The 144,179-nt window shown below is 47.9% G+C and overlaps 1 protein-coding gene and 1 long non-coding RNA gene across 2 annotated transcripts; one reads left to right on the top strand and one right to left on the bottom strand.

Annotated features, from left to right (window-relative positions):
• Nucleotides 1-48,119: 48,119 nt before the first annotated feature.
• On the top strand, nt 48,120-121,650 carry SIAH3 (siah E3 ubiquitin protein ligase family member 3). Its single transcript, XM_060637157.3, has 2 exons — nt 48,120-48,967; nt 116,055-121,650. The coding sequence occupies exons 1-2, from the start codon at nt 48,833-48,835 to the stop codon at nt 116,721-116,723; spliced, it is 804 nt and encodes a 267-aa protein (XP_060493140.1). The 5' UTR covers nt 48,120-48,832; the 3' UTR covers nt 116,724-121,650.
• Nucleotides 121,651-132,620: 10,970 nt separating this feature from the next.
• LOC132680297 (uncharacterized) lies at nt 132,621-135,238 on the bottom strand. Its single transcript, XR_009610617.1, has 3 exons — nt 135,100-135,238; nt 134,095-134,158; nt 132,621-132,890 (listed from the first exon to the last, which is right to left on the bottom strand). It is a non-coding gene; the product is annotated as an uncharacterized LOC132680297 (long non-coding RNA).
• Between the last annotated feature and the right edge of the window lie 8,941 nt (nt 135,239-144,179).

Raw genomic sequence — 144,179 nt, 5'->3', positions numbered from 1 at the left:
AGGAAGTGAAATCACTATCTTGAAAAGATTTCTGGACTCTCATGTTCATATCAGCGTTATTTACAATAGCTAAGACCTGAAAACAAACTAAGTATCCACTGATGGTTGAATGGATAAAGAAAATGTGGTATATTTATAGAATGAAATATTGACCCCCAAAAGGAAGGAAATCCTACCATTTGTGACCACATAGATGGACCTTGAAGGCATTAGGTAAGTGAAATAAGTCAGACAAAGACAAAATAGTTTATGGTTTTACTTATATGTAGAGGTCTTAAAACAACCTGAACTCATAGATGCAGAAAACAGATTGGCAGTTGCCAGAAGCAGGGGTGGGGCTGAAATGAGTGAAGAAGGTCAAAAGGTACAAAGTTTCAGTTACAAGATGAGTAAGTCCAGGGAGTATAACGTACAGTATTGTGACTCCTGACTATATTTTTTCAATAAAAAAAAAAGTCTCAGTTGAAGGGATGAGGAGAAAGAAAATGGTTAATTCAAGGAGTAACAAGGTTTGGGAAGGATTGGTTCCATTTATTCTTTTTAAGACAAGGTACAATTGACCAGTCTTTTTAGGCAAAGATGAATACAATAGGGTTGGTGAAACTGAAGAGTCCAGGGCACGAGTAATTAGTGAGAATGACCATGGCCACAGGCACAGATCAGTATCTGGAGAAGAGATGGTCTAAGAGGGAAAAGGGACCCTTCACTCCTGAGATGTTCCAAAGTAGAGAGGAAGGAGGGGAGAGGAGTCCAGAGTGGCCTCAATAAGGACCATATTCTTATCTGATGCAGAGCATGGGGCCCGTGACTGGTGTTGGGCTTGGTTTTAGGAGAGAGAGAAACACCTCACTTTTGTCTGCATCTCCACACCTGGGACCAGGATCCTTCTCGCCTTCTTACTAAATACATTCCAGGCACCCACATCTCTGTGCTCCTACTTTTCTCCCTTCCACAAAATCTTGCACAAGCAAGACATATGGATGCAGTAGGTTACTACTTGTAGGCATATTGCACATGGCAGGTGGCTCCTGGAACGTACGTACACAGAGGAATGGCATTTCCTCCTGGAAGCCACTACAACTCAGCTGGTCTGAAACTGAGATCATTGCCACCTGCCCAAGCCCGCTTCCTCTCACAGGAATTAAACCTTCTATTAAAAGGCATTGATGATCAGACACGGGGCTGAAAAACAGACCCATCTATGACACCTTCCTCCTCAAGTGTCCTCTTAACTCTTCCTAGTGGTTTCTCCTGTGCCAATCTCAGGAATATTCGCACCCCCACTGTCGGCCTCAGGTCCTGATCACCTCTTGGACGGATGACAAAAATACCTATCAGCTGGTCCATCTTCCTCCAGCCTATTCCCGTTGCCCCGGGCTCCTGCAACGCCTTGTTCTCCTTGGCTCAGAAGCCTTCAGTAATGCTGTTCTCTCCCAGTGAAATGCCCCTACTGCCTTTCTTGGTCAACTCCTACTCATCCTCCAGACTCAGCCCTGACCCTCCTACGTCCTGGCCCCAACCAGACCGTTGTGAGGACAGGAATGCTGTTCTACTTGTCATCCCCACCTCTAACCTGGTATCTACACTTACTAAGTGCTTGGTAAGTGTCTAATGAAGAAAGCGCTGAAGAAATGAGGGTTTCTCACTGCTTAGTCTTCTCCAGTTAAATGACGAGGGGACAGGAACTAACATTGTGCTAGGTCTACTCCAGCCAGGCATTGCACCAAATACGGTATCCCAAATGCTTTGAATATGCTATTTCAGTAAAATTTCTCTGCTGCCGACAAGGAAGCAGGCTGAGCAAGGAAAGGAGTTTACTCAAAAGCACCTAGATTGCACCACTGGCTCCAAAGTCCCTATAATCATGGGCTACGTATCATTACCTTCCATCTCCCCTCGCCCCGCAATTAGAGGCCCTTGTGATTGCAAAGCTTGGGGAACTAGAAAGTCACTCCTTAGCATAGCTTAGGGATTCTAACAAATAACTTATGTCATTCATGCATCTTTAAATATCTATTTCTTAACGTGACATCAAGCTAAGAGGTCCCCACAGGCAGGAACTGTGTCACATTGATCTTTGTACAACTTTTGGTTCTTGGCAAGTTGTAGGTATTTTGTAAATATTTACTGACTTGATTATCAATCAAATTATTTGTTGATTTATTAAGTGAAACTGTAAGGGTGAATTTTCTGGAGTCAGGGCAGGAAGTAGTTTTGAGCAGATGGCCCATTCTGGCACCCATCAAATTATACTAGATGGGTCATTTTCTAAGCATGGGGCCAGCCCTGGGGACGTAGCGAAAACAAATTTAGATTCATGATGAATTCATTAAAAATTCCAGGGCAAGAAATCTTTCAGGAGCACTAATGACATCCACATTTAAGACTGCATTAATTCTGTATGGTTTAAATGTTATTGAAATGAAGTGCAAACAAACATAATGGTGACGAGGCACTGCTTCTGAAAAGGAATCCATTAAGAGACTCAAATCACCATAGCTTAGCTATTCTTTAGTACTGCTTGACATCTTCTGTGTTAGGTCATTTTTTTCAGTTTAGTTATTCAACACCTATTTACAGAGCACTTGTTCAAACAATGCAGGGAACTTGGAAAATTCAACAGAAATGGAAGGTGGGGTACTTGCCTGTGCCAGGTGTGGTCTGAGAACCAGCATGTGGAGACTTGAACCAAACTACTCCATGATATTTGCTGCCTCAGCATCCATTTGGTGTGGCCAAGCAGTCCGCAGGGACGAGGGACAGGTAATATCTCCTGGCACAAGCACGTGCCCCGGATAACAGCCCACAGAGGCACAGGTAAATTCAAGTTCCTGATACGACTTCTCCAACAGCCCTTGTGATAAACGTTCTCCCCTGCCGCCCAGGGCCTTCCCCCTTGGATGTCCCTGAGGACAAAACTTCCAAGAAGCTTACCGAAATTCCACTCTTTTCATTTGAATGGACTTACCACAGGAAGCCCAAAGCACTCCATCTACCAATCCAAAAGGCCTGGAAAACAGTGTGGAGGTTCCTCAAAAAGTTAAAAATAGATCTACCCTATGACCCAGCAATAGCACTGCTAGGAATTTACCCAAGGGATACAGGAGTGCTGATGCATAGGGGCACACGTACCCCCAATGTTTATAGCAGCACTTTCAACAACAGCCAAATGATGGAAAGAGCCTAAATGTCCATTGACTGATGAATGGATAAAGAAGATGTGGTTTACATATACATTGGAATACTACTTGGCAAGGATAAAGAATGAAATCCTGCCATTTGCAGTAACATGGATGGAACTGGAGGGTATTATGCTAAGTGAAATAAGTCGGGCAGAGAAAGACGGATACCATTTGTTTTCACTCATATGTAGATCCTGAGAAACTTAACACAAGACCATGGGGGAGAGGAATGGGGGGGAAAAGTTACAGAGAGGGAGGGAGGCAAACCATAAGAGACTCTTAAACACAGAGAACAAACTGAGGGTTGATGGGGGTGGGGAAGAGGGGAAAGTGGGTGATGGGCATTGTGGAAGGCACCTGTTGGGATGAGCACTGGGTGTCTTATGGACACCAATTTGACAATAAATTATACTTAAAATCAACAAACAGACAAAAGTCTTGTGCCCAAGGTCCTGGGGCTCTCTCTGCCTGCACCCTGCCTTGACCTCCCCACCTGTCCCCTCAAGGCATGCTGTGCACCTCCTGCCAGGACCTGTAATAGACCTATTTCAATTTCCTCTGTGGTCTTTCCTTGAACTTCTGCTCACCATCCCACACCTCAGTGCTCTACTTAACAAATGTTAATTTGATAAGGACACAACACAGCAGCAGCAACCTCTGGGAGCTTGTAGGATCTCATACCCCACCCCAGACCTCTGGAATTAGAATCCCCAGTTTAACAAGATGCCCGGGTGATTGGAAAGGCCACAATGTTTGAGAAGCACTGTAGAAATCTCTAGGATCCAGCTGGTCATGTAGGATTGTCAAAAGATAGAATTTCTGGACAAAAAAAACAATCTTAATAAGGTCTACCCTATACAGACATCAAGTCATTTTGTTTTACACTTTAAACTTATATAGTGTTATGTTAGTTATAGCTCAATAAAGCTAAAGGAAAAAAGGACTACCCTGATGCTATTTACTTCTACAATGTGAATCCCTTACCCCAATGGCCCACATAATCTCCTTACCCTGATCTATTTTTCCCCGTGACACTTATCACCTTCTAACATGTTATATTATACCTTTGTCGTATATGTTGTTCACACTGTCTCCTGCTAGAATTGAAGTCCATAAAGGAAGGGATCTTGGTCTGCTTTGCTCACTAATATACTCCAAGCGTTACAGATTTGAGCTCTGCAACGGCAGGGATACTTCTGATGTTCCTCTAGCCCCCAGCTCAGCCAGAGGTTAAGTACAGAAAGAATCTTTCTTAACAAATGGAGGAAAAGGGGCGCCTGGGTGGCTCAGTTGGTTGAGCGTCCAACTCCCGATTTCAGCTCAGGTCATGATCCCAGGGTCGTGGGATGGAGCTCCCCATCAGGTTCCACACTTAGCGGGAGCCTGCTTGAGATGCTTTCTCGCTCTCTCTCGCCCCCCCCCCTTTGCTCCCCCTCATGCGCTCACTCTCTCCCTAAAATAAAATTAAAATAAATAAAAAATAATTGGAAGAAGAAATAAATGTCTGGTTGCTCCCAGGGCCCAAAGACCCTTCCCTCGTGTAAGACTTCCAGCCTTTTTGTTTCAACTCAGTGAAGAGAAACCTAGAGTCTCCATACCCTATGTGTAGAAGGACAAGGTCATTCAAACTGGAATGCCTTGGAGATTACAGGAGGGTGGCATTAATCTGCAGGTACAACAGGTGTATGTGAGGACTGTCTCAAGAAGCTAGGGTCTTACTTATGGGACCCACTTTGTTCTCTACAATCCAGCTCCAGGAAGATGGATTGGAAAGTTGTCTCCATGTGAGTTCTTCTCAAATACACTCAGATAGTAATAATTTGTGGCAAAATAGTGCCACATTTCCCACTGACATTCCCCTATGAAATAAAGTAGGTCATCTAGATTGTCAACTTGTATCTTTGTTTCTATGGAGTGCAATAATGCTACTTTTTGTTTCAAAGAGGGAAAATGTAAACATGTATTTTTCCCAAACTGGCTTTTCTGCAGAAAACGTTGTATATCCCAATGTGCAAGAAAACAGCCAGTGCAAAAATGCAAAGGGGTGTGTGGTGGGAGGCAGGCCCCGCAGATTTCCCTTTTGCTTCTTACCCAAACACACCCTGGGCCTCGGTCTCAAAATAAAAATCAAAACAAACAATCTGCCCCCAACATTCCTTTCCTTCCTTCCCTCCCAAGTACCAAATACATAAACATAATTTTTTTTTGAAGGAAGCACATTTTTTTTCCATGTGTGTTTAACAAGCTGCCGTGAAAGAGATACCTGTATTATGTTCCCTTCAGGAAAACGAAGGCTGACAAAGAATCCTGTCACTGGAACACACCACCTGCCTTAATAAAGATATCACATAATGCTTGGTGTTAACATACATGGTCCTGACCCTTAACTGAGTTCTAAGCTTGCTACAGAGGGGATCAGGTCATAGATTTTTGCCTCCGTGTGGAATCATTTGATTGTAAAATAAAAAAAAAAAAAAACAAAAAAAAAACCGATTGAAATGAGGTCAAGTTAAAAAGTGTTTTCTTGAGAGGTTATAGGGACAGCTCACAGAACCAAGTGTAGGAATTCTAGCCAGGCCTGAGTGCCATGGGGAAGGTATGAGGCATGGAGGTACAAGGCTTGCCATCCCTCAGGGCCAGTGGTCCCCTTCATCACTGTTTCTATCTCCTGTCACTGTGCTGGCTTACTAACCATGCCTGTGCCCCCAACACCCTAAGAAATTCTTCCTTGGAGATCATGTCTTTGCAGTGAAAACATCATTGGCAACTTGGATGGGGCGATTCATTGAGCTATGGTCTTGTGCATAGCTGGAGATTCAGCATTCTCTGCCCTTGCCCAATGAATGCTAGTAAGGTCTCCTCACAAATTCATTGTCACAACCTAAAATACCTCCATGCATTTTCCAATGTCCCCAACTATGTGATAACAGAGGTGAGCTTGCAACACCGTGTCTTAACTCACATTCCCAGGAGAGAACTCGATTGATCAGTCTATAGCCATTAAATTGGACCCCAGTCCACTCAGCCGTGACTAGAAGTGTGAATTTCAGTCCATCACAATCACAGGATACACCCAAGTCTGCCAAGACCTGCTTCTTCCATGGGAGCTAAGGGCAGGGATAATCCCAGAGAGGGGACTATGACTAAGAAACTAATAGTCTAAATTGACTAACGCATGGGACCAATGGAAAGAGTTCTCCGAGATAATTACATTTGCTCAGGGGGCCCCACCATAGTGCTCAGAATCTTGCCATGCTTTTGGAATCAATGCCTACAGGTCATCTAATTTCCCTTTCCTTCTCCCTTGAATGCCACTTTACTCCCACTTTTTATTTTCTCTACATCTCCTACAACCATTTAGGTCCACAAACATGTGATCTTAGTGGTTCTGGCTTCTCTTGCATACCAGATAACACAACATTTATTTACTTAGACTTGAATGAACTATTTTGTAGGCCTAAGAACATAATGCCCTAATTTACCCCCCAAATTAACATACTTTTGCTTATGCGTTTGCCTTGCACAGCTGTTCACCATTTGAAGAGGCCATCACAGTGCTCAAAAGATAATCAAAGAAGCTACTTAAGAATAACATGCTGCCTTTTTCAAAAACCAATGCCCATGCTGAACTCAGAATGGTAATCAGATCAGGCAAGAACCCAACTGAGACCTCCGTGGCCAACCCACCCAGCTGGGATATTTGCATTTTATACAAACCATTTTATGAGGCTATAAATTTCACATTTTTACAGTTACAGGTCTTAATCATCACGAATACCATTTCTGCACGCATCTTTGGTAGACAGAATTAAAATTTCCACATGATCTGAAGATGCTGAATTGTTAATAGCTTCGCTAGGGCTTTGTGGCTTTTTCTGACCTCTTTGATGATTTCATCATTGTTTATGCATATAAAAATCATGATTTAGGCTCATGAGCCTAATGTAAATCTCCAGGCATTTTTTCCAGTTTTTGCCACTTTTCAATATTCTTCAAGCTAGAGGACTGGTGCTTGAAAAGCAGGGAGTGTATTGAGACTTACAAATGCCTTTCTCAAACCAAGTTAGGTTATAAGCAAATGGAGTACAAAATAATGGAGACACCAGTTTTTAACCCCAGCATATATTATAAACACAACTGTCATCTATTTTCACACTTTAAAGTATTTGTTCATGACATGCGATCATATCATTTTTGGTTGTTTCATTCAGTATTTGGCTCTTAAGCCAATCTGCTTTTCCATTTATAATGTTTTTCCTAGAGGGTGCTTTAACTGCATTCATTTGGGGTTTTGAAACTGCTATATCTATATTTACCTACTTTTTAAAGTCACAAAGCTGTTTGAAGCAGACTCAAATTTCTTAGGTCTAAGTAAGCATTTGATTTAAAAATTATCTTTGAGCTGTTTAGTAACTATTTGTGAGCATTGTATGCTATTCTACAGGAACTCAGAAGAGTTTTTCATTCACTTGTGTTTATCAGTTCCGTATGTGTGGGGATCATAGAGAATGTGTTCAAGACAATAAATTTAACATGCTTTTTTTTTTTTTTTTTAGGTCTACTTATTAATTTTTGAGAGAGAGAACACAAGCAGGGGAGGGGCAAGAGAGAAAGGGAGACACAGAATCCAAAGCAGATTCCAGGCTCGGAGCTGTCAGCACAGAGCCTGACGCAGGGCTCGAACCGTGAAGTCATGACCTGAGCCAAAGTTGGACGCTCAACAGACTGAGCCACATAGGCACCCCAACAAGCTGTTTTTGATTTAACCGTGAAATGAAAGCTTGTGCTTCCTTGAAAACATCTTTTGCATGAAGTAAAGGTGTTGATTCTTTCTATTGTTATCACCTGCCAAAGTTAACCAACAAATACTTGGTACATACTAAGCACACTGGCTCAAGATTCAGGTCTTCGTCCACCATGTGATCGTGAGGATGGGGGCCTTAAAAAGCCATCATTGTATTATTAACTGAGGCTGACAAACCCCTCTTCACACTGAGTGAGTGTGGTTGACGGAACAACAGGCAATAGAAAGAGCACGAAGTTTCCAGGGGGAATAAATGCAAACTGAAGGACTTGGACACATTTGTAAAGGGTCTGATGAGTCCAGCCTGTGTGTCTGCCAAAGTCATCTTGCCTTCCAGTATCAGGCCTTCAGAGATGCCGGGTCTGTCTTTTAAATTAATCTAAGAATACCCTAGCTAATCCTGCCAGCTTCAACTTCATAACACCGCCCCTCGTTTATCCTTCTCAAATGCAAATGTAATCCTATTCCATCCCCTTTTAAACTCTTCAAAGTTTTTCTATGGCTTGCAGGGAAAACATACAAATGAGCTGGCAAGACGTCTAAAGCTAGCATCATTTGGCCTCTGGCCACATCTCCATACACTTGCCATTTGTCCATTTCATTCCAGCCGCGGGGAACTGCATGGAGCCCCAGCCACGAGCCATTTGACCTTTAAGGCGTCCATTTCTGTCTCAAGGAATCTCCCATCCCATCCAGCTTTCACCTGGCCCGGCAGCCCCGTAGCCAACTCCTATTCCACCCTTCAAGACCCGGTTCAAGCATTACCTTGCTCAGGCTTTCCCTGACCACCAACCCCCTTCCAACAACTCAGTTCAGAGTTCCCTCCTTGCAGACACAGCTCAGCGCTCAGCCCTCTGTTCCAGCACTTAACCACATAGGGTTGTAACTATTTTTCCCGAACAGGCCAGCAATTCCCTCCTTGATTACACAAAGGTCAACCGGGAAGAGGATACCTATTGTTATGTTGCATCCTTGAATCCTTAAAGATTCTAATTTAATGGGTGGGGAAAGGCCCAGGAATTTTTTTTTTTTTTTAAGTGCTCCAGGTGATTCTGATGTGCCTGTCTGAGAACCCCCACACCGAACTGTGAGTTCTGGGCAGGCCAGGACTGGATCTTGTTTATCTCTGACCTACAGCAGAATGGCATTTAGACTTTCAGTCAACATGCAATGAGAAAAAGAAAAAAAACAGAGTTGGGGGGGGGGGCGGGCAGAGGGGCAAAGCACAGGTCTTCTAGGCTTCTTGGGAGAATGGTACCCTGTGGGGGAAAATACTGCAATACCGGAGTTTTGCGAAAAGAAACTTCCTGATTTAGCTCTAAGGATCAGATCTGCTTCTCAAGAAGATAGGAGCCAGGAGGTCGATACACTGAGAAAGACGCACTGGTACCTGGGAAGTGTGTGGGCGCAGAAAAACCACCGAAGTTATTCCTGGTCTTATAAGCACCAATGTCAACCATCCATAGAAAACACATCAATCAGCCTCTTGAACTTTGCCTGCGGTACCTCAGGTCTCTGGTAGTCTGACATCTAGCTTAAAGGATCTTCCACCTCTGTGATACACAAATTACTCCCAAGCCTTGCCGGGTGTTCCTCTGCTCAAGCCAAGTTTTTGGCAATCAGGCTGCCTCATGCTGTTCCGCAGAATGCTGGGATCAGCGTTCTAATCCACTGGCCAACAACCCCTGCCCCTCCACCCGCCCCGTCCCAGCCCCCAGCCCCAGCCTGGCGGACTCATTCTGATGTCAAGAGATCTGCACTTGGATGGCATTTTGTAGAAGAGGATTAGACAGGCAAGAGGACACCCTGGAGTGGAGTTGGAAAGAGATCTTCGCACCTCATGGGGAGTTTTCCAGCTGCAAAGAACACTGCCGCTAGTTTTCTCTATACTGAATACCAGGAAATGGGGTTAAGCACCATGCAAAAATCAGCCACCCACTCCCATCCCAAGGCTGCCAGACTGGGGCAAAAAAAAAAACCAGATCCTTCTCAACCTCTGGAAGAACGCTTTTAACGTTCTGGTTTTCCTGATCGCTGGAAAACAGGCCTCAGGATTTTAGCAGCCAAGAGGCCCGGTATGATTAGTCTGGTCAGAACGGACTGGAATTGCTAACGACCGCAGGTTTTTGTTTTTAAATACATGCCGTGGTCAGGGAAGGAAAGCCCATCGTGCAGGGTGCAGCATTTCAAGCACAAAACGTGATGAGGAAGGGTTATGATTGGAGCAAGCATAGCGCGACTCCACTTTGGGGCTCTGCCAGAGCTCCCATAAAACCCTCCTTTTTCTTGAGTCTACACCATGCGCTCTGATGTGATCAATTTAAGAGGCTTTTATGAGATGCCAGAGCGCGTTACTTAAAGCACTCCCATTTATTTCTCTTTACTTTATGTTTTTATTACGTAGCATTTGAATTAAATCCATCTGGCAACGTTTTACCATGGAGGGAGGTGGGGCCCATCAGGAAGAGAAAAGAAATTTGTTGACGAGGGAAAAGCTCCTGTGGTCAGGGCTGCTTGGACCTCAGTGGGGTGAGCACCCTCCCCCCAGTTGAACCCCCAGGTTCCATGTGAGGACAGATCTTAGATGACGAATATACAATCTGCCTCCACAATTTGATTTAGGTTTCCACCCCACCCCCCCCCTTTTCTTGCTTCTTCCCCTCCGGCTAACCATGAGCTATTTCCTGTTTATGCCTCCTACTAACCAGCCTTCAAGTCCTACTGGACGGTCAGGGCCCAGACATAATGTCATCTCTGCCTCCCCATGTCACTTAATCCTTCTGGAAGGAAGTAGCTGGTTTCAGCTCTGAACGCCTATGGCATTTTATCTGGACTTCTGTAGGAAAGTTATCACTTTTTATCTTGACTCCTACAGAGGCGCGTTTTAGTTTTCAAAATTATGAGTCTAGAGCCTGAATGTTTTATCTTCGAATCATGCTCAGCACCCACTGCAATGACTTGAACATCCGAGGGACCCAATAAATATGTTTTGAGTAGTTATGTACATGCCGACTCCAAAAAGCAATTTTAGAACTAGGAAGCAGTTGTCACTTACCTATAAGTGAGCCACAAGGACTTGTTTTAGAGGCAGCTCTTAAAGTCACAGCTACTCAGAGGCCACGCCTGGCAACTGGCCTCAGGTCCCACCGGCCAGCTCAGAGCCACGGCCAGGCTGACTCGTTCTGAGATCAGGGAGCTATGCTCGGATGGCATCTTATGGGAGGGTACCGATGAGCCGGATTGGGATCATCTGTTTGCAATAAAGACCATCCTGCTCAGCCGGCACTATTAAAACAGGCTTCATCTTGAGGATCCACGTGGAGCTGTAATCAGGTCAAACCTCTGAGGACGCACCTGGAGCCTGGACCTTCACCTTGGCCCTCCACTCTGGTCAGGGCTGGCCACACGCGCCTCCCATCTGCTCCTTTCTGCTGGACCGCCAGCGGCCCCTCCATCCTGGCCAGTTGCCCCCACGGCCACCTTCTCTGTGTGACCCTTCAGTGGTAGCAGTTGCAAACAGTGGGTAAATGTGCCGTCTGTAGTTTTTGTTTTGGTTTGGTTTGGTTTGTTTCAGTGTGGATTTCTGAACAAAGGAAGTTGATTGGTTCAGCCATCCCTGGAAGCCAGATGACTATAGTTCTTGGGTCAGGCACCTCCCTCCGGGTCCCAGGGCCAGGGTGCAGGGACACGCGTGCACCTGTGGGTGTGTGCCCTGGAAACCGTCGGTCAGCAACCACTGCACACCTGCGGAGCATTGCTGCCTGCCCTCCGTGAGGACCCTGCAGCTAGGGACAGGGCTCGGGGGAGGCCTCTGCTCCCTGTCAGAGCAGCGAGAGAAACGCAGCAACCAGAAGCTGGGGGTGACTAATTCACCCAGGTGTCCAGACTCTGGCGCACTGCAGGAGTGTCGAGTGGGGAAAATGAAGTAATTGCAGGCGATCGCAGATTGGTTGGGAACAAACAGTAAAAACACTACACAAGGGAGAAAGGAGGGGGGAAAGCAAGTATTTTAAACCCCCTGATGAGCAGCTGAAGCCAGAGGACAGTCTTCTGAATGGAGTGATACACTCAACACCTCATTAGAACCTCCGAGTTCATTGGGTCCTCCGGTATTTTAGACTCCTGGTCTGTCCTGGGTCCTCATCTTTAAGGCATTTGAGGTTTGGCTTTGGATATTTAAAAAAGAAAAAAAAAACATCATAAGCTATTGCCTGATTAATGCCTAAGACACAGCAGTTTCTGATGCTCATTGCAAGCTTTGCCTCTTAGAAGTGGCTAACGCTGGTTCAGTTCTTAACAAGCTCCCCGTTCTCACGTCTCTCACGACTTTATAATCACAGATGGAGAGCCCTGATTAGCTGCTCAATCTGGTGACCAAAAGCGCTAGTCCTTTCTTTTAGCAGATTCAGGCAATCGCCCTCCTGTATCTCTGAGAAAAGAGTCTAAGATTTGATTACGGGGTGCTAACGATCACAGGGTGGGGCTGGGGGTTGGAGGGTGGCACGGCCCCCTCCCCTGTGCTCTAGGAGCTTCTTTCTCTGTCTCCCTTCAGGAATGCTCCAGCTGGGAGGACGAATCCAATCATGATCATAAGAGCCAATGTCTACTGAATGCTTAATATGTCCCAGGCACCCTTGTGAGCCCATCCCATAATTACCTCACTGAATTCTCACGACAGCCTTTTGAGGAGGACGCCATGCGTATCTTTAATTTACAGATAGGCTCTGTCTTCAGAGGGGGCTTCTGAAACAGAGCAGGCAACCTTTTTTGGGGGGTGGGGGTGGGGGTGGGAGGGACGGGAGGGTGGGTGAGGGATATTGAGGAGGGCACCTGTTGGGATGAGCACTGGGTGTTATGGAAACCAATTTGACAGTAAATTTCGTATTTAAAAAAATAATGATAAATAAATAAATAAAACTCTTAAAAAAAAAAAATGAAACAGACTTTAGCCTGCCCAAAGTCACAGCCCAGGCAGGAGGATGCCACCCAGGCAGACCTCCACTTAACTTCTGTGCTCCTCCCAGGCTGGGAGACGTTAACTCACACCTCGAATAAACGAACATTTCCACGAATGGAGGTTTTAAGTATTGCCATCATGTTAGCACTCCCCGCCCCGGGGTTATCTGTGGCCCTTCCCGGAAGGGCCTTGCTTCCTGGGGCGACTACCGTAGCAGGAAGCCATCTAAATGGTTGATTTCCAAAGAGATGTACAAGAGGGATGCTTTCTAAGGGTGGGATTTCTGGACCTACCACAAGGTGACAAAGCAGGTTGTGGCGCAGAACGCTCGTTTATTTAATTTGCACCACTCCTGAAATAATAGACGCTCTCATCCTCCTGTAAAAGGTGGGGGAACAGACACAATGAGATTCATCAACTTGCCCAACATCAAAATTGGGTGAATGGAAGAGCCAACATTCCAACCTGGCCCCGCACCAGTAGCTTCCCCATCTCTCAGCAACGAAAGAGCCCTGCCGGACGGGAATGTACCCTACTGGGATCTGCATTTGCTCAAAGGGCCTCCGGTCTTTTGGGTTTGGTTTTGTTTTTCCCATCAGGCAAACCTGCTGCCTCCCGCTCCTGAAACTGCACGTCCTGGCATGAAGCCCCGCCCACCTGCTCCATTCCCCCCCCCCCCTCCGGCCTCACCCCCACCCCACACACAACACAAAATGACAGGGGAAAGAAAAATATCCCTTGTGTGGCCTGGAAGACTTAGCCTGAGGCATTACTCCTGCTTTAGCACCAAGACAACAGAAATACGCGATGATTCCTGGGTACCTTTGTCAATGGATTTTTAATTTCACCTTATTTGTCATTTACTTTCTTAGGAAGAATTCTGCAGTCTCCTTCTCTGTCCCGTGGGTGGATGTCTTGGGATCGCTCTCATGTCCCTCTTATTAATTTTACTTTTATGCTCTCTGAAAAGACATTTTTTTCACTTTGTCATTCCTTGGGGCTGGCGTGCAGCCCAGAGCCTCAGTTTGCTCCCTGGTGGCGTTAAAGGTGACACCTGAGTTCTGAGCTTCACCTGACCTCTGCCATGGCGTTTCTCCTCTCCTCACGGCCAAGCCTGGGAACACCTCCTCTTCCCTCTCTTTCCCCAAATCCGCCCACAAAATCTGCTACTTTTTGGGGAAGACACAAGTGGGGAGACTTAACCTCCGAAGCCCGGTCTCGATCTGAGCGCAGAGGGGCAGCTTGGCTGAGATGAGTTCAACATTCGTTCATTGCCTTTTTGTCAGACAGCTGTGGTGCTTTTCAAACAAAAACTTCAGCAGTTATTTTCCTGTCCTGAAAAAGAATTCAACTTCGTCAAATTCACATCGTGTTTTGTTCTCTCAATAGATAGGTCTGGGCAGTTTTGCCCCGGGCATTTCAAACTGAAGCCAATGCCATTTCATACATAACTTCCTCAAAGATAGGAGACCCTCAGCCAATCGAATTGGGAGGCTTCACCGGCCTCCTGCCTGAAAGCACTTTCACTCAGGGGGCGGGACAATGGGCATGCTTTGCACTTCTCCTGTCTTGAGGGAGGAAAAGCAGAGGCCTCCTACCCCAGAATCTTTGAGAAATTCATTGCTCAACATGGAGAGCACCTCCTCTGTGCCAGGCATGTACTAGGCGCAGGGATAGAAAACAGACACTACCGTGGGTCTACAAAAGAAAGATATTATCCTTCTGTTTCCAGTTTCTAAGTTCAAAACCAGTGGATAGACATACTCAAGAGTGAGACAGGTGGAGATGAAAATATCAGCCTTAGCACTGGCAAAAGCCAGACTGGAGGGCACAGCGTAGATACGAAGGTTCCTATTACTTTCCACACGCGTCCAGCCCACCGCTGCAGAGCCGGACCATGGCAGCCTCCCCCAAAGGGTGGAGCGTGCCCCCGGGGGCTCACTGCCAGGCTGAGAGAGGGTAGGCATCCCCAGCTCCCCCACCGGGGCCAGACGGAGAGAGAAAGGAAGGGGAGAGCCCAGAGGACTCTGGGCTGGTTTACCGAGCACCCTGGTTCCCCATGCCCGTTACCCCTCTGCAGAGAAGCAATGAGTGAGGATGGGAACGGGGCCAGGAAGGGTGTGCTGACCGGAGCCCCTCCACCTGCCAGCACGCGACAGGGGACTAGAGACGCCCCCTAAGGGACACATTCCCTCCCCTCACGGAGAGGGCGGCCCTGCGGTAGGGAGACCAGAGAGGAATTGCAAAAGAATAAGTGCTTTCCAGAGCAGGTGGTCTCTGAGCTGAGGCCAGGACGAGCAGGGCCCTTGCCAGCTGGACGAGTTGCGGAAGGACCAGGATATGCCAGGGCCCGGAGCCTAATAGAAAGAGGGTGACTGCGAGGCCAGGCAGACTTGCAGGAAGCCACCAAGGTGCACTTTGTCCCTCTGGCCCTCAGGACCAGCTTCCTCCACCTCCATCTGGCTTGTAGTCAAGGACTAAGGAACTGAGCACAGGACCCTGAAGGCAGGTGCTCCGCGGGGCAAAGACTGGCGCCTGTCACAGGTGGCTGCTCAGCAAATATTTGTTCTTTGGACCCACATCACATCCCTCTGGCCGCCTGAAACAGGCCACTTTTCCTTCATGCCTCTTGCCGTAACTGCAGAGACCCCACTCCGAGTCACCTTCTCACTTCCCTGAGCCCCTGTGATGATCCTTCCAGAAGTGATGTTTGCACAAGCCCGAATGCTCTCGGAAGCACGGCTCTCTGTACAAATACAGAGTTTTATTATTAGAAGATGATGAATTTTTAAAATGCCAATTCTGGCCTTTTCGCCGTGACAGAGTGTGACTCAAGTCTGCATACATTTGGCTCCTTCTTCGCCAGAAACCTCACGGGTCTCAGCTCCACGCCAAGGACATGACTTTGTGCAGCGGTCGAGGCTACGATGCCCAGGGGGGATCAGGGACATCCTGTGAATGATGGAGCCCACGCAGCCACCCAACTCCTGGGAATGCCCAGGAATATTCGTCCAGCATGGCTTGTCAAGAAAAAGCAGAAAAATCTGTATTTTGTGTAAAATGTCCTGAATGTTAAATATCGGCCTCCAATTCAAAAGTTAAAAAAGAACACCGTGAGGCCCTAACATGACACATCAGAGGGGCAGGTTCACTCTCCTCCCACTCCCCCTGCCAGCTGGCTTCTGATCTACGGCAACTTTGCCCTAATGTCCGGTTCAGCACTTGGACTGGATTGCTGGAAGGAGAGCTATGGTCTCGAGGAAGTGAGCCTTGGCCACCCAGGGGAGGGCAAGGTCTGTGCTGTGCATATTTTATTTTATTTTTAATTTTTTTAATGTTTATTTATTTTTGAGAGAAAGAGAGAGAGACAGAGTGTGAATGGGAGAGAGGCAGAGAGAGAGAGGGAGACACAGAATCCGAAGCAGGTTCCAGGCTCTGAGCTGTCAGCACAGAGCCCGATGTGGGGCTCGAACCCACGAACCGTGAGATCACGACCTGAGCCGAAGTCGGGTGCTCAACCGACCGAGCCACCCAGGCACCTCTGTGCGTATTTTAAACTACTGCTTCTTAGCATTTTCAGCTTCACATAATTTTTCCTTTAATGTTTTCAGTCGTAGGGCTTGTCCCAATTCAGGCTTATGCTCTATGGCCCGACTCTTCGCCAGACAGGAAGACTGTGGTTGAGACCACACACGGAGCCTGTGCAGTGCCACAGGTCTGGGGTCAAATCCCGACCCGTCACTTCTTGGCCGTGTGATTTGGACAAATCACTGAACCTTTCTGGGCCTCGTGGGCAAATGAGGGATGGCTACCACCCCTATTTCAAAGGGCAACTATGAGAAATACTTGTAGGTAAAGCACCGAGCACCTGTCCGGCAGAGTGAAACCCCGGCTACAGGATCTCCATGTCCTCAGTGCCTCCTGCTCCTAACACACAACCCCAGGGCGTGCGGAAAGCCGGGCGGACGACCCTCGGAGAGCGAAAAGTAAAAGACCAGAATCAGCCGGCATTTTGGGCACATCCACAATGCTCAGCGGATTGCTGATCGAACCTAGAAACAATTTGCCACATGCCTTACTGGCCTCTTTTACTGACGGGATCAAATACGCTTACGAAGACAAAGTTTGGGGCATGGAGCCCCCATAACCATCGGGCCCTGTGTGGGCATCAAGTGATTCCTTCTCTTGGGTGGAGATTGTTTCCTTTCTGCCTGCTGGGCTTGCACCAGAGAGCTTGACGGGACCCTTTCCCATGGCGCACATTGTTCTGCCTCAGCTCACAGTTGTCTGCAGACGTTAGAATATACGCTGGTTGGACAGCGGGCAGCCCATCATCTGGCTCATCCTTGGACCTCCTTCCTCCTCATCAGCCTGCCCCGTGGCTGCCAAGTGGTCATGCGAAAACAAACAAACAAACAAACAAACAACAACAACAACAAAAAACACCCCTCCAGAAACAAGAAGCTACTAATTGAAGCCTGGGCCAAGGTGCATTAACACCGTCATACCCACATTCTCTCCCAATCCCACTCTAGCCGTTGTCCACTGATAGTTTTCCTGTCCTTCTCCACTTGGAAGCTCTCAGTGATATCAATGATTGCCTCCAGTGTCAGATTATCATCTGTCTTCCTCATTACATTATAGATTCCTTGGGTGCCCATAAAACTTTCAACATGAAACTTTGGAAATCAGGGACTGTGAGGAATAGGAACTGGGTATTTATTTATTTGACAGAGAGAGAGAGAGAGAGAGAGAGAGAGCATGCACGAACCAGACAGAGGGGCAGAGGAGAGAGAGAGACTCTCAACCAAGCTCCACAGTCAGGATGGAGGGCTCAATCCCACGCCCCTGGGATCATGATCCCAGAATCCAGAGCCAGATGCTCAACTGGCTGAGCCACCCAGGTGCCCCGAGAGACTGGGCTGCCTGTGTTGTAGATGTTCCTCAGCTCCTATAGAAATCCAGGGAAAAAAACCCAGAAGGTCTAAGACGGGAAAAGACCTTCGTGTTTGCTGCACGCCTGCACCAAGAGCCCAGAGAGCAGGGCCCGAACGTGCTGGGATGCCAGCGCCACTGAGTCAGGTCTGCTGGCAGTGACGGGCATTGGGCTGGCTCTTTCGGGGGCAGGGGGAGGGGGCAGCAAGCTGACGTGGAGTCAGGGACCGGAAGCTGTGAACAGAACACCCGCCGGCCCTGGAACAAGAGCACCGCCGGGGCCGTCACCGCGGGGAGAAAAGCTGGGCGAGTGCTGGCCTTTTCCGTGGTACCCGAACAAACTGGAACTATTTTCAAGGTGTTTGTGGGACTCTAAAGTATTTTCTGGCTGATGACATCTTTTGAAGTATAACGAATTGCACGGTTCTGTTGCTAGAGTGTGACTTTCTGGGTGTGTGCTATGGAGAGCTTCCGAGAACCAGTGATCTCACGTTCATGCATTCAGTCATCAACCATGTGAGGCGCTGTGCTCCGTAGTACAGGAATACTAAGAGGAGCTTAAAGTCAATGGGGGAGGGGGGGGGAGTGGGGGGGGAGGGACGCAATTTGGTCTTAAAGATTGAATAGGACTTTACCAGATAGACATGAGTTGGGGAGAGGAAGGCACAGGACTGAAAGTCAAACTCTGAAGAGATGGAAAGATATGACAGAAGCACAAGGATCTTAAAGTTCAGATAATGCAGTTATTAATTTTAAAACATTTCAGATGGAGCACCTCATTCAGGCAGTTAAGCTTCCGACTTCGGCTCAGGTCATGATCTTTCGCTTTATGGGTTCGAGCCCCACGTCGGGCTCTGTGCTGACGGCTCAGGGCCTGGAGCTTGCTTCGGATTCCGTGTCTCCCTTGCTCTCGGCCCCTCCCCCATTCGCACTCTGTCTCTCAAAAATAAATACGTTACACATTTTTTAAAAACATTTGAGATGATCTATAATTGGGCAGTATTTGAACAGAGTGCTTCTGGAGTAAATATCGTTTTTTTACTTCTAATTTATAATACAGTAGTTATCGGCCAATGCTCAAAAAGTAACTGGAGTGATTTACAATGTGAAGTCTTTATTCTCAGCATCAGAGAAGGTGTCATTATCTGATGTAGCAGCAGAAGCTGTTGGCAGTCCAGCCACGGCCCTCCCCATTCCTGCACTTAGCCCTTTCCCACTGTCCCTTCTACGGCTCTGCTGGTGGGCTTTCAGCCAATGAAAGAAAACAGGGGATAAATCCCCTAACTTCCTCGGGTATGACAGCTCGGAGATGCATTTGACACTGTCTCCTGGAGTCCCCCAACAACATTGACCCCCAACTGCCCACAACAGCATCTTGCTCATTAATGCCCTCTGTATTGGCCTCCTTCCCTTCTCCTCCTCACTTCTCCACTTACCTCCTGCGATCCCCTCAAACGTAACCTATCTGCATTCAAATCTTTGTCTCGGGGTCTGTTTCGGGAGGGACTCCCATGTTGCGGATTGAACTGTGTCTCCCCAAATCGCATGCTGAAGTTCTGATCTCTGCTCCCCCATCTCTGCATGCGACCTTTTTTTGGAAATAGGATCTTTGCAAATGAAATCAAGTTACGCTGAGGTCGCCCTGGATCAGGGTAGGGCCCTCATGACTGGCTCCTTACAAGAAGAGAAGAGTCACAGACACACACAGGGAGACGGCCGTGTGAAGACAGAGACAGAGACCGGAGTGATGCATGCGTGTGCCCAGGAACACTAAGGATTGTCAGTAGTCATCAGAAACTACAATAAATGCACACACAGGATTCTCTGAGGATTTCCCCCAAGGAACCAGTTCTGCCAACACCCCAAGTTTGGACTTCTGGTCTTGTGAACTATGAGAGAATAAATTCCTTTTCATTTAATACATCCGGTTTGTGGTCTTCTGTTAGAGCTCCCTAGGAAACTAATACACTGACCCATGATAAAAGTGAATGTTTCCTTCTTCTGGATTTTCTACGAGTCTGGGGCTCTTTGGCTATGTGCTTCAGAGTCTCTTACTGCAGGAATCCACGCTGTTCCTGGTCAGGGGGTCAGACTGTGATGTCAGGAGAGATCGGGCAGATAGGAATGGAAGAAAGGGATGAATGGACTCTTCTGAGTCCTCCTGGGTGATTACAGCCCCTGAAAATAATAATGTGACCATATTTTACAACCAGAAAGATCTGGAAATGGCTGGTGCTCCTGCAACATTCGTGGATCTCCTCTACCCACTCACATAATCAAGCTTGCACAGCTTTTAAGTGCTAAGGTATGTTGTTCCCCATCTTTAGGCGGATCACAGCACTAATTAAATACTGGCATAGGAGTCTGTATAACTTTGAACTTGCTTGTCACAAATTATACATTCCAAATCTTCTGGCTGTGTGCATTTCTATTCCATTTCTAGAAAGAAAAAGAAAGAGAGAGAGAGAGAGAAAGAAGAAAGAAGGAAGGAAGGAAGGAAGGAAGGAAAGAGAAGAACGAAAGAAAGAAAAAGAAAGAAAAAAGAAAGAAGGAAGGAAAGAAAGAAGAAGGAAGGAAGGAAAGAGAAAGAAAAAAGGAAAGAAAGAAAAAAAGAAAGAAGGAAGGAAGGAAAGAAAGAAGAAGGAAGGAAGGAAGGAGAAGAAAGAAAGAAAGAAAAAGAAAGAAAAAAAGAAAGAAGGAAGGAAAGAAAGAAGGAAGGAAGGAAGGAAATAAAGAGAAAGAAAAAAGGAAAGAAAGAAAAAAAGAACGAAGGAAGGAAAGAAAGAAGGAAGGAAGGAAGGAGAAGAAAGAAAGAAAGAAAGAAAAAGAAAGAAAAAAGAAGGAAGAAAGAAGGAAGGAAGGAAAGAAAGAAAAAGAAAAAAGGAAAGAAAGAAAAAGAAAGAAGGAAGGAAAGAGAAGAAAAAAGGAAAGAAAGAAAGAAAAAAGGAAGGAAAGGAAGAAGGAAGGAAGGGAAAAGAAGGAAGGAAGAAAGAAAGAAGGAAGGAAAGAAAGAGAAGAAAGAAAAAAGAAAAGAAAGAAAGAAAGAAAGAAAGAAAGAAAGAAAGAAAGAAAAAGAAAGGAAGGGAGGGAAGGAGGAAGGAAGAAAGAAAGAGCAAGTCACTGAGTCTCTTGAAAATTATCTCAATCTTTTATCAAAACCCAATCCCAGTTTTCAAACCTTCAGAGGTTTCTATCTTCTTTTATCCCACTTTATTGAGCCAGCTGCCTCCTCCCTAACTTGCATGTCAGTCTTTTTCTGTAAGAAATAAATCTACCTCTAAGGGTTTGACCTTGAGCCTGGAAGATGGAGGAAGCACAGAGGGAAATAAGTACAGCCTGACAGAGACGATGCAAACCCACTCCTGAGGCTCCGGGAGAAGGAGGGGGGAGCGCCTCGTGTGTTTTGGTACCACTGAGTTTTTCTCCCGGACTTTCACCCCCTAGGCCGGAGTCATCAGCTGGGTACCCAAAGCAAAACCCTGTGTGGGCCTGTGGCTGAAAGTGGCCACACCAATTTGGAAGTCTCTTTTAGAGATCTGATCCTGCCATGCTGCAGACAAGGGTTGCCATGGTAACTCTCCAGGGGGCATTTTCAACCAGACAGAGACATTCCAACATGCAGAGACGGGTGGTTAAGAAAATCTATCGTGACATCGAGTTGGCGTTTTAATTTGAGGCAGAGTCAGAAACTCTGCCTGCAGCTCGGAGTGACCCTCTGAGCGGGAGAAGGCAAGTGATCAAAGTAATCTGTCATGTCTGTAATCAGACCCCCAAAGCGGGGAGGGCGCTGTCTGGAAGCCCTCTCGGGGAGGTCTCTCCACAAGAGTGAAGCCCAGCCAGCTATAGCCTCTGCAAGTACTGTTAAGAGCCCAAGTCGATGATGTTCTTCCCGGCCAGGGAGGCCAGCATGGTCTTTCTTTTCCTGACTCGCTTACCCTCCCCGTCTCCCTCCCAGAAATCTTCCTGCCTTTCCAGGTTCTTTCTCTCTTGGCTGATCTGCCATATCGGATTTCGGATGCATTTGGCCATGGACTTCAGTCCTAGCCGCGGGACCTTGTTCGCTCACCCCTCTGGGCCACAACTTCTGCGCCCGTGGTGGTGGACACTATTGTAAACAGCGAATAGGGAGACATCTGTAAACGGCTTAACACAAAAGGAGCACAGAGCTACCCAACAAACGGCTGCTTCTCCTCTTACAACTTTTCCTTAGTCTTTGTGCGAAGAAGAGTGACTCTAAATTAGAGAAGAATATGTCCCTCTAGTTCTGTGGGTACTTGGCTAAGATAGACAAGTTCGATGGTAGTACTTTTCAGTTGGAGGAGGGACTCTCCTAGGATAAAGGCACAACATCCCAAGAAAGCTGGAAAGGGACAGGCAGAAATAACACTCAACAGGGGCACCGGGGTGGCCCTGTTGCTTGAGTGTCCGACACTTGATTTTGGCTCAGGTCGTGATCTCATGGTTTGTGAGATTGAGCCCCTCGCCCCCCCCCCCCCCCCCCACACCTCAGGCTTGCGCTGACCGCCTGGAACCTGCTTGGGATTCTCTCTCTCTGCCCGTCACCTCCTCTCGCATGCAGACACGTGCGTGTGCTTGCTCTCAGAAAGAAATGAACTTAAAAAAATATATATATCACTGAACAAAATCTTGCTATGACCCTTTCAAGTGAGTCTGGGGCGCTGGGGGTGGGAGTAGGAGGAAGTGCAAGTGTCCCCGGTAACACAACAACGTGAATGCACCAGAGGCCACTGGACTGTATGCTTAAAAATGATGAAGCTGGCAAATTTCATGTTATGTGTATTTTTAACCATAATTTTAAAAAGATGTGTCACAAGTGATTTCCTGAGCGTTTTATTCCAGACTTGGTTTGTTTTTTTTTTTAAGTAATGCAATTAACGCATTAAGCTAAGGGGAAAAAAAAATCCATTTAGGTTGTTTTTTTTTTTTTTTTGTGGTTAATGACAGCAGTGGCATCCTTAATGCAGGTGGATTCACAAAGAAAAAGGCACTGTAAACTTTGAAAAGCCAGTGAAAGAATGAAAAGTTATTAAATCCCCCAAATCAAAACCTCTTTTCTGATCCCTTTGAACTTGGATCTTAGGCTACCTTGAAAACACGGGGTTTGGTTTCCTTTCTGTGTCCATATTTCGCCCCCAAAGGTAAATTTAATCTGCATGAAATTGCAGTCATTACCCAGCCGTGTGTCTGATGGGGTTGGCTTCTGTCGGGGCTGGAAAACATTCGAGGGCTTCTGGCTTCTCCTGCTACCCAGGCATCCACTCCAGGGAACGCAGCCACCTTCCCAAAGAAGGCGGAAAATTTCTGTCATAAAGGTGGCTCGAAGGGTGGCTGTATTAAATTACCCCTTAAAATGGCAGGTGCAGTAAATTATTTAATGAATCTTCCGCTGCAGCGTTTGGGCTTTTGTTTTCTTCAAATTAAAAATGAAGGGGGGGGGGGGGCGGGGTGGAAAAAGCAATTTCAGTGAGACGCTGCTCAATGTTTTTCAAGCCTGTGGAATTTCACTGACACCTCCACCCCCAGAAACAAGCATGTCAGTCACAGACTCAGGAGCTGAGAGGGGAAGAGCTTTCCAGAGCGGCTCTGACCCAAGGCGTGCGGACAGGCGCTGGCAGTCACCAAAGGGGTGTCTGCTGTTCTGGGAGCCAAAGAGGCCAGATGTTTGAGGCCACTCATGGGCGCAGAAAGGGACGGTGAACACTGACCCTGTGAGCAAGGGTGAGGCTGTTCCTGCCCCCTGGCTCAGCGGCTCCCTGGAAGGGGGGAGGAAAGAGCACTTCTCCGCGTCCTATGCGTGACGCGTCGTCCTTGTACCTTACCTGTGAGTTTTCACATCAGCCTCAGGCAGAAGGTACCCACAAGTAGAAAATGGCTCAGAGTGAGCGAGCAACTTACCGAAGTGGTGATTCCTCATGGTAGACTTTGGGACCGGGAGGACTCCAGAGCGCTCCCTCCTTCCATCAGACAAGAAGTTCCGTTCTGCAACCTGGGAGGAGGGGGTGATCAGTTTAGGGAGGACGATACGGGGCAAAAAGCAGCAAGGAGATGCAGTGCTGCTAAAAAAAAAAAAAAAAAAAGCAAGAACCCCATGAAGGCCAAGTTTGGGCGGGAGGAGAGGGGGCTTGAGTTTAGGGTGAGGCTTCCTGCTTGTGTTGAGTAATTAATTAATGGGGAGCCACTGAGGATGTATGAGAAAGGGAGTGCCCATGCCAGATCTTCAGGAGGTTCCTTCAGCCACAGTCTAGGGGGCAGACTCACATGGAAGGACTTCAGAAGGATGTCAGTGGTTTGGCGGTCAGTTGGCTTCAGGGTGTGGACTTTCTCTGTTTTCTTTTTTTTTTAAATTTTTTTTAATGTTTATTTATTTTTGACAGGGAGAAAGGCAGAGCATGAGCGGGGGAGGGGCAGAGAGAGAGGGAGACACAGAATCCCAAGCAGGCTCCAGGCTCTGAGCTGTCAGCCCAGAGCCCGACACGGGGCTCGAACTCACGGACCATGAGGTCGTGACCTGAGCCCAAGTCGGACGCTCAACCGACTGAGCCACCCAGGCGCCCCAATGTTTTCTGAGCGGTTACACTTTCTCCCTTCTGCACACATCCCTCCGGAGAAGGAGGCAGCATAGCGAGCTGGTCACAAGCTCGGCCTCTTTTTTGCTGTGTGAGTTGGAGCAAAGTCCTTCCCTTCTCTGGGTTTACTTTCCTCTTCTAGAAAACGGGAAAAATAAGACGTGCTTCACAGGGCTACCGTGAAAGATACAGGAGAATAAAGTTATTTAACACTTGGCAGCATGATATACATTTAATAACTGCCGTTATTATCGCTCTTATGCATAGATAGCAGCCCTTTGCACTTTGGCAAGCAGGCCTGATCAGAATGGAAACCGTAAAGTAAGTGAAATTAACCTTTGGTCCTTTCCACCCCTTCCCCCCAGACCCCCAAGCTCCCAAAACTCATTTGGTGGCAAAATCGGATGTGAAGTCAAGGGAGCCTAGCAACAGACTTCATCTGAGTGTGAAACTCATCCAATGTTGCTGCTGAAGTTCCATGTGTGTGATGTGGGGGCCTAGGTGCCCAGGTGTTTGGTCAATCACTAGTCTCGAAGTTGCTGTGAAGGTAAATTTAATATGATTAATGCCGGCAATCAGCTGTTTTTTTCTATTTACTTATTTATGTATTTCATGTGTATCTATTTTTGAGAGAGAGAGAGAGTGGGGGAAGGGCAGAGAGAGGGGGCAGAGGATCCGAAGCAGGCTCTGCACTCACGGCAGAGAGCCTGATGCGGGGCTCTCGAACTCATGAACCATGAGATCATGATCTGAGCCTAAAGTCAGATGCTTAACACACTGGGCCACCCAGGCGCCCCGTTATTTTTAATTACTTATTTTAAAATTTTCTTTTTTTTTTTTTTAATTTTGTTTTTGAGAGAGGGAATGAGAGAGCGAGAGAGAGAGACAGAACGTGAGCAGGGGAGGGGCAGAGAGAAAGAGGGAGACACAGAATCCGAAGCAGGCTCCAGGCTCTGAGCCATCAGCACAGAGCCCGATGCAGGGCCCAAACCCACAAACTGTGAGATCTCAACTAGAGCCGAAGTCAGGCGCTTAACCAACTGAGCCACCCTGGTGCCCCTGAGATTTTCATTTTAAGTAAACTCCATGCCACATGTGGGGCTCGAACTCACAACCCCGAGATCAAGAGTCATATGCTCTACCGACTGAGCCGGCCAGGCACCCCTCAGCTGACTTTAAATCAAGGAGATTGCAATCAATAATACGGGTGGGCCTCTGAACTGTTGTGCTCAGGCTGCCACGGTAAAAGACCACAGACCGGGGAGCTTCAGCAGCAGAAATTTATTTCTCAAGGCTCGAAACCCAAGATCGAGGGGTCAATAGGTTTGGTTTCTCCTGAGGCCTCTCTCCTTGGCTCGCAGATGGCCTCCCTCTTCCTGAGTCCTCACATGGCCTTTTCTCTATGCATCCCTCCCTGGTGTTCCTTCCTTTTCCAATAAGGATGCCAGTCCGGTTGGATGAGGGCCCCAACCCTGTGACCTCATCTAATCTGAATTCCGTCTTGAGAGATCCTATTTCCAAATACAGTTAGACCCTAAACAGAAGCATTCTGGGAGGACACAATTCAGTCCACGTCATTCTCCCCCAGTCAGTTGAAGGCCTTAAGAGGAAATATCAAGGATTCTCGAAGAAGATGGAATTTTGCCTCCAGACTACAACATAGCAATCCTGCCTCAGTTTCCAGCCTTCCATCCTGTGCTGCAAATTTTGGACTTACCAGCCCCTACAATCCCATAAACCAAGTCCTTAAATCCAATCTCTTTATGTCTGTCTGTCTCGATCTATCTACCTACCTACCTACCTATCTCACACGTATGCGGTATATAACTCAGGGTAGAATGGACTGGGGCTGAATGTGGGCCAATGTTGACTCTCCAGAGTAGCTCACTGAACAGAAGTCCTTAATCAGTAGGGCCTGTCTTTTGAAAGTGAGCCCCATTTGAGCCAGTGGAAACCCTTCTGTGTAATTTGCCTAGAAAACACATTTTCTCAGTCTTTGGTGATCAGTCCTTCCTGCCACTTTCTCTTGTCCGTGGGACTTCCAAATGATCTCAGTTGTAACTCCGAGCTACTAATTAAGTCCGTTAAACACAGTGAGTTTTCTGCCTCCAGCAGTGCTATAGAAATCGAGGGTTTTGCTGGTAAGTGACTAATCTGCCTGAATATATTAATTGTTGCGTGAACTGCTAGAGCTTTGAGAACAGTCTAAAAACATCCTAAGAATACCTTGATAATGAAACATCTCCTCCGTGATTGCCCTTTTCATGGTCAGAAGAACGTGTCATACCCAAAAGAAAGCCTCCACCTGTATCAACACAAGCGTATCAAAAACAGAATGCATGGGTGTGCTTTCGTATTTGTCTCTGTGAGGACTGGCTGGGGTGTCTTACAGCAGTGACCTCCCCCCAATCCCCAAAAGTGCCCGGTGAATGTCCAGTGAATGAACAAACAAACGTCCTTCCTCTCCCCTCCCCTCCATCCTTGATTTTGTTTTGAAAGAAGGGGAAGAGCTCCTTGGCTACAGGTAGTGCCCTTAGGTCTTGTGAGAAAAGTTTGGGGGAGCCGTTTAAGAAAGAGTCCGGAAGAACTCCTGCTGGGGCAGCCACTCAGACACCCCATTTTGCCAACTGAAAACCCCGCCCCGTGCCGCCCTGGCAATCTGTGGCCAAGGTCAGAACAGGAGTTCTTCCTTGCAAACATTCAAGTGATGTAGGCTTCACCATTAGGAGCAGTTTGAGGGGGAGCTAAAACTCACCTCCCTGGGTGGGAGCAGACACATGAAAACTTTCAGAGAGGAAAGGTCGATCCAGTCCTCCAGCAAGAGGGCACCATCTAGAGACAGAGAGAGACAGTGAGAGACCAAGGAGCCAGTGACTGGCAAGAGCCGTCTAAGCATTGGGCGGAATGGTGAGCTGTTCAGGTCCTGGCATCTGGAGGGCAGGTGTGAGCTGGGCAGGGGGCAAAGGACACTCTGTGGAAGATTTGAAGTCCTGGGATGAACTGCGCCTCTCTCACAGTGATTTGGAGGCAATCCTGGGCCAAGGTCATGTGCCAGTGAGGCAGGGAAGTACAAACCTGCAGAGGCAGGGGCCTTGGGAAGAGCACCTGAGGTGGGAAAAGTGGTCAGGTGGCTTTGGAGACCGATAGGCCTGGGTTCAAATTCCAGTTCCAGCATATTTCTTGCCATATGGCTCTGGGTGCGTTCCTTACTTTCTTTGAACCTCTGTTCTACTGAGTGGGATTTAACCACGTCTCACAAGGCTGGTGTGAAGATTTAGGAGAAAATACGTGCAAACTGGTAAAGCGCTGTGCTCGGTGCATGGTGGGTAACAAGTGCTCACAACGTGAGTGTCCTTTCATCCTTTCTCCTGCTCTGATTTCCTCCAGGCTCACCTACACACACACACACACACACACACACACACACACACACACACACACGACAATGAAAAAATTCTTAGTTTTAAAGAAGTACCATTCTTACCTTAGGAGCCTTCAGACATGTCTTCCAACTTTTTTGGTTACAGACCACAGTCAGAAATACATCTGAACAAAACCACGTGTGGGCTGGTGGTGGAGAATGGGTGCAAGCACCAAGCTGCACCCCGTCACGTAGAACATGCAGGAATCACAGATCCAACAGCCCTGTCCTGTGTGCCAGAGAAACCCCTCTGTAGGCATGCCAGGGAAATGAGGGAGAAGGTTCCGGAGCAGCACTGTTTGTAAACACCCAATCTGGAATGACTCTCGTGTCCACCAGCCCCAGGATGGTGCCGGTATCATGGTGCAATCCTACGAAGAAAGCTACACGCCAGTGAAATGCTTGAGCTACAGGTGAACGTGCCGACGAGAGAAAAATCTCAGGAACACAGCCTTGAGGGGAAGAAGCAAATCCCAGGAGAACCCTTAGGAAGAGCTCAAAGGCAGACCAAACTCAGTGTTCTTCCTGATGTAGATGTGGAGGGCAAAACTGTGACCAAAGCCAGGGGATGATTACTGTAAAAGTCAGGAGTGTGGCTGCTTCTGGGGGCCGGGAAGGGGAATGAGGTGAGGAGGGTCAGACAGTTTCTTTTTAAATTTTTTATGTTTATTTATTTTTGAGAGCAAGAGAGACAGAGCACGAGCGGGGGAGGGGCAGAGAGAGAGAGGGAGACAGAATCTGAAACAGGCTCCAAGCTCTGAGCTGTCAGCAGAGTCCGACACGGGGCTTGAAATCACAGACCGCAAGATCACGACGTGAGCCAAGTTGGACGCTTAACCGACTGAGCCGCCCAGGTGCCCCCAGACAGATGGTTTCTAAGGTCTCAGCTCTGTCCTCGTTCTCAGTCATAGTGGGGGAAACTCAGGAGTTGGTCTAATGAGTCTTTAAAATAGAAATTGTATATATGCTGCTGGGGGTTTAATACTACGTCACAGTTAAAATAAAGGTTAAAAAATAAACAGAAATACATTCGTGCCCCCACATCAGTACACACGTTTATGTATCTATGTGCGTGTGTTTATACCAAAATGAAAATTTCACAAAGAAACCAACCTTTTTACGGGCTGTGTACTCCTGTACGTCTACTCTATTCTCTTTGGTTCGATTCTATTTTCTAATGCAGTTGTAACCTACTAAACTGATTTCAGAAGCCCCTAGTGGATCATGACCACAGTTTAAGAACATTGCCTCAGCCTGATGACACATACCAACATTCCCCCTTGCCCAGATGCGAAAGGCCGTTTGAAATATTTGGCAAAGCCCAAAGTGGCAAAGACAGACCTTGTTCTTGGAAGGGATTTACCGCTTTTGATCAGCCATTTGCATTTCAACGGCACAGCTTTTCCTCTGGGAAGCCTTGGGGGGGCGGGGGCGGGGAAGTGACTGCTGGTTATGGTGCTGTCGAATCAGTCACCCTTGTCATGGGATTCGAACAGCCGAGGAAAGAGAAGGCTGAATGCAACAGTTTGGAGGCTGCGTCCCTGGGGTGCAATAACAGTGTTTCCAAGAGACAAACCAAAGCGCATCATCAGGAAATACACAATGGACGCTACGTACCTAGGCAGCGGGGAGTGAGAATTGCAGCAGCGCATCTAAAGGACAGGAATGCTGAGATAAAAATGGAGTGGAACAGGGCATCCCCTAGAAGAGCATTTTGTTCAGTCGCTGCCCTGTGGTGGCTGGCAAATCATGTGGAGGGAGCAGCTTGCGGGGGAGGGAGCTGCTCGCTGGCCAGATAACAGAGCGGCAGTAGGAACAATCGACAGACAACCGGTGAGCACTCCTTTAGTGTCCGAATGACTCGGAATGTTCCTCTCCAGTGCTTCAGCGTCAGCGCTGCTTTTAAGGTTGAGCGTGACCCTGGACAGAACAAGCCAGCGCCCACAGCTCAGATCCACGTGAATCAAGCATTTGCTCTAAGAGACCAAACACCTGCTTCGAAGAGCTCACACTTTCCGGGACCCCTGAAAGGGTTCCGCCTTCTGGCTTTCCTGGAGACTCCGAAGCTCAGCAAATGGTGACGTCCTCGCAGGTTCTAGAACCCAGACTAGAGTGGGAGCTGGGAGCCAACGGGGTGCTGTCCCCGGGGGCCCCAGCCCATCTAGCAAAATCCCATATGGGCTATTTCAGATGGTCTCTGCCGTGGGCGAGTATCAGGCCCCTTCTCCAGAGATTGGCCAGAGTTGGTTAGGCTCCGGGGGCATGTAAGTTCTTTGGGACATTCTGTTTAAGCCTTGAGAAGGTAAGTGGATGGAACATACAGGTGTTACTATGGGAGAGGTCAGAGTTAACTGCTGCCCTGTCCCCACCCTGAACCTCGAGAAGCCAGAGCAGAGATTCTGATAAATACCTGGCTGAGAGATAGGATCAGAACTGCCAGGAGGCAAGGAAATCATGTGGGCTCCAAATGATCTCTGTAGTGCTGTCAGGGTGGTCCGAGTCCCCCCCTAATCATAGGGGTGGGTTGCGGTAAGACGAGGGCAGGAATGAGAGAAAATGAGAAAGAAGAAATGACAGAGCTCTCACGTTCCTCTCTTTTCTTGACAATCACTGAAAATTGCTAGCCAGAACAATAAAACGTAGGTTCCCAGATCCTTTTCATCCCAGCACTTCTCCCCCTAAGGAGGAAGGAGAAATGTTCTGCAATATTATTGGCGCTGTATGCACACTGTATCATCTTACGTGCAGAGGACAAGACCATCCCCAGGTGAAGTCAGTCCACATGTACTCAGGGCCTTCCTTTTGCATCAGGGTATATGGCAATGCAGGAACTTCAGAACCTTCTGTCCTCTGCAAGAAACCATGAGGGAGGATCTGCTGAGATGCTTGGAAAAGTATCGCCTCCATCCCTAGAAAATTGTTAATGCTTCTTTGTTTGTGTGGTGGATAGAAGGCTGCAATATTGCAGCTGTGTGTGTGCATGTGTGTGTGTGTGTGTGTGTGCATCTGCTTGCATGCACGTGTGTTTGTCCACAAACTGGAGACAGAGAGAGTACACTTCTGAGAAAGACCAGAAAGGAATGGAAACATAGTCTGTTAAGCAAATGTTGACATAACCAAGAGCCAGAAATCACCTTGCAGCTTTTAGCTCACGGGGGGGGGGGGGGGGGGGGGGGGGGGGGGGGGGGCCCTCTCCCCAATAGCTCGGGCTCTTGGCTCTTCGCCCAGTCTCTTGATCAGTCAAGCCTGCTTCTAACCTACTTCATATAAAAGACACATATATACATTTTAGGTGGCCCCTACAAAGGAAAGTTAAGGTTTGAGAAGCTTTATGAAACAAAGACAATGTTTCACAGTAAGTACACATTTCTTGATCATAACAGAAATCAAGCTGCTGTGGGTTTTCCTTATCCTACTTGTAAATGCATCCAGAGGGTAATAAGCCATGAGCACATCCAATAACTCTAATAATTGCATAATAAATAAGCATCGAGTCAGCACAGACTGTGTGAGGGAGCGAGGCCAACAGGCTGGAGCAGCACTTCCCCGTGTGGCACACAGGCAGGTTGATACAGATCAAGGAGGAAGTGTTAGGACAGCCCTCTATAGATTTCCTGACCTTGGCATTTGTCCAGGACGCGCAGCTGCAAACAAACTCCTAAATGCACACGTAGCACACGCCGCCGACCTCCTTGCAGCTCTAAATGAGCCTGCTGAAAATGTGCTTGTTTTCGCGTGGGCTTAAGACAGCCACTGGCAGCTGCAGGGCAATTGCCTGGAGTACTTAGACCATCACAAAATTGGATGGCTTCTGACTTCAGCATCAATCAGCTTCTTCCCTGGATTAAAAAAAAAAAAAAAAAAAGTGTGTGTATGGCAGGGGGAAGGGGCGGTGGTGGAATTAAGTTATTGGGTTAGAAGAATTAGCATAATGGAAGGAAATGAGCTACACAAAGTGTATGAATTCACCGCCATATATAACTCACTCCCGGAAATTTTTTTTTTTTCCTTTATGATTCCTGGCAGATTTGGCCCGATGATTTGGGGCATGTCTGAGGCTCCATTTGAATCTGAGGTAAGGGAGAGTGGAGTTCCTTCACTAAAGAAAGATCTACAGGGAGTCTGCGAGTTGGGAAGGCATAGCCCGTACATGTGATGGAATGCGTAGCTCACGCTTGTTGGGGGAACCCAAGGAGGGGGTCCTACCTAATCACGGAGCCAGCCTCCCTCTCCCAGGAGCTGCCAGCAGGGAGACCATGGCCCCTTTAATAAAAACACCTAGAACTTACCTGTGCCTGTGCTCCTTGGGAGCCTACAAGAGGGAAAGAGGCATGGGGCCTGCAAATTATTGTACATTCTATTAATGTTACTAGCATGTCCTTCAAAGGAGGGACAGAGCACCAGGATATCATTAGAAATGGAAGGCGTAGTTTCTGTTTGAGTCCACAATGTAAAACTATACTATGAAAACAGTTCTATGGATATGCATATATTGATCTAACAGTTCCCTGTATTCATTTTAAAAATTTTTTAATGTTTGTTTATTTTTGAAGGAGAGAGAGACAGAGAGCGAATGGGGGAGGGGCAGAAAGAGAGGGAGACACGGAATCTGAAGCAGGCTCCAGGCTCTGAGCTGGCAGCACGGAACCTGACACGGGATTTGAACTCACGAAGCTGCAACATCATGACCTGAGCTGAAATCAAGAGTCAGAGGCTTAACCGACTGAGCCACTCACATGCCCCTAGCCTGACTACTTTTGAGATCACAAGATTCTTGATATAATCCACTCCTCTTATTCTCTCTTGTGGTTTTTTTTTTTCTTCTTTTTTTAATCTTTGTTTATTTTTGAGAGAGAGACAGAGTGTGTACTGGGGAGGGGCAGAGAGAGAGGGAGACACAGAATCCGAAGCAGGCTCCAGGCTCTGAGCTGTCAGCACACAGCCTGACGTGGGGCTTGAACTCATGAGTTGTGAGATCATGACCTGGGCCGAAGTCGGACGCTTAACCGGCTGAGTCACCCAGGCGCCCCTTCCTTGTATTCATTTTACACACTCAGCATAGTACTATGTACACAGGGCCTTTGGCTGATGATTGGAGGAAGAGGAGAAGGAGAAAGGGGAGGAAGAGATGTTGATGATGATGATGCCTTGGAACGGCTTGGTGCAATCTTCTGTAAAAGGGAGGGATTAAATGATCTATGCTAGATATTGTAATCTATGAAAAAACACTTTACTGTTCAGTCCAAAAACTCTAGAAGTATTGTGCCTTGCAGTGTTGGGAGTGTAATAGTTGAATAACAAATACCTATGGGTTGATCTTATGAATCCATTTAATAGGTTGTAAGTGGAAAGATTAAGTCTGCTCCACTGTCAGCTTATTACCAGTGAGGGTCAGAGAGAAACTGACTAGGCAGAGTCCCAGAATAATGGCAGGTCCTTGAATGAATCCATTGGATTCCTAGCTAAATTCACCTTTTCTACCATGAGGGGAAGAGTAAAGCATCAAAGCAGTGACGTCAAGGATACCAGAGCCAACTCCTTCCTTGAGAAGGGGGAATCACACACATCCATTAAACCATTGGGAGATTGAAAATCAACTTTCTTTTTTGAGAGCTCCAACTTCTTGTTCTCTCTGTCAGTGGAAATGAGTAAATGTGGAATGCCTACTGTTCATTCATCCATTCATGCATTTGTTCATTCAATGATTTTTTTTTTAATATATACTGAACATCTGCTGGGTACCATCCATGATCAATGCCAACTCAATTGAGAAACTGTCAGTGCCCTCGGGGAACTCGCAAGCTAGTAAGAGTTTAAGAAGTATTCATATATAACTACAACACGAGGCAAGATAAGGTGACCGTCTTGAGAGAGACAATAAAGGCTAGTCGATGCTCTGGGAGGGTAGAGATACGGCAAGAGAACAATCTATGACCTCCATTGTTGTATGAGAGTGGGGACAGGGAAGAGGCCCTTCGGGAAGCTGGAGCCAACCTGACACTGCAGATAAATGGATGGCATGTCATCCTTCCTCCCCACAGCCTCCTTGTCTACCCATCCTGACTCACTAGTTGTTGCCTTTTTGCGAAACAGAGTGGCTTTTGTGATCCTGCTTTGTGTTTCGGGATCTAGAAGCTAGAGGCTACCTCAAGGGGTCTTAACATTTGTGCAGTCAGGAGATAAAAATCTCTCATTACAGCTCAACAGCCCAAAAGAAGGGCAGGGTAACATGATTACATGCTGATTTTCTGCCACAGTATCCAACCTGCTAAGTGTTTTCTGGATTACCTACACAGGCACTCAGGGTGAAGTGTCCCCGTGTTATCGAGAAGTAACATCATTTCAAGCCCTGCCATGGCATACACTAAAAATATCAGATCTCATGATCCGCCCAAAGGAAGAAAACTATCAGCCCTCCTTATGGAAGTACATACCCACCTGTCAAGGTTTTCTCAGTGTTACCTTGGGTTCTATTTCTGACTTCAGGTTTTAGCATTAACCCCAGAACCTTCTTGATGAGTTCATGTTAGCAAACCTCCAAGAATTACAGTCCTTATGATAATACAGGTGCCAGGGTGCCTTTGGGGGTATCAGGTAAGTGGCTGCTCTACCTTGCAATGGCTCACAATCTAGATTCTTCAGAAAGAGCTGTCCAGGGTTGGCGTCTGCTAATAGTTTTTTTTTTTTTACAGAAGAGAGAAAATCGATCTGAGGGGATACACTCAGCACTGATGTCAAAATGCCAATGGAAGGTGAAAAATAACAGAAGTAATGTTGAGGACAATTTTCCTCCCCAGATGTCATGATGATCCTCCAGAATTCACAGCACTCCCCCTTCTAATCAAGAACGGGCAAATTGCAGAGCGGTAAATATTATCTAAGGAAGGCATTTCCCCCCTTATTTTTTCAGGTATACAAGTAATCATATGTTCAGTGTAGAAAAATAGAAAACACAGATAAGTAAGAAGAAATAAAACAACCAGCCAAAATTCTACTACCCAGAGAAAATCACTGTAAATATTTTGGTGTATATCCACTGCTATCAATCGAAAATTTATGTCCCCTCCACCCCCACTCCAGGTCCAAATTCATATGTTGAAACCCTAACCTCCAGTGTGATTAGGAGGTAGGGCCTTTGGGAAATGATAAGGCCATGAGGGTGGAACCCTCATGAATGAGATGAGCGCCCTTATAGAACAGACCCCAGAGCTCCCTCCTCTCTTCCCCCATGTGAGGACACCGGAAAAAGACTACCATCTATGAATCAGGAAGTGGGTCCTTGCTAGACAATGAACTTGCTCATGCCTTGATCTTGGACTTCCCAGCCTTTGGAACCATGAGAAAAACATTTCTGTGGTTGATTAAGTCACCTCGTCTATGGTATTCTACCATAGAAGCCCGAATGTACTAAGACATCTCATCAAAACTTTTCCATATGTTTGTGTGTGTTTATTTTTTAATGGAATTAATGCTATATTTAATACTTACTGATTCACTGGGGCACCTGCGTGGCTCTGTCGGGTTAAGCTTCCGACTTTGGCTCAGGTCATGATCTCATGGTTCACGAGTTTAGAGCCCCATGTTGTGTTCCACGCCGACAGCTCAGAGCCTGGAGCCTGCTTCAGATTCTGTGTCTCCCTCTCTCTCTGCCCCTTTCCTGCTCACACTCTGTCTCTCTCTGTGTGTCTCAAAAATAAATAAAAACATTAAAAAATACTAGTGATCTACTTGTCCTAATATATTATGAATATCTTTATATATTTTTATATGCACACATGTACATCATTTTATTATCTTTAATGGTTAAATAATTCTATTTTCTTTCTTTTTAAAAAAAATTTTGTATGTTTATTTATTTTTGAGGGAGAGGAAGACAGAGCACAAGCAGAGGGAGGGGCAGAGAGAGAGGGAGACTCAGAATCTGAAGCAGGCTCCAGGCTCTAAGCTGTCAGCATAGAGCCTGACGTGGGGCTCAAACCCATGAGTTGTGAGATCATGACCTGAGCCGAAGTTGGACACTTAGCTGACTAAGCCACCCAGGTGCCCCTAAATAATTCTATTTTTTTTCTTTTTTTTTTTTAATTTTTTAATGTTTCTTTATTTTTGAGGTAGGGGAGGAACACACACACACACACACACACACACACACACACACAGAATCTGAAGCAGGCTCCAAGCTCCAAGCTGTCAGCACAGAGCCCGACGCGGGGTTTGAACCCAGGAGCTGTGAGATATGACCTGAGCCAAAGTTGGCCCCTTAACCAACTGAGCCACCCAGTGCCCCAAATAATTCTATTTTTAAGATGAACTGTAATTCATTTATTCAATCCTGTATACCTTTGGACATTTAGGTTACTTACAGCCATTCATTGTTAAAAGAGTATCCTTTGTATGTTTCACATACTTATCTGTTACTTTCTTAGGATAAACTTCTTAGACCAGAAATACACACTTTTGAGGCAGTTGCTCTGTATTTCCCAACTGTACTCCAGGACATCATACTGATTTACACTTTTAGCAACAGCGTCTAAGAAATCCTCTTTCCCTAGACCCATGAAAGGCACCTTTTAAAGTCCTGTAGGTCATCTTTGCCCTTGGACTCCCAACACTCCCTGACAGCAGCTTACAGAAAGAGCTCTGCACCACTCGTGTGCACCAAACAAAGGAAGATGGGCAGGAAGCCATAAACTGGAGGACTAACTGAGAAGCGCTGTCAAAACATAGTGAAATTTTGCTTAAGAGAAAGAAGAAAGAGAAGAACAAGGTGTCAGCCTGAGATATGTGGCTTGGTTCCCTCTTGCCTTCCCTTCTGTTTTAAAAGCAGCAATGCTTTCTGTTTATACAGCTCTTCTGAGAAAGTTAGATTACCCCCGGCAAGGTTTCAGCTTTCAACCCTTTTCCAGATTTGAGTAGAGTTGATATCTGTGTGCTTTTACATAGATTATTATAGCAAATCCTCCCTACGGCTACATTTTTTGGTGCAGGTATGAACATCCACTTTGCTAGGGTTTAGAACCTCTGGTCCCCAGTCTAGTGCTCCCTTTATTTTTTATTTTACTTTTCTAAGGTTTTATTATTTATTTTGAGAGATAGACAGAGAGAGAGAGAGAGAGAGAGAGAGAGAGAGAGAGAGAGAAAGGACCCAAAGCAGGCTCTGCACCACCAGGGCGAGCCCAATGCGGGGCTCGAACTCATGAACCGTGAGATCAAGACTTGAGCCGAAGTCAGACATTTAACTGACTGAGCCACCCAGGCGCCCCCAGTGTTCCCTTTAAATATTCCACTCTTTCACTTAAGATTTAAGACATTGGAATAAATACATATTATTAGCCCCAGGATCTATGGCAAAAATTGCCATTTTTACATATTTCCTGCTATCAACTTTGGTCACGCTTTGACTTTTTCCTGAGGAAGGGTACAGCACAGATCATGAAAACAGTGAAATCTGGTCCCAGCTATTCTACAGATGCCATGACATTAAGTGTATTAATGGGACCCTCTTCACTGTGTGAGTGACTCTCTAGGGTCACGGTTACTGATTCGTGAGGAGATACCAAAGTTCGGACAGGGCTCTAAGGGCCCTGCGATGGTTAATTTTTCTGTCAACTTGGCTAGGCCATGGTACTCAGATATTTGGTCAAACATTATTCTAGATATTTCTGTGAAAGTGATTTTTTTCCCCAGTGAGTTAACATTTATATCGGCAGACTCTGAGTGAAGCAAATTACTCTTCACAAGGTGGGCAGGCATCATCTACCCAACCAAAGGGCTTAATAGGAAAAAACCGACCTCCCCGGAGAATGAGGAAATTCTGCCTCCGGACTGCGTTTGGACTTGAACTGCATCAAATCTTCCCTGCACCTGCAGGCTGCTGGTCTGCCCTGCAGATTTTGAACTTGCAGCCTCTACAACTATGTGAGCCAATTGCTTAAAATAAGTTCTATTTTCTCAGATAGAGAGATAGATAGATAGATAGATAGGCAGAGAGACGATATAGATACAGTTATAAATATACATATAGATCCTTGCTTCTGTTTCTTTGGAGAACCCTATTTATAGGTACATCGTCAACTCGTGACAGAGCTTTCTAGTCAGGGTTTCTACCTTATCTAGTGTCACTCCCAAAGTCAAGAAGCAAGCATAGATAAACTAACTCCATTCCATCCTAGTTTTCAAAGACAAGTTCAAATGACAATGATGAAATAGTAACGTCCCAGGTGCTGTGCCAAATTCACAACCCAACACTAGGGGGTTGGCCTTGGGCCCACATTGACAGAAGAGGAAGCTGAGGCCTGGGGAGGCTGAGTTCCCCGCGGTTAACCTTGTCAACGTGACTCCAACCAAATAGTATGAGCAGCTCCAGGTGGCGGGCCTGGGGTTCAGATCCAGGTTCGGCTGGCCTGCCTGACTCCCAAGTTCAGGCTTTCGACCTCTATGCCACCCTGCATTGTTGTAAAAGTGGTTTGGCATTTGAAAAAACATTCAATACCAACTGGGCAGGAGCAGGGCTCTAAATTCTCTTTACTTGAGCGCACGTGAAAACCAACCAAACATTGTCCCAGGTTCTGAGCACACGAAATGAGGTTCTGAAGGGAAGAGAGTCTTTCCCGGAGCCGGTGCGTTCAGAGCGTCTCCACCTGGAGAACGACTGAGATGCTCCACATGTCCCACTGATCGTTTCCAAACCTCTGTCTTCATGTCCAACTCTGACCCCTCCCTCATTACCTGCAGAGCTGGGCTCCTGACTCAGCTCCTCCCAGGCTCCCGGTGACCCCAGGGGGCCGCCTTCTGGCCAGGTAGCCTGCTGGCTGCACTACCCGTTGGCTGAAAATATCTCTAGCACATTCCCCGGACCTGCTGTTCTCGCTCTCTTCTCACTGCCACACTCTCCTTCCTTGATCTTCTTCCTCTGCAGCTAAAAAGAACGGAAGCAGGAGTGAGGGGGAGGAGAAGAGGAGGGGAAAGACCGAAGTATCCCTTTCCTCTCTTCTTCCCACTCAAGTCCAGACATAGTGAAAACCTAATAAGCATCTTTCAGCCTTGTGAATAGATGCCGCCGTAACTGTCACAAGAAAACGTCAATGTGTTTTAACACTCAAGGGGACGGAGCTCTAAGAAGGCCCCGTCTACCGCTGTTTGGAGCCATGGAAGGGAAGATGACAGGATGACAACAGGCACCAGACTCCTATTGGGGTCCAGGCAGATTAGAATATGAAACACACCATTTGCCCTTCCTTTTACTGATGACGCTTCATGTGTTATGGTAGTACGTTCACCCAGAGAATATTCAATATTTTATAGCATCCGTCCCTATTTCCCTAGGAAAGATTTACGGAATCATTCTGCTTCTTCATTTCCACTGCTTTTCCCCTCCCCCACCCGCCGCCACAGAAGCAGCTGCTGTTGCCTTGGCAACGTTACAGAATAAACTTGTTGCTTTTGGACCATCTGTACCCAACCTGAGCTACGTTGAGGCTGTTTGTTTCCTCTTCCTGTTCGTCATCCACCAAAAGTCAGACTTCGTAATTCACACGCTGAATTACAGACCTGTCTCAAAGCTAGAAGGGCCAATTCATTCCTCTGGTTTCGGGTTTTCCCGTAGGACCCTTAGTCAAACATATGCGGCTGCCAGGGAGTCAGGACCCCCCCCAGCACATTACAACCCAACGGGGTTAGTCCATGTTATGGCAGAAAACAGAATCTCCATGGATGGAATCACAGGGCTACCGTGTGAAAAAACAAGTACTTTAGATTTATAAGCATTTTTGCTGACTCTAGACATATGTTGACTAATTTATCTATTTGTCCTATTCCAACAAAGAGATAATGTACCGATTATAAAAATAATATTTGTATCTTAAAGCAGATTGGGAAAATATAGAACAATATTTAAATACCACCAGCAACCCTGCTGCCCACAGACACCGTTACGATTTTTTACATTTTTTTTCTTTTGTGCCATATGTTACTTTTAAAACATAAGATGGATTTATTTTATAAATGCAATTTTATATCCTGATTTGCCTAATTCAATATACACCAGGCACCTCTGCATGTTATAAAAACTATTTGAAACATGCACTTTCTCTCTCTCTCTCTCTCTCTCTCTCTCTCTGTCTCCCATCCTTCTCTCTCTCTGTCTCTGCAATGTCTGTGTTATTGGTTAAAGAACCCGGTCATTTATCCAACCTGGAATTTGCTACTCAGGTCCCCATGTTGCCATTTAGCACGTTCCTCTGTCCCCTACATTTCCTAAAAATTGGTAGCTAAACCTGGAAGTGTGATCAATGTGCATTTGTCACTTTGGCAAGAATGCTTTGCAAACAGTGCTGTAGACCTCCCCGATGGCACGCAGTGCCTGCCTGGCTATCTTCCTGTGATATCCAGATCCATTAGGAATTTCAAAAAAGTAGATTCTCATTTCACCATTATTTCTTCATCTGTGAACTGGAGTCCTTCTACAGACAGAAACAACTTCTCGTTGCCTATTTAATTATACTCAGGTACAGTTCATAGAAGAAAGGTAGGATAAAGGCCTAATTTATTCCTTGTATTCACTAGCTATCACGATAATGAACTGAGTGCCAAGTACGATCCAAAGGGAACTAATAAGTTTTTCTAGTATCATTCTGAATTCATTTAAACATATTTGATATGTTTTAATCCATTACAGTTATTATTCTTAATCATGCTTCAATTGTCCCATCTTTGGCCAGTAGGGGCCTCTTTGCATTGCTTTCTGAATCCTTAAGAAGACTCTAGCATTTTTTCTAGTTTTTTGTTTTTTGGGTTTTTTTTTTTTTATCGCCTCGTTACTTTTTGGTGTGATGAGATGCTCCAGGCTCATCTGAAACATTTTCTGCTCCAGATCTGGAACTAGCCATTTCTTCATAAATATCTAGTTTGTTGGTTTTCCAGGGGGAAAATTTATATAGAAGCTGCAATCTGGGTTTTAAGGTACTCATTTTTCAAGGTCTTTTCTGTGGATAGAATTAACAAACTTTGCTTTTGCTCTCCCTTTCCTCCTCTTCTTCCTCCTCCTCCTCTGGCTGCTCCTTAACATAAAATATCCCATTGCAATTACTGCCATTTGACTTTAAGCCTACAGTATTTTTTAAACCTTATCAATCTTAAGCCTGTGGGTCCTTTCTCTTACCCCAATGACACCAACACAATTATCCATTTGTTTCATCAACAATGCACACACATCAATCTACTCCAAAACTTAATGGCGTGAAGCCACAATAAACACTAGCGATGTCACAGTGTCAAGGAAGCAGCAAATCAGAAGCAGCTTGGCTGCCCAGTTCTGGGTCAGAGTCTCTCATGATATTGCAGAAGAACGTTAGCCAGGGCTGTGGTCATGTGAAGGCACGACTGGGGCTGAGAGAACGGTTTCCAAGGGGACCTACTTACACGGCCACCAAGCTGATGCTGGATGTTGACAGAAGACTTCGGTTGTTCTCAGAGGGCTGTTGGAGGGTCCTCACAGCATGATTTCTGGCTTCCCCTAAAGTGAGTACTCAAGACAGCAAGGTGTAAATGGCAATGACTTTCACGGTCTCAGCTCAAAAATCATACATTGTCATGTCTATCACATTCTATTGTTATAAGTGAATCACCATGTCTGCTCATATTCAAAGGGAGGAAAATGACTCTCCACCCACTGAAAGAACAATGTCAAAGTATGTGTAGGCATGTTTCTTTCTAGTCTCTGGCTTACTGATTTACACTGCAAATGTTAAAATACACTTGGCTTTCCAAAGACTCCCCAAAACTCATTCTTTTACGGCATCAGCTTGAAGTCTAGGATCTTGTTACCTAAATCAGGTCCAGGTGTGGAGAAAACACCTCAGGATTCCTAGAGTATAGCTCCTCGAGTACAGTTTCTCAAAACATGAAGACCTACGACCCAGAAAGAAAAGTTACATCCTACAATCTATCAACTGCACCACAAGGCATTCAGCCAAAGGACACAAAAATGCTGATTCAAAGGGACACACGCACCCCAATGTTTATGGCAGCATTAGCAACAACAGCAGATTATGGAAAGAGCCCCAAATGTCCATCCACTGGATGGATAAAGGAGATGGATAAAGAAGATGTGGAATATTACTCAACAATCAAGAAGAACAAAATCGGGCCATCTGCAACAACGTGAATGGAACTAGAGTGTATTATACTAAGTGAAATACGTCAGTCAGAGAAAGATAAAAACCATACGATTTCACTCATATGTGGAATTTAAGAAACCAAGTAGATGAACATAGGGAAAGGGAAGGAAAAGTAAGATAAAAACAGAGAGGGAGGCAACCATAAGAGACTCTTAAATACAGAGAACAAACTGAGGGTTTCTGGTGGGGGGAGTTGGTTGGGGGCTGGGGCTAAATGGGCAATGGGTACTAAGGAGGGCACTTGTTGGCATGAGGACTGGGTGTTATATATGTAAGTCATTGTTCACTACATTCTACTCCTGAAACCATTAGTACACTGTATGTTAACCAGCTTGGATTTAAATAAAATTAAAAATAAATAAAGAAGTAAACAAACAAATAAATAAATAGAAGAGAAAATATTTGCCACCTCTTTGCACATACACACACTTAACATACAACAGTGGGACAGGCATAGGGTAACTACTATGGACCACTCCCACCCCAACACACACACACACACACACACACACACACACCATAGAGGAAAACAGGAGACACGTAGAAGCCTCTGATCCATAGCAAAACCCACAGGGGCAAATGTTGGAAGTTCCGTGACTAGGACTCAATGCCTGAAAGTGAGTCTCCCTAGCTCTCAGCTCCAGCCTCTCTTCTCTTTACTCCACCCTCTAGGTCACCCTCATCTCATCGAGAAAGGCAGCCCAGGTCTTTTGCAGAAGAGTTTTAGCTTGCTTCCCTGCCTGCAGAAGCTTCAGGGTCCTAAGGCCTCTTATCATTTTATACTGTTTCTGCCACCTTTCAATCCAAGCTTGTGGGACTTCTGCCAATTTACTTCTCTTAAAAACCTCTTGGATCTCCTGTGATTCTGGTTGTGGCCCACTCGGACAAGACCACACTCACAAACTCTTCCAAAAATCAGCCCTCCTTGATCATGGGCTTCTACAAACAGTCCTTTCAAGAACCTCTAAGCCTTTTTAATACGTTCCACCTCCGTCCATGGCCTACTTCCGAAGCTACTCCTAAACTTGAGGGTTTTGTAACGGCAGCACCCTACTCCTGGCACAAATTCTGTAGTCATCTATTGCTGCATGATCAATTATCCTAAAACTTAGTGGCTTAAAGCAACACTACACAGGGATTATGCCACAGTTTCTGTAGAGTAAGAATTTGAGAGCCACTCTGCTGGCTAGTTCTGGTGGGGATTTTCCCATAAAGCTGCAGGAAGGAATGTGTCCTGGGCTGAGGTTACCTGACGGTGTGGCCCAGGCTGAGGGATCTGCTTCCAAGGTATCTCGTTTCCACGGTTGGCAAAGTAGTACTGGCTGCTGGCAGGAGACATAAGTGCCTCTCTGTATGGGTCTCTCTGGAAGGCTAATGAAATGTCCTCATGGCATGAAGGCTGGCCCCAGAGCAGGAGATCCACCAGAACCATGGAGAAAACACCATTCCTTTGATGATCTAGCTTCAGAAGTCACACATCAACATTCCCACACTTTTCACTAGAAGCAAGTCACTAATGAGCGTCTCACGTTCGTGCGGAGGGAGATCAGGGTCTTTCTGTAGGTGGTATTATATTTTTAAACCACTACAAACACTATCGTCAACAATATGATTTCTAAGTGTAGCTGAACGTTTAACTTATTTTTGTCCTTAGGGTGTATTTCACTAAAGATTTACAGTCACATGATCATGTTCCAAAGTCGCCTAAAATTGTCCTTTCTTGGTGCCTATCCCATCAACTTGAAAAACTGTTGATTTATCTCATCTCGCTTCTAACTTTTGGGGATTTCTTTTTAGTTTTTGTTTCACAATTTTATAAAATAACCTCAAGGTTTCAAAGTCAAACCACAGAATAAGTGAATTCAGAGAAGTGTGGCTTCATTTCTGCCTTCTCTCTCTTCCCTCTTCTCCCCTATCACTATCCTTGTTTTTAGTTTATTATTTATTCTTCCACTTTTAAAACATAAATAACAAATACAAATCCCCCATTCGAAGATAAACATCTGCATTTTATGCATAAGACTCTTCACATTAATACCACCTGAATTCATTCCATAACAGTATTTAGAGATAACTGTCATTTCTTTTTAAGGCTAATAGCCACTATTATATGGATGCATATAGTTTATTTCAACCAGTCCCCTACAGAGGGATAATGTGGAGGTTTCGCATTTATATGTTTGTCATTATTAGTCTTACCGCCACCAACAGATGAGAATGTCAGTCTCATGGACGATCCATCAGCGCTGTATAGTATTGTTTAAAAATAAAAAAGTGCTAATTTGATGAGTAAAAGATGCTACCTTGTCTTAATTGGCATCTCTTGGAGTTCTAGTTCTATTAAACATTTTCCACTTATTAATATATTTTTTTCTTTTGTGTAATCTGTTTATATTTTGCATCTATTTTTTCTATATGATTTTAGTTCTTTAGAATGTATATACAAGGCTTCTTTATCAGGAATACAAATCTTTTGCTGTTGGGGGATGCAAATATATCCCCCAGCGTGTTGGTTGCTCTGGTTTTTGTTTTCAATTTCAGTTGTTAGACATTATTTCACAGAGTTTAACATTTTACATAATCAAGTATTTCCCTTATTACTTCAATAGGCTTTTTAAATCTTAATGGAGTTCTTTACTATTTCAAAATGCAATTATGTGCTCATCCACATGTTACTTTAGTATTAGTTGGAGCATTTATCTTACATGCAAGAAAGGTGCCTTGATGGTAAGTTCAGGGCCTGAAGAATTTCCACGAAATAGTCGTAATCGTTGTTAGTTAGCTAGGATCGTTAGCTAGAAGTACGACAACCCAGGTGGCTTAAACAACCGAAATCAACTGTGTCACAGTTCTGGAGAAGAGAGATCTGAGATCAAAATGTCAGCAGGATTGGTTCCTTCTGGAGGCTGTGAGGGAGAATCTGTTCCATGCCCTCCCCCAAGCTTCTGGGGGTTTGCTGGTCAGCCTATGTGCTCCTTGTCTTGGAGATACATCGCCCCAGTCTCTGCCGTTGACCTCCTCACGGTATTCTCCCTGTGTGCATGCCTCTGTATCCAAATTCTCCCTTTTTATAAGAACTCTGGTGATAGTGGATTACGGCTCGCACTAATGACCTCATGTTAACTCGATTACCGCTGTAATGACCCTATTTCCACCTAAGGTCACATTCTGAGGTACTGGCCGTCAGGACTTCGGCAAATCTGTTTCTAGGGAAACAATTCAACCCACAACAGTCACAAAACTAGAGCACGGATCAAGAAACAGAGCACACCTAGCTTTCTAAAACCTACCATGCGTTCTCTTCAGCCACAAGCCCTTGCCAAGGTTACGGCAGCCCCGTCTCCGACGCCGTAGATTACCTTTTCTGTGTTCTTCAACGACACATGAACGGAATCACGCGACATGTACTCTTCTGTATCACATCTGCGCCTCAAAATCGTATCTGTGAGATCCACGTTCCTGCATGGCTGCAGGTAGCAAAGAATTCACGTCTTCGTGTCTAGGTAGTTATTTGCAAAAGGAGGACAAAATGGGGTAATTTACCCAGTTTCTTGTTGATATTTAGGCTGTGCCCAGTTTTCAACCGCTGTGGATATAGCTGCAATGTTGCAGTGAAAATCCTGGCGCAAGTCTTCTGCTCAGCACGTGTTCACACGGCTGTTGGGCACGTGGAGCGGGCTTTCTGGGCCGCAGACAGGGTATCGATACGCTTAGCTTTAGTAGATGATCCCCAACAGTTTTCCAAAGTGGTTTCCAGCCGTGCACGAAATTTCTTCGTTGTTCCACATCTTCGCTAACACTTTGGGGTGACTTGGACAAAAATATTTTTGATGAGAAGAGGAGGAGGAGGAGGAGAATAGCTTCTCGTTGAAGTTATTATGAAAACCAGGCACTGGCCTGGTCATTTTACCTCTATTACCTCATTTAATCTGTACGCTACTTTTTAGGGGGAAATTATTAGCTTCATTTCACAAGACAACAAAACCAAGCATCAGTGAAATAAAGCAATTTGCCCAAAGTAACAGGAAGTAGCAATATAGGGTTTGAATTAAAATTTGTCAGGACTTTCTAGTCCAGATAAAATATAAATCTGGTTGCTGTGGAGGTGAAGGGAAGCCCTGAACATCATGGTGTAACATGAGGCGGGGCGGGGTGGGGGGGGGGTGGGGTTGGCGTGGCTATGGCAGAGGACCGGACTTAGTGGTAAACAGTGACATAGCTCTAAATCTCTATTTGAAGGTTGGTTTATGCCACCCTATTTTGGAGACATTAAGCATGAACATCTGCTGTTAGGGTTAACTCCAAACGTTTTCCAACGGATGAGTTTTGTGAGAACTGATTCTGAGGACAGATGATGTGCTTAATACCCTAAACTAGCGTAACGGAAACCAGTTTTCGGGTAGAGAGAGCAAGGGCTCACGTCCGGAACTAAAGAAAATCATCCAGCAGAGCAGGTCTGGGGTGCTGCCCCCACTGCTCATGTCAACATGCATTCCTCAGCCCCTGGGTCCTGACTCCTAGGCCTGGTCTCCAGCCCTCAATGGTGGCCTCCAGCTCATATCGGGAATACCTATCCTTAAGAATACAGCAGGAGCAAAGTCCACTGTTTCCGTGCCCTCTGCTTGTGTGGCCCTCAGTGGTAGGGTGAATCTCCACAGGGAAAAATATTTCAGGGAGCAGGAAGAAAATACATACCTGCAAATAATCACCCTTCTGCCAGAGCTATGCAGTAGACTCAAGACTTGGGAGGCTGCTTTGAATCGGGCACTGTGCAGGGTACTTACAGATACATCAACTTAGTCTTCACAACGACCCGGAGAAGCAAATAAATTTCTGTTATCCCCACGTTACAAGTGTGGGAACCAAGCCTCAGTGAGATTAAGAAACCTGTCTGAGGTTATACAATCTCTGTTTGTTTGTTTAAGTGAGGCAGTGCAAGAACACTGAATGCTTTCCTGCTGAACTCCCGAAAGCTGCTTCTGGAGAATGAAAACTTCAGAAAGCAAATTCCAGGGTCGTGGTCTAGCAACCCTGATTTATGAACCATATAATGAGAGGGTCTAGGAACTCATGTCATATAGCACGCATCACGGCGTGTGAGTTTCTAACCGGTTCAAATGTTGTCACCTTCTAGTTTTGTGTGAGTGCAGTCATTTTTAGAAAGTACAAAGTTTCCACTAATGAACATGGAAGCAACAATTCAGTGTTTGGCGTGTTTCTTAAAGCATCGGTGTGGTTTTAAATTCGGGTCAAAACGAATCCCTGCCTTCGTCCTGGTTTCAGTAAACCTGTACCTTCTCCCCCCTATAGTTTAATCTGTTGTTGGCTGAACTGGTCTGACCAGGTCACAGACGTGGGTGTCCCAGGCGTGTGTAGGCTTTGCCTACGTTACAACACAAGCACTGTCGCCCCAGCAGAGTGAGGGCCAATCAGGAAGGAACTTGGGCTCACACTCCGGGTGCAATTCGCATACAAGGCTGATCCAACTCACCCCCAGGTGCTGAAACAACAAAAGACACCTAACTCTGCTGTGTTAGTCACAAAGACTTGACTAAGCCATCGGAACTAGTCCCCAGATACCCTAGGACACTTGGGTGTGCCATTCATGAGCCTCTTTTCTGGAACCGGGGAGTGGGCTCAGTGCCCCCGCCAGCCCCACTCTGGAAAGGGAGTGCCGTCAGGAGCCTAGAATGCCCTCTGCCTGCTCCCGCAGAAATGTGCCGCTGGCATTCCTGGAGACCAGCAAACAATGTGGTATGTGCACTTCCTAATCCCTATTTTAATGTCTCCAACAATCTAGTGGTTAATTAGCAATTTGCTGCCCACCAATATGCAAATGAATGACAAGCAAAGACCCTCCACATCTGTAATTATTTTGCTGATTTACAAGCCACTTTCCTCTCTGTGTAGGTTTTTCTGTGTGTGTGTGTGTGTGTGTGTGTGTGTGTGTGCATTCACGCATCAGGGATTTCATTATTTTTAGAAGCAGATCCCGTGCATCTTTATGCTTTAATATTTTCAGGCTTCAGTAATTACAGTATATATATGTATCCCCCCACCTCCCAACTGCAAATGCTTTTATTTGTTAGGGATTCTTTTCTTTGATAAAGATTGGAAAGTAAGATTTATCAGGGGGCTGAAATCCAAATTGCAGAGCGCACAAGATTGAAAGATGCACGTTTCCATGCTGCCAAATCCTTATCTGGAATCGGAGTCTTGTAATATTTGATTTTCTCCCAAGCAGCTCTGGTGCGTCGAGCCACGATCTGCGTTATCCATCTGCCTACTTTGGAGCAGGGCGCTTTACTATTTGGCGGTTTAAATGCTTTACGTTTTTGCCAGCGCGTTGAGAAAGGCTCTCGTGTTAAATTAAGTCAATTAATAAATGGAGACACATTAAGCAATCAATTTTGTCAGCCTATCTCCCCAGCATTATGTATGGTTGGCTGTAATCACAAGATAAATGCAATGTGCTGATCTATGGTAATGTTCAATAATACATTCTCCGCCAGGCTCAATTCATCAGGGAGTTTCGGTAGGGGAGGCATTTGTTATTGGCTGTCTCTGCACCTCAAGGATAACATTTCTGTCCTTTTGATTGGCCGCCTCACTGCTGCAAGATTCTAACCGTCTTATTTTGATGATGAATATGAAGGCACGCTAAGCCGGGCTGGAGCGGAGTGTCTCAGAGGCTGTGCTCCTTCCAGAGCCCAAGGACTTACCAGCTTCTTCCTGCTGCCTTCCTGTGCCAACAACCCCCCCAAAAGTTGTGATGCTTTTCTTTACCCAGTGCTTTGGGGCTGTGTTAGATCTCATTCACCTCCGCTTTCAGCACTACAAGGCTAAACGGGTTTTCTCCGCCGCTGGGCAACTTGTCTGCGTTGTAAACCCCACGCACAACCTAAAGGTGAGTTGCTATCATTTTCTATTCCTGCGGCTCGGGTTCCAGTCCTTTCTCCTGGCTGGTCGGTGACCCTCCGAGTGCTCCTGGAGCTCCTGGCAAAGGCTCTCTGGCTAGCGCTAGGACGCGCTTGGTACCCGGAGGGGTTGCCTCGGCTCCTTCTCGCTTTCTAGGTGTCTCTCGTGCTCTCGGTGACAGCGTGTTGTTTCCCCGACTGGCAGAACAACTGGAGTGAGAGTCCAGTCTCTTTCCCCGGAGCTGTCAGTCTAAGAGTGGGGTCGGAAGGGAGGGTGGCGGAGGGGGAAGGGGGTGTCCTCTTCTAGCTCCCAAATATTTGTGGGCAAGCGTTCAGGAGACAGGATGTGAAAAGTTACCCAAATTGCACACTGTCCCATGTGTTTGGAAAGGCAGGCAGGCACATGGATTGCGGAAGCCCCCTTCTGCTGGCTGCCGTTGAAGTGGCCACGGGCAGGGGCGCGCAACCCCCAGACCCTGACCTGGGAGCGGATGAGGGGGGCTCTCTCTGCAAAGTGGTTTGCCTTTTGCTCAGACTCGGCGTGTGTGTGCATGTGCGTGCGTGTGCGTGTGTGTGTGTGTGTGTGTGTGTGTGTGGAAGAGAGAGATTGAAAGATCAGGAGGAGTTAGTCTTTGCTCCCTGTGAGCTGCTGCGCCCCTCGCGCTGGGGACTGGAGGGGGCGGGATTTGCTTCAGTTGTATAATAATGAAACCGGCTGGGAGCTGCGGGTGTGTGATTCACCACCGGCTGCCCGGGCTGCGTCTGGCGCCACCGCCTCTGCATTTGTGTCTTCGGGCCAAAGCCCTTTACAAGAACAGCCCAAATCTGGGGTCTGGGAAGACCGCTCCACATCACAGCCGCGACCCACAGGGAAATGAACGAAGAACCGTTGGCTAGGGGTAGTGGGGGCGGAGACAAGACAGGGCAGTAGAGAGTGGGAGGGTGGGGGGCTCGGCTGAAGTCCCCGATATGAAACTCCGAGCCACCTTGGCTCTGTTTTAAGATAAACGATGAACTCACTGGGAGTTGCTTTCCTGTCTACCTCACCATGCACAGGGCTGAGTGACAGGGAGGAGGGCAGGTCTGCAGGGGAGTGCTGGAACAGCCTGGCAGGGTAGATCTCTCATTCTGACCACTGCTCTTGGGTAGGGAAAGTGTTGCTCGTCCCTCATCACTGTATAAACTCCTATAAAGAGTCAGACTCTCCTCGGCCCTGCAGGTCAGGACTGATGGGTGCCTCTCCCCTCCCGCCGCCCCGATTCCTGGAAGTCCCTAGGAGGGACAGCTGCCTGGAGTGCCTGTGGCAGTAGAGGCGGCCAGTCCTGGGCAGAGGGGTGCTGGACTGCTCCAGGATTGCTACGGTGCACAGACCTAGGAACTAGGTCTCGGAAGTACCCAGTCTGTGACTAGCACCAGCTCCATGACCTGCATTTGCTCTCTCCGTCCTATGCTCTCTCTTTCTGGCTCTAGCTCTCCTGCCCCTCGTTCCACTGGCTCCTTTTGCATTCGTGGCTTAGTTTTACAAATGACAGTCCACTGCCAGTCATCCTTGGCAAAGCAAGTGCATGGCGGACATACTAAAACGTGATTCTGAATTCCACGTTACCGCCACTTTGGAGACTGCATTCAAACTCCCATTATTTTGTCACTTTACATTAGTTACTTCCCCGTGGCAAGACGTTTTGTTTACTTCTGTTTTGCATTTTAATGCCTTTAAAAATTGTGTCTGAGACCAAAGTTTGCATTTATATGGTTCGCTGGCTGCAGCTGATGACGGGAGGAGACGCTCAGATCTGGGGTGGGGTGGGGTGAGCTGGGGTGAGACGCATCTGTGTGTATTTTTTAGCGAGGTCTGCCTGGACATTGGTTAGTAAGTAGTCCTGCTGCCCGAAACCCAGGAGTTCAGAGTCAGGGTTGGAGGCTCTGGGTCAGCTCTGACCAGCTGTGCGCCCTCAAAAGATTCAACCTCTCTGAGCCTTCCCTTCTCCACCTTCGAAATGGACATATGAATGAGTATATCCATGGCTCTGTGAGGCTAAAAAGAGTTACAAGGGGTGGCCGTGCCTCGTGGCACTCTCCCCCAAAAAGAATTGTTATGGCACATAATGTGGGGCGTTCCGGTAGGAACTTTAAAAGTTGTCACTCAAAGCCTTTAGCCCACTTAGAAACCATATAAGCAGTAACATAAAAATCTCTGACATATGCTTTGGGAGACTATTTTCCATGGCTCGCTTTTTCGTTCTCACTTGGCTTTTTTAATTTCCCATAAAAAAACCACTTAGGGATTTTGCCCAGACAAGCATCCCCGGAGGTAAACAAAGCAAGTTGAGGGCTGTGAATGCCACCGGGGGGGCCGGCAGAGAAGACAGGAGTCACAGGGGCTGTGCCAGGCAGAAAGACCTCTACAGCCCAGACCACCTTTATGGAGGTCCAGGTGGCCCATCAGGTAAGTTTTACCTGCTTTGCAAACCTGGGGGCTAACAGCCATTTGCAGAGCTTTTGAAGGAACAGTTCGATCCGAGCACTGCCGGCCGCTTCACTTACATTAAAAAGTGAGTGAACAAAACCTCAAAGAAAAGGTGCTCCTACTAAGCATGAATTTCCATAGACCGCAGAGATATGTCTTGGATATAATCAGCTGTGATCTACACGGAGGAAAAAATTCTTTTTTTAAAGGAAAAAAAAAGGGGGGGGGGTGCTGTGGCAACGTTAACCCAGAATAGCTATTGATCTGTGGTGCTTCCGTGCACTTTGTATGACAGGCTGGAACGTGAAATGGTGACCAAGGACAGAGAGACTGCAAGCTCGCTTTCAATTTTCTAGGTTGTGTGTAGCTACAAAGAGGGCTGGGAAGCCTGTGTTTTTCTTTGTGGAAGCATTTTTTGCGCTTCGTCCCTTCCCGGGCTTTCCAGAGAATGCTAACAGTATTTTAGGACCTGAGGCAAGTGCTGAGTTATAATCAAAATTCACTTACTGAGCAGAGAAAATCGTGTATTTACCATGCTTCCCTAGGTCACCTTCATCCTCAATCTTATTATGGCGATTACTCCGTAACCTGGGATTCCTTCAAGTAGGCAGATTCCTTTCCTTCTACGTGGGAGGCAGAAGCCTTCCTGGCAATGCAGACACCCTGGATAAAGCCACGACACCCCTTAAGCCCACCCTAATTAAAAGGGGGCATTTAGAGTAGCTGTACTGGAACACAGGAGATCAGAACCCGGGGGACCTCTGCTTTAGGCAAGGGGCAAGCAGAGAAGAATCCGGTGCAGCGCCCTCTCCATGGGGCGCAAATGACACTCCGTGTGTCCCTGTGTCTGTCTCCTTGCACATATAAGGATTCCAGATGATGCCCCCACATTTCTCCTTCCCACTTTATAAAGGGTCACCAGCAAGAAGCCAGCGTTCTTGGCTTGCTGCCCTCTCCGTCTTCATTCACAGAGGTTACAGAAATGTGGTCAGCAGGCTTCGGGCTGGCCCTGGTGAGGGCGCCAGGTCCTGGTCCTGACTCGGCACTCCTTTCGCCCTCGTGCTTTTTGCTTGTTTTCAAACCAAGAAAGCCTTTCTGCTCTGGCTCCTCTCCCATTGGCACTGGCCACTTCTATAATGCCCTGTCCTGGGTAGCCTTCCCCTCTCCCGCCCTGTCTCTGGAGATGCCAGGGCCCCTCTAGGGCCGGTCCTCAGAGCTTTCCAAGCAGACAGTACCTGAGCTGAGGCTGGCTGGACGACTTCCTCCTCTTAACCACAGCCCTTGATAAACTGGTTTCGGAAAGACCAGCAGAGAGCTTTCTGGCAAACTTCTGAAGGCCCTAGCCAGTACCAAAGTCCCTGCTGAATACCCCAGTGCCCTCACCAGCATCTAGAACAGAGGGTGTAACGTCCCCACTTGTCCTGGAAGGCCACTCATACCTCCATCTAGCTGGTCCTAAACCTCTTTATTTTAACCTGTTAACCTTGGGCTTACAGACTGAAATACACACACATACACACACACGCGCGCGGCTTTCAGTGCCTGACTAACACTACATCTAAAATCTGGGCATCTCAGCACCATTACTTGAAGCATCCACACGCCTTTTATTCTAAGACCAACCTGAGCCCGTGTGGATGAATGTGTGTTGAGTGACAGGTGATGGGGGGGTGGGGGGGACTGCAAGGCAGAGGAGGGGGATCACCAAAGGAGGGGACCGAGGAGATATGTGTGGCAAAGCCAGACATCACCTCTCCTGTTTGTGGGTAATCTTTGGAAATCCCGATCTCACCCCGGGGCTTTCCCTAACTCTGCCTGACATGGCTCGGCAGGCAGCCGAATGAGAGCTAAAGACCTGAACATTGTTTTTAGGGATTTAGAGGCGGCCTTTGGAGCGTTCATCCTGAATATCTGTTTTAAAGCACTTGAAGGCTTCCGCCAAGACTGGTTAACAGCCAGAGTGTGGGTTACCCGGCTCTGGTTGACATAACCCACCCCTGAGGAACCCCGGGCCCCATCCTCTGGAAGTGTCACCATCTTCCTTTTGCTGGCCTCTCTTGTGCCTCCGCACAGTTCATTAGCACCTTGGAGGGGCTCGGAGAGGATAAGAGAGGAGCTGAAACTGGTGGGGGTCGCTCTCTGGGCCTTATTCTAAAAGCTCCCCGTGCAGACTCTTCCAGCCCTTGGGTTCCCGTGGATATTGTAGGACACTCAACTCCACGGGCACCGAGCGGCTGTGCAGCTTTTCTGGTTAATGGTGATTGCAAACGAGGCTCCCGAGTCCCATAAGTAAAGGCCCGGGGCCCCGAGCAGTCATTTGGCGAGCTGGTGATGGAGTTGCAGGGAGGCCGAAGCTGGCACCGAGGCGAGGTGAGCCGATTACCTCTGTCCCCCACGTATCCAGAGGCGCCAGAGCAGATTTCATGTAACTCTCTTAACCACGGTCCCCTCGAGCTGCAGACTCTGTGACAGAAATGAGAAAACCGGTACTGCGAGCTTTCCCTGAAGTCCACAGAGAGGTCAGAGCTATTTGGATGACTTCCCCAGGGTGAGGCAGAGTATTTTTCTAGCAATTAACAAGGGGGGGGGGGGGGGAATAACCGTCTGTGAAGGTATTTTACCCTGAAAGTCATCTTGAATCAAATAGCTCTGTTTCTCAAAGGCGAAAGTTGACCTGTTTAGATGCTAATTGTTACACGGAAGGGGTCAGTCTGGGGAGTGGACACCTGTCCTCCACAGGGGCCTGGGACTCAGGGAATGACAGGGAGTCATTGAATGCAATGGAAGGTCAAACCTTCTTTTTTTTAAAGTTCATTTATTTTGAGAGAGAGAGAGAGAACGAGAGTGCACACATGAGCTGGAGAGGGGCAGAGAGAGAGAGAGAGAGAGAGAGAGAGAGAAGGAGAGAGAATCCCAAGCAGGCTCCCCACTGTCGGCACAGAGCCAGATGTGGGACTCGAACTCACCAACCGTGAGATCGTGACCTGAGCTGAAATCAAGAGTTGGACGCTTAACCGACTGAGCCACCCAGGTGCCCCTAAAGCTTCTTATTTTATAGTTGAGGAAACTGAGGCCAGAGAGGGGGAAGTGATGTACATCCATTTCCCAGCATTGCTGTAACACACTGCCACAAACTGGGGGCTTAAACAGAAACGCATTCCCTCGCGGTTCGGGAGGTGAGATGTCCAAAATCAAGGTTTCAGCAGCACCCTGCCCACTCTAAGGCTTGCCAGGGAAGACTCTGCTCCTTGCCTCATCCAGCTTCTGGTGGCTCCATGTGTTCCTTGGCTTGTGGCCACATCCCTCCAATGTCTGCCTCTGTGGTGTCCCACCGTCCCTTTCTCTCCTCTGCCTGTCCTCTCCTCTGTGTGGCTATCTTACACGGATACATGGGATTGCATTTAAGGCCTCCCTGGTTCATCCGGGATAAGCTTCTCCTCTCGAGACCCTTAATTCAATCCTACCTTTGGGTCATGTCATATTCACTCTCTTGCCACGTAAAGTGATACTCATAGGTTCCAGGGGATGTGAACATGTCATCGTGTGGGCCGCCATTCAACCCACTACACAACTTTTGCAAATGTCAACCCATCCGGCGACAGAAATGGAAGCGTTAAGTTACGTCTCCTAATCCCAGACCCATATCCCCTGCGCAGTCCCAGGCTGCCTTGAAGTTAGCCCCCAACGAAATGTCCCTCGTGCAGGTGCGTGCCGTCAGAGCAGAAAATTACAGGGACCCCCGTCCTGTACCCCATCAGCCCTGGGACAGCAGTATGACCCCGCGGGTTGCACCACGCACCTATCATCCCCCTTCACCAAACCTGCATTCTGCGTGCACATTGTGTTTTTTAAATCAAGTAGTAAAGAGACACATAGACAAAAGCATAGCCCTTTACACCCACCAGGTCAATACGCGGAGAAGTAGTGGGTGTCGGGGGGGAGGGGCGGGGAAACACGGGCTTTGGGGGAGCCAGGCCTGAAGTCAAATCCAGAGTGTGCCACGTGTAGACGTGTGACTTTGAACAAATGGTTGAGCCCCCCGGAGGCTCCATTTCCTCATCTTTAAAACCGAGAAAACAGTGCCCACCTGCTAGGGTGGCCTTGAGGCTGAACTGAGCGCCTACGAGGAAAATGTCTGCCGCGGAGGAGAGTCGGTAAACGGCAGCAGTTACTGTCAACAATGGTCATTACGATGAAAGCAGCTCCTTGGAAGCCCGCGTCCACTCCCTGCAGCCCCACCAGGCTGTCTTTCTCTGCCCTCCCGCCCTCTCTGCAAGCCTCCTGCTTGCTGCTCTTTGGTATTCGTGAATCGCCCTTGGCCTTGAAGGGAATTTTGAGTAGCACAATTTCTCGCCTTATATTAAAGTAAGATTTGTCCTTAAGGCATCGCTTCCATACAACATTGGATGCTGCCTGGGTCCTGAGGCCGTTCATCCAATGGGACAGGGCCCGGGTCTCGGGACACAGGTGCCTGTCACGGGACGGGGGCTGATCAGCCGGGTGCCCTGTCATTCACAGAGCCAGGAGGCGTGCAGATACGTCCCCATCTCCACCCATCCTGAAACTTGCCCCTCATGACTTATGCATGACGTCTTTTCATTAGCAGCAGCTGAGTAAGCACATGGGTAAGTGGCTCTGTGAGGGGCATCGGAGGGTGTGGATCCGAGCTGGGTGACACCACTGAGAGATTCAGCGGGGTGGGGAGACGTCCATGCGCAAACGCTGCATGCTCCCTGGGAGACTGGACGTTTTCTCTCTGCCCTTCGGTTCACTCTGCCTTGAGAAGCAGCCTCACTCTCAGCAGGGCAAGGATGAAGGGGGGTGTGGCTGGGTCCAGGCTGCAGGGACCCTGCGGGTCCCTGCCCCGCAAGGGAGGGGGCGGCGAGAGAGATGCTCTGACCTTTCTGAGCCAGGAAAGAATTCCTGGATCCCACTGTTATCAGAGAACTTTCTAAAAGTACTAAGCGAGTCCACAGACCTGGGTCTCCCGCCCTCCAGCCTGAGTTTCTAAACACACACTCACAGGGGCACCTGGGTGGCTCAGTCGGTGAAGTGTCTGGCTTCAGCTCAGGTCATGATCTCGTGGTCCATGAGTTCGAGCCCTGCGTCGGGCTCTGTGCTGACAGCTCAGGGCCCGGAGCCTGCTTCGGATTCTGTGTCTCCCTCTCTCTCTGCCCCTCCCCTGTTCATGCTCTGTCTCTCTCTGTCTCAAAAATATATAAACATTAAAAAAAAATTTTAAACACACACTCAACTCACGCTCACTCGCACAATCGATGGTAATTCTGAGGATGCCGACCTCTGGGGACCCTGCATGGTCTCTGAATAGCAGTGCAAGACCACAGGACGCAAAGCCCAGTGGAGGGGGAGAGCCGACCCCCAGGACTGCGGAAGAAAGAATAAGAGGGAGATGGACAAGACACGTCTCTCCTATCCAATCTGCGACTGACCACTGCAGCCTCAGGAAGGAGGTCAAGGGAGAAAGAAAGTGTTGGGAAAGAAAGGAGCAACATTCTAGTTGAGGCCTTAAAGTACAGACAGATCTGGGTTTGTATCCAGTGCTGTTCTTCTGTTGTTCCTTGACTAATTTCTCTGGCCTCCCCGAGCCTGAATTTCCTCACCTGTAAAATGATTGTTGCAAGGATGGAATAATGTCACGTACGTCAAGTGCTTAGCACAGCACCTAACCCATAGTAAATACTCCATCAATGGGAGCTACCGTTACTCTTTAAAAAAATTTTTTTTAACATTTATTTATTTTTGAGAGACACAGACAGAGCATGAGCAGGGGAGGGGCAGAGAGAGAGGGAGACACAGAATCCGAAGCAGGCTCCGAGCTGTCAGCACAGAGCCCGATGCGGGGCTCGAACCCACGGACTGTGGGATCATGACCTGAGCCGAAGTGGGACGCTCAACCGAGTGAGCCACCCACGCGCCCCAAGGGAGCCATCATTACTCTTAAGCTGTGTCCCGTAGGGATATTACTCGGGGCACAAGAGGTGAGCAAGCTTCTCTTGCCCAACTTGTGTGGGTGACCGAACTCCTCTTGCTCCAAATGAACGGAGGGAGGGGGCAGCAGTAACATGACCTGTCTGTCCAGTGGCCAAGATTTTGAAGCACAGTCTGTTCAAGATAAGAGAGCCAGAGTGATGCTGTAGTTTCAGGTCCTGGTCTGAGAAACAAGGATGATAAAGGGATGAAGGGACTTGCCCAAGGTCAGAGCTGATGACGGGCACAGCCCACTGCTCTGTGACCCCACGCTGCTGGAGGAGGAGAGCGCTGGTTAAGGACACTGCCTCTCTAATAATAGGACCCTGTGGCAATGCTGGATGTATTCCCAGGGGGTCCTTGTCCTCAGGACAAGGTGCCAGGTGTAAACCAGCCAGGCGACAGCGGGGCATTAAAAAGGTCAATGTTCCTTGGGTCTCTGGTACTGGCTCAAATACACAGCAGACGGAAGATGAGCCTCCAAATGGCTTCACCAAAGCCACGAAGCAATAACCCCAGACTTTCAGACAGTAGACTGATCAAGGTCTGGTACAAAAAGCTACATTTGCATCTTACCCCCGGGGCCCCAGGTGAAAATGCCCTCAGAAAGCAGATCTGAAACCAGCCTAATGTTTTTAGCCATTGAACAGGGTCCTTGGGGCTAAGTGAGAATTGTGATCTAACCGGAAATGTCAGTTTGACTTGCAAGATGCCGTATCTCTTAATAATTTCTCGGTCCTTTAATGTATTTTTAATCACAAATTTGTGATGAGGAGGGAGCTGTGTGCTGCAGGGCTGTCTCCAGCCGAGGCCCCAGGAACTCCAGCTAGGAGAGAGTGGCCTGGGGAAGGAGCAAGGCTGGGCCTCCCAGCACAAGACTGGAGAATGTCTTCTATGGAGGAGCAAGGCCATTACAGACCACATTTGGAAAGGGAAGAGGGGGTTCGCTGGGCATTAGGAAGGCAGAACCGCATGCAGGTCAATAACAGATTTTGTGAGACTGGCCAGTCAGTCTCATCATCTGCTCAGCTTTGCAGCCAGACACCAGGGCCCCCCCAGATCTAACTCCTACGACGTCACCAAAGATGTGCCAGGAAGGCCAACGCAAGTAGCCACCCGGAACCTCGGGTTTCCTTTCTGTAAGTCCGGGGTGTATTATGACTTGCACGAAGCTAAGCCAGCTACACATCCTGCAACCATCAGACAATTGTTTTCCGCTGTCGGGTACGCACACAGTGATAACAATAATGACAATGACAGCCACACGGTGGCTGCCATTTGTGGAAGGCATGCTATGTCCAGGAACTGTGGGAAATGCTGTGCGTTTAGTTCTCGCCGGGAAATGGTACGCGATTCTCCTCCTCTGTGCTACAGAATAACAAAGCAGAAAACACTGGAAGAGCTTGTTCACTGGGGTGGAGCCTTCTTAAACTCAAATCCTGTGCTTTTAAGCACTTCCTGACTTGTCGTCCATTAATGCTCTCTTTTCACAACAACCGAGCCAGAGGACGAGGACCGAGTGGACTAGATTTCATTTAAAAACGCCGAGGTGGGATCCTGTCTTATTCACCCTTATGTATATACGTCAAACACACACGTAGCTGCCCCAGCTCTTGGCGGGTGGTCCTGGGAGGCATTCTCCAGGCTTCTCTGTGCCGCCTGGTAGAATCAAGCCCCTGTGGCCTACAGCAGTGACTTTCCTCCTTCCTCCTGCTTCCTGGAACCACCTTCCAAATAAACTCCTGCATCCAAATGTTTCTCTCAGGCTCTATTTTTGGAGAACCCAAGTTAAGACTATGGATACGCTCGTGCTTTTTAAAATTATTATTATTGGCTGATGTTTATTGAGCACTTACAAACTGCCAACTGCTGTGCCAAGTGATTTACCTGAATTGCCTGTTTGACCATCCTCAGAACAATGCCATCAGTGTATCCCCAATTCACACAAGAGGAAACTAAGGCACAGAGAGATTAAGTAACCTGTCCAAGGATGCGTTCAATGAGCAGTACAGGTTAGCCGGTGCTTTTAACCTCTATCTAAAGCTGTGTCTCCCTCTTGATAACACAATTGCTTGTCTGGAAACTTCTACAAAGAGCATAGCCCTCCAAATTCAGGCTCAATAAAAACTATGATTTGCATAAGATGCTTCAGGGGAAACTTTGCAACCACTTTACCTACACGCTCAACTCCACATTACCCTGCATAAAAGGAAATCTGTGCTCCGTGACCACTTTTGTTTAAAAATGGGTACATAGCAAAGGAAACTGGCAAAAAGAAAAAAAAAGACAAAGAAAAAAGGAAAAAGAAAAGAAAAGGCAACCTCCTGAAGGGGAGAAAATATTTGCAAATCATACATCTGATGAGGGGTTAACATCCAAACATATAAAGGACTTGACTCAGAAAAAATAACAACAAATCCGATTCAAAAATGGGGAGAGGATCTAAACAGACATTGTTCTAAAGAAGACAGGCTCACAAATAAATGTTCCACATCACTCATCGCACAAACCAAAACCACAACGAGATACGATCTCACACCTGTCGGAACAGCTATTATCAAAAAGACAAGTAATAACAAGCGTTGGCAAGGATATGGTGAAAAAGGAACATCTGTGTACTATTGGTGGGAATGTAAATTAGTACAGCCACTATGGAAGATAGTATGGAAGTGTCTCAAAAAATTAAAAGCAGGGGCACCCGGATGGCTCAGTCGGTTAAGCAACAGACTCTTGATTTCGACTCAGGTCATGATCTCAGGGTTGTGAGATCGAACCCCGCATCAGTCTCTGTGCTGAATGCACAGTCTGCTTAAGATTTTCTCCGTCTCTCCCTCTCTCTGCCCTTTGCTCGCGCGCTCTCTCTCTTTCTCAAATAAATCAATAAGAAAAAAAAATCTTAAAAAAATTAAAAGTACATCTACTACCTGACCCGGCTATTCCACTTCTGGGTATTTATCTGAAGAAAATGAAAACCCTAATTCAAACAGATATATGGGCTCCTCTGTTCACCGCAGCATTATTTACAATAGCCAAGATAAGGAAACAGCCTAAGTACCCATCAACGGAGGAGTAGATAAAGAAAATGTGATATATATCTACATATCTTTAGACAGATATAGAGATAGATATATATCACACAACGGAATATTACCCAGTCATAAAAAAAAGAGGGAAATCTTGTCATTTGTGAAAACATGGATGGGCTCTGAGGGCCTCATGCTAAATGAAATAAATCAGACAGAGAAAGACAGATGTCGTACGATGTTACTTATATGTGGAACCTAAAAAACAAAACAAAACAAAACAAAACAAAACTCCCGGATGCAAAGAACAGACTGGTGGTTACCAGAAGGGAGGGGGCAGGCGAAAGGGTGATCGGGGTCAATTGTGTGGGGACAGACGTTACTGGGCTCATTGTGGCAATCACCCTGCAGTGTATACAAATACCGAATTACTATGTTGTGCACCTGAAGCCAATATAATGTTATCTGCCAGTTTTACTTCGATATAAGTAAATAAATAATTGGTTACAGGTGTTGTCAGGTGAAGGGATGTCTGAGTCGGCAGCTACATTGATCGCTAATTTTTTTTTTTTCTAAAATCAACGAGAAATTAAATATCGATGACCATTTTCTACCTAATCTAACTCAGCGTCCACCTGGATCTCTGGTAAACCTTCCCCCTAATTCCTTTCAAACGTTTTCTCTTTCCCAAACGGCTGTGGGAAGAACTGAGGGAGGGAGGGAGGCATCCATCTGCGAGGTGAGCTTGTCAGAGGAAAAATGGAACGACGTGGACGAGCTTTGTGTCCAGTGTGCAAGCTGGAGAAATGCAGAGGAGTGTTTACACTGACTTTGGAGGGAGGGAGCAAAACGCTCAGCCGGGAGCTGCCGAGGGCAGATCACCAAAGTAAATCCCAGGCGCCTCCTCCAGCAGCCCTGACATCTGGGGACAGTCCCGGAGAGCCACACAGGGCTCACGGGGGACCCTGACGTGGAAGGGATGATGGCACGTCTGTGAGGAAAGTGCCCCTGGCACCAGTGCCATGACCATCCAGCCCCCGTGACACCTGCTCCTCCCAGCGCCCCTCGGGGTGGGGGTGGGGGGTGGCTGGCGCCCCGGGCCCCCTGTGCCACCCCCGTGCCCGCCCGGCCTCCCCGTAAGCAGGAGGGCTGATGAGCACATCAAGAACCAACCTCACTGAAGCCAAAGTGATACATCTGTTTATGGTAATTAAATAAATGCCAGCTGGACCCTTCTCGGCGCGCTTACTGAAGCACGTGCCAGATTCACGAGGCTCTCCAAGAATCCGAGAGAAATCAGAGGCGGGAAAGCGAGCTCTCAGCCACTTACCACCCACTTCTTGAGAATCCTTGGCTGAGGAGGTTTTCTCAGAACCGATAGCCTGGCTTCGGTCCCACCGGGTCTTGAGCAAGTCATTTCACCTTGGCTTCTCCATCTGTCAGGTGAGACGGTGACACTTGCTCTGTGCCTCCCTTCAAAGTGACCTTGGCTAGAGGTTGGCCCTTCCTCATTGTCCCCATCTACATGCTGCCTCTTTTCAAAGGAGGTTTGAGGCAGTTTAGAACCACAGGGTGCGGTGACAGGGGAAATAAACTGGAAGGAAGACGGTGAATGCACGCGGGTTCGTTGTATGATTTGTACCCGTTGTACCCGTTCGGAGTGAGTGGCAGAAATTATAAGGATCGTGGCCTTTGGAGTCAGATGTGGCTTCAGCTCCAATGTTCCTGGGTGACCCTTGGCAAGGGACTTAACCACTCTGAGCTTCGTTTTCCTTGTTTAAAATAAGGCAGGCAGTGTAAGGCCAATGGAGGATTAAATGTGGCAAATATACAGAAAAGCACTTTGACCAGTGCCAAGCACATAGTGGTGCCCTTATAAACACTGGTTTCTTTTCCTTGCCTGCCGTCTCTCCTTCCTTCCTCTACTCCTTCTTTCCTTCCTTCCTTTCTCCTTCCTTGCTTGTTTCTCTTCATTTGTCTTTCCACGTTAAATAAGAAAGTCTCCAGGAAATGCTTCTGTCATAATTGGACTAATGGGTGAGAAGGGACTCTGTGGGGATGGGAAAGAATTTGGAATTATGAAGGAAAGAAATCCCTGACGTGCAAGGAAGGGAAAATTTTAAAGGTGGGGTATGATTCACTGAACTTATCCAAAGTCACCAGGTGACTTATTTTTGCATCTAATTTTTGTTATCTGGGTGACGAATTAGTAAGAGGGGTCCCCTCAGGTGCCCCAGATCTCTCCAAGGGATCTAGAGTAGGAGGTATGCTGGGAGGACGTTCATTCCACATGGAGTCGGGAAGACCAGGGACGGACGGGGCTGCCGTTATGGTGGGCACGACTCCAGACAGACGTCAAGCCTCACAACAGCAGGATGGCCAGGTGGTCCAGGGGGCGCTAGAACCTACCATCCCCCTGCCTGGAGCAGGTGCTGGGACAGCAGATGTCTGCACATTTTCCTCCAACCAATTAGAAAATAGAGGTGACAAATGCAATTCTTTCTTACCCTCTGAGGTCACATGGGTATGTCCAGGCAGGCGGGATGAAGAGACAGCCTGCAAAGAGACAGGCAGCGAGAATTCTAGGCAACAGGCTGGCATCAGCGGGGTGTGGCAGCAGGAAGGAGCCCCTGCTACCTGTTCTGTGAAGCCTTTCCTGGTAACCGCTTTCCCCATCTATCTCACGGATGCTGCGCTGATTTTAATCACAGCCCTCAGACTCGTTCGCTCCATGCAGCTGTCTGCATGTCTGTGTCCCTATCAGATGGTGAGCCCCATGTCCTCAGCCTTAGCATAAATGAATGAATGGCACATAGTAGGTGCTTAGTAAATGTAGGTCTAATTAATAAGTAGAAGGCTCAGGATGGTAAGAACAAGGCAAGGAAGCAGGAGAACTGAGAGTGTTACCAAGACAGAGATTCAAGATGGGCGCCTGGGTGGCTCAGTCGGTTGAGCGTCCAACTTCGGCTCAGGTCATGATCTCGTGGTTCGTGAGTTCGAGCCCCGCGTCGGGCTCTCTGCTGTCAGCGCGGAGCCTGCTGCGGATCCTCTGTCCCTCTCTCTCTCTGCGTCTCCCCCACTCACACTCTCTCTCAAAAATAAAATATTCTTTAAAAAAGATAGAGCCTGTATCCTGAAGCCTGCTCTACGCTATGAACTCAGTATGAAGAGGGCAGTCATAAGGCCAGAGCTAGACAAACAGTGAGACCTGGTCCAACCTCCCAGATCCTTCCTGCCTAAGGATAGGATTGGGTTTCTGAGCCTGGGCTGGATCTAGGCTCATGGTTGAGGTCGATGATACAGGAAAATGTAGTATGATGCTAAGTGATGCACTCCGGAGCCACACTACCTGGGTTCAATGACTGTCTCCACAGCTATCAGCCCTGTGACTTTGGACTTCTAACTTAGTTTATCTTATACCTCAGTTTTCCCACCTGTAAAATGGGAATAACAGTAGTACCTGCATTGTAGGGTTGCCGTAAGGACTAAATGAGTTAATATGATGAAGTGCTTGGCACAGAGTGAATGTTACACAGGTGCCAGCTACTATTATTGCCATTGGTGATGGTGTCGTCATTACCAGATGTTGAGGGGGTTGGGGCGGGGGGCGTGCACGGTCCATAGGTCCCGACGGTGGTACAGTAAAAGGAGAGAGGAATCTCATGGGTTCTGGCTTCCATCTACTGTATTACAACTGCCCCAACTTTACCTGGTTAGGGGTTGATCATCTGAAGATTAGTTCTCTATGTGCTGCTGGGAAATGTTTCAGGTTCCGCTTTTTGAGACCTGGGACAGTCCCTACCACCGCGGTGCCACAGGTTGACTTTGAAAAGAACACGGGTGTGAGATTTGTTTGCCGGTATACTCAAGTGAATCGGGTTTTTGTGGCTTGAGGGATGGGGGACCAAGCTTTCTCTTTCTGTCTTTATGCTGTCTTGTGGGCTCTCAGGCCTAAAGGGGACGAAAGAACATTAAAACCCGTTCAATTCTTAAGGGAAGTTCTTGCATATTTGTTTTTAAACACATACTTGTAAAGCACTTACTATGTGCCAGGCACACTATTCTAATTACAAATACTAACACAATCTCCAACATAACCCTGTAAAATAGAGCAATCTTTGTCACTACTTTACAGGTGAGGAAGGAGGCACAGAGAGGGTAAGCAATGTGCTCACAAGCTCACAGCAGGGACCAATGAGGCCAGGCTCATGAACACAGGCGCCCGGTCCCAGAGCTGGTCGTGTGTCTCCTATTATGCCACCTCGCCGGAAGGCCTCAGTTTGGGTAAATGCACGAGAAGGTAAGCTGGCCTTTCTCAGCCCAGGGTGAGTTCAACTGCCAGCTACCCCAGAGTCTCCCACTCAGAGCAGCCCTGCCTTCCCCGATGGAAGGAAAGAGAAATCTCATAGACTCCACCAGAGTCCCAGATTCCTGCTGACTCTGGGAGCCCAGCTTTGGAAGGAAGGTTTTGTGCCCCAAAGACTCCTCCCATATGGCCGAGGACACTGTCTAGCCTGAGACCCCTCCACCGCCTCTTCCCCTTGGTTTTCTATTACTTCTCAGACACCCCCCAGTCTGAGAACAGGTAGGGCCTGGGGCCTGGGGGACTTCTTCCCTCTTTTCCAAGCAAAGGGAAGAAGCCCCAGGGAGCCTGCGGATGTCAGTAAACAGGTCTGTGTGATCGCTGGGCCTTCACAATTGGACAGCCTTTTCTTTCCCCTGATAGAGATAAATGTTGATAACTCAATGATGATGAAAACATTGTAAAGTGCCACGCACAGCATGTTTAGTTACAAAAGCCAGGAATAATTGCTTCAGCCTTCCTGCTAAGAAAACCAGTTGTTGAGTCCAGGATAATTCTAGTAAGAAATTGGCATTCGGGGATTAATTGTTTAGAATGTAATGACTGCTACAACCCAAACTAATGAGAACAGAAGGCGGCTTCCAATTTGAATTTCAGGAATGAAATCGGCTTTGCCAGGCTGGCTGGTGCAGAAAAAGAGAATGGAAGGGCTTTTTTTTTTTGACCTCAGTTCTGATTGGGCAAAAAAATAAGAAAGCATTTTGCAAGAACAGCTTCTGAGAAGACTAGCCAAAAGTCTGTGCAGACGCCTCAGGGAAATTCTTGATTGATTATTAAAAGCCTGGCTGAGCTTTTCCTTGGGGCCCTGAGCAGGTGCGGGGGCAGCAAGGCAGGGGTGAGTCACGGACTGCGCTGGGCCGGGGTGGGGGGAGCGGGCACTGGGCATGGAGTCCCACCCGTCCCTGCCACTTCCGCTCTGACCTTCAGCAGGTCACCTGTCCTTTCCGAATCTGTCCTCCTGCAAACAGCACTCACCCTGCCAACTTCAGTGGCTTATGGTGAGGCTCGGGTGAGAAAATAGCTAGCAAAGTGCACTGCGATCTTTATATCACAATGTGGGTGGAGAGTGTTATTTGGATAAGTTACCCCTTCCTCCTTCTTTTATTTGTTTGCTTAGCCCTAAAAGGGACTCAAGGCAACCTGCCTATTCTTCTCTAATTTCTAGCATCGCTGTGAGCAGCGTGTTGAATAACTATCAAGGCAGGCAGTGGTTCAGTGCCAGAAAAGACCAGAAAAGACCCAAGAAGGTTGGTAGGGTCCACTGGACAGGAGCCTGAGGGCCCCTGAGGGAGTAGAACCCTTGCTGGCTCTTCAAAAGGCACTACAGATAAGAGGTGAGGGAGAAAAGGAAATGGGAGCGGCCCACTCATTCAAGTGTCTATTTGTTGGGTTCTGGCTATGAAGATATATTTATTTACTGAGGGACTGTTAGGGGAGTGGCATCACGATAAAGAGATTAAAAGGACCCTCACAAGACCTACTTGACTCATGGGAGAGGCCGCAAATTCTCCACCAGTGTCCAACTCTTACCCAGTTTTCTTTCCCAGTTTCCTCCCATCTCCATCCCTGCCTTCTAGCTGACGTTGGTAATCGAGATGCTGAGCAGTATTCCCTGGAATTCTTTCAACTGGAAAGCATCCTCATCAAAGTCCTACCATAAGTGAGGACTCCTCAGACTGCCTGCCCAACGTGAGGTCAGAGAAGGTTTTCAGAGAGGATTTAGATGTGATGCTCTTAGGGTAAAGGCAAAGGCATTGGAAAGTCACAAGTGTTGGCCAAGGATGTGGAGAAACCAGAAACCTTGCACACTGTTGGTGAGAATGTGAAATGGTGCAGCTCCTGTAAAAAACAAAAAACAAAAACCAAAAAAACAGGAGTTTTTTGTACGGAGGTCCCTTGCGACATTTAATACAGAATTACCGTGTGGCCCCGCAATTCCATGTCAAAGAGTTGAAAATGGGCTCAAACAGGTATTTGTACCCCAATGTTCACAGCAGCATCATTTGCAATAGCCAAAAGGTGGAAACAACCCAAGAATCCATCAACAGATGAATGGATAAGCAAAATACGGTCTGTACCTACAATGGAATATCACTCGGCTACAAAAATCAATAAAATTCTCACACATGCTACAACACGGATGAACCTTGAAAACACGGTGCTAAGTGCAATAAGCCAGGCACAAAAGGACAAAGATCGCATGATTCCACTCATACAAACTATCTCACATAGGCAAGTTGACAGAGACAAAAGGTAGATTCAAGATTACCAGGGGCTGAGGGGAAGTGGAGAGTTATTGCTTAAGGGTCACGCTTTTCTGTCTGGAATGGCAAAAAAAGTTCTGGAAGTAAGATAGTGGTGGTGGTCATACAACATTATGACTGTAATTAATGCCACTGGATTGTACACTTAAAATAGCAAAAATGGCAAATTTTGTGTTTTAAGATTTTATCATAGTAAAAATATATAATTCGCTTAAAAATGAAGGCAAAGTTCCTGGACAAAGTTGGGCAGGGCAGAGCTCTTGCTTGCCCAGGGCGGGGTTCCCCCCCCCACCCAAGCCTGTCTTCCCTGCCTCTCTAGCCGCTTGGCACCAGTTCAGCCATAGCGCTCACCTTGCTCCCTGCCACGGGGGAGCGCCCCCCACCCACCCACAGCAAGCCTTTTCGCACCGCGTGCCAGGTCAGGTTCCTTGGTTACACTCTCAGAGACCCATGCTCCTTCTTCAAAGTACAAGCTCCAATGATGGAATATTCGAATCATGTCTGGCTCTCCCATGAGACATAAATGCCGTGGTAACAGGGACCGTGTCTGTTTACTCTCTCCGTGTTAGTGCTACTGCCCCTCGGAGGTCCTCGGTAAATGAATACATTCTAGGGGCGCCTGGGTGGCTCAGTAGGTTAAGTGTCGGACTTTGGCTCAGGTCACGATCTCATAGTTCATGAGTTCAAGCCCTGCACTGGGCTCCGTGCTGACGATGCGGAGCCTGCTTGGGATGCTCTCCTTCCCTCTCTCTCTGCCCCTCCCTAGCTTGCACGCATGTGCACGCTCTCTCTCTCTCTCTCTCTCTCTCTCAAATAAATAAGCTTTAATACATACATCCATACATCCACACATCCATTCTGGATGAACAAACACATGTACAAATGAGCTACTCCATCTTTCCGCCCCCCACCCCCGCCGTCTCCCCTCTATCATCTCTATCCCCATATTCATTAACCATAGCACTTGCATCTGTAGAAATAATTTGAAGTATTTATTTCTTTATGTATCCACAGTGTCCTTGCCTTCTCATTATACTGTAAACCCCTTGAGAACAGGGACTTTTTCTGCCTTGCCCCCTGTGGTACCCCCAGTATACAACAATGCCTGGCGTATCATAGGGCTCAGTAGGTATCTATCGAATCAATGAATAAGCGGACCTCATTAACTCCTGCCCGGATTATCTTCTACTCAATTTCATGGTCTCCATAGGCGCGCCAGTCATGTCACTACACGGACAAATTGTCAATGTGTCCTTGTCCCGTTGCTGCTCTAAGCCTCCACCGCTCCCCCAGGGCCTGGAGGAATAGTCCGTGCTCCTGGTAGAGCCTACGCTGGCCTCTCCTGACACTCCCCATCCCACCCCTCAAACCCTTCCACACTCACTAGATAGACCATTCTTAACTCATGCCGTTCTCCCTCCCCAGAATACCCTCCCCCACTTCCTTGTCTGGTGAGTACTTCCTCACCCTTCAAGACGGCTCAGATGTCATCCTCTTCCAGAAGCCCTTCCCTGAAAGTGTGTGTTCCTATTGTGATGCAAAACTGCTAACTGCCGGGCTCTCCCACAAGACTTGCCGCCCCAGAGAGCTGGGAGCAAGTTCCATCCATCGCGGTGCGTGGCTCATTGCCTGACATATGGCAAGCACTCACTGAAGAGGGGTTTAACCAAACTGAGCTCTTCAGAGTGAATCTGAGAATAAAGAGGATGGTCTCTTGATGGAGACACAGGATCTCAGTTCTGTGGAGTCACCACCCTGACACCTGACAAGATGGCTCCCTAAACCCTGTGCTCTGCAAGTCTCTCCTGGCCCTCCTCAGGCCGAGTCCCACCTGTGGGCTGAGGAATCTGCAGCCACAAGTGAATGTTCCTGCCTGGAGCTTGCACCTTCCCTTCCAGGCCTCTCCCTGGGTATCCAGAGCTTATGTTCTACAGCTCTACCCTCCCAAGGGCACAACGTGCCACCAGTATGCATGCCCCTAGGCCCGGCTTCCTTTTTGTGGAGACCGTGGACAGAACCAAGACGTACAGGCCGGGGTGGCCACGGACGTACATCAGGTATGGGACAGGGACGGAGATGGGAAGAAAAGAGAGGCGGGCTGCCCATGGCCAACTCTCTCTCTCCACCACCACGTTCTGGGACTCTGAGGAGTCTGGGCCCTCTAAATTTAAGGCTGGCCTTCTGATGTGTTGTGAAGGAGTTTATCTATTAAGATAGGAAGAAAACACGTATTTTATTTTATTTATTTATTTTTTTAATTTATTTTTTTAATTTTTTTTAACGTGTATTTATTTTTGAGACAGAGAGAGAGCATGAATCGGGGAGGGTCAGAGAGAGAGGGAGACACAGAATCTGAAACAGGCTCCAGGCTCTGAGCAGTCAGCACAGAGCCCGACGCGGGGCTCGAACTCACGGACCGCGAGATCGTGACCTGAGCCGAAGTCGGACGCCTAACCGACTGAGCCACCCAGGTGCCCCGAAAACACGTATTTTATTTAACAGTCTCTGGCTTAGTATGTAACTCTGAAACATCTATCTAAACGGCTTGTGAGCCTCTATCTGACCCTTGCCCTGGGTCTTGCTAATGCTGAGGGTGGGCCTGGACCTCAGCCGGAAAGAAGGGCATCCCTATCACAAGGAGAGGGGATCGTGAGATATGGTTCTCATGTCCTGAACAAAAAAATACAAGGAAATTGCTACACTAAATAGGTCTTTTTCAATAAGCGAGTTTGTGCTCTCGTTTCCCTTCGGTTACATTGTAGTGTCTGATGGTGAAGGGAAAACCTTAAAGACGTGTGTGTGTGTGTGTGTGTGTGTGATTTATTCACAGACCTGAGAGAGAGGAGGAAGGGACAAGCAAGATTGTTTTGTCTCGAACTATCTGCCAGATGTCAGGAAAAGGGTTACCTGGAGGCGGGTACAGGCAGGGGGACTGACTGAGAAGGGGCTTGAAAGACGTTCCCAGGATGCAGGAAGCGTCCACTGTCTTGATCGGAGTGGTGGTTACTGGGTCACGCAGACTGAAAATTCACCAAGCTGCACACCTGAGATCAATGCACTTTACACACAAGTCAGCTTGGGCTTGCCAGCTCAATGCCCTTGAGCGAGTTACTTGTCCTCTTAAACCTCAATTTACTTAATACATAGTGGGTAAGATCAACACGTCTACCTCGCGGCGCTGCGGGAAAGGCAGAAGCAGTGAGAACTCAGTCAGCCGTGGTTCTTTATTATATTAGCTGCATTAACTACTATTGCATTAGCTATGTAAGCTGTTGCTTCTTTAAAGGCTTGAAACTTTGAGACGTATGGGTTTTTTAAGGTAGTTTTTCTTAGAAAAACAACAACAAAAATGAGTTGGCTCTATCCAAAACTCTTCTCTCTTCTAACTAGTTTGTCGATACCACTCATTTTCACTGCCTGATTTCTTGTAAACCACACTTGGTCTAGGTGTCGACTTTACTGCATGGTAAGCAGGTTTCCCTTCATCATCAGGCATTACAATGCGACAGAATTCAATCCGAAGGGAAACGAGAGCAGGCTGCTGAGACTGGCTTATTGAAAAAGACCTTTACTGCTGTCACGGGGGACTTCACCTTGGCCCCGGGAGAGCCCTCATCCTGGCTCCAGCTGAGTCCCCCTGTGTAATGCCCTCGCTCTTGTCTCATTCCACACTGGAAGCTCAGCGTGGGTGGCGGGGAGATTTTGGTTGTTCTTAGATTAGGTAAGCTGGGATGGCCATTTTTGAGTCTCCAAAATGTTGAACACGCCCTCCTTATTATACCGCTATTAAAGTATGCTGTTCCTAAATTCACACTCACGAGGAGAAGTGGGCTTTGAGAGAGTTCTAGGAGCTTCAAGAGTAGTATTTGTACATTCACCAAACCTTTCCTAGTGCCCACCAAGGACAAGGGGCCATCCCAGGCACCTGGGAGAAATAAAGAGGGTCTTGGGCCCCAGAGAGCTTAACTGGCCCTCCTCTAGATGAGGCTCTGAGAACATGAACTTCAGCCATGCAGATGCTAATCTCATTATGAATCGGGCAGAAATACGTACTCAAGGGAAGGCGGCTGAACAGAGTGCGCACAGTGGGGCTGCTTTGCTCATGACCCCTCATGTAGCCCTCCCGACAACCCTGCCGAGCAATTTTCATTATTCTCATTTTACAGACGAGGACACTGAGGCTCAGAGAAGCCAAGACATGGCCTGAAGTCACAAAGTTCATAAATGGAGGCAGGACTGGCTACATCATTTGTGGGCAACAGTGCAAAGTGAAAATAAGGGGCCTTGGTTGAAAAAATCAAGAATTTAATGGTGGTGTCAGTAATCCATTAAATCAAGCCTGGGACCCTTCTAAGCTCGGGGCCCTGTGCAGCTGCACAGGTTGGTTGCTACTCTGGTTTCCTATAGATGGACACAAGGCTACCCTAGTGACCTTTCTAACCAGAGCCAGATGCAGCCAGGAGCCCAGGTATCTCCTGAAACCTATGGGACCGAGGAGTCTGTCCCGGGCACAAGCCGCCTGTACCGAAGGTGGGAAGGAATCCAGTCCTTAGCTTCATTCTCTGCTGTCTGGAACTTTCTCAGTCCCTCTATGAACTCTGTGGCCTCTGGTCCAGCTCCAGGCCTGGGACTGGCCATGTCAGCATAATTCCCCATCAATTAAGAATAAGAGGGGCGCCTGGGTGGCTTAGTCGGTTAAGCGTCCAACTTCAGCTCACGTCATGATCTCGCGGTCCGTGAGTTTGAGCCCCGTGTCGGGCTCTGGGCTGATGGCTCAGAGCCTGGAGCCTGCTTCGGATTCTGTGTCTCCCTCTCTCTCTGCCCCTCCCCCGTTCATGCTCTGTCTCTCTCTCTGTCTCAAAAAGAAATAAACGTTAAAAAAAAAAAATAATAAGATTGGTTGCAAAGAACAGAGTGATGAAGCATCAGTGGCTTGAACAAATAGAGGTTTCTTTGTCTCACAGAACAAAGACCAGGAATAGAGAGTTTCTAGCGTTAGTTCAGGTGCTCAAAATGTCAAGATTGGCCACTCTGTGACTTTCCTGCTCTTTCCTTCAGGGTATCAATGTTGTAGTTGCAAGATGCTCACTGTGGCTCTAGCCATCTTGACTGCGTTCAAGAGTAACAGAAGGCAAAGGGTGACCCTGGTCTCAAAAAGGAAAGCAAAATCTTCCTCAGGGTCCCTACCTCCAAAGGATACCCCTGAAGTTTCACTGCCCCAAACTGGGTCACACGGCCACCCAGAACTGCTAAGAAGGGCTGGGAAAACAAAGAACAGTGACTCAGTGGCTCAGACCAGGAAGTGGTCACTAAGCTGCCATGAACAAAACTGAAATACTGGTAACCATGGCAGGGGAGAAAAGAGCTGGTACTGAGTAAGAGCTTAAGACTGCTGGTTACTCTAAGGACACCTCTTGTGCCCTGAGTTCGTCCCAGTCCAGTCGTATGCCTCCCAGCAACAGTCCTGGGGGATCCTGAGATCACACGGGTGCCTGGGGATGCCTGGGGGTACCTGTCACCCCAGGAATGTGGGAAGCTGGCAGCCCATGTCGCTTCCTCTCTTCCCTTACAACTCACACAGAGAGTTAAGGTCTTTCCAAGCATGCCCTCCCTCTCCTGTGGGATCATAGGCTCCTGGGGGGCAAGCCCATGTTCAGCGTGAAGAAAGGTACTTAATGATGTCAACTGTGTGAGGCACCGCGATGTTGCGACAACCCATTAACGTGCAATAAAGCCTACAACACAGACCTGAGGGGAATAAGAGGAGAAGGCACAGAGTGTCTTTAATAGCATAGCTTGGAGAGTCAAGGAGGGCTTGCAGGGAAGGCTACTGATCCACCCATCTATTCATTCATTCAATCATTCAATCATTCGGGGCGCCTGGGTGGCTCAGTCGGTGAAGCAGCCGACTTCGGCTCAGGTCATGATCTCGCGGTCCGTGAGTTCGAGCCCCACGTCGGGCTCTGTGCTGACAGCTCAGAACCTGGAGCCTGTTTCAGAGTCTGTGTCTCCCTCTCTCTGACCCTCCCCCGTTCATGCTCTGTCTCTCTCTGTCTCAAAAATAAATAAACGTTAAAAAAAAATCATTCAAATATTTATTTAGCACCTACTCTATGCCAAACACTGTCCTAGGCACTGGGGACACATTAGTGAATGAGGTAAACAGGTCCCTGGCCTCACGGGCTTGATCTCCATCTAGTCCAGACAGGAAGTAAAAAAAAAAAAAAAACCCAAGTAAATATGTCAGGTAATGTTAAATGCTCTACAGAGAATTAAAACAAGCTTCTATGGACTGGGTCATCTAGGAAAGCCTTCTCTTAAAAAAGCGACACGTGACCTAGAATCTGCAGGAAAAGAATATTCCTAGGCCGAGCCCTTCAAGGCTCAGGGGAAAACATCTGATGGGCAGGGGCTAAGGAGAAACCAAGAAACAAAGCTGCAGGGCTGGGGCACTGAGGGCCAGAGGGAGGAAGTCAGAGCTTCATGAATGCTGAGGGTCCTTGGCTTCCTCTGTGTGCGTTGCGGGCGTAGGGGGGTGTCTAGAAGCAAGGTGGGGACTTCCAGGATGAATCCAGGGAGCGAGAAGAGAGCAGGAAGGGCCATCCTGCAGCCAAAGCAGGATAATGACAAAGGTCCAGAGAGCATGTGTCACTGGAGCAGGTGTGACATCGGAGAAGGAGAAGGGACCCTGTGCTCGACCCTTGGGAACTCCTCGGTGGGGGATTAAGAGGGAGAGGTGTGTTCAGCGTGTTAGTAGCTATGACCGCCTTGGGGAAGGATGGATGGGAGGCCCATTAGAGGTGTCACGACATCCAGAAATGACCAGGATCCACGCTGCGGAGGGGGCTGGGCGGTGGGAAACACAGAGGTGACGGGGGAGACAGGCAGAATGGAGAAGCTTCTATCTAGAAGCTTCTAGCCTGGATAGAACCAGGCTTCTATCTCTGGTTGCCCCGCAGGGTCCACCTGGCGCCTTGCCACTGACGGGTGCCAGGTGAGTACCCATGTTTGCGGAACAAACGAACACACGAGACAGCTCGGAAGCCTGGGAAAGCAGCACGCGGGCAGACAGGTGCAGCCGCAGAAAGCACTGCCTCCCGTGTCACCTCTCGGTCACCAAGACGTGTCCTAAGAGACATGGGCTTTCTTACTTTCCCCAACTGGTACCTTCGGCAGAAAAGCAAGCTGGGAGAAGTGGGTCATCTGGAGCAGTAATTTACAAAGAAGTGAAAAGGTCAGTTCAGATCTAAGCCCCTCCCTGGTGATGAGGCGATGCTGAGCACCTCCCTTCCCGGTTGGGAGCGGCCCCCACCCCCACCCCCCCACCCCCCGCCCCCGGCTTTGGTTTGGGGCCATCGGTTTCCCTCCCGGTGATTTGTGGTGGGGAGTGTGGCAGGAGGGAGGCTCCGGGCGTGGAGGCCGCTGTGCCTTCCCTGCGTTTTCTCCTGCATCTTCACTCCCGTTTATTAGTGTGATGCTCCCGGCGTCGAGATAATGATTTAAAAGCTCTAATTTTGTTACATCCTGAAGCCTGCCTGCCATCAAGCCTGATTGTAATGAGATTTGGGAAGGGGCTGGGCTCTTAGCTGGGGTCAATTCATCTCTGGGAGAAAGTGCTACCATCAAAACGCCCAGGAATTATTAGCACTTAGAGGATGGCTGAAGAGGCCCTATTAATGTGAGATGCCCGGGGAGTCCTGAAGTGTGAGGTGCAATTATATTTCTTCTTTATTTCCCCCGGCTTCATATTTAAGGGTGAAGAAAAGATGGGTAAGTGAGAGCTTGTGAAAAATCAATAAATATTTATTAAGCGCCTAGAACACGGTCCTACCACCTTACCTGTCTGCACAACGTTCCAGCCTCACGAACTTGAGCACAGGAGCCTACACGGTAACTCTCTTACTCGCCTCTCAGCCCTCCCCTGAGACAGCACAGCATGGCCTGCTTTCCTATTTTTGTTTCCTAATAAATGAGGAATCCGAGGCACAGAGAGAATACATCCCTGTCTCTCAGGATCTAAGTCTGGATTGGCCAATTCCAGTCCACTGTGTCCACAAACCACGGAGCACCTCTTTGTGTGCCAGGCTCCGCGGCGTGGGTGGGGTGGGCAGGGGCTGCAGAGAAAGCCAGCACCTGCTCTGACAGTGGTTCTCAGCTCGGCCCGCACGTTGGGCCCATCTAAGAAGCTTTAAAAAAAAAAAAAAGTAAAAAATGCCAAACCTGGGTCCCACCCCCAGAGACTCTGCTCTAGTCACATGAGAGCAGGCTTAGACCTTTGGAGCTTCTCGAGTGTGGGAGAGTGCGGTGTGCCAATCTCAGCCTATCAATAACCAAGGTTGTGATCGGACTGGCCTTTGTGGTCCTACTAGGACTGCAAGATGCCCGTAGCTATAACCATCAGGAAACTGAAAAACTAAAGGTTTATCACCTATAGGACCTGGAAATTACATAGCACTCTGGGACCACACAGCGGGTCACGTAGAGGGAGAGAGGGAGGGGGAGGGAGACCTTAGCCCAAGGTCTGCTTGGGTCCTGCTTTTACTGAGGTTGTTCAAGTGGGGTCTAGGGTTTCAGGACTCACTCTTAATTACTGATTTTAAAACACAAAAGCAGGAACTTAAAGCATGGGAAGACAAAAAACAAGTGGTCCAAATGGTCAGTCATCAAAATCAACAAGTTTTAATGATAGAGAACAAACTGAGGGTTTGACGGAGAAAGGTGGGTGGGGGATGGGCTAGATGGGGGATGGGTACTAAGGAGGGCACTTGTGATGAGCACTGGGTGTTGTGTGTATGTGACTAGAATCACTGAATTCTACTCGCGAAACCAGTATTGCCCTGTATGTTAACTAACTAAAATTAAAAAAAAAAAAAAAAAAAATCAAGATTTCTAAAACAAAGGGGCCTCCGAGGGGCAGGTGGCCTGGCCGGTTATCTGGTTGTTTGGCTGGCAATGTGTTTATCTGAAATAGTCATCTTTGAAGCGGATGCTTAGGCAATGAAAGCTACAGTCAGGTGCTCGCATTACAAAATACAAAACAAAAACCAACATTCAAGATTTACAGAGGGAAGGAAGAATATGGTAAGAGACAGGTGAGTGGCAGGGGGCCTGTCCTTACTCTATTTTTATTAATAGCAACACTTTATTGACAAAACGACAGGCAGGTCCCCTGCCTGCTGCCTGGCCTTATCACATTCAATCCCACTAACAACCCTGTAGGGCTGGGGACATTATTGACACTTTTAGGGAACTTAACATGGCGTAGTGAAACAAATAAAGGGTTTGGAACTAATAGGAATTGACTTCAAAACCAAGGTCTGTCGCTTGCTATTTGTGTGATTTTGAACGAGTCACTTAAATGTCCTTAAGTCAAATTTGCCTAGTTGGTAAAATGGGATGTAAAAATTTGCCCCGACTTAGGTTGTGTGACGACCGCAGGGATGAAAGTATATCTTTGAACTTTGTAGAGTTTACTCTGTGAACCATAAAACATCATCCCCGTGTTACGACGGAGGAGAAAACTGAAGCTCAACACCAGTAAGCAATTTGCCCAAGGTCACAGGTCGGGACCCAGGCCTCAGGTGAGACAGGCCCACTCCTTCTGTTATGATTCAGCACCACTCACTATACTGTCCGTAGGATGTCTCTAGGATGAAGCCACCAGATGGTCACTTTCACAGTCCCTGCCTCCCCAGAACACATTCACGTCTTTTGGCCTCTGCCTAAAAGGGACGGTAGGACAATTCTGGGTGGTCAGAAGCTGGAAAGGCTTCCCATTGTCTTTGGGTAGCGAAGATTTTGAGACCAAAATGTTTCCAGGGCTTTGGGAATCACAGAAGAGACCAAGCTCTCTAGAGTCAAGAGTCTACATCCAGATAATTGAAGAATTTTAAAGCTGGAAGGCATATCAATCATAGCTTCCGCGGAAAAGAAAAAAAAAGGAAAGAAAGAAAATTGGAAAAACTCCAGAGGTAGAATGAGATTTAAGGTTTCTCAAGGAGTGCCTATAAAAAGACTTGCCAGGGAAACTAGAGCAGACTCGCCTTGCTGACAGCGGCCCCAAGAATCAGCTGAAATGGTGGACAAGTGATTTAAAAACTCGGAAGCAGTGATTTTCAGCAGTGGCTGCGTATCAGAGTCGCTGGGGAGCTTTTGCATGATTCCAAAAGCGGTGCCCACCCCAGACCAATTAAGTCAGTACTCTGGGGTTAGGGCTGGGCTGGCAAAGCTCCTCAGACAATTCAATTGTGCAGTTTGAGCTGGGAAACCGCCACTCTGAAGCATCATGCAAATATGAGTTGTCATTCTATTATGCAAGTAGACCCAGGGCTACTATGGAATAAGGTACCCGCAGTCTACTGAGGTTCAAATAAGGACTGACCGCTGTAATTTTTTTTTAATGCTTATTTATTTTTGAGAGAGACAGAGATGGTGTGTGAGCAGGGGAGAGGCAGAGAGAGAGGGAGACACAGAATCCAAAGCAGGCTCCAGGCTCTGAGCTGTCAGCACAGAGCCCCATGCGGGGCTCGAACTCAGGAACCCTAAGATCATGACCTGAGCTGAAGTCAGATGCTTAAACGGCTGAGCCACCCAGGCGCCCCAGGACTAACCACTTTAATCTATAGCAGAAGGGACCAGTTAAACCAAATTTGCTGACTGTCCAGAGGGGGATTAAGAGAGTCCCCAGTGCCTCTCCAGGGTGACCCAAGTGTAGACTGCCATGGAGGACCCATGACCTCCAGTCTTCCTCTGTACTTTAATAAAAGAAATTAATAGGGGTGCCTGGGTGACTCAGTTGAGCGTCCGACTTTGACTCAGGTCATGATCTCACAGATCATGAGTTCAAGTCCTACATCGGACTCTGTGCTGACAGCTCAGAGCCTGGAGCCTACTTTAGATTTTGTGTCTTCCTCTCTCTCTGCCTCTCCACCGCCTTCTCTCTTTCTTGCAAAAATAAATAAACATTAAAAAAATTTTTTAAAAACCATGTTAATTTTCAAAATTTGGAAAATAAAAATATAAAAAAATTTGTATCACCCATAATCTCATGGCCCAGGGATAATCATTATTGATTGCCTTTTAAAATTTATCATTATTTTAATTTATTATTTACCATTTATTATTTTATTATTTATTTATTATTTTTGCTTTTCCTAGTTATCATACGTATATTTGGCAATGAAAACTGAAGCTCGCTTTCTCAAGGCACTGATCACTGTTGAGTAGTAATTCAGAGCTGCAGCTTAGCTCAGAAAAGATTCACATTCAAATGCAGCTTATTTAATGACAAGATAATTCCTTTTAGCACAGTGTGTTTTTACATGACCCAGTATGCTGCCTACTATACTTAAAAAAATAATGAATTACTGGAGAAATATATTCACCTCTCAGGTCTCAGGACTAGCTCTGGGAGTTTGGACCAGGAGCCCCTGGAGCCGGACTCCTCTGAGATGCCCTGGGTTCCACTTGTCGCTTGCGGTGGGGAACACGTGCCCCCAGAGCAAAGGCGTGTAGTCTGAGCCAGGAACACACGGCTATGATGCATTCCCTGGAACCACCGCCGAGGGCCCCATAAATCACTCCTGGCTCTTCCCCAGGCCCTCAGCCCCGCTTTGTGGCGGGTGGTGCTGCGAGATAAGCACCCGAAATCCATTCAGTGCGTGGAAAAGAACGTCCAGGTGTATCACAGTGAACGAGGGTCCGGGCTCTCTCTTCCCACCCAGCTTGCAAAATGGAATTCCTCCCCCCACCCCCGCCTCACTGCTTTTCTGCCTCATACTCGTTGATCAGCAAAGCAAAACTCAGGAACAGGTATTTCCCGGGGGCCGTAACTAGGTGATGAGACGATTAAGAGGGCCACAGAATCATTGAAAGAACACTCGCTTCTAATTTGCATCTGTTGTGGTTAATCAGGATGACGGTTAAAGTTCTCTCCAGTACTTTTGCACTTTGAAGTCGAATTGTTCTTATGGCACCAATGTATTTTTGACTGCCTACTATATTCCAGGCACTGTGCTAGGTCCTGGGACACTGTGGTTTGGGCCCTTAGGAAGCTGACAGCTTAGACGGGGAGACAAGAAATCAAATCGATGTCGCATGCTGTGTTTGGGCGACTAGTCCCTGTATTCCAGAACAAAGTACGACAAATCGGGTGGCTTTGGCAGCAGAAATGTGTGGTCTCACAGTTCTGGAGGCTGGGAGTCCCAGATCAAGAGGTCCCCAGGGCTGGTTTTTCCCGAGGGCTGTGAGGGAGAATCTGTCCTATGCCTCTCTCCTCGTTTCTGGTGGCCTCAGGAGTTCCTTGGCCTGTAAATGGTGCTTTCCCTGTGTCTTCACATCATCTTTCCTCTGTAGAGGTCTGTCTCTGTGTCCAAAAATTCCCCTTTTTATAAGGACCCCAAGTCATATTGGATTAGGGCCCATCTTAATGACCACGTTTTAACTCGATCACCTTCCAAAACCCTATTTCCAATAAGGTCACACTCACAGGCACCTGGGTTAGAACTTCAACATCTTTTTCAGGAAGACAATTCAACCCATAATTGCACGCATATATATTTACGAAGCAGAGAGGGGACCACAGGGGAGGGACCACAGATCGTGGTGGGAGAGTCCCAGGAGGAGAGAGAGAAGGCCCGGAGGGAGGGGTTAGCCTCCTAGAAAACTAGATCAACAGTCACACGACAGGAATAAGCCCCACAGCTGAGCTGTTCCCTGCTAAGTCTACTCCAAGGGCCCCAGCATCAGGGCAAGAAGCCCCAGGAAACCCAGAGACTCCCAGGCGGAGTCTGCTCTCTGCAGCAGGGTAATTTTGATATTGGCAGAGGGGATGGAGGAGGTAGTGGGGGCAGGGCACTGTTGCCGCTCAGAAGTACTCTGGAATCATTCACGCTGTCATTCTGAGCAGGCCAGCCCCCGATATTTGTGAGGCCCGGGGCATAGGGAAGCCCTCATATCATATGTCTCCGCACTTTGAAGTCGTAAATCAAACTATCACGCTGTTAGACAAAATATGTTCTATTTTCCCACCTTTCCACACATGACCTTGTGACAACCTGGAAGCCCAAGCTCAAGTTCACGATTCCTGGACTCCGAGGAGCTCCTCACCAGAATGTAGTTGCGGGAGGGAGGGGAGCCCGCCCCTGGCCCAAAGCCCACACCCCTTCTCAACCTACCCCCGGCTTCATCCCATACCGCAGGGGCCACTCCTGCGTAGGTGTGGACGCCCAGCCCACACATGGAAGCTTCATCCACCCCGCCCCTCTGCCCCCACAAACAGAGCCTCCTGACCACCCCCTTTGTCTTAAGGTTTGTACTGGTGGCATATGTTCTTGAGTGGGGGCCCTGCAGGGTGCAGGCCCTGTGGACTCTGCCCTGTGGGTGGGTGCAGCCCGGGGCGGGCCTCTGAAATGCAGGCCCAGGCAGGGGCTCTGCTGACTGGATATAAGGCCTGTTTCACCCTTGAACACACAGCGGCCAACTGTGTGGCCACCTGAGAAATAACTTTCTCCTGAATACCAACTTCTGGGAAATTCTCTCTTATCTAATTTTCCTCAGTCCCCCCCTCCAAAGTTCCCTTTTGCTACTTTTTTCTTAAATTTGGAATTATGGATTTCCTGTAGAGGCCCTCGGTCGCCCGACTCTTCCCCGACGGCCACCTCTCCCCACACACGCCCCCATCCCAGCCATGCCCCCCAGACACGCCCACTTCCTCCTGCCTCTGTGAATTGGTGCCCACTGTCCTTCCTTTCTTCCTGACATGCTCTTCCCACCTTGGGTCTGTTGGAAATCAAGTGCAAACAGCAAACGGTAACAACAACAAAACAGCGGCTCACGTACGACTGGTCGTGCTGCTATGTTAAAGCAGGCTGGAGGCAGGCAGGCAGGCCCACGATAGCATGGTGACCACACAGGCCCTCGGGGGCCGGCCTTCTAAGCCTTCCTATGCCGGCCTCTCACTTCCTTTCTCAGTGTTGCAGAAGATCAACAGCTGGCCCTGGCAGCCTGAGCCATCACATGCACACGGCAGTAAGAAGGAAGGACAAGGGTTAAGGGCACATGCACTGAGGTTGCTTTCCCTTAAAGAGCTTTCCAGAAAGTCCAACCATCAGCCTCCACTTACATCTCGATGGCCACCCCCATCTATATGGTAGGCAGGAAATATGTACTATTTGGCCAAGCACTTGACGGCCCCCGACAAAACTCAGGCGCACTTCTGAAGGAAGACAGGGAGATTGGGTGCTGAATGGTCACTGGCAGTTTCTGTTCTGCGGGTGCCTATCCTCAGGGTTTGGCTCAAGGGGCCCCTCCTCCAAGAACCCCTCCATGCCTTGCAACAGGCTCAGTCATGTGCCCTTCTCTTTGATCTCTCCGTGCCCTTTTCACGGCTCTGGTTTAGCATTTACCTAGTGCCCTGGAAAGGTGGGGTTTCTTGTCCATCTCTCCTTAGAATATGAGCACCCAGGGGGAAAGGCTTGCTTTATTCATCTCTGCATCCGTAGTACCTGCACCTGACAGGGACTAAGAGTAAAACTCTTTTGCATGAATTACTATTTTATTGTCGTGGGCTGATAATGGACCCCAGAGGTGTCTGCGTCCTAATCCCTGGATCCTGTGAATGCTACCTTCTATGGCAAAGTCTTTCCGGTGTGATTAGGTTAAGGCTCCTGAGATGGGGAGATTGTGTGGCGTTACTGGGTAGGCCCTAGATGCAATCACATGTATCTTTAGAAGACAGAGGCCAGGAGAGATTCGGCACAGACACACAGAGGAGAAGATGATACAAAGGCAAAGCGAGGAGAGAGTCGAACACACTGGCTTTGGAGACTGGACTGACCCAGCCCCAAGCCAGGGGATGCCAGCAGCCACCAGAAGCTGGAAGAAGCAGGGACAGATTGTCCCCCAGAGCCTCCGGAGGGACATGGCCCTGCTGACAGCTCGGCTTAGTGTCACTAACTCCAGATTTCTGACCTCCAGGACCGTGAGAGAATAAGCTTCTGCTGTTTTAAACCACCGAGTCTGTGGTAGTTTAAATTTGTTACACCAGCCTTGGGAAAATAATACACTTATTTGCCGCTTTAAAAAAACATCATTATTTAATGTAACTACAGACATAAACATAACAAATACATCTACGTGTGTATATGTGTCTTAGTTGAGGATCCCCAGAAACCAACCCTGAGACAAGGACACGAACAGAGGTAGTTTATCTGGGAGGTAAACTGAGGGAAGTGAGACCGTGAGCCACAAACGGAAGGCAGCCACATAAGGTGCACAGATGAGCAAGTTACCGCCGTCGGCACCTGGGGCGCAGTCGCCCTGGGGACCCACTGGGAGACGTGGGACACGCCTCAGAGTTACCCGTTAAGAAGGAGGAATCTGGGTATTTCCCCCCAATTTCTGGTCATCACGTGTCAACAGCTGCCCCTGGGGCAGGGTCGCAAACACTCGCCGGGTAAGGCACCAGCGTGTGTGGGAAGGGTGCGTGGCCAGGGAACGCGGGCCGGGCACCTGCAGCAGGTGAGTAGCACACATGCTGTGTTCCCTACACACACGCAGGAGACGCCCACGGGGCACAGCGCGTGAGAGCGGGGGCTCGGGGCTCTGACCGCCCCCACATCGTGTTCTCATCTCTAACATGGGAATAGCGATGCTGCCTGACTCATGCCATAGGAGGAGTAAAAAATACATATAAACACAAAGCCACATATAAAATATTAATATACGTTATATACATATATATAAGGGCTAACCGTGATCCAGACGCTATTTTAAGTGTCTTCTGTAAATGACTCATTTAATCCTCAGTAATACTAAGAGGCTGGTGGGATTATTATTCCTATTTGCCTATGAGGAAACTAAGGCACTAGCTAGGAAGTAGCCGGGAAGGGGATTTGTTCATCTAGTGCAAATTCAGTGCCAATCCTAATCATCAGGTAGTACTGCCTTCTTTCAATGGATTTATATTACCTGATCCAATGCAATGGTTACCTGGTCGGTAATAAGCTCTCACAACATTGTTGTTGTTGTTGTTGTGATCACCAGTGCCTACTGCTGCTACCTAAAGGCACAGGTGGTTCCCACAGACACTCAGCGATCTTCTCCAGCCACATTGGGTTGGCTGTCCCAGGGCAGGTGAGAAGCAGTTCCACGCAGGGGCTCTTCCCGAAGTGAAAAGAGCCCCCTGCGGAACTCACGTGATGTCAGAGAGCAGTCCCCTGACCCTCCACCTTCCTGGAGGACAGGCGGGCGAAAGTGAGCAATGCACTTTGTTGGTGCTCTACCCTGGAGCACGAGACCAAAGGAGCAGAGTAGTTCCGGGGCGTGGCCACGAGTGGGGCTGCTTGCCTAGGGCTGTACTGATATTTACATTCAGATGAATGCTAAATCCTCAAGGGTTTTGTGACTCAACGTTCTAATTTATAATGAGACTTGCAAAGACAGGTGCATATGCATAGTTTTCCAGGCCACGTGTTAGTGGAAATAAGCGGCTGTAAACACCTCTCTTCTTTAGCTGGGATATGAACAGGTGTCCCTGGTTGAACCTCACTTCACTGTCTTTATTCCAGTCTCGGCATCAGGATCCTAAAGTGAGGAGGCCAGCAGAAACAGGGCCACCAGTTTGCCAGACAGCCGTGCACCAGTCCCTGCAGTCTGTGTGAAAGCAGAGGGCCCCCTGGAGTTGTGCAATGGCATGGCATGGAAGAGAAACAAATTAGATGCAGCTTCTGGTCTCAGTCCAGGCCCCGCACACTGGGAGAGCAGGAGAGCCCAGCCTGGCTGCCTCAGCTTCATGAGAACCTGGGCGATACAGCTAAGCTTCTCCGTGCCTCAGTTTTCTCATCTCTAGAGTGGGGCTGCTGATAATTCCTCACATACGACTGTGCTGTGAGGATTCAATGAGACAGTGCGTGTAATGTGAGTCCTGGTTTTTGAAAATGTTACATGAATAGTATCTGTTATCCTTTTACTACAAGCATCCCCCCCCCCCCCCCCCCCACTGCCATGTCACCTTAACAGCTTCTGTCAGTTGTGTGACAGATGAAGAAATGACTCCTAGGAAGTTAATCAGCTTGTCTGGGCTCTGGAGTCTCACTCCAAACTGGGGCAAGAATGGAATTCAGGGGTGTTTTTCCTACCCAGCCCTTTGAGATCATAGTATGAATACCTGTAATCAGTGGGAAAAGCCAGAAAGTTTGGTCTTTCCTGGTGGATAAGATGTAATGCTTTCAAATGAATCAGGCAACCTAAGATGCCAGGGCTTACCCAGTGTATTAGTCAGGGTTCTTTGAGGACAGAACCAATAGGATCTATTTTCCAAAAGAGAGAGAGAGAGAGAGATTTATTTTAAGCAACTGGCTCATGCAATTGTGGGAGCTGTCAAGTCCAAAGTCTGCAAGGCAGGTGGCAGGCTGGAAACCCAGGAAAGAATTGATGTTGTGGCTTGAATCTAAAGACAATTTGCAGGCAGAATTCCCTCCTCCTCATGGGAGGTCAGTCTGTTTTCATTTAAGACCTTCAACTGATTGGATGAGGCCCACTCACATTATGAAGAGTAATCTGCCCTTCTCAAAGTCTATTGATTTAAATTTTAATCTTATCCAAAAAGAAAGAAAAGAAAAGAAGAGGCTCCTGGGTGGCTCAGTCGGTTGAGCATCCGACTTCAACTCAGGTCATGATTTCACAGTCCGTGAGTTCGAGCCCCGCATCAGGCTCTGTGCTGAGCTCAGAGGCTGGAGCCTGCTTTGGATTCTGTGTCTCCCTCCCTCTCTGCCCTCTCCCACTCATGCTCTGTATCTCTCTCTCTCTCTCTCTCTCTCTCTCAAAAATAAACATTAAAAAACTAAAAACAAACAAAAAAACAAACAAAAAAACCCCCAAATACTTTCCCAGCAATATCTGCACTGGTATTTGACCAAACATCTGAGTACTCTGGCCTAGCCAAGTTGACACCTGAAATCAACCATTACAACCATTACATCCAAAAAGATGAAATACATCAGTACAACCCCTCCCCGGCAAGCACCCACAGTGACAGATTTTTATTTCTGCTAGATCTTTGTGAGCAAATACGCTTGGAACTTCCTCCAGCAGCCTGGAACACTCTGAGCAGCATGGTGCTGTGGGGAGAAGCTGAGATCTGGGGAGGTGAGAGACAATGAAGGCTACAGGTTGCAACCCTACCTTTGCACGTGCTATTCCCCATGCCGGCAAGTCTGCTCCCCTGTTTCTCCTTGCTTTCCCAGTTCTTGCTCATTCTCAGGGAGGTCACTTCTTCTGGGAAGCCTTCCCTACCACCCCAAGATGATGTTGGTTTCCCTGTCAAATATCCTCTGGCACCCAGCGCCTCCCCCATGCCATGGCACCTCCCCCGTGTAACGTGCTTAACAACTTGTCGGTTTCTCCCACTGAACTCTCAGTTCACTTCTGCAAGGATGGATGAGTGTTAGGGAATGCACAGTTGTACCTCCACCCCAAACTTGCACATTGAAACCCTAACCTCCAATGGGGTGGCATCGGGAGGCGGGGCCTTTGGGATGGAGCCCCCACGATGGGATTAGTGTCCTCACAGGGGAGAGTGTAGCGCCCCCACTGCCATATGAGGATACAACAAGACGGCCACCCGCAAACCAGCAAGAGGGCTCTCACCAGACACCAGTCCTGCCACACCTGGATCGCGGACGTCTCAGGCTCCGGGACTGTTGAGAAACAGATTGCTGCTTAAGCCACCCAGTTTATGGCATCCTGTGACGGCAGCCTGAGTGAACCACCATAAGCAAATGAGAGGAGTGGCTCTGTAAGGCTGAGGAGAAGCGCTTGTCATCAGGAAGCTGGCGGAAGGGGCCTCCGATGCAAGACCCAGGAACACTGTGCTCCAGTGTCTTAGTCTATTCGGGCTCCTATAACAGAGTACGACAGACAGGGCATCTGAGCAACAGCAGCAACTTATTACAGTTCTAGAGGCTGGAAGCCAAGGTCGGGGTGCCGGCGTGATCAGATGAGGGCCCTCTTCTGGGTCATGGGTCCTCACATGGCATAGGGGGCACGGGAGCTCTTCAGAGCCTCCTTCATAAGACAGTAATCCCACACATGATGGTTCCACTCGCGACTTAAACACCTCCCAAAGGCCCCACCTCCTAACACCGTCACACTGAGCATTAGGATTTCAACATACGAATTTGGAGGGGACAAAAACATTCAGACCATAACATTCGGGTTCCCTGGCACCAGGTCTGGGGCTTTGTCTCTTGCTCCCAAACAGCCTCCTTCCCACACTCCACCTCTGCCCTTCTCACCTGCATGACAGCGTCACCAAGTAAAGAGCTGAGGCCAGCAGTGTGCCAGGACCTGGTCCTGGGGGGCGGGGGGGGGGGGGGTAGGGGTGGGCAGGCTCACATGCTCTGTCTGGGTCTAGCCAATCTGCTTCTGAGAGCGGAAGGTACCGACAGCAAGGCCTGGGGGCTCTCTTACTTCCCAGCCACCCCTACAGGAGCCTGGATGGCATGGGTGGGCCTCCGTACACAGTTTTCCTTTACTCCCCAGAACAGTCTGTGGCCTTACATTTCCCGCCCGGGAGAGGCGCAGCACGTTTATTTGCTACCTGCAGTCGAGCCTGTGACGACCCCCAAAACTTTCTCCGATTGTGTCCACGCCCTGTGTTGTGTCATCTGCAAAGGCTTTTGTATCACTGGAGCATCAGAAAAAATCCCAGGGCATTCCTGCTTCGGAGTCCTGGGGCCTCAGGCCTCGTTCTTAGCACTTAGCTGTCTCGCCAGGTTGCTCTTTAGCGTAGGGGTGTATGTGTGGTGCTGAGGGGGGTGTGGGTGCACGCGGGTATATATGTATGTATGTGTATGTACTTACACATGCGTGTCACAGAGAAGCGTGGCATTAAGGAAGTCATACCCGGGTCCTAGTGATCCCGTATCATGATAACGATCGGTATAATCATTATAATGTTAGCCACCTGCTGCTCCAGAATGCCTGTAAGGATTAATGGCAGGCTGTGAACAAAGTGCCACCGGTTCTTGGGGAAAGCTCTTTAGCAACTACTGGTTTGAACCTCTTTCGGGGGCGGGGGGAGGGGAGAGAAAAGTATAAACTAGGAACGGAGCCACAACTTGGCCACCACCCTGCCCTGTCTTAGCTGTGGGGCCTTAGGCCAGTCTTACCACCTCTCCGATTCTGTTTTCTCATCCATCACATAGCCTCGCAGGGCTTAGACCTCTCTCCGGGGCCTGGGGGAGAACGAAAACGAGATCACGCGAGTGAACACCCTATGGAAACCAGCAAGTGGCACAGATTCCGAGGCTTGGTCCTGCCTTGTGAGCGATCAGGCCAAGTTTCTACCTCAGCCAGCTTGGGGATCTGCCAGCAGCTCTGTCTCAGAAGTGCCTATGTTGGCTCACACATGACTCACTTCTGTCTCCGTCTGCACGGGTGACGGGAGGTGTCCTCTGGAGGAGAGGCTTTGGGCTAAAAGGAGCACATGGGGAGAGTGTGGCCCTGTTCTCTGAATGTGTCCTCGGCGTCCACGCCCGGGTGACGTGTCCCTCCCCCGTTGATAGCTAAGAACTCTCCTGAAAGTCCAGATGGTACCTTCCCACAGGGCTCTAGCGTGGAGGCGCCCTCGGGCCCCGAAGCCTCTCGCAGCGGGACAGGCTGAACGCCCTCTGGTTCCCCAGAGACAGAATCGGCTGCCCTTTGGAAGACTTTCTCCAAGATGACTTCTGAGCCCTTCTGAGGTCAGTAGGGGTTGATGCACACGAGGAGCAGGAGTAAAGCCCCAAAGCAGCCAGCTCCCGGAGAGGAAGGGCTTGGGAGCCCTTGGGAAGAGAAACCTGCGCGACAACAGAAGCAGTCATCTCCTGTCCCACGCGGTGGCTTCACAGCCCTGAGATCCCCAAGCCGTTTCCCGAGGCACAAAGAAAATGTCCCCCATAAGGTTTCACTTAAAGGACATTAGAAGTACCTTTCCGGAACGTCTGTCTGTGCGTCTGTGCTATCAACAGAGCCTAATCACAGTTTTCAAGATCTAGTGAGGCTGAAAACATTCATTTCCCTTAAGAAATGGTCACTGCCCTCCGCCCCCGCCATGGTCAGATTACATGTACACAGTACAGTTCTACCTCCATCCCTTCCAACTATCCTGCTTCACTAAGTTCAGAGAATCAGCATCATCGTCACTACCACTAACACTGATTAGCAACGACTCTATACCAGGCAAGGTGCTAAGGTACCTGAATCTCTCTTTTAATTATTAAAATTGCCCTATGACAGAAGTTTTATTATTGGCCTAACTTTACAGGTGAAGCTCAGAGAGGTTAAGTAGCTTGCCCAAGGTGGCACAGCATATGAGCAGCTCCACTGGGATTCGAACCCCCATGCTCTTAACTTCTTCCCTATCTTACTTCTCTTGGGCATAACCAGAATAGTTCTTTACCCATATTCTCGTGGAAGCCAGCCAGAAGGATATGAGCACGCCAGTCGTGCATTCCCTTTCTTTCTGACTCCGTGCCTGATTTCTGGAAAGTCTTTCCCAGGCCCTTTCAGGTGCTGTACGTGCAGACCCTCGTTTTAACTAAAAGTTCCATGGAGACCATGAACCGGAGGGCCCAGGGGAAATTTGTTGCCTCTTATCTCCAGAGCTGCCTGCAACTGAATCAGCAGTGACAATGATGGCCAAATTTCAGCAGTAGAATTTGTTCAAAGCAACCATTCTCGCCGATTATCAATTCTAGACTCCCAGCAGTCACAGAGTATAGCAGCATATTATTTCTCTAAGGGGCTGCCTCTGACTTCAAGCTTAGAAATGGAGAAATCAACTAGCTCCAGGCAAATGCTGGGCTCAAATTCCAGTCCTTCACTGGCCCATGTCACAGCATTTTTCTATTTCCAGAGGGTGATTTGCTCTGATTCCAGGGCACATCAAAACCCCACGTCTAAGCCACTAAACACCAGCTGCTGGTAGCAGAGTTTGAAAAATGCCTCCCAGATTTTAAGTATCCAGAGTGGTTTGTGGCAGCGCTATATCAGCTCGGTAACACACACAAGAGTCGAGACAGATGTGAGCTCCTGGTGCAAACCATTCCTCACCCAGGCGCTGTTGACTCCGGAGCGAAGCAGAAGTTCATCCATCCATTCGGCCGACTGGCCGTTATGGAGCAACCCCACGCACCCTAGACAGGGCTGGGCCTGCCCGTCTCTCACCTCCCCTGGAAGGTGGACATGGGGCTAGCAAGTGGGGGACCCCGGCGTCTCCCGGGAGGACGCACAGCTCAGTCTCCTGGGAAGGTCCAGAACGCTAGCCATCATGAGCTAAGCTGAAGGCTTCTCAGCCGCCCCTGCTGAATTATGCCTTCAGCCGCTGCCCCAGGATTCCGCACTGGCTTGAGCACTTTGGGTGCTGTGGGTCAGGACCAGCTCAGGTAGGGAGCCCTGGGCTTGGCTGCCGACAGAAGCTGTAAATGGAAGTGCTTTTGGTTTTGTTCTTGCTGTACTTCCCCTCCATCCCTCCCTCCTTCTCTCTCTCTCTCTCTCTCTCACACACACACACAGACACACACATTATTTTTAAAATAACATTTTTCTAATTACAAACCCAGTACATATAGAAAACCACTAAGAAAAAGGTTACCCATAATCCCACCCAGAGATAGACACAATTAATATTCTGGTATCTGTACTTCTAGTATATTTTCAATGCAATATATGTGACTCTATTTTTCTATAAGAAGAGCATTAAATAGTGATATGCAGATACAGTCTTACCTGTTTGTTTTTTTTTTCACAGACAGCATGCATGAATCAGGGACAAGGACAGAGGGGGAGAGAGACAGAGAGAGACAGAGAGAGTGAGTCTCAATCAGGCTCTACACTCAGCACAGAGCCAACACAGGGCTGGATCCCACCACCCTGGGATCCTGACCCACGCTGAAATCAAGAGTCAGATGCTCAACCAACTGAACCACCCAGGCACCCCTGATTTTTTTTAATAACATAAACAGTTTACAAGATCAGTCCACAGGTACGACCTTCCTGCGTAAGCAGTTTGGGCACCTTTCAGCCCCTGTATTCCCCGATTCAAGTCTCAGCCAGGCTACAAGAAGATGGGCCAAATTACTGATACTCTCCTCACAATCACGAAGCCGCTGATTCTGCCCTTGGTCAGGACTCACGCCTGGAAATTTCTCCATGAGGCACAGCTCTCAATCTTCAGCGGGCATATACTATTTATCTGGGGTGTTTGTTACAATGTCAAGAGATACTCATTTCCTAGATCTACAGGCGCAAAAAAACATGTCTAGGGCCTGCAAAGATTCCCAGACCATAGTCTATAAATTTCCAGTGTAGCCTTAAGTGTGGAATGAGAATTATGGGGTCCATTTAAAGGTCTCGGTTCTGCGGAGCCCCCAACATGCCCATTCTCCCACCCTAATGCCCGGCAGCTCAGCCAATTATTTTAAGGCAACAGCCACTAAAAGGTCAGAGGTTATACAGGGTAGTCTCAGGATTTATGTCCACTTCAGGACTCATTGACCCTCATCGACTTCTTTTATGAGTCAGGAGCAGGAAGGGACCATCAATATTGTCACAAGTGGGTTGGAAGCCCCCTCATTCACCATGTGGGACATACCACTGGAGGTGTAGACAGAGGACACTCTGGCTTCAGAGGACCCTTACTCAACTAGGCTCTTTCAGATGAGAAACGGTTAGAAATCTTAAACATATTCATAATCTGAGGTGTGTAATAACTGTAACTGAACTTAATACATATTTTAGGTCCCCATTCCATCAAGAGTGGAAAGTTAACGTTAGCCAACCTAAAGATTCCCTGCTTTTGCCCACAATTGTGTCCAAGTTTTGAGGGGCCAACGAAGTGATATTCTGGTAGATATTTAACAAGCAGCTCTTGTGGAGGGGGGAGAAGCCTGCATACACATATGTACACAGGTTTAGTAACATAAAGGATGCGTGACACAATTTTAATACAATAACAAAATATGCAATAGTTCTAGTTGTAAATTCCACACAGCCGAGCAGAATGCCTTCGCAGGGTTTGCTGAATTCTTGTACCCCTAGGCAACCTATGGGTGCAATTCAGCCACTACTTAATAAAATCAGATTACAATGAGAAGCCACCACACCACTGATGAATACGTGTGATTTCCATATGACTGTTGGTTGACAGTTGCTTTTATGTTAATGAGACGCAAGTGAAACCACAAAGGTAAATGTCAGAATATCACTCACTCATCAGTGACGGGAACAACCTCCTGGCTGAACTGAATAATGATTTTAGAGTACTAAACTTCCCAACACTGTGTGCTATCCCACACAAAGTAACAGGTACACACACAACGCACTTTTAAGTTTACTTTGCCTTATTAACATTTTCTCCATCAATTTCTTTAGTCTAGACAATCAAAAACCCAGAAAATTGAGCCCTGGTTTCCAGCATTTGCCAATTTCCATGGTATAAATGCCCCCACCGTAGTTAATTTCAAGCTACCAATGTGTCATTTTTCATGAAGCTGGGAGAGGATGTTTACCATTAGTTCGTATTTCCACCATACAAAGATACAAATACAGATCTATTGATATGTGAATGACCTCAAGAATACATGTAAGCAAAATAATCAGGAAGTGATGAGTTTGGAGTATTTATTACCTTTGTTCTTTTTTTTTTCTTAAGTTTTATTTATTTTGAGAGAGAGAGAGAGCGTGGGGGGGAGGAGCAGAGAGAGAGAGAGAGAGAGAGAGAGAGAGAGGGAGGGAGAGAACCCCAACCAGGTTCCACACCGCCAGCGCAGAGCCCAATGCAGGATTGATCTCAGGAACCACGAGATCACAACCTGAGCCAAAATCAGAGGCGGATGCTTAACCAACTGAGCCACCCAACTGTCCCGTATTACCATTGTCCTTAATATAATTTATCTAATTATTTTACATAATTTAATTTTAACAATGGGTGCACTTCATAATCAGCTCACAAGATTCTTGAAATTTTAATAATTAGCCTTTGTGAGCTGATACACAGAAAGCCTGTGTGCCGTCGATGGTTGGATCTGGCGGGCATCCTTTCTAGCTGTTTTCATCTATCCATAATGACACAACTATTAAGAATTCTTGCTGCCGGGGCACCTGGGTGGCTCAGTTGGTTAAGCGTCCGACTTCAGCTCAGGTCACGATCTCGCGGTCCGTGAGTTCGAGCCCCGCGTCGGGCTCTGGGCTGATGGCTCAGAGCCTGGAGCCTGCTTCCGACTCTGTGTCTCCCTCTCTCTCTGCCCCTCCCCTGTTCATGCTCTGTCTCTCTCTGTCTCAAAAGTAAATAAACGTTAAAAAAAAATTTTTTTTAATAAAATAAAAAAAAAAGAGTTCTTGCTGCCATGTGGCATCTGGCCAACGGCCTAAGCAGGTCACTGCCATGTCCTGACTTTTCTACACACACTATCTTCCCCAGGTCCATATCAACCATATGGTCCATATGCTCTCTCTCAGCTCACTTCTGTGGATCAACGGAGATGCAGATTTTAAAACTCATTAGGAGAGCTGGAGAGTCTTTTCTCTAATGATATGCAGTGGTGACTTTCTGTTCTACTAAGTGTACTAAATAGACCCATATCTATTTGAGTGTATTTTTGAACTCTGTGCTGTTCCACTGGCCTATTTGTTTTGTCACACAGCAGAACCACATTGCTTCCATTACTGTAACTCATTCTTGGTTTTAAAACAAGTCGGTCAGCTAGTCTCGTTCACTGCCACTCACTTTTCCGTAATGTCCTGACTATAGTCGCGTGCTTTTTTTTTTTTATATATATAAACTTTTCAAATCAACTTGTTTGGTTGTGTTTAACCTATTTTAACCCAATCACGCATTTGTGATGGTCTTCTTAAATTTATGGAATGTCAACATGTTTGTCATAGTGAACCATCCTATTGAATAGATCATATTTGTTATTTATTCAATTCTTTGCCTCCTTCAGTAGCATTTTAAACTTTTTTTTTCCTTATAGCTTGTGAATGTTTCTCGTAAACTGTATTCCTAGGTATTGTTTTTAATGTGTATAACTAGTTTGTGTTTGAACATATGAAAACTATTAATTTATATTTATTAAACCTGTGCTTTACTGAGTTCTTTACTGTTTATGGTAATTTTCCAGTTAGTCCTTTCCTTTCCGAATCTTTATACCTCTCATTTTTTCTCCTGTCAAACTGCTTCGGCTACTTGCTGTGGAATCTTAAAGAATAAGAGTACAGTGAGCATTCTTGATCTGCTCCAGGTTTCAGTGATGTTTCCCGAGGTTGCCCATTATAAATGATACCAGCCTACTTGTTAAGGAAGTTTCTGTCTGGTTCTATTGCTTATAAGTCTTATTAAGATAGACTTCATACACCTTCGAAAGTGTATAATTCAGTTGGTTTTCATATCTTCAGAGAGTTGCACAACCATTACCACAAGCTAATTTCAGAACATTCTCATCACCCTCAAAAGAAACCCCATACCCATTAGAGAGCCCTGAATTCCCTCCTTCCCCCAGCCCCCCAGCCCCCGGAAGCCACTAATCGACTTTGTAGGATTTGCCTCCTCTGGACATTTCATACAAATGGAATCATACAAGTTGTGTCTTTGGTGACTGGCATCTTTCAGTTAGGATAATGTTTTCAAGATTCATCTATGTTGGAACGTGTTAATACTCCATTCCTTTTGTTGTCAAATAATATTCCTTGAGTGGATATATACGACATTTCGTGTATTTATTTGTCAGTTGATGGGCATTTGCTTTTTTCCAGCCTTCAGCTATTATGAATGATACTGCTATAAACATTTTTGTAAAAGTCTTTGTGTGAACATAAGTTTTCACTTCTCTTGGGTATGTACTTAGTGGGTTATAGGGTAACTCCGTGTTTAACCTTCTGTCAGAATGTCATCCAAAGCAATTGTACCATTTTATATTTCCACCAGCAGTGTATGAGGGTTCCAATTTCCCCGTATCCTCACCAATGCTTATCATCTTTTTTACTGTACCCATCCTAGGGGGTGTGGTTTCTTATTGTGGTTTTGAATTGCATCTCCCTAAGAGCTAGTGATGCTGAGCATCTTTTTACGTGCCTGTTGGCCATTTATATATCTTCTCTTGAGAAATGCACCTTCCAATCCTTTACCCATTTTTTTAAGTTTCTATGTAAATTCTGCTTGATTAGCATACAGCGTAATATTAGTTTCAGCCGTACCATATAATGATTCAACACTTCTCCTTTGCCCATTTTTAAATTGTGTTAGCTGTCTTTTTTGTTGACGAGTTGTAAGAGTTCTTTACGTATTCTGGATTCGAGTCCCTTAACCAGATACATGATTTGGATACTTTTCTCTCATTTTTCACTTTATCAAATGTCTCTTCAACATCAAGGAAGATCTTTTTGACCTATTTAAATGGTGAATCATTTGATAGCTTTCTAAATATTGAAACATCCTTACATTCCTGATATGAACCCTTTCTGGCCTAGGGATATAATTCTTTCCACATGCTGCTGCTATAGACGACCTGCTACCATTTTATTCAGATTTTTACAATGATACTCATGAGATTAGCCTAGGGTTTTCTTTTTGTGTTATCTTCATTAAATTTTATTATTTTATTTAAGCAGGATGAAGGTCATTTGTTTGGTAAAGATCTTGGTAAAGAATCCCTCTGAAACCATCTGGCCCAGTGGTTGCATCCTGGGAGAGCTCTGGGAGAGGAGGGAGTGACCACGATGTCTGTTGCTTCTTAGCAACTCATGTGTTCAGATTTTCTACTTTTCTGAGATTCCTTTTGTTCATTCATCGTTTTTAGAGAAAGCAGACACGTATTCATACGGGCTGAAGCAAAGTACTGTTTATAATTTCTACCAATTTCCCCTCTGTCCACGCTGATTCTCTTTTCACATTTTCACACTGTCCTTTAATAATGGCTCCAGTCGGTCTGTGGGATGGCAACGTGCTGAATACAGAACAGGAAGGACCCGGAGGGTTTCGCGAGGCTCACCAAGGCTTCTGATCTCCGTTTTAGAATACTGCATTATCCCACAGCATCCCCCCCTCCCCTGCCTATTTCAAGACATGAACTGTGGCTCCTCGTAACAGCAAAAGTGGCCTCCCTGGCTAGTGTACGAATGCCTTTGTTGAGAATTATCCTAACAGTCCGGAAGCTTTCGCTACTCTTCTTTCTGCCCAAGGACTGTACTCAACAATCCAAAAGATCTAGCCCTATAAACCTTACTGTCATCAGGTCAGGGCCCAGTGGCTAGAAGAAACTAGGCTCCTATAACCCTGCCACTTTATTGAATTTTCTTACTCTTTGTACTAATTCTCCTGCATGATATCCCAATCTCTAGGAAAAGCATTTTCCCTTCCTGCTACCTGTATCTTCCAGAGTCAGCATGGACAGGCACAATTTCCACTGAAACTCAGCCTTGCTGTCCTTTAACGTTTTCATCTGCTGGCCTAGACCAATGCCTGGAACATAGGGAATACCGGCCAGCAAATGTTATCAACTGGGCGACTGGGTGACCTTACCTGTGCTCAGGATTACCTGAAACACTAGGTATGAGAACACTTTTAAAAATGCTAGTGATGGGGCGCCTGGGTGGCTCAGTCGGTTGAGCGTCCGACTTCGGCTCAGGTCATGATCTCGCGGTCCGTGAGTTCAAGCCCCGTGTTGGGCTCTGTGCTGACTGCTCAGAGCCTGGAGCCTGCTTCAGATTCTGTGTCTCCCTCTCTCTCTGACCCTCCCCCGTTCATGCTGTGTCTCTCTCTGTCTCAAAAATAAATAAACATTAAAAAAATTAAAAAAAAAATGCTAGTGATGATTCAAGGCCATAGCTCTTGACTGGAAAGAGGGCATAAGGATGACTAGTTTAACATGTTACTAAAATACCTGTTGAGCCCCTGTTGTGTGCATCTGCTCTATACACACACATAAGACAATTATGACAATTTGTCATCATTTTAGATACTCATATTAAAAGGCATTCAATAGAGCCTTGGTATCATATCCAGGATATGGAACAGATTGAAAGTGTTGTGAAACCCTCTGCCACCATGTCTGCCCCCCACCCCGGTCTTGCTTTCAGAGCTCTCAGTAATCAGATTGTACGGTTCCTGCCTGGCCTTACTTCTTGTTCTTCTGCTGAGGCCTCATCAGTTGGCAAAGAATAGCTCCTGTCCGTGGTCAAGCTGTTCTCCATCCTCCAGGAGCACTTTCCTCTCATCTGTCCACCACCCAGTCCTCATCTATTGTTTCTGGCCCATTTCAAGAGTCACCCCCTGCACAAGCCTTTTCCTACAACCCAAGCCATTTGATACTGAAGAGAGCACAGCCTGCTTCTCTCCATGAACTCTTCTATTGCAGAAACATATGGCTTCACATATGGCGGGTTCTGGTGAGCTCCCTGATGGCCAAAACAGCAAAGTCAATGGCCATGTCCCCTCAACACGTCACACAGAATCCAGCCTATTCTAATTGCTTTACAGGCATATGCTAATTATTAAGGACCTTGGGCTAAAATGGCTCTGAACCTACAATCAAAAGTGGACACAGGCAGAATCTGCCCTTCTCAGGGGATAGGGGGACAGTCATGGTGGGTGAGGCTCCATCCCCCTCCCCGCCAGGAACATGGCGCTAGGAGAGGTCACCCCCAAAGACGATGTTCTCATTACCAATTCAGTCCCCGTGGAAAGCCTCACCAGGGCCCTTAATTTCATGTGTTAAAACAACAAACGAGGTGACCCCAGCACCGTCTCTAATAGGTAGCGCGGGTCAACAATTATTCATTTGTTCTAGTGCTTTTCGCATGACGGGCTGAGATGAAAATTTGTCCTCTTCCTGGCAAGAGCTATAAATTAGTTTTATGCTACTGTTAAACCCAGAGGCCAAAAAGAAAAAAAATAAAGGGAAGGGACTGGAAGTGGGGGAGGGTTAGCAAATAAGACCTGACCACTTCCAGTGACAAAGCTACTTCTTAGCCTGTGTAGGCAAGGAAGGAGGGGACCGCAGAAGACAATGAAATTGGGCCAGACAAAAACATCGATGCAGAGTCTCTGACACGAGACCGTGGACTCTTCAGGGATCCGAACTGAATCTCATTTTTCTTTTTATCCCAACATCTGGCAGGTTTGCTGAATGAATGAGCTAGGAAATGATGGGAGGTAGGTGGCAATCGTGACTCTCATAGCCAGATCTGAATGAAACCAATTACGCCACATCCCTATGAGTTCTCCTTGAGTTCTCGAAGGCCAAATGGAGCCAATTAAAATGATGGTGTTCATCAACGTTTCTGACACGTATTTTTCCATATGATATGAAGTGGAAAAAAGCAGCTTATAAGAATTCACATATAGTATTTAGGTATTTGTGTTTAAAAGGCACCAAAAAAAGTACCCACCGAAATGGTTAAGAGTGTTCTTTGTTAGCATGCTGGCGTTGTGAGTTTTCTCTTCTTCATAGTACGCACAATTTCCTAAAAGTTGTGCAATGAGAACACATTCCCTTCTAATTAGAAAAAAAAAGTTGTTTTTTTTTTTTAAATCTATCATCATCCCATAGTTATCTGCTAGAAAAGGAGAACAGTGGTGTAGATCATCTAGGAGATGGGAAAAATTACCCATGCTTGACTTTGGAGTCTGTTACATACATTTTTTCCCCCCAGAAGATTTATCTTCCTAATTATGCTTTGCTCTTTACTTAATATTAGGATTAGTTCTAAGTCCCCGAGCCCCCTGCCAACTAATGAGCTGGATTGCATGGCAGGAAAAGTCAGCTTGGAATGGAATGAAAAAGCTACAGATAATCCACAGGCAGATAATTGAGCTTTGGCTGCGCGCACAGAGAGGGGGTGGGAAGCCCAAGGGGGGTGGGAGGGGCTCGGCTCCCATGCTCAAAAGCCAGACTCCTGAGGGTCAAACCCCAGTTCCGCTATCGCTAACCCCAAGGTCTTGGGAAAGACCCTTATCCTTTTCTGTGCTCTCATTTCTTCGTTTGCAAACTGCTGGTGACCGTGGCATCCACCTCCGGGAGCCCAGAGGAGGATTAAATGACACGATGTGTGTGATGTGGTTAGCACAGGCCCTCAGCAGGTGTGAGTCAGGACAGCTGTGTGTTTGGGGCATGCCTTTCCATGATTTGCATCCATATAATACCTCCCTCCAAAAGCACTTCACTCTTTACAGCACATTTTAACACATTCCTCAGTCTCCCGTAGGAGGGGAGGCAAGTATTCGTATTCTCATTTTACAGTTATGAACACAAAGTCCTGGAAAGGTGAAAAGAGCTGCTCTTGGCTTCATAAGAAGTGGAAGGACAGAGACCACATCTCCTTTCTCCATGAGCCTCCTTTCCATGTGCCCCTGCCCTGTCCCCGTCACACACACTCTCTGCCTCCACTCCCTTTCTTAGCCAACACGAGGAAATGTAGGTTGTATCCTGAGGTCTGTTCATCAAGCCTTGCGACGATGAGCCAGGGAATGACTGTTAAGCGCTTGGCCAAGATCAAGTGCTGTGCAAATACTGAATTCTAGTAATGCGGAGAAATTGAGGAAAATTCCTCTCATGTTGGCTTCTTGTCATGAGGTTGGTACATTAGCAGGGCGAGGATTGAGGACTTGTCACTCCTGTGTTTTATGGAGGAACGCTTTCGTGCCATTAGCAATTTATCTTCCTTCTGAAATATTCTCCACTATTGGATTCATGGAAGAATCTTTTGACAGTGGTGGCATAGGGGAAGGGATGGGGAGGAAGATGAAGTTCCTTCCAAACTCCGCCCCCCTTACAGGTAATTTACACAGAGCTCAGTCACTTTCTTGACTCTAAAGTAGATCCTAGCTCCTTCCTCACCTCCCATCCAAGGCTTCCTTCTTTTCCCTCTGCCCTTCCCTCTCCTCCCGCTGGGTTCGACATTAAGAGAAGAGAAAGCGAGGGGCACCTGGGTGGCTCAGTCGGTTAAGTGTCCAACTCTGATTTCAGTTCAGGTCATGACCTCAGGGTTGTGAGATCAAGCCCCCTGTGAGGCTCGGCACTGACAGTGAAGAGCCTGCGTGGGATTTTCTCTCCCTGTCTCTCTCTCAAAATAAATAAACATTTCTTAAGAAATAGAAGAGAAAGCAAAAAAGGACAGGGCAATTTGCACTCAATCCTCTGCCAGAAACTGGAGAGGAAGCCACCCTGACCATTCTCTACAAAGGCCTTCCTGACCTCTGAAAGCATCTGCTGTCCTTACTAGAAAAACCTGCTTTGTGACAACAGGGACCCTGTTTGCTTTGTTCACCATTTTATCCCCACCCCCCCCCCCCACAGCACATAGTTGCTGCTCAATACATATTTGTGAAATAAAAGAATGAGCGAATGAACGAATGAATTCACCATGTAACAGCAGAACAGTGTGGGACTCGATGGATGCCGCTGAAGAGAGTGATGTTTGTTTATGTATTACTCCTTAAAACGAAGAGGAGGAAGCTGCTTTGAACTTCTGAACGTGAAAACCCAATTTAACTAAATAGTAGGAAACTGCAGGCAGCTGTAAAAGTAAAGGACTTATTAATTAAAGCTAAGCTCTCTGAAAGAATGACTTTAAATACAGTGAAAAGAAAGAAGATAAACCACCTTCCCATTCTGTGCTTAAAAATTCCCTCGGAGTTTTGCTTCCTTCCTTCCCCTCCTGTGAAGTCAGTCTGTGCTCCAAGCTCTGGGCACGGGGACCCTGAGGACTGACAAACGAAACAGTGTCTTGTGTGGAATCGGGCAGCCGATTCCGGGAAGGTACTCTGGAACCTGCGAGGGTTGGAGGTTGTTAAAGTGTCAGAGTTAAGAGGAATGTCTGCGGTCATTAAGAATCCTCTATCTGATTCCAAAAGGGATGCCCGGCAGGCCGTAAGTGGGCAGAGAAGAGCCGGTCTGGCTCCCCCTCCTCCAAGTGGAGTCTGTGCCCCAGCAGCGCTGACACGCAGGCTGGTTAGAAATGCAGCACGTCAGCCCCGGCCCAGACCTGCTGAATCAGAGTCTGCGCTTGCACAGGACGCCCAGGGGGGTCGTGTGCACACTGCAGTGTTTCAGGCGCGCCGGTCTAGCCCGCTGTGAAAGGAGCTTTGCAGTTTGTGAAACTACGAGAGATGCTCTGGGATTTATACACGTGCAGGGCACAAAAGCAGGTGCTTTGGATCGCTCAGAGCTCCGCAAATGCCTTCCCTTCTACAACATTCCCCTAGAGCATGGGGAAAAGCAGACTGACGACAGGAGGCAAGCCCAGCCCCTGGGGTGATCCTAGATGTAACCCAAGCTGCAGGCGTTGTGCAGGTTGCAAGAATCCTAGGCCGCAGGTGGATTCTCAGTCTCCTTCCCCTTGGGCCAGCTGGAGAGCCTGGGACAACAGTAGAAAGTGAGCACCCTCCACTGGGGACTATGGGAGAAATACGAACACAACAGGCCCAACGTGGAAAGGCAGCCATGGAGAAATCTGGAAAGAAATGCTCTTACGGGAACAATGTCAGTTGCCTTGAAGTACATTGGGCTAATTATCTTAGTGGACACTAATAAACGTGTTCCTTAGAGACACATGGTGACTGTAATAACTTAAAAGATGAATATTGGATGAATGAGTTATTAGGGACTGGCCAGACTGCTAACCTCCCAAGCCCAGAGGGCAACTGTTCTCCCTTCTGCCTTCCCATGTCTTCCCCCGAAGCCTAAGATTTTTATTAAATATGTACCCAGCTACTGAGAAAGCTTTAGAGTCAATAAAACACCTGCCCCCTCGCTTACGGGGATTTACTCAGAGCTGTCAGCCGCTTCTCAACGGGGTGGGGCGGTGGTGCTGGTCCTCAACTGGGGTGAGGAGAACCACACTGCAGAGAGGGAGGGAGCCTGTATTCAGCCCACAGTTAGCCTCCGCTAACCCACTGACATGCTGTGGTACAAGCTTCAGTCCTCAGCCCCTTAATCTAGGCTCAGAGAGGGGGCTTCTGCCCCTAGAACCAAAGGGCTGGGCCTGCACCACTCCAGGCATGACTGTGAATACCTTCAACTGCTTTTCCTCCGGGTTCGGGGCCCTGCGTCGCCCTAGGAATGGCAGCCGCAAGCCCACCTGCTGAGTCCAGGGCCCATCCCTGCTGTGACTCCCATCCCCAGCTTCCAATCCCCTAGCTATTAGCGTCACGGGCAACCAGACCAATCCATGGGTCAAATGAGCACCTGGAGACATGTAAGAAAAGGTTTCTAGAGCTCTCCCTTAAACTTTGTACAACGTGCCCATTTAACAGTGACCTAGAGACAATGGCCACATGCACCACTCCCTTCTTTCCTTTGTTCGTTTGTCCACGTAGAGTATACAGCGAAGTGCACAGACCTTTAGCAATATCTCGGTGGATTTATACGTGCGTGTGTGTGTGTGCATCCATAGAACCACCGCCTAGATCGAGAGTTAAAATGTGCACAGCCCAAGAGAGTGTCCCGCACGTCTGTTCCCAGTCAACAGGCCCCCACACAAAGCTAACCGCTGTTCAAGCCTCTGTCACCATAGTTTTGCACGCTTTTGAACTTCTTACAAATAGAATTATTACGTGTGTCCTCTTCTGTGTCTAGTTTTTCTTTATCCAACTTACTTTTGAAGTTTATTCCTATTGTTGTGTGCTGCGGAAATCATTGTCTTGCTATAGCTGTGTAGCATTCCATTGTGTGAATGTACCATAATGTAGCCATTTAAAGGGCATCTAGGTGGTTTTTATTTTATTTTTAATTTTCATTTAATTGTTTTTTTAAACTTACATCCAAGTTAGCATAGAGTGCAACAATGATTTCAGGAGTAGATTCCTTAATGCCCCTTACCCATTCAGCCCATCCCCCCTCCCCTCCAGTAACCCTCAGTTTGTTCTCCATATTTATCAGTCTCTTCTGTTTTGTCCCCCTCCCTGTGTTTATATTATTTTTGCTTCCCTTCCCTTATGTTCATCTGTTTTGTCTCTGAAAGTCCTCATGTGAGTGAAGTCATATGATTTTTGTCTTTCTCTGACTAACTTCACTTAGCATGATACACTCCAGTTCCATCCACGTAGTTGCAAATGGCAAGATTTCACTCTTTTTGATTGCCAAGTAATACTCCATTGTGTGTGTGTGTGTGTGTATGTATGTATATATATATATATATATATATATATATATATATATATATATACCACATCTTCTTTATCCATTCATCCATCGATGGACATTTGGGTTCTTTCCATTCTTTGGCTGTTGTTGATAGTGCTGCTATAAACATAGGGGTGCATGTGTCCCTTCGAAACAGCACACCTGTATCCCATGGATAAATGCCTAGTAGTGCAATTGCTGGGTCACAGGGTAGTTCTATTTTTAGTTTTTTGAGGAACCTCCATACTGTTTTCCAGAGTGGCTGCACCAGCTTGCATTCCCACCAGCAGTGCAAAAGAGATCCTCTTTCTCGGCATCCTCGCCAACATCTGTTGTTGCCTGAGTTGTTAATGTTAGTCATTCTGACAGGTGTAAGGTGGTATCTCATTGTGGTTTTGATTTGTATTCCCTGATGATGAGTGATGTTGAGCATTTTTTTCATGTGTCGGTTGGCCATCTGGATGTCTACTTTGGAGAAGTGTCTATTCATGTCTTTTGCCCATTTCTTCACTGGATTATCTGTTTTTTGGGTGTTGAGTTTGAGAAGTTCTTTATAGATTTTGGATACTAACGCTTTATCTGATATGTCGTTTGCAAATAAATATCTTCTCCCATTCTGTTGGTTGCCTTTTAGTTTTGCTGATTGTTTCCTTTGCTGTGCAGAAGCTTTTTATTTTGATGAGGTCCCAGTAGTTCATTTTTACTTTTGTTTCCCTTGCCTCCAGAGATGTGCTGAGTAGGAAGTTGCTGCAGGCAAGATCAAAGAGGTTTTTGCCTGCTTTCTTCTCGAGGATTTTGATGGCTTCCTGTCTTACATTGAGATCTTTCAACGATTTTGAGTTTACTTTTGTGTATGGTGTAAGAAAGTGGTTCAGGTTCATTGTTCTGCATGTCGCTGTCCAGTTTTCCCAGCACCACCTGCTGAAGAGACTGTCTTAAGGCATTCACATTTTGGCACCAGTTCTTTGAAACTCAATTCCCACAGGGTTATGCAGAGAGGGCCAGATGAGGTCTGCACACACAGTATGTTGCATTATTACAAAAGCTTAGGGAACCCAAATCTCTTAAAATGTACAGCAAGCACACCTGCCCTCAATCCCGAAAGAAGATATGCTATCTGTGTCCCAAGGCTATAAGCAAACTGGGCCTTCGCTCCAAAGAATCACTAACTCTATATTTCAAGGCTGTTCACTATAAAAACATCCTTGAAAACATAGTCTGGAATAAAGGACATTCAGTGCTATGCTTGCAAGATATGCAAAAAATGGAAGAGATCAATGAAGAATTGTTTCCCCACACGTATATGCCCAGGGGTGGGATTGCTGAGTCAAAGGAGCTGGCATAGATTTAGCTTCAACAGATACTGAAAAAAAAAAAAAAAATTCCCCAAGTGATTGTATCATTTTACACGCCCATGAGCAGGTGTATGAGAGTTTCAATTGCTCCGCACCCTTGCCAACACTTGGTACTGTTGGTCTGTTTCATTTGAGCCATTGTGGTGTGGCCATACCTTTGTCCCTTTCAGGGACTCTTCCACATATCAGGCCTGCTTAGGTGTTATAATGATGGTACAAACCATCATGAATATCACTGCCATGGGCAGCGTGAATCGGAGGCTCTGGGGAAACAGAAAGACACACAGGGCAAACTTCCCTCAGGAAACAGGCTTTAAAGATATAGAAAGTATGAGATCGCTCCTAGGCAGGGAGCTGGTCTCAAGGGAAGGCACAACCTACCCAGTGCCATTCAGGCCGTGCCAGCACGGTGACGGGCCTCAAAAAGAGACCCTCAGTGGAGCAAAGAGGGATGAGCAGGTGGAAAAGGTGGGAGGACCAAGGGCCAGACCTGCTTGTAGGATTAACCTTTGTAGCAGCATTGCATTGACCAAAATGCTAGCGGGTGACAACGATGATGAAGGTGACAGTAATCATTTACTGAGGTCCACCAATGTTCCAAGCACTAAGCTGGGCTCTTTACACACATTAAACCTCTCTCTATGTTGCAACCAGCATCCATTGGCCAGTGATGAGATGGAAATAGTAAAAGTTTGCTAGTGAAAACACCGGTCTCGGGTGAGAATTTTCAGGGAGCTTTACAGGAGATTTGGAAGGGCTTTGGTGTTTTTATGATTTCATCTAACTCAGCTATGGGCCTAGGAATTACACAGGGTGAATTTCCTTAGCTCACATCTCCATCCACTAGCCAGATAAAGATAATAGTAGTGAACACAATGATAACTTAGGTAAGGATATCTCCTTACTTGGGGCCAGATACTATACAATGTACTTTGCATCTCATTCAGTCCTCACTTCAACCCTATGGCATCATAATCCCCACCTTATAAAGAAACTGAAGGACAGGGAGGTTAATTAACGAGTCCACAGTCTCACGGGTTTTAGTAGCAAAGCCAGGATTCATTTCCAAGTTTGTCAGACTTCAAATATGTTTTCTTTCCACTCTGTAGCACCAACTTGCCATCTACTCTTGATCAAATGACACAGTTCCTATTTTAAGGACAAGCTTATAGGGAGGCCTAATCTGCTAAAGATCATTATTTGGGAATTTAGCCTGCTGTCAAAAGATGGTCTTTTGTGTGAAACGACCTGGTCCTCTGCTCTAGATCTGTGCATTTCTGGTATTAGCGTATGGATTGTGAGTTGACGATCATCCCGGAAGGACTAGAGGCCATATCCATGCCTGTGTGTAGACAGTGTTCCCTGACAGTGAAGCAGTTCCCAGTCTTAATCATCCAGGAAAGAGGCGAGTTCTCAGGGAGGAAACCAGAATTCCTAGTTCTGGGGGTCCTAGGCATGCAGAGAACCTCTGCTTCTCTCACAGCCTGGACATGATGGGCCTAGAAGCCTTTGAGGAGGACAGTGTGCAGGCATGAATTCATCAGTGGTGGGAAATCTGGAGGCTGGGAGCCAGGATGGACGGGCCAGGAAGTCCTGGAGGACAGGCCTAACATTATGCACAGTAAGCTAGGCCTGACCCTAAGCATGAGCCCACTTTGAAAGTTAGAGTGAGCTCAGGAATGCTTCTGGTACATCTTACTCTGAATCTGCAAATCAGTAGTTCAGAGATACTACTGATGCAGGGATCAAGGACACACCTGAACGAATGCCTGTCTCCATTGCCTTCCTAGTTCCCTGCAGACACGAGAAGTTCCACGGTTTCAGCAGTCACAGGTTGGGAGAAACCCAGCAAGTCACAGCTGCCCAAAACTCTGACGGGGAGACCGGGGCAGGGTGTCAGGAATGACGACAGTCACATCGACATTCCAGTGACAGGGACACTTCACTCGGGTCCTCTAAGATGGAAGAGCTTAAGACCAAGAGGAAATTATTCATTCATTTGAAGAAAAAAAAAAATTGCTGTTCTCTTTTAGGTACCAGATAATGTTCTAGAGATACAGTAGTTAACCAAGATAGCCAAGTTCCTAGTCCCAAGAAACTTATATTACAGTAGAGAAGACAGTACAGTGCGCACGCATAGATATATGACCTATACTATATGTACATTATAGTTCCATAGTGTTGATAAATGCCATGGAGCAAAATAAATTAGAGTAAGAGGATGGAGAGAGGTTTTTTGTAAGTGAAGGGGAGGGAAGGCAGCCTCAGATTGAAGGTATTTGCGGAGCAGCGCTGCAAATGAAGTGGGAGAGAGACCCAGCATGGGTATCTGATAGTGTTCTAAACAAAGAGATCATGCAAAGGCCCTGTGACAGGTGTAGACAGCACGTTTAACGCACAAAAAGTGGTAAATTGTTTAGAGCAAAGGGAGCAAGGAGGATATGGGTGGGAAAAAGGCGAGGCCAGGGAGTTAGCTGGGAGCCAGAGTGTGTCAGCTCTTGGTGGCCATGATAGGGATCTTTGGCTTTATTCGGAATGGGATGGAAACCTATTAAGATACTTGGTGAGACAAATTACAGTCCGTATGAGGCAAGAACGGACACAGGGAGACTCATGTATTAGTTTCCCAGGGCTACCATACAATTATCACCGGCTTGATGGCTCAAAATAACAGAAAATTTCTCACACCGTTCTGGAGGCCAAAATTCTGAAGGAAGGTGTTTTGGTCTTTTGGGTGAAATGACCTGGTCACTTCCCCTCTGAAGGGCCACATCCTCTCTGAAGGCTCTAAGAGAAAATCCTTCACTGCTTCTTCTGGTTCTGGTGGCTCCAGGCATTCCTCCTTGGCTTGCGGCCACATCATTCCAACTTCTTCCCTGATCTTTACATGGTCTTCTCCTCTGCGGCTTTCTCTTCCACCTACGTCTCCTCTTCCATCGCTTCTAAGAAAGCTTGCCGTTAGATTGAGGGCCTATCTGGATAATCCAGGATGATTTCATCTCAAGATCTTGAACTTATTTACATCAGCAAAGCCCCCTTTTGCTCAGATAAAGTCACATTCACAGGTTCCAGAAGTTAGGAGGTTGACCTATTTTGGGGGTCCACCTTTCAGCCCCACGACAACTAGTCAGGAGGCTCTGGTAAAGCCCAGAGAGGTGATGAGGGAGATTTGCCCTAGGGGAGTAGCAGCCAGACGGTGAAAAGTGGTCAGATTATGCTAGTATAACAGGTCAATGGGGAGGGGTCGTTCATTCGTCTTCTCCAAAAATGTTTCTGGGGAACCTACCACGTTCCTACGCTACTGTCACTGGGGATACAGCGGGGTTAACACAGATATAATGCTCGCCCACCTGGAGCTTACCTCATGGTCTATCAGGAAACCTGGACCTTGAATAAGCGTGTTGTGTGTTACAAAGGAAATATACCAGCAACAGACCAACCTATTGAGAGTTTGGAACGCGCCGAGGAGGAATACAACTTAGCCAGGACAAAGGGTGCTCCAGGCGAAAAGGATGAGGAAGGTACGGAGCTCTGGCAGAGCAGGCTGAATCTGTGGGGTCCCTGGAGACCAGGGGAGCAGCCTGGCCACCAGAAGGTCCCAGAATACCGAGGACACACCTCTGCCCCTCACAACTTGTGACGTCGGCCTGTGGGCACGTAGCCATTTTCAGCAAGAGGCCCCCGTCCCAGGTTCCGGCACCGGCTCCTACCGTACCCATAACCCTGAGCGGCACTGATGCCCGCAGCCTGAGCTTGTGCAGACTGGGCGAAGTGGTTCTCCGAGCAGGCTGGGCACACCCCCCTTGCGTCACTCCCTCCTTCCTTCTAAGGAGATGCTCACGTTCACGGGGCTTCGATTCATTTATTTTTAACCTTTATTTTTTTTATTATTATTTTTTTAATGTTTATTTATTTTTGAGACAGAGACAGAGCATGAACAGGGGAGGGGCAGAGAGAGAGGGAGACACAGAATTGGAAGCAGGCTCCAGGCTCTGAGCTGTCAGCACAGAGCGCGACGTGGGGCTCGAACCCACAAACCGCGAGATCATGACCTGAGCGGAAGTCGGCCGCTTAACCACTGAGCCACCCAGGCGCCCCTATTTTTAACCTTTAAACGGCTCACCCAGGCACCGGGTTTCGCTTGCCAAATGCAGATATAAAAATGTTACTACACGAAAAGTTGCTTTTAAGAGAAAGCCCTTTCATCTGCAAGATTCAAAATACTCATTAGCAGGCTCAAAATCTCGCAGATGAAAGGCAGAGCCAGAGAGTAAATGAAGACGGACAGGCACTCCTCTGACTACGTGGTGGGACTGCAGGCCCACCCCTGACGTTTGCAGGGCTCAAGGCCAAAGTGCAGATGGAGGTCCACACGCTTCCAAGTTCAGATACTTATGAGTACAAATCAAGGTAAGAGACTCTTAAAATATGTTCTATCCTCCCCCTTTAGGAATTCCCCCTTCGGAGTGATCTGCATGGCCACGACCCCCAGCCAGTGGCCTGTGTCGCTTTCTTCATCATGAGGCTTAGTCTGGCACTGTGACAGGCCCCAGGCAAAGGCAAATGAACCTCCACAGGCCATACATCCCAACTTTGTGCATATCCCCCGAAATAGTCATCCATGGGCCATATCTCATGTCTAACGGTCCACCTTCTGGATGTTGGGTCCCAGAAATAGCACAGCTACAGGACATTGACTTAGAGCCATTGGGTAGGGAATACAGGATCTCCGTTATCTGGAGTGTGGTCTCCACAGGTCGGTTCAAGGGCTCCGGGCAGGCACAACCCATTAGTGCCTCACCTCAAGAGGAGGGGTATAGCCGGAAGAGTATATGGGTGCATTCAGCCTTTTGCTACGTCAGCGGTCTTGCCGAGGTATGGGAGGGGAAAATGGGTCTAGATCAGTCTAGCAAGTGGACAGATTTCCTGGGTTGATCGAGCAGCCTGTCCTTCTCAAACAACTTGTAAAGAGCAATCTGCTATTAATAAAAGGAATGTCTGAGGCTTAGAGTAATCTCTGTAAAAAAAGTAAAAGCAAATAAAGTACCCCTCTGACATGAAAAGTTTGTTCCTCAAGGCTTTTATTTTATAGCCTACGACAGCAGCTGAGCACTGTCCTCAGTGTCCTCCTCCTGGCCAGAGCCCCGCGCCTACTCTGCGTCCCATCACCGCTGGGTTCTGGGTAAGGGGCTGCCAGGAGACCTTCCCGATAAGCCCACAGCCGTGGACTCACAAGGACACACACACACCCCTACGCACTCCTGAGAATGTAGCAGCCGAAAATAAAAGGCACAGGACAGGGCCTCCACCTGAAAACAAACAGCCTTTCCAAGGATACGGTCCAGAACAGGGTTCCATTTATACATCATTCACGCATTCGTTTACTCCAGCAACAAAAGCTGATGGAGAGTTTACCCGATGCCAGATACGTCCGAGTGCTGGATTTGCCCATCACTGGGCTAGGCACTGGGCAAACTAAATACGGCCCCTGCCCTCAATGGCGTCCACCCCAGCTGAGGAGAGAAGGCCGCGAGCTAGTAATTTCAGCGTGAGCTGGACAGGTCTTAACTGTCACCTGACTCCACAGGGCAGAGAGAGAGAGGCGGCATCCACCTTACAGAGGCTTATTGGTCTCAGACAACATCAGTCGGGACTGTGGCTGAGCCACCTAAATGCTACAAAGGACAAGAGCCAACATGATCCTCGTACGTGAGGGTGTCACTAATAGCCCGATGGATGGCACAAATACGTATCAAGCATCTATCGCGTGTCAGGCACCATGTGAGCAGTGAGGACGTGTGAGCAACAAGTCCCCATCCTGAAGGCTCTCAAAAGGCAGGAAACTATGTATAAATCAACCAGCCCCGGGCAGCCAAGAGCCAGGGCCTAGGAACTAAAGAAGGGCCCTGAGGGCTCAAGATCTGAGTCCTAGGTTTTGTTCTCAAAATGTCACCCACATATTCCTTCCCCGCTCCTCACAGAGTGAGACTGTCCTGGATGTATACCCGACCAGGCGGGTCAAGAGGCTTTCGAAATCATAGGACTGGTGTGCGTACAGACGCGTGTATGGACCCCCTCTCACTGCTCTTTGCCCATGGACCTTGGTCCTTAAAAAGTTTGGTTCAGGGGCGCCTGGGTGGCTCAGTCGGTTGAGCGTCCGACTTCGGCTCAGGTCATGATCTCATGGTCCGTGGATTCCAGCCCCGCGTCGGGCTCTGTGCTGATGGCTCATAGCCTGGAGCCTGTTTCAGATTCTGTGTCTCCCTCTCTCTCTGACCCTCCCCCGTTCATGCTCTGTCTCTCTCTGTCTCAAAAATAAATAAATGTTAAAAAAAAAAAAATTAAAAAAAAAAAAAGTTTGGTTCAGCAAAATTTTCATTTTCGTTGTCCTCTTTTCCAATTAGTTAACGGCATACATATATCCCAAGGCCCAAGCCTTCTGTGTGTCTGCCAACCCATGTCTCCCTGCTGAATTTACATAATTTTGCTCATCGGTAAAAGAAACTATGTGTGCAGTGATGTAACGGAGGCAAGAACCAGGTATTCTTAGAGATGGGCCTTGACTCGGTGGCCAGATACAGCAATGTTTAGGGAATAAGCTTCCAGGCCCACCCCTACAGTGAAGGATCTCTGTGCAATACTTAAACCGATCTTCATGGCTTGAAAACCACGAATTTCATACAGGCAAGTCCATTTCTAGCCTTTGTTATTCTGACTAACTAACCACCAATTTCACCAAAGAAAGCCTCTGCGAAATGTTAATTAGCAGCATCTGGTGTGGATCAGAAATATGGAGACTGAGGCAATGGCAGTTGTCATCTCTGGAGTGTGGCCTTCCTGCTCAAGTGTCGGACGATCACCTCAAAGAGTGACTTCCTGATTAGGGAACTGATAGCCTCTACAGTCTGGTTAAAAAGGTACACGTTTATACCACATCCCTCCCACTAAAATATTTCAAAGAAAATCATGGACATTACCATGCTGTCCACAGGAAGATCTCATCCATCTGTGTCCCAAGTATAACTAAGTCTGGGGGAAATGGAGCATGGGACACATTCTCTAATGAAGATGTTCTATCCCAGGTGACAAGAGTCCCACTGTTGTTTTCTGCTCTCAGCTTATTTTTTGACTGCTTGGAAGGCATTCCAGAGTCCTCCTGGGTTTTGTGGGCACGTCTACAGTCACGGTAGGTTTTGATGAAAAGAGGGGAAGGGCCAAGGTGTCCGGGGAAAATAGAACAGGCAACGCTCGGCCTTCAGCCTTGACTGTCCCTCCTGGAAAGAGCGAGAATTTTTAGGCACTGCAGAGTGGGACCTAGGGGTAGCTAACAATTATTCCCTCTTCTTAGCAGCCCTGATTACAAACTTGGTGCAGGCCTTGACGTTATCCCCAAACTCTGATACCTACCCTGAAATTTTACCCCCTCTCCCACCTGCTTTTCGGCCCTGGGTGTGAAATGCACTGATAAGCATGTTGCTCTCCCCTCCTCCACACCCCCCCCTCCCTTAAGTCGCTCTCACAAAAGAGACTTTGCGTGAGCAAAGTCTAAGCAAATGCCTGTCATTTGAAATTGGGTGCAAACCCTCCCCCAGCTGAAATACAGTAGCAAGCAGGGCTTGCTGGCCACAGAGAGCAGAAAGGGTCATGAGATTTTCCAGGGGCAGTTGTCCTCTTTGGAGGCCAGGATTTGGAGAGAGAGCCATTACCAACCATAGGAGTGTGGCTGATCAAATTAAGGAAGGCGTTTTTTAAATTCAATTACACCCTCAGTGGAAATGGTCTCACTAATGCTTGGGGAAAGAATTATACCCAGTCCATAAAGCCTAACACTTCTAAACCCAATTTTGCACATTATTCTAAAGGTTAATTCAAGATCTCTCTTCCAAATGGGAAGTTAAATACAGCCAATGGGAGGAAGGCATCTGCTGACTGACTGAGGAGTTTATCAGCCTGTAAGAGTTCATTAGTTTTAATTAGCGTAATCACTAATGTTGCATTAACAGTTTAGTGAAGGAAAGTAATTACTCACACATCCACTGTATTAGATGGGAAGATTAGAATTCATTTTCCAAAACGATTAGCATTTTGCCAATTAAAAGAATCCTTTCTCCCTGCCAGAAACCCTGTGACCTCACTCACCCAAAGATCGTTTAAACGAAACATATTTTGCATCAGAAAATGGAGCAGGAAGAAGGGGAAGAATTAAGGCTGGGTTTATTCCTAGAGCCTTCTTGGTGCACAGCGATTGCAGGGGCTCCCTGAGTTGATAGTGTCCTACTCTATTTGCATAGTCATTCACTTCAGTGGCTTCAGATTGTGCCCTGGGCTTTGTCACCCAGCAGCAATTAAAAAATGAAAAGGCTAGTGGAAGATGAGGTTGAAGGAAGCAAGGAAGCAAGGTGGAAGGGCCGTTGCTAAGGTCCTCTGGTTGGACAAGAGTGGGACTTACCACCGGCCCCATCCTGAGCGCGCAGGAGCGCTCTACCACAGGAAGCTGTGTCTCTTGGGCCCCTTAATGACTTCCCCTGAGCACCGGTGATATCTTGCTGCCTCTGGCTGCTCTCCGGCACCACCGCCACCTCTTCTCCATCTCTGCCAGGACCCCCAGAGACCCATTTCTGCGACGGGAATTTCAGGATGTTCTGCCATCATGGGTCTGTGTTGGGACAGGAGGCCCCAGGCCAAGTGCAATGTTGGGGTTTCCAGGCCCTTATGTTGGCCTGTGTTCAGTCCAGAGTGCTGCCCAAGTGCAAAGATCATCTGGCCAGGACAGACACAGGTAGGCATGGACTGAGGCAGAAGGCCACTGGAAGTAATCACCCAAATCCACATCTAAAGGGAAATGCCATCTTGATGTAATACTTAATAACAAGTATTGCAATACTTGTAATAATTTGATGTAGTTATTAAAGCTGTCTCACAAGCATTATTTCCTTCAATCCCCAAACAACCCTCTGAGATAAATATTTTGTTGATAGGGAAACTGACTTAATCAGGGCTACGGGACAAATAAACAGTGAAACAGAATAGAGTCTGCCGACATCCAGCCTGTGATCATCACAGACTCTGATCTCTGTCACCTTTGACTGATCTGGGCTCTGTTCCCAGCGGCACCCCTTATGAGCCACGTCACCTTGGGCAAGGGACTCAACATCTCTAGGTTTCTTCATCTGCAAGACAAATATAATATGTTTCTCTAGTGATTGTTGTAAAGACAAAGTGAGAGAGAGGAGCTTCTCAGAGGCTGGGAGAGGGGACCGCGTCTGGGGCTTTCCGTGAGAGGCCGAGACCGGTCCTCTTGAGCCCAGCAGACGAACCCCACTGCCAGGCCTGAGTCTGTTGGAAAGACCTGGGGGGACCCTGGCATGTGGCCGACAATGTGCGAGCCCTGGGCTTTTGTACGTTCCCAAGGGATACGAGAAACTCCCCTTCTCCTACTGACTGAATGGTACATGCCACCAGCAGGCAGGTAGGAGCTAAGCCAGATTTAAGTTTTTCATTTGTTTTTTAAAGAGGAATTGATCGGGGCGCCTGGGTGGCTCGGTCGGTTAAGCGTCCGACATCGGCTCAGGTCACGATCTCACGGTCCGTGAGTTTGAGCCCCGAATCGGGCTCTGTGCTGACAGCTCAGAGCCTGGAGCCTGTTTCGGATTCTGTGTCTCCCTCTCTCTCTGACCCTCCCCTGTTCATGCTCTATCTCTCTCTGTCTCAAAAATAAATAAACGTTAAAAAAAATAAAAAAAATAAAGAGGAATTGATCTTTCCTGTGAAAAATTAAATGAAGTAATTATGCAAAAAAATACCAACTTTCCAAGTGCCTAATTCTTAGCAGAGGTTACCTACTAGTCAGTCCCCTTTCCTATATTTAACACGAAAGAGGAAGTCAGACCCATCACTAGCAGGATTCTGGAACACAGCCTCCCTCATGGGCCTGGCAGGGGTGCAGGATGGGTGACGGCACGCTGCCCCTCCGCTTCTGCCCAGGAACACCGCAGGAACCACGGAAAGGCCCCTGTGGCTCACGCCCCAGGTCGGCTGCCGTCCCCGGGCAGGGCACAGAAACTGGCAGCTGGAGCTAACAACCCCAGAGCAGAGCTGGTGCAATGCCCGCCTCTAAGTCACCCGGGCCACAGGGCAACCCGCACACCATATGGGGGGTGTATACGCAGTGGAGGGGGGTGGGGCCCAGGATACCCTAAAGAAAGGGAAGCCAGCCAGGCCTCCACCATTAGCCATCCTCGAGCCCAGGGAGATGGGCACCCTGGCAGCCACAGTGGCACGAGTCAGAAGGCAGACCTTTACCCTCAAACTCTCCACATTGGGGATGAAAGGAACCGAGAGGAGGAGGCAAGGGTCCAAAGGCACCTGCAGTCCTGATAGGGCTTAGAGACCCGGGGCACAGTGCCTGAGTTCCGCCCAGAGGCCGGCTGCCCCGGGATGGCCTCGTGCCCCGAGCGCCCCGCGAGGTGCCACCTCACTGCATGGCCCCGGTCCCGCAGGCTAATTCAAGGAACCCGAGCTGGAACTCCAGGAATGGAGGAGGAGCTGGAGGCATGGAGAGCTTCAGGGAGGGAGAAGCGGGGCAGCAGGGCTGCCGTGTTCAGAGTCAGGGGGGTGTCAAAACGGCCAAGCTTTGTAACCTTGGGCACGCTACCACGGAAGCCGGTTTCTTCAACTGAAAAATAGGAACCGTAGTCCTCGGGTCACAGGGAGGACCCTTGCGAAAATCACAATTAATGAGGCGCACGCTGATGTCTGTGCCACCCACAGCCAGAAACACAGTTCATCCTGCTCACAGCTGATCCCCCTAAGCACCCTCACGGTCCGGCCAGAGAAGGTATTCAATCAGTGTTTACTGATACCTGATCAGAAAGAGCCATCACAGCTCCTGGGGCGGGGGGGGGGGGGGGGGGGGGGTGGTGGACACACTGCCACGAGGAAGAAAGGATCGGGAGAGTCTCGGGGTGGAGGCTTTCTCGCATTGAGCTCCTGGGAAGCTGCTCTGGAGCAGTGAGCCTGGAACAGGGCAGAAATGTGCTCGCTGTGGGGGGGGGGGGGGGGGGGGCGATCGGGGGTAAGGGCGAAGTCCCGGGAGTCACAGATGAGGCTCCCTCCCTGGGAACTGTGGCCCAAGTTGCACATCATCAGCTCTGCATCCCTCCTGAGGACCCAGGGGAGGGCACCCAACACGGCACAACCCCTGAGGACCCAGGGGAGGGCACCCAAGACGGCACAACCCCTGGCAGCACTGGAAGGACAAACAGGCACTTACCGCAGCGTTGTTCTAATAAGAATAGCAATGGGGGCGCCTGGGTGGCTCAGTCGGTTAGGCGGCCGGCTCTTGATTTCAGCTCTGGTCATGATCTCACAGTTCGTGAGTTCGAGCCCCACGTCGGGCTCTGTGCTGACAGTGCGGAGCCGCCTGGGATTGTCTCTCTCCCTCTCTCTCTCTCTCTCAAAATAAATAATTAAACGTAAAAAAATATAATAATATCAATGATAAGAAAGGGAGGGGAGGAATTCCACTGGCTTCTAATGCCTGCACAAAAATATTAGCAGTATTAAAAAAGCAAAAAAAAAAATTGCTTTTTGTCTTTATGACTAATGACCATCATAATGCACGTTGAAGGGGGAAATTGCCTATTTGTTTCAGTATTTTGTTAAGGAATCAGAAAGACATAAATATTGTCTTTTCTTGGACTGAAGTTTCAGAATCTCAACCACCCAAGGCATCTACCTCATTTTTTTTTAGGGGTTTGTTTTTGTTTTTTTTTTTAACATGCTGTTAGCTTTGGAAAATATCTTCTTCGCGAAAGGAATTTTTTGCGGGAGCTTCCGTTTTTAATTGGCACAATTTAGATCCTATACCAAAATGACACGACGTAGAGAAGATTTAACAATGTCTCAGCACCTAGATCTGGCAAGAACTTCAGAACAATTTAACTGTGTCTCATGAAAGCATCTGTCAAATCGGATAATCACAAGTGTTGGCGAGGACGGGGAGACACTGGAATCCTCTTACCCGGCCGACGGGAATATAAAACGGTGCTGCCACTTTGGAGAACAGGCTGGCAGTTTCCCCTCATTTCTGGTGGGGTGGTGGTTTTAATATTTATTTATTTTGAGAAAGAGAGAAAGAGAGAGAACGCATGGTGTGCTCAGGGGAGCAGCGAAGGCATGCAGAGAGGGAGACAGGGAATCCCCAGCAGGCGCTGCACGGCCAGCCCAACGTGGGGCTCGAACTCACGAACTGTGAGATGGTGACCGGAGCCGAAATCAAGAGTCGGATGTTCAACCGACCGAGCCACCCGGGTAGCCCCCGCCCCTTGGTTTTTTGTTTTTTTTTTTTTAAGAAACAAAGCTTTCGCCGCCTGCTTTCCACTCTTGGCAGGACCTGGGGAGTCTCAGCCAGGCTGAGGGACTGGCCTCAGCCACTAACACTCTCCTCTCTCCCGCAGTATGTGTCCAGCCGACGCGCCGTCACTCAGAGCGCACCAGAGCAAGGCGGCTTCCCCCCTCACCACCTCACCCACCACCACCGCCCCCACCGCCCCCACCACCACCTCCGCCACCACGCCCGCCCCCACCACCTCCGACACCAGGAGGCGGGGCTGCACGCCGCCCAGGTGACACCCTGCATGTGCCCCTTGTTCTCCTGCCAGTGGGAAGGCCACCTGGAGGTGGTGGTGCCCCACCTGCGGCAGATGCACAGGGTTGACATCCTTCAGGGAGCGGAGATAGTCTTCCTGGCCACGGACATGCACCTCCCCGCCCCAGCCGACTGGATCATCATGCACTCCTGCCTCGGCCACCACTTCCTGCTGGTGCTCAGGAAACAGGAGAGGCACGAAGGGCACCCCCAGTTCTTTGCCACCATGATGCTGATCGGGACCCCCACCCAGGCCGACTGCTTCACCTACCGCCTGGAGCTCAACAGAAACCACCGGCGTCTCAAGTGGGAGGCCACCCCCCGGTCCGTGCTCGAGTGCGTGGACTCGGTGATCACCGATGGGGACTGCCTCGTCCTCAACACCTCCCTGGCCCAGCTCTTCTCCGACAACGGCAGCCTCGCCATCGGCATCGCCATCACCGCCGCCGAGGTCTGCTCCGCAGAAGTCGAGGTGTGAAGCCAGAGGCCAACGGACGTTCCCGCACGGCCCCCCCTCCGCCAAGACACTCTGCCTGTGGCCCTAGGATCCCCGGTTGCCGGGACTCCAGGCTCCTTTTTATTCTTCTCCCTCCTTCCCTCCCTTCTTTTTTTTTGTCTCAGGTACTTTGTGGTACTTAGTCTTTGTCTGCCATGGGCATTTTAGTAGGTAAACATCCTGTGATTCAAGACCTTGGTGTGATGTTTGTCCTGATTTGTCGGTAGAGTTTTCTAGAGCATTTCTAATCCACTTTGATCAGGAGGGTTATTTCCTGCCACCCCCAGGTCCCTCCTCCGCTGCTCCCCCAATGAGCGAAAGCCACCGAGACCGCAAAGCGGACCGTTGGGGTTGAAAGGAGATTTGGTGTCCCAATCATTTCTTCCTTCTCTTTTCAGTCTATTTTGGACCAAGCCAGCCCTGAACTGTGTGAGGACAGCAGGTTGGGGAAGGGGACCTGGCCAGCTCTGAGGTGTATTCCAGACCAACCAGACGCAACTCTGACAGCTTCCCAGGAACCTTAGGGTCAGGGCTAAGCTGCCTGGACACGAGGACGTGGCATCACCTCTGAAGGCCAGGGAACCGGGCTGGAGGTACCACGACGCCATGAGCCCTCCGGTTTGATCCTGGGGCTCGAGGGGGTGCACTGACGCTGAACCCTCTGTTGGGCGGGCTGCTGTGGGCTTCCTGTCGGCCTGGGCCATGGTTTCTTGCTCTGGAATCAAAGTCCTCTTGGTTTTTGTGATTTCGTGAAAACCTCGTTGCCCTCTGTGGAGCGAGTAGGAAAGAAGAATAGGCAAGATGCAAGGGAAGGGAAGCAGCTGAGAAAACAAAAGATAAAATTAATCTCCCAGCTCGGGGAAGGCGTTCTCTCTGTAGAGAGTTTTATTATCAAATTGTAAAATCCATCGATCTTTTCACTAGGGTAGAACACTTTGGTATCGTGCAAAGGACCCACTTGACTCTTGATAGTCAGTAAGGCGGAACCACGACTTAGCATCAAACATAAGGAATTTGGAGGGTGTGCAGGGGACCTCTGACTTCCGGGGGTCAGAGGTCACTCGTACGCCTAGGGCAGGGGAAAAGGGGTCCTCTTTCCTTACTTTCAAAGTGCTCCAAGGGCCCCGTTCAGCACACAAACGTTGTCACTGGTCAACTATTATTCAGCGCCCTGTTGCAGCGTGAATGAAAAGGTGACAAAATCCATCTTGCTTGTTATTGCTTTCTCTTATTTGCTTTCTCTTATTGCTTGCTTGTAGACTGCTTTCTCTTATTTGGCTGTCGCAACAACTCAGCACCTTCTTGTGGAAGTCTCTCTCGTGTAGTTGAAGAAAGTACGCGTGTTTAATCGACTTTGTCTCTTCTGTCCAAAGGTGAATACCTTTCGGCCTTCCCAGTGGGCCTCTTCTCCCCGCTGTTCGCTGTTTTGTTCTCTCCTTGGCTACTCTCCAGTCGCTGAAAAGCATGGCGCCCAAACCCCACACAACGCTCATTAGAACTGAGCGGGCCTTCGGCCGCCCAGAGGTTGCTCTTTGCCCTGTTCCCTCGGCGTCTTGGCTGCATCCGAGCAGGCCTCCAAACGAGTCCTTAGTTTCAGACGGCTTGGCCTGGCATCAGCAAGTCTTTCCCTCACCAAAAGTGTTGGATCCTGAGACACAACACCCTTCTCCCCCCAAGTCGGTATTCCTCCAGTCACCTATTCTGCCAACCCACACCGCGAGCACCGGTCAGTAGATTTCATAATGCAACCCCCTCTAGTCACACAGCAACCGCTCAGACCCTGGGGCCAGACTTTTGTTAGGTTAGACCCTAAGGGGGCCCGTAAACATCATGTCGCTGGCTGAGGCAAACATCAGGTCACAGTCCCAAGGAAAGGGTTGTAACCTGTTTGCTCTATCAGAAGATCCTTCCAGGACACCAGCTCTCCCCTCGTGCCACACAGCCCAGGAATCAAGCTGAGGCTGGTTGGCCGGTGCTGGGAGAGACTAGCCCGCTTGGCTCCTTCCTTTATTCCCAGGTCCTTCCTCCAAACCTCAGATCCCCTTGCCTGTAAGTTTGACACCTCGGGAAGCCACAGTCCCTCCCCGGGTTTCTGATACTCAACTACTCTGAAACATTTATTGTAGCCTCACAGGTGCCCCAGGTACACAAACAAACAAAACCTCAACAAGAATATAATTTCAGTTCACAGGGGCCTTAGGATTCCTGCAAACATCACCTCTGCCTTCTTGTCGTGCTGTTACCTGAGCCAGACTAGGAATAACTTCAGGTGATTATTACTGCACACAAGACTGTATTATGAATAAGTGACCCCAGATAGGAACTGGTATTTGGGTTCCTAGGAATGTTTAGAATTAAGGGTAGAAATGTTTTATTTGCATTCATCTATGGTGCTCCCAAGAAGGCCTGCCTCTCCATATCCAGATGTTGAGGAATTGAAAAGAGAGCAAACAAAAAGATAATAGAGAATTGAAAACGATACGAACAAAGTGTGTGGTGTGGAGCTTTATAACCACAAAGGGCCCCCTCGTTTGAATCTCGGGTTAATCCTTATTGGCATCCTCGATAGACTAGAAAAAATGAGAGATTCTGAGACACGAAATGACCTTCCCAAGGTCACACGTCAAGCGGGTGGGACCATGACTAGAACCTAGCCAACTGCCTACAGATTTGGTATTCTTGAAAAAGGAAGACCGACCCCAAATATTCAGCAGTATTCCCACCTCATCAGTGGACTGTGGGCCTGAGGGTCAACTGGGTCTTTGTTCTGGGATACCTGAGGGATCAGGGAGAGAGAGACTGGAGTGGATTTGCTTTTAGATGGCAGCTCAACTTGAAGAAGCGGTCAACCTGGAAGCAGGGGATGGGGTGGCGGGAGTGAGAACTAGCTGTGGAGTCTTCGGGATCATTACCTACTCCAGGGTCCTCTTTCTTAGATTTCCAGGAATCTGTCCAGTGAATAGCCCAGGGATCCCATTGCCTCATTGACACCCAGGTGCTGACTTAATGACTCAACCTGCTAAGGAGTGTCTGTATTTTAAAAGCCTAGGGAGAAAGCCACACTTACAGCTAGAAATGAGTTACTGGTATTTAAATTTCAGGCATTTGTGAGAACGATTTTTTCAGGAGGTGTGGACATTCCTCCCCTTGAGGGAGGCCTACATAAATGGTGGATGCTGAAATGGAGGTCAGGCCATACAAAGCAGATTGTCTTTCACAGTCTTTGCCTGAATCTGCATCTGAGATAGATCCCATCACTACCCACGGCTACCTGGGACATTTTAAATGTTTTTATTTATTTTTGAAGGAGAGAGAGAGAGAGAGACGGAGCATGAACGGGGGAGAACAGGGAGAGAGGGAGACACAGAATCAGAAGCAGGCTCCAGGCTCCAAGCTGTCAGCACAGAGCCCGAGGCGGGGCTCGAACCCACAGACTGCGAGATCATGACCTGAGCCGAAGCCGGACACTCAGTGGACTGAGCCACCCAGGAGCCTACCTGGGACATTTTAGAAAGGGGCCAGGTTAATAACAATAACAGTGCCCATGGCTACCATTTATTGGGGGTTTGTGACCCAGTAGGTTGACTATGTTGAATATAGTATCTCATTTCATCCCATAACAGCCTTACGAAATGGGTACCGTTATTGCACCCATGAGAAATTTAAAGCTGAGAGAGTTAGGACCTTGTTTAAGGCCACACGGCTAGCAAATGGTAGAGCTGGGTCTGGAGCCCACGGGTCTTGCTCCCAAGTCCAGGCTGCTTCTGATCAATAACAACTTGTGTGATTTCTAGGAATTCTCGGACCCAAGGGTCAGAAACTCTGAATGGCAGAGAGGCCTTTTAGTACTAATTGTGCCCTTTGATTTCTCCTTTTCCCCCTGCTTTTCCCAGCCCAAGACAGGCTGGTGTGCTACAGCTGCTTTGGATACCAGTTGTCACACGTTTTAGGAATTCTGCAAGCTGATTAAGCATGGCCATTACTAAAAATTAAATCGTCAATGTATAATTGGTTATATTAAAAACAAAAGTTAACGAATACTAAAAACTCAGCACTTCCTAATTATTTCAGGACTCTATTATTTTCTGTGCTCTTTAGATATGTAGATGTATAGATTCTTGACATCTGTCGTAATTGTATGGTGAACATAGTACACACTGACGTGCTACCAACCCCCCCTCAACCAAGTGACGTCACAGCCATAGCTTGAAATTGGCCGTGGTGGTAGTGTTGACACCACTGGCAACTGTCAAGAGCTATAAGCCAGGACCTTTCCCCCTAGGAGAACTAGATGTTAAACATTTACCAGCCCACCATTGCCAAGACATCTCGGATGCACACGGCATTGTGGAGGAGAGGGGACTTTGCAAGGAGAAGCAAAATCCTATTGGCCACACTGACAGAGACCCAGGTTATGGTCAAGCTAGCCGAACAGCCAATTATTGGGAAAACACAAAATATTCTGCAGAAGGGAGTCTGGGGCTTCTAAGCAACTTCAAGCACATTCCCTGCCCTATCTACTCCAGACCTTGCACTATTGCTCTTGGTGCAGGAAGTCCTACCTGATGAATTTCATGGAAAAGTCATGGCTCCTCAGAACTAGCCTATTGGCCGCCCCAATCTGCAAAATGAAATCAAGCTCTAAGAGACTGGAATGTCCTGTTGCTTGTTCTTACGGGTCATGTTTCTTATCTCTACCTGTGGACTAAAACCTCATCGAAAGCAATAGTTTGCTTTGAAACACACACACACACACACACACACATACATATATTGAAATTAGTGATTGGAAATATCCTACATCTGAGATGGGCACCGTGAGCAGTGGTTTCAAACGTCACATAAAGTCTGTTACCATCAAAATAGGACCCTTGCACAGCACAGCACAAAGCTGAGAGACAGAAAAGGTAACGAGTCAAGGGATACCACGTGAAGGACAGAGAGCCCCCAGCACCTTACTTTCCTGCTCTGTTTCTCTCCACTGCATCCCAGCAAAGGATCCTGTTCACAATCTACAGCCTACTCTAACCAATACTCTTTCCAAATTAAAGGCATGGTTCCCGCTAGGATAAAAGTCACAGGGAACTCCAGGCTGAGTGTCTGGAAGCAGGCAGAATGTCAAGGTCAACAGGGAGTCAGTTACACTGATTCCAGTGATTTCGGCGTGAGGGATGGAAGAAATGAGGGTTGCTGAAGCTTCCACCTGGATCCAACTTCTGGTGGAAAGGGAAGGGACTATGGACCAAACATCACAAAACTATACTTCGATTAAAAGGTCAGCTACAGATAGCATCGAAAGTAGAGTCTCCCAATAGATTGCTAGGCTTTCAGATTATTTGTTCTGAAGATCTGCTCCAAGAACTAGTGAGTTCTCTGTTGTGCTCACCTGGAGAATGGCCAGCTAAACAAAACCTCACTGAAAAGAGATCCAAGAGATCTGTTGTAGATAAGCATTGATTTTATATTCCTTCCCACATCAGGTTATCACATGGGTTATCTATATAGGTTAGAGTTTGTCTTTTCCAATACTGTATGAAAATATTTTACCTTGAGTACTATACAATACACACTCCCCTCTCTTTTTTTTTTTTTAACCTTTTTTTACGGCATTGAGATAAGAAAGAGAAATTGAGAATCATTTTACTTACCCTGAATTGATGTATACATATACTTTTCTAGGCTTTCTTACGGTGTTAAAGACAGCAAGAAGCAAACGTAGAATGAACGTTACTTTATCTCTACCCTGTCTCCTATGAAACGTGTCATTAAATTGCATTTGATACTGTTTCCTTGATCCTTTGGAGTTGTTTTTTGTTGGTGGTGGTGGGTTTTTTGTTTTTTGTTTTTTTTTCTCCCCACAGGCTACTGTGCAACATGCGGGGACAGAAACAAAATGCTACAAGGGAAAGTAATTATCAGAAATTCACCAGCTGCCATATTTGACTTATGTTTCATTATCTCCACCCCCCCTTTTCATTTTTGCCTCGATTTTAAAGTCATAATTGGATGTAAGGAAGACAGCGCTCCTAGAGGTGAATAAAAGCCCTGGCAACAAAGTTGCCCCCAACGCTATTTCAATGTATCGGGCAGCCCTGAGGGGACCAAAGCCTCCCTCACTGGACTCCAAAGAAAGAGACAGGCTTTCACTCCCCTTCCCTTCCACCCAGGGCCCCTTCTCTTAGCTCTTCCCTCCTTCTGCCTGACAACAGTGTTCCTGAAATTTACTTCTGGGCCTATCAGATCAGTTGTCAAGGGAGCCTTCATGGTTTGATTCTTTAATTTCAGGCCACTGTTACTTACTCGCAAGATCAGGACTGAGCAAGAGTACTAATCCTATTGCCTGTCAATTCATGTTAACTTCTATCTTCTTCCCTACCTCCTTATTCCCAGAACCTGTTTCCTGCTCCCACATGGGCTTACAGGCACCGCCTTGATTGATCTAAGTGATCAAACTGACCCCGTGGCCAGCATGAATATTCACAAGGCAGGCCCTCATTCATCTCAGGCCACGTCCCCTCTTGGGACATTCCCGCATCCCACAGTGTCCCAGATGTTTGCCCCTTCCTTCCAAATACCCTCAAAGCCATGCAGTAAGTTTTCTTAGTGCTAGGGAGAGACTCCACCAAAAGGAAGGAGAAACTCAGCCACCTGGCCTTTGCTCTCACCCCACAGACAAGGTTTCCATGCATCTTAGCTCTGAGCTGCCACAGAAAGCATCCCGATAATCCACATTCCCCAGGGAGGACCCTGAAATGGTGACCCTGCTCTGGCATTGTGGGGAGATTCGACAGGCCCAACCCTGGCCCCACTCTGGGATCTGGAGTTTTAATTCCCAAACTTCAGCGTCCTCAGGAAATAATCTGGAGAACTTAATTTCTGGGCCCCAGAACCAGAGATTCTGATTAGAAAGGTCCAGAGTGAAGCCGAGGATTCTGATTTTTAAGTTTATTTATTTTGACAGAGAGAGTGTGTAGGGGAGGGGTAGAGAGAGAGGGACAGAGGGAGGGAGAGAGAATCCCAAGCAGGGTCTCCATGTCAGTATGGAGCCCGATGTGGAGCCCGAACCCATGAACTGGGAGACAATTACCCAAACTGGAATCAAGAGTTGGACGCTTAACTGACTGAGCCACCCAGGTGCCCCAGGATTCTGTTTTTTAACACTCTCTTCCATGGGATTCTGTGAAGGGAATGGCTGATCATTCACTTCTCAAATCCAGAGCAGAGCTCACTGGTGAGAAAGAGAGCCACAGAAAACAAAGGAGCAGATGAAGTGACCTGAAGAAGCTGGTCCTTCTGTAAGAAGGGAGGAAGGCAGCGGGCACCTGGGTGGCTCAGTCAGTCAAGCGTCCGCCTTCAGCTCAGGGCATGATCTCCCTGTTCATGGGTTCAAGCCCCGCGTCCGGCTCTGTGCTGACAGCTCAGAGCCTGGAGCCTGCCTTGGATTCTGTGTCTCCCTCTCCTCTCTCTGGCCCTTCCCCACTTGTGCTCTTTCTCTCAAAAGTAAACAAACACTAAAAAAAATTTTTTTATTGGGGAAACAAAAAGGAGGAAGGCAGGAAAAGAGGTGCTGGGGAAGTGGCCACAGTTCCATTTGGATGGAGAAGCAAGGAAACACAAAATGGAGATCAAAAAGGATATGAGAAGAGAATTAGGTAGGAGTTCCCTGTAAGCAAGTAATAGAGGGAACTACTCTTCTATCACTCTGGGATGGAAACAGGGGGCTGCGGGGACAGAGGAGGGAGAGAAGCCATCCCCCATGGCCAGGGCCGCTGCTGGAAGCCAGCGCAGAACGATCCCTAGCGCTGAGGGTCACCCAGCGACAGCCCCCGCAGCCTGGCGCCCGGTGAAAGGACTGTGCGAATCTTCCCATGAACACAGAAGGGGCTCGTCTGTAAATCCCTGCCAGGCTGGAATGGTAACTCATTTTTAAATCTCTGCCCCCAGCGCTGACAGGGAGTTACCTAGCAAATCCCCAGGGAGGCGTTTATTTATCCTGCAAATCTCCCCAAGATGCCAGAGAAGGGTCACCATTTCAGGGTCCTCCCGGGGGAATGTGGATTATCGGGACGCTTTCTGCGGCAGCTCAGAGCTAAGCCCCATGTAAGCCTTGCCTGTGGGGTGAGAGAAAAGGAAATCACTGAACTGGTTTCTTATTAGCCTAGAGCAAGACAAGATATACTCTGCACGCCCTCTGCAAGGGAGTCGATGGGAAAAGCCTCTCTTAAGGATCAAAGTTGGGGGTGTGGATTACCACCCGTCTGGGGGGTGAGTGTATCTCCCACTCTCTCTGCCCCCTCCAGGGCCCCAGTTCAGCTTTCATTAAGACACAGGAGAGGGACACATTGTGATTTTTTTCACACTGGACCCGACAGACAATTCTGGGGATGACAGAGGTTAAAAATAAAACAATCAAACAGGAAATCAAGCACCCCCAAAATATAGAAATGCTTCCAGATCATTCGAAAGGCAAGGCCACCTGCCACCCCGTGGTCCTGCTTTCTGCAAACAGTGACAGGAGGACCAGGCTGCCGGGCAAAACCCAAAGGCTGGTTCTTTCCCTAACCATCCAGCTCTGCGAATTCACCAACCCAGGAAAGTCGCTCTGTAGATAAGGAGACTCAGAAAAACTCTGATCACTGGGGCTGGTTTAGAGAAGGGGCCACACCCTGAGGAAGAGGCTGGGTTGCAGAATGGGCTCCAGTGGGGAGACAGCAGAGAGTAGGGCTGTTTAATAAAATACAGACCACCCAGTTACATTTGAATTCCAGATAAACAACAGCGACAAAACAATTTAGTATCTCTTTTAGAATCCTCGCAATATATGATGTACACACTTATACTAAAAAAGTCCTTGTTGTTTATCTGAAAATCAAATATAACTGGGTGGCCTGGATTTTTATTTGCTAAGTCCGGCCAGCCTAGGAGGGAAAGAGCCCTCCTGAATCAACTGCATGCATTTTATTGTGGGGGGAGGATGATATCTACAGCAAGCACTCGGGAGGGAGGGTTCCCTTTGGTAACTTTGCCCCTGATCTGGGGAGTCACGTCTATGACCAATTCTCTCTGGCCACAGGGCTGGGTTTGGACAGTTTATTATTCACAGCAATAGCAACCTTTGGTCCAGGTTCCCTAACCAAATTCCAAAAAGACGGTGCAATGAGGGCCAGGTGTTGCCTGCACACAGAGTGGTGGGGTACATCATAGGAGGGAAACCCTGAGATTAGGAGACCATCCTCCCCTCTGGAGAGAGAGATTATTTGCATTACCCTGGAATGGAAGCAAATCTCTCTTAGAAGGGAATACCTCTTTCTTTACTATCCAGGAATGTAAACAAATTTGCTCTAGAAGGAGTTCCTCTCTCCATGCTTTACTGAAATTCCTGAAAAGATGGTTCTGGAGCAAATTGGTTGTTCACACCTAGACTTGTAAAAACAGGAGAGATTCATAGACAGTTTACCGATAGCAACACGCAGCTTTATATAATGAAGAGTCAATGAAATGATTAAGGTTTAAACTGGTGTGGTGTGAGAAAGAGCTTGATGGCAGCTAAAATGATTAAAGAATGCTTCGTGGAAAAAGAACTTGAAATTGTCCCTGAAGAACTTACAGATAATATCCAAGACCACCAGCCCATTTTATCTACCAGAAAAAAGGGTTGGCAAACTCTTTCTAGAAAGGGCCAGATAACAGATATTTCAGGTTTTGCACACCATATACCCTCCACTGCAACTATTCAATTCTGCCATTGTAATATGAAAGCAGCCACAGACAATACCTAAATAACTGAGTGTGGCTGTGTTCTAATAAAACTTTATTTACAGAAACAGGCAGCAGAATGACTTTGTCCCAGGGGCTATAGTTTGTTGATTTCTACACGAGAACACACGACAATTAACATTCAGACAGATGCGGTGGGATGATCAATTGTTGGAAATGCTAGAAGGGATTCATTCAAAGGAAAAAGAGTTGGATGAAGTACTGAATGAGGAAAAGAATAGTAGAGGAAATAACCACATAAAGTAACTCGTAGGGTTCTTTTTTAATTTTTTTTTTAACATTTATTTTTGAGACAGAGCATGAACGGGGGAGGGGCAGAGAGAGAGGGAGACACAGAACCGGAAGCAGGCTCCAGGCTCCGAGCCATCAGCCCAGAGCCCGACGCGGGGCTCGAACTCACGGACCGCGAGATCGTGACCTGGCTGAAGTCGGACGCTTAACCGACTGAGCCACCCAGGCGCCCCTCGTAGGGTTCTTTATCACTCAGCAATTCCCTGTTTGGGGATTTGGTAGAATAACTAGAAACTACACAGGCATTTTGAGCTTTCTTCCAAATGTAAGGATGAAGTTAGAGAGCTGTTAGAATCTGTATATATATATTCATCTCTAAGATTCTAGAAGACCTAGAAGATTCTAGAAAGCCACAGGCAGCCTTGCTCATATGATATGATAGCTGCTGGGTTCCCTGAAATAAGTGACAAAGGGGACTTTGAATATGATGGTCAGTAATCTGTCCCTAACACTGGGATTCGGCTTCATTCTAACAATGAGGGGGACTGCATGGACGGATACTTCTGCAAGGAACTTCCCCGAAGCAGAAATCAGTCAAAATACAAAGGTTCTGCCTTGGGAAATCCAGTTCATCATAAAAGAAAAGATTATGAAATATTGTAGTATGTAGTACTGCTCAAATATCCTCTTTCCCAGTTTTTAAAGATGTACCAGGATTTTTTGTTAATTGGGTGTGGTAAAAGAACAGCATGGGAACAACTTCCTTTGGAAGACAAAATTATTACTCACAACTCCCAAGAGAAGGGGGCACACCAGGCCATGCAGGGCCACACAAGGTGGCACCAGGGTTGACCAGGAGGCAGAAGGATTAGGGAAAGCATGGGCAAAAGCTTTTAATGTGGTTTTAAGGGAAATGAATGGGTGTGGCCGAGTAAACATTTCAGCAGGTATAGAACTGGATAGTTTGAATCATTTCAGCAGACTCTGTGCTCCCAAGGTGGTCTTGAATTTATCTGGTACTTGGCCCTGGGGCGATTTAGGGCAGGGAGACAGTACTAGACTGGAAGTGCCAGATAAAAGAAACAGCATAGGGGTGTGGATTCGGGATTGGCATGTTTGCATGCCGAAGGCATGTTCCTAGGCAAGTTGTTTGCTATCTCTAGGAATTAGCTAACGTGGGGAGGAACAGTCCCTCACCACATGGTCAAGGCCTCAAGGCATCATAAATTGCAAAAAAAACAGAACATGATTAATATGTCCAGCCTAAAAGAGTTTTAATCTCTTGGAGAAGGTCCTGTGGGCTGAAAGAGTTGTAATCTCTATAGAGAATTCTCCCTTCACGCTGGGGAGGCAGCTAATGCACAAGTGGTGGAGTGAGATCCAAACTAAGGCAGCGGGAGCTGCAGAGTTCAGGGATAGGCAACAGGCTTTCAAGAAGACAGCAATTCATAACGCAAAGTTGTTCAGCCTATGTGAATGGTGCCCTCTAGAGTTGTGCAGTGCACAATCTGAACAGCTGTACACAGTAGCCTTGAGTGTGAACCACCCAGGGCACACAGGGAAGGGAGGGTACATCAGCCAAGTTGTAGACTATAAAATCTACTCGAGCTAGTTTAAACAGAAGTGTATTAGGAAATTCACAGGAGATCCAAAGAGTCATACAGTCAGAAACAGAGCCAGCCAGAGAAAACTCTCGGCTATGTACAGCATTCTTCTGGCAGAAATACCACTGCTGTTGCCTTCTGCTGCTTGACCACCTTGATGCTAGAGACCAAACACTAGGCTCGAAAACTATCACAGCTGCCCCAGAAGAAGGAAGGGTAGCAAAAAATGCCTGTGGGAGTTCAGGAGAAGCACCCCCCCTCCCAAAATATGCCACTTTGATATACTGACATTTTGAGCTGTAGGTGCTCAAAAAAGAGCAAACGCAGGGAGATGCTTTCTCTGAACTCCCTCTATCTGTCTAAAGATACGTCCTCCAACAGGAACTCGGTTGTCATAAATGTCCCCCCCAGAATGTCATCAATGGGGGCAGACTGACTTTGACCATGGAGAGGAGACTTCAAGGCAACATCACACTCAGACAAACTTTGTCACAAACTATACCTCCCTCCTGTTTTTCTAATGGTTCCTTCACCTTTCTGAAAAATCAGTTACTCTCCCGAGAGGCCTAAATCCCTCCTTCCCCCCCCCCCCCCATTAAGATGGTATTTAATCCTGAATTCTCAAGTCCCTTCTACAGCTTACTCATTTCTCCCGAGTGTCCCAGGTACCCAGGAGGTGTACCTATTAATAAACTTTTTCTCTTGTTCATCTCTTATCCTATGGGTCTCAGATAAGAACTCCTAAGGGTAGAGGGAAAATGATTTCTCTTCCCCTACAAAAGCCAGATGTCCTACCCACCACGCTTGCCTAAAGATCAAGTCCCTAAATTATACGAAGAGCCCGAAATGCCAGGGAAACTGCAAAGTATAGGTGTTACTTAGCGTTTCAGTCTTAGATTTGGTCAAGAGGGCAAACTGAAAGGGGATTGCCATCTGCCCTAAGCAAGTCCAGTTAAGCTTTCGTGGAGTTGTGGTAAAGCACAACAGAGCTCCAGGAACAAAACTGGTGATGAGAAGCGGCTACCCCTGGAAATGCCACCTGAGCTCTAGATTGTTCCCAATGCCGGTGGAGTCTGGGGAACAGAGGGTTAATAATCCGAAGTAAAAAGCACCAAAATCCTTTAAGTAGGCTGCATTTTGCCAATAGACCTCTTCCCTGAAACAATGAACGAAATCACATTCTAAGTGCCGCATATGATATTTATTACTGAAAGAATCCCATTGTGAATCCTTTTGCAAAGTGAATAACTGCGCTTCTATATTTCTTTCGCGTGAAGCTAGATTTAATATATTGAGCTTTCTTAAATCAAGGTATACCATCCCCTTGGAGCCTTTAAAAGAACGGAACATCACAAATCTCATGAAAGGAGGCCATAAAAAGTCACGGTTTTGACATAACAGGCAAGACATAATGGCAGCTGGAAACTGGCAACTGTCAATGCCATCGTAAGCTCCCTGTCTTCCAAATTAAGAGCTGGAACTCATCAGCTTGGACACGGAGGGAGAGCTCGGCACGACCTTAATACCTGGCCGTGTCCACTTAGTAGCTAAAATGCTCCGAGTACCAACTCGAATGTAGATCTCGGGCCCCACATCCGCATGTGTGCTATAAATACCAGCGTGTTGGAGAGGAGGCATAGGTGCTTAATGCTCTCGTAAAAAGCAGCTTGCAGATGGTAATTAATGCCTCACACCATCCCCAACGTGCAAAGCAGAATTTCTACAGTGGCAGCGGCTCTGATTTCTGATGTCTTTTTAAAAATTTTTGCCCATGAAGCTGGAGGCCAAAAGCTGCACATTATGAAAGATTTTGCTGCCGGCTCACTCAGACCTCAGCTCATAATGGAGATTGGTGCTCGTTAATAGATTCGTGCACTCCTTCCCCGTTGCCTTGTCAAATAATAGCGCAAAGCAGTAAGAGAGGAGTCCACACTCACACGCAACTCATAAGTCCAACAGTGGGGAGGGGGCTTGTTTATTATCCTGTCTGGAGCAGAATGAAATTATTTATGGACCATTTAGATGCAAATGTATCATTCATTTAGCAAACACCCTGCATATGCAGACAATTTAGCCAAACAATAGATCTATAAGGACATCCCCACTAATCTTGGAACATCAACGGTGCCTTTTCAAAGGGGATTTGGATTTTCTCTGAATTGATCAAACTTGACAAGTAATTTCTACCTAATGTTCAGGCTAGCCTCTTCTCTCTTCACCATCTGTAGGTGAGAAATCCTATTTTCTGCTATTGACTAGGTAATGCAAAAGGCTACAGACGCAGGTTAAAGAAGAGGAGGAGATTTTTGTGCCCACGACTATATCGCCACAGAAAATAAAACCATTCTGAAGGACCTATTTTGTTTGGTTGCTTTGAAATTACAAGACGTTTCCATTCGACACACGGCCCATCCCCCAACCCATTTATGCTTCCTGAGCTGTTGCAGGAGAGGAAGCTGGGAAGAAATCTAAGCCATCTTGGTACAAAGAGAGTGTTCCCCACCACTACCCCCCCACCCCCAACCCACACACACACACCTGCTCGCCAAGAAGAACGTCTCAGTCCCTGCGTGGGAATTGTGAAAGAGTAACTCTCAGAATCAATGAAAACCATGTTAGGGGAAAAGACACCAAATTTGAGACTCACCCCATCTTGGAGTTTCCTATCAAAATGTCAGCTTGATTCAGTTGTACGAGACAATTGGGTGAATGGAGGAAAGGTGATGTAATAAGCCCTGCAGGTCAGAGATGTAAAATGGAATTAGATGAATTTCTCCACAGTGGGCCCAAGGGAGGGACTGAGGGGCTACGCTGCCCTTGACTGAGCTCAGAATGGGAGCCTGTAAGTATTTGAATCTTAGGGCTCACCCCCACATGGGTCTCCATGCTGGTACCCTGTGATGGACCTTTTTTAAAAAAAAACAAAAAAAAACAACATTTTTCTTTGCCCATATCCAAGTGGAGAGACGATATTTGCAATCTGCCCACTGCCTCCTCTAGGAGCCTTAGCCCAAGAGAGGCCTTCTCTGCCACCAGATCCTTTGGCCTGGTTGTTAGAAAACAAGAATTAAATTGCCACTGAATCCTTTAATGAGCCATTTTACTGGAAGGCCAACCAACTCCTAGATTTGACTGACAATATTAAAGTGGCCACGATGCGTACCAGGAACACTGGGCTAGATGCCTTGTAAATTTCTTTAAAAAAACAAAACCAAACAAAACCTGGATAGTGCTTTTATTAATTCAACCAGTTTTGTTGCTATAATTCTTAAGTTCTAGGTAGAACTCAAGCCAAATGCATCGTACCTCACTCTCCTCTATCCCTGGCTCTCTCTCCCCATCCATTTCTCTGTGCGTGTGCCCATGCGTGCACGCACACACACAGCCTGCGTGCACACGCATCTCCCACTCCCCCTCCTTCCAACAGTCCAGACTCTTCAAGTCTGCTGCTTCTACTTCATTCACTTCCAGTGTCTTCCTTTCCGTGTTTCAGCTTCATCCCTCACAACTACCGCCTCAGCTTTCTCAAGTCACAAGCTACCTACCGCCTTATTGCCAGATACAGTAGCCGCTTTCCAGACTTCGTCGTCCCCCAAACTCTCCGCCACGTTTGATGCCGTGGACTTCCAGGAAATTCCTAAACACTACACAGAGAGCTCCGCTAGGCGCCTGAAACTCAGTTTACCCAGGTCGACACGGACCTGAAGCCTCTGCCTGCCAGGGGGCACCCCTAACAAACCTTGCCTCCTCCTTCAGTTCCTTGTCTTGGAAGAGGCCATACTCTCCTCTCAGTTACCTGGACTAGAAGCCCCAGGGGCATCTTAAACCCTTCCCTTTTCCTCAGCTGGCTTTTCCAGTCCACCCCGGCATCCCCTTGATCCTTCCCCTATACCACTGGCTCCCCACGTCTCATCCCACCTTTCAGAAAATTACATCGCAAATGGCGGCATCGCTCAAGGTACTCAGACTGCCACGTAAGATGCTCCACACACTATGTCATGTTCTATTTTCAGGTGGCGCCTTCACAGAGGTCTTAGTACGGGTGAAAATATCTGACCAGTTCATATTGAAATGCACGTTCTTTGACTGTAAAGAACTTTCTTGCTGTTTCTCCTTTATATTGTACTTAGTGTCTGATAATTTCTGAAGTTACGGGAGTAGGTTGGTTATATTATTTATGAACTTCATTTCAGACAGGGTTGAAAAATACCGCTCCCTTAGAGCTTGTGCTTAAGGTTTCCTTTCCAGGCCCACCACTTCTTTCCAAGTTCTTACCTGGATACTAAAAGTGTCGTCCTTTCCCTACTCCACTCCCTGTGTGTCCGACTGCCTGTCTCTCCAATCTGTCCTTTGCACCGCCAGAAAGACGATCTTTATACAGCACACATCAGGCCGTGTCCCTCTCCTCCTTCAGGGTCTTTAATGGCTCCCCACCGTTGTGAGAGGCAATTCTCACGCTTGAGTGTGGCACGTGAAGCCATCGCAAGTGGGTTCCTGCTATCTTTCAAGCTTGTCTTCCACATGTCCGTCACACATCCTACGCATCAGTACATGGGATGAGTTTACTCCTCTAGCCCTTTGCTCTATGCTGTTTCCTACCCTCGAACTCCCTTTCTCTCCTATGAAGCCTGCAAGCTTCAGTCAGCCCTCAGTGACTCCTCCCTGCCCCCAGATCCCCTACTCCTTGAATGCTTTATTCAAACGCCATTCAAGGGCCCAGTTCATCCCCCCTTGGTCCATAGTTTAGCTGTTTGTGTACCTCTCCCCTAATGTGTGTGTGCTCTGAGCCAGGACTGTTCCATTTACCTCTGGATCCCCCTCAATGCCGAGCACTTTGACACAGTGCCTGCTCAAGAAATGCTTGCTGATTTGAGTTGAAACAGCAAATCCTGCTAAGCTCAAAATAGTTCTGGGAAAAGACCAGTTGGACGAGCCCAAGGGAAGAGAAGTCTTGATAGCCTTATTAATGGAGCTAAATTCAGGGCTTAGAGCTCCCCCAGGAGAGGCTGCAGACATTTCCATTCCGTTATTTTAACAGAAATTAAAAGTGCACATCGGTAAAACAAGGAAGAATAAACGTATCACCTTCCTAAGAGGCCGTGTTGTAATGCCAAGTCGATTTCCAGAGCTCTGCTCCATAGCCACCCCACCCCCACCCCCATTTCTGCCCTCGTGGTCCCTCCCAGGGGTCCTGTCAGAGTCGGGGTGACTCTACCGCCAATGTTCGTCGGGCTAAGAGTCGGATCCACAGAACTCAGTCAGCAGGGGGGTTAGGGACCTGGGTGTCCCTGGGGAAAATGCTCGCCACAGTCAGCTGTCACCAGGAATGACGCAGGTGCATCGGCAGTGCCCCGCACACACACCGCCATTCCCCCCTTTGTGGGCCTCCACGGCCCCCCAACCCCAGTCTGAATCCTGGCCTGGGCGCTCCCCCAGCCTACTGTCGCTTCTGTCTGTCAGCTCTGTCCTGCTCAGATCCCGCTTTCTCATCAGCCTCATTCGCCCACCTCCCTGCACTCTGTTCTCCCGGGACGTGTGCGGCACCCTCGCTCTTCAGGGTCCTCGTGCTACTGCCTCTGCCCGGAATGCTCTCCCTCCCGCTCACCACCCACCTCTATCTGGGTAACTCTCCTTCCCGGGCCTCGGGGTGGGGGCGTTCTTTCTTGACACCCCCGCTTTAACACAAGGCCCGCCCTGCTTTAAATCCCTCTGATGCATGATACTCATCACGCTCGCAGTACCTTGTTTTGTGTCTCCTCCCAGATCTGTGTCTGTTCATAGCGTCCCTGGGGCCCAACACAGCGTCTGGCACACGAGAGAGAAGTCAATCACTATTTGTTGAATCGAAAGGAGCTGCCTGCCTGGGTGGGTCTGTATGTTTCATGTGAATGTCTACCACTGCCTGACCCTGTTCCCCAAGTGCTGGAAGAGAGCCCTGAACAAGGAGGCAGAATCTCTGTTGTCAAGGGCCTCACGTTATTACAGTGGAAGGAGACACATTTTAAGAAGACATAAACGCGTATCAGAGGGATGTGATCGCTTCCAACGATGATGTTTTTGAAAAAGATAAAATCCTCCCGCTCTTCGTTAATCTGTGTCGGTTGTCAAAGTTACATAAGACCCAATTCCCTTGAAGCCCATGGTCCCCCAACAAGGGGGGGGGTCACGAAGTTAGGGTGACTGTAGCTGCGAGGAAGTAAGACCGATGGCCTTTGGCTCGACAGTCAGGGTGTCTGCCCCTCCCCCATGCCGGACTCCTCTCCTGTCAGCTCTGCGTCTGTATCATAGCTCCAGCCAGCTGCTCTTGGATTCCAGTTTTTCACAAATGTCTCCGTCTCCATGTCTTAACAGCAAGGCAAGGACCACCACTTCCTCAACCCTTGCACGAGGCCCAACGTATAGCAGGAGCTCAATAATTGTCCTTTTGCTACTTTTGACAAAGCTGAATGTGAAGGCTAGCTTGCCAAAAGGCAAGTCCAGAGAAATACAGAGAGCAAAGAGCCACGCAACTTTTGCAAACCCGGAAAAGCTAATTCCCCGTGAGTCACCGCCTGGCCTTCCTGACACTGGGTCCCGGTCAGCAGATTGGAGGACTGGCGGGGGTGACACCGGTGCAATTGTGTTGTCACTCAACTATCCTAGCTCTTTGGTTCACTGTGCTCCCTGCCCGTGCTTACCCCCAGACGCACCACCCATGCTGACAGTAACTCCCTCCAGGGCCTATCAGGGGCATGCTCCCTACTCACGCAGGTTTGGGAATGCTGCGGTCACCACAGAATCTGGTAACGGTGGCTCTACACACGCTGTCACCATGCCTCTATAAGTCACAGTCAAGCCTGACGGACTGGGGACATCCAGAACGTGAGGCAAAGCAGGAGCATCTGGAGAGCCTAGAGTAGAAGGAGAGTGACTTTGCAAGCACGCGCGGAATCAAGTTGTCCTATTTCTCTGCCCCATGGCGGGAGGGGGGTGCCAGAGAGAAAGGAGAGGGAGGAACGGTCCCCACTATTAACACTCCGAGCCAGCAGGGGCACGACAGGCTAGATGGAAGAGGTGGAGACCTGAGGAAGGAGAGGCGGAGTTGAGAATTAGACCAGATCAGCGCTCTCAAACCTTAGGGTACCTGGGAATCACCTGCGGAGTCTTGGAAAAATTCAGGCTCGACTCCACAGGGCTGGGTGGAGTCTCAGATTCTGTGCTCCTGACAAGGCCTCAGGGACAGCCATGCTGCTGGACGTCAGGCCACACACTGTGTAATAAAGGAGGGGATGATCTCTAAGACCCCCTTCAACACAGGCTCAGCCTATGATCCTCTGTAGGGCTGGGCCTCGGTGAGCTCATTGCCTCGTGCAGGCTGGGAAGAAGAGTCAATACTCCGTATGACCCTAAGCCCAGAGAGCCCGGGAGCTTCTAGTGCCGTAGAAGCAGCAGAGAACAGCTTCTGGGCCTCCGCCACGCTGACGCTGGAGCATCACTGACTGCGCGCTGAGCACTGGGCTTTCCACTTTACCCGTACAAAGCCCGGGGTAGCAATGCATTACCTACAAAACGGCCACCCGTTAGTCCCACATCACAGCTGAAGAAACTGAGGCTTACGTAGGGAGGCTTAAGGATTTTGCCCAGTCGCCCAGTTTGAAAACGGCCAAACTAGACTTTGAAAACAGTAGGGCTGGACGCTGAGCCACAGCTCGTAAGCGCGTTGCCTTGGCCGGGTGACGGGAGCTTACATGAGGATTCCATCTCCTCCCGGCTGCGTTCTCTTGGGCAAACAGTAAGGACATGATAACAGAGTCTATTATTATGACCATTAAATTGTTAAGACCGTGAGGCAGGAAACGCTTGGGATGTAGAAAGTGGGAGGACGAAGGGAGGATTACAGGGCGGCTGCAGAACCTCCTGGCCAGAATTAAACCTCTGCTCCTGGAAAGCCCTGGACGGGGAAGCACTGCCCCGCCCCCGCCCCCGCCCCGTTCTCTGGCCCTGAATCTGTTATTCCTCCTCTTCGAGCCTCAGCCGCCCCCAGGGAAACAACATGTGGGGCAAAGGGTGACCTCAACCTCAGAGCCATCATTTCGATCGCCTGCATCAACAAGGGATGGGACACGGGCCACACGGGCCAGGCCCCTCAGGGCAGGCCGCAGTGGGTTAGAGAAGCTGGCACAGGGCCAGGGGTAGGGTGAGGACAGCGAGGCATTCACTTCAGGTGTAAGACTGAAGAAGGGGCCCCCAAGTCAAGGATGAAAATAAATGTTTTCTGGCAATATTTTTTAAAAGATGGGTGCCAACAAATCCAGAATTGTAAATAAAGACCAGATCTGACCCTGACTCGGCACAACCCTGAGGGTGAGCTTCTCACCTGATCCAGCCTTGGTGAGCTGGCCATGGATAAGAGACTTCGTCCCCCATATTTGGTATAGGGACAAAGTGAGGAGATGTGCTTCCCACCCTTCAGGAACTTACATGTTTACCGCCGCCGCCCCCCCCCCCCCCCCCCCACCGTCAAACAAGGAAGCAGTTGTTAACAATACACTTGCTTGCTGGGCCAAAAGAAGTTGGAACGATATTTACAGCGAATAAAATGTCAGTATTGGTCAAACCCTTCAAGCCAGCGTATACGCTTTAATTCGGCAATCTCACTTCTAGGAACATATCTTAAGGCAATAATAACAGATGTGCACAGACACATTCATCACGGCACAGTTTACATGAGAGAAATTTTAGAAACCACTTAAATGGCCAAAAATATAGGAGTTGTTTTTGAACACAAGATACCTCTTTAAATAAACTACTATTCTGTCATTTAAAATGACACTGTTAGAAAAATTGTCACTGGCATGAGAAAACGCTCACGACACACTGTCAAGTGACAAAAGTAACGGAGTGTGCAACCATGAAAATCATCGCTAAGAAGCTAAAAATCATCGCTAAGAAGCCAAAAATGATTACCTTTCGGGGCAGTGGGATTAGATGTTACTTTACGTTATATTCTTTATTATCAACAGTTACTAAAACGAGCTGCTCTTAGAATTAGGTTTTTGGTATGTACTTTTTAAAATTTTTTTTTTAATATTTATTTATTTCTGAGACAGAGAGAGCATGAGTGGGGGAGGGGAAGAAAGAGAGGGAGACACAGAATCCGAAGCAGGCTCCAGGCTCTGAGCGGTCAGCACAGAGCCCGATGCGGGGCTTGAACTCACATACCATGAGATCATGACCTGAGCCGAAGTCGGTCACTCAACCGACTGAGCCACCCAGGCGCCCCTGCATAGTATATATTTTTAAGGAGGAAGGGCCTATTTACAGACTAGTAGAGCCTTAAGAGGAAGGACATGTATGCAGAATGCTGTCCTCAGGGGTGTGCTGGCCCGAGAGAAGGGAGGAGAGCATTCCAGGAAAGGCCATGGGCACTGGTGAAGGGGGCGAGGGGGTAGAACAGGAGAAATGCACATCTAAGTATGGCGTCCTCAACCGCACTCATGGCCAACGGACAGGGGCGCACCCAGGAGTCGAGCCCGAAACAGCTGACCACACAGCTGCCAATTCCAAAAAGCCCTGATAATTCTTGCACACAAAGGATCCAGTGACCTGCTCCATCAGAGGTGGAAGGAGCCACGGGCATCCTTCAGAGGCCGTGATGAAAGTTCCAGCAGTTTCTCTGATTAAAACTGCAAATCCGCAGCCTTCCACCTAATCCCTTGGTGAAAAGCAAAGATTAGCACAAGTCGCAGCCCTGATAACTTCTTCTATTCCCTTTAAGTTGCACATAAAATTTCAGGCATCTCCCTGGAGACCCCAAGCTGGGCTACTGCCATTGCTCTCCCACTAATTGGAAAACTATAATAAGAAAGTAAACATTGCCGATTCCGTAATAACCTGAATAATAGATCAGCCTGCCTTGTGCTCCCTGATTACTCCATCCGTTCACTAAATATACTTGTATGGCTTGAAAGGATGAATGATGGGGGCTATTGTAAGCCCTTGATGTCACTGCATTTTTCATTATATTAAAACAATAACATCTGTACTGGGAGAGATCATTTGGTCCAGAAAACCTTTGGGCTCCTGCAGGCTGGGATGGAGGCTTTGCAAATTTGAGCGACTCCCTTTGGGGACATAAAGGCATGCCGCTTTCCTCGCCCACAACTGAATCATTAAACCGCAGCAGGAGGCGGCATGGACACGGGCGCCTCGGTGAGGCGATGGCTTTTTCCTCCCTTTTTGTTCCGAGCCATTTCATATCTGGCGTCTGCGGCGTGTTCGGAGAGGCTATGGCTGTGTGAGGCAGGGGAGGTGGGGGGGGGGGGGGGTTGGAGTACCTCGAAGCAGGAGGGGAAGATGCCCCCCAACCCGGGCACGGAGTCCGGAGAGCTGTGTCATGGCCACAGCCTGCCTGCCGTAGACCCATCTGTTGCCGGCACGCCACTGAAAAACTGCATTCCCAGCCCTGGGGGGCCCTTATCGCTCAAATGACAACGCAGGGGCCCAAGGACCCCTAGTGCAGAATCCACTGATTTCCTAACTGACACCTTCCTAGAACTGCTACTTTGATTGCTGAGTTCTGTCGAGGCGGTTCTACAGAGGTGCGGGAGTGAGACAGGGCTGGGCCGAACACTGTGTAAGGATGTGGACTCTAGTTCGGTCATTCCACATTGCTTTTCTTGCGCTAAGCGCACAGAGGTATTAACGCATTCCGGGGCTATTAAAATGGTGGGCAATATTAATGGAAATATGATAGAGTGATATGCTTTTAAAAGTGTCCGATTTAATACACCCGGGAAAGGCATTAATGAAATTTTAATGAGAAGTCAGACTGCAGTAATTTTAAAAGTAATGATTATCTTTATTCCGAAAACCGTTTCTGAAGAGCCGTCTCCGCAGCGATGCACGCAGTCACAGAGGTATATATTACTCAAAGAACCGGGCCACAAATAGGCCACAACGGTTATTTTTGCATAAGAGCGGCAGAGGGGTTAACTGGGAAGCTAAGGCTTTGCACAAAGGCATACGTTTTTTTAACGTGTTCTTAGTTTGAGGCAAAATTACAGGGGCACTTACCCGTGTAACACAAGAGGAGGCCTCTGACAAATGGAAAGCCAATTTCCATGGCGTGGGACACCGCAGATGACACCGTGTCCCTTGACCTGGACGAAGGCCCGGACAGTGAACCACAGTGGAACCACAGAGAATGATCAGGCCCAGGAATAAAGCACGAGACCCCTGGCGAGGCGTGCATTTGCCTACGGGCAAGAAAGAAGAAACGCTGAAGGTTGAAGCAGGGTGGCAGGAGGAGAGGAGGAGGACACTGCTGGACGGGTGCATGGTGGCCCTTGGCACGGCCCCTCCTTTGGCCTAATCCCCAGGCCACCCCATTTTGTAAAACCCTGCCTGTTGGGGCCGCACAAAATTTTTAGAAAGACGTTTTCCCAAATGCAGGACAGTTCTCCTTTACATCATAATGCTACCTGAGCTTATTAGAGCAGTGGTTCCCAAGTTTTATTTTTCTTAAAGCTTATATGTCTTATTTATTTTGACAGAGAGAGAGAGAGAGAGAGAGAGAGAGAGAGAGAGAGATGGGGAGAGAGAAAGACAGAGAGAATCCCAAGCAGGCTCCGTGCTGTTGGCGCGGTCTCAGACACAGGGCTCGATCCCTGCGAGATCCGTGAGATCTCAGAAGATCCGTGAGAAACCAAACTGTGAGATCATGACCTGAGCTGAAATCAAGAGCCACTCGACCAACTGCGCCGCCCAGGTGCCCTAGCAGTTCTCGAGTTTTAACGGACGTATGAATCACCTGTGGATCTTGTTAAAACACAAATTCTGATCGGATTTGTCCGGGGTGTGGCCCGAGATTCTTGCAACACTAACAAGTTCATAGGTGATATGGATGTTCCTGGTCCTATGCACCTTACTTTGAGAAACACGATAAGGTGACCATGAGCTAGGTGCTGTTATAGGTGCTTTACGCACAGTGTTTGCTTGTTACAACAAACCGCTTAGGTAGGTACCATCTCTTGTCTCCCCTTTTATAGATGGAGAAACAGAGAGGGTATGTAACTAGCCTAAGGTCACACAGCCAATAAGAAACAGAGCCAGGATTTGACCCTTGGCAGTTAAGTGCCAGAGTCTGGATCTCTTTGACAGCTGACTTCTAAAAATCAGGTTTAATTCTTAGAACTATAACTCTTTGTACACCCCTAGCCACTATGAAGCCGTACCTACAGGTTCAGATTTCTGTTTGCATACACTTCTTAACACACTATTTATTGAACAACACTTCTGGAACAACTATTTTGACCCAGACCCTGTGCTACGCTCTAAGCTTGTGGAGACCAGGCCCTGCTTAATGGAGCTGGGGCAAACGGGTGAGACCCTGGGACAAGCGAGCTGAAAGCTCTAACACAGAGTGCCCACCCTGGGACCACAGGATGCATTGGCCCTACTCACACTTCCAATACGGACACAGCCAGGCGATTGTTTTATTTTTCCTAAGGTGGGAGGGAAGGGAAGAAAAGGGAAGCTAAGATTTTTTTCAAATGCCTACTACCTGATAAGCCTTGCACATCTATTACCTCATTTAACCCTTACATCAACCTGAAACACAGGTGATGTTTTCCCCACTCGAAAGCTGCATCAGACCCCGTCCAATGTCACAGAACTGGCCAAGGAGGAGCCGACATTCGAACTGACCCATAACTGATTCCAAAACTGGTATCTTCCCCATATGCTGCTGTTCCGATTAGGTATGGCTACAGAACGACCCCAAAATTTAGTGGCATAAAACAGCACCCATCTGATTGTGCTCGAGGGGTCTATAGGTCAGAAATTGGGAGAGGGCACAGCTGCTCCACGACGCCTGCAGAATCCAATCTTGAAGAAGCTTCTTTGCTCACGGATCTGGTGTGTGGGTCAGGAAGGGGTAAGGATGAGATTGCTCAGCTGGGATTGTCAATTGGAGTCTCTCCCTGTGGCCTCTCCAGCGCGACAGCCTCAGCACGGTCAGACTCTTTACACGGTGGACTGGGGCTCCAAGAGCGAGTGTTTCCACAAAAAAAGGTGGAGGCGGCATGACATTTAGTGACCTAACTTTGGAAGTCACGTAGCATCACTTCACCTTTCTCTGTTGGTACGTCGTAATCACAGAACCCACCCGGGCTGAAGGACGTTGACCTCAACCTCTCAACGCAAGACGCGTCAAAGAACTTGTGACCACATTTTAAAATCGCCGCTCTCACCCAGACGAACCACCCTCATATGCGGTCCTGGCCTTGGGGACCCACACGGAAGCCTTTTGATAACTCAACCCATGAGGACCTCACCCAATACAACACAGGTTTACTTGGGTGAGTTGCTGAGTGGCTGGAAGAGAGCAGTAGGGTGAGCTCACCTCCACCCCACCTGTGGGAGTGTCCCCAGGACCATATTCGTAAGGAATCATGGAACTGACAAGACCCATTAACACCAGTGCTGCTGTTGAATGCTAACAGAGGGTATTCCTAATGAGCAGAAATGGCTTTTAACCTATCCACACCTTTCTTGGATCCGCCTCCTCACCACAGGCGGCAGCAGCTCCTAGATCAAGTGCAACGGGATGAAGCTTCCGCTTCAGGCTCACAGAAGCAAGTGTCCTCACAAAAGCCTTGGTTCCCAAGGGGCACTTACAGTGGGGACCTCTGACTACCCCCGGGGAGATGCTCTCAACCTCTGTTTAGCCTGGGGACTTCTTCCACCCTCCTCAGAACCTTACGTCACAAACCCCATAGCTTTGGAAGCCTGACAAAGGGCCAGAGGAAGCCATTCACCATTCAATATGGCCGACAGTGAGAGCACAGATAATAACTGATGGAGAGTTGATTAGACAGGGAGCCATTTAATCAATCCGAGCAGGTGCTGCAGACCACTCAGAGTTCAATCAGAAACAACTGACATGTGAGAAATGCCTCCTCTGCCAGTTCTCAAAAATGTGGTGCTCTTCTCTCCGTTCAATGTGGATTTACGTTGATTTTGCCTTCACCACTGTAGTTTTTCATATTGAGGTCTTCCAACAAAATGGAGTCCGTCCGTCCTTCCTTCCTTCCTTCCTTCCTTCCTTCCTTCCTTCCTTCCTCTTTCCCCCCTTCCCTCCCTTTAGTCCTCCCTTCCCTCCTTCCCTTCCTGCTTAACAATTTACTAGATAGTCTAGGCACTAGGGAAACATTAAGGAACAAAACAGACAAAAGCCCCGCCCAGGTTTCACGCTGGTTGGGAAAATATATGACCAACAAGCACAATAATCAAGTAATGTGTACATTGTGTGGAAATGTGGTAAATGCAACGGGAAAATTAGGGCCGGGTTAGAAGATTACGTGTGCTGACGGGATGGTGAAGTTTTAAACTGAGTGGTGAGGGACAGAATCACTGTGAAGATGGCATCTGAGCGAAGATGTGAATGAAACGGGGGAGCTCTCCACGGGGCACATTAAGAGAGAACAGCCACCTCCTGGTGAGGGGCGGGGGTGCCTGGCAGGATTGCCAAACAGCAGTGCCACTGAAGCAGACTGAGCAAGATGGGATTACAAACGAGGCCACGGAGATATGGAATTGGATTTGGATTTTATTCTAGGAGAAATGGGAGAAGGAATTGTAGGGTCTGTAGCAGCAGAATCACACTATCTAACTTAACTTTCCAGAGGATTTAAATGTATACCCTGGCAGCTATATTGAGAGTAAACCAGGGGGAGATGAGGATGGGACCAAGGGGACCATTACAGAACCGACGGGGACAGATGACGGGGGCTGAGACCAGGGAGGCAACAGTGCAGGTGCCGCGATGCGGTCAGGTCCTCAACGTATCTTGAAGGTGGAGCAGCGTTTACTGCAGATGGGATATGGGACGTAAGAGGAAGAGCGGCATGAAAGGTGACTCCAAAGGTTTGGACCTGAGCAGCTGGAAGCATGGGGTTGCCATTGCCCAAGACGGTGAAGATTGGGAACGGAGCAGAACGGAGAGAGGACGAGGGGTTCGGTTTCGGGTGTATGGTGTTAGAGATGTCCGCTAGACAACCAGGAGGGGATGTCAAGTAGGCAGTCGGAGGGTGTTAGCATTAACTTCCGGAGTAGCTGCCTGAGAAGCAGCCATTTCTGGAGTGACGCCTGGATGGTCACAGGTGACTGCTAACAGGAGCCGATTTTCCTAAAGATACGCAGGCATTGGTCAAAATAACATGGCAAGTCCAAGGTCAATCAATCAGTGTGCATTTGCTGGGCACCCGCCATGTGGCAGCTCTCAGTTCCAAGCACATGAGGGATGCAGCAGGAGACTCAGATGCAGACGTTCCCTTCAGGGTCTCTTTAACCCCCCAGCTGAAGTGACACCTGAGCTGCACCCAAATCAATGAATTTATAGATATCTATAGAGCACAGATGATGTGCCGGGCACAGAAGGGAACACAAAGGGGAACACACAACACAGCCAAGAGAGCCATCTATAGTCAAAAGGGAACACAAAACACAGCCAAGAGAGCCATCTATAGTCAAAAGGGCAAGACAGAAGCTGTGAAAACTTAAGGAGCAATCTGTGAAATGTCACAAGAATATCAATAATGTAAAATAAAAGTAGGAAAATCCCCAGCAAAGTCTCTTACTGAGCCCATTTCCTGGGGATGTGAGTAGAAAATGGGGAGAAGCTTGGGTTTCAGGAAGTTCCCTGACGACAGTTAGGCTCTGGAACATTCCTCCTCCAGTTTTCATAATCCTTAAAAGGTGTGAGGCTTCTCCTCACTGATAATGGAGTTTAGGAATCATTTCACGTGTGGACGTTCCATCAATGGTTTTCAAATGTCAGTGTTTG

Source organism: Panthera onca, chromosome A1 (genome assembly GCF_046562875.1).
Source record: "Panthera onca isolate mPanOnc1 chromosome A1, mPanOnc1 haplotype 2, whole genome shotgun sequence".
NCBI classification, from domain to species: domain Eukaryota; kingdom Metazoa; phylum Chordata; class Mammalia; order Carnivora; family Felidae; genus Panthera; species Panthera onca.
This window is presented reverse-complemented; position numbering and strand designations above follow the sequence as displayed.

Bases quoted from the DNA above. Each gene is read 5' to 3' on its own strand.
- SIAH3 (XM_060637157.3), top strand. From the start codon at position 48,833: ATGCTTTTCTTTACCCAGTGCTTTGGGGCTGTGTTAGATCTCATTCAC. The intron at 48,968-116,054 runs GTGAGTTGCTAT...TCTCTCCCGCAG, and splicing joins ACCCCACGCACAACCTAAAG to TATGTGTCCAGCCGACGCGC.